The sequence below is a fragment of the Erinaceus europaeus genome, chromosome 15 (genome assembly GCF_950295315.1).
Source record: "Erinaceus europaeus chromosome 15, mEriEur2.1, whole genome shotgun sequence".
NCBI classification, from domain to species: Eukaryota; Metazoa; Chordata; class Mammalia; order Eulipotyphla; family Erinaceidae; genus Erinaceus; species Erinaceus europaeus.
In genome coordinates, this window is record NC_080176.1 from 22,600,055 (window position 1) to 22,738,080 (window position 138,026).

Genomic DNA, 138,026 nt, shown 5'->3' on the forward strand with positions numbered 1-138,026 from the left:
TGACCCCCCCCCCCCCGCAGGTGGGGAGCCAGGGGCTCACACCAGGATCCTTAAGTGGGTCCTTACACTTCTCGCCATGTGCGCTTAACCCGCTGTGCTACTGCCTGGTCCCAGACTTGCTTATTTTTATGGGCAACCAGAGCACCTCTCAGCTATGACTCATGACAGTACTGGGGCCTCAGTTTACCAATGTATGTGCAATGTTAAGAGTCTCAGGCAACACTGGAAATTATAAATGGGTCCAGACTCTCTAGAAAACAACAAGAATAATGGGAGAGAAGAGGGTATTCTGCTCACACTCCTTGAAGGAAGTTTTCTATTTTTTTATTTTTATTTATAAAATGGAAACACTGACAAGACCATAGGATAAGAGGGGTACAATTTCATACAATGCCCACAACCAGAACTCCGTATCCCATCCCATCCCGACAGCTTTCCTATTATTTAACCCTCTGGGAGTATGGACCCAAGGTCATTGTGGGATGCAGAAGGTTGAAGGTCTGGCTTCTCTAATTGCTTCCCCACTGAACGTAGATGTTGACAGATCGATCCATACTCCCATCCTGTCTCTGGGGCAGGGTTCTGGGGAAGCGGGGTTCTAGGACATATCGTGGGGTCGTCAGCCCAGGGAAGTCAAGTCGGCATCATGGTAGCATCTGGAACCTGGTTGCTGAAAAAAATAGTTAAGATATAAAGCAGAGCAAATTGTTTAATCATGAACATCTGGAATATTGCAGATGAAGATGTAGGATCTACTTTTTGGAAATAGCTGATAGGTCTATTTTAGGTATACTCCAAAGGGCTCATGACTTCACTAGTTTCTGGAAGTTTTCTGAGCGCCCCTGCTATCACAAAGAAAGCAATCTTGGGTGAAATTTTCAGTGGTGGGAAAACAAGTGAGACCCCAACTGAAGGTGCTGAGCGGGTCATTGCGCAAACAAGTGCTGCTCTGATTGGTGGGGCGGCCCGCGGCTAGCCGGCCAATCGTCAGGAAGCTGGGGGTCGTGGGCGTGGCTTCATCTCAGGGGGCTCACCTGGCCTCACCTGGGTTCCCCCTCACAGGTGCACCTCCTGGGGCTCTTCCCAGACCCAGGTGGCTCCGTGTTACTAATCAACCTGGTGGTTTCAGTGAGAGAGAATCTAGAAGCCCATCCCAGAATAGTAGTTAGAAAAAATTCCCGAAAAAAAAACTCATTTCTGGGAGCATTTATTTGCAAAGACAAAAGTAGCAAGAGTTGGACAGATACTGGCTAATTCAGGGGATTGTAAACAGAGAGACAGTTTGTCCCCTCTGGGCTGGTGGGATTTATGGGGGACCTGGGTGGAAAACCACAGGAGAGTGGCCATCTTGTGCCAACTCATCTCTGTAAACAGATCAAAAAAAGAGGGAAAGAGATTAAAAAAAAAAAAAAAAAAAAAAAAGGCAGGGCTGGTGAAACAGCTCATTTGGATAGCAGCTTGGCGATACGAGAATCCGGCATGAAGCCCAGCCAGTCTATCTTGGCGTTACTCTCGATCGCACTCTGTCATTTCACGAACATCTCATAAAAACTGCAGCAAAGGTGGGCGCGAGGAATAACATCATTGCAAGACTGGCCAGCTCCTCATGGGGCACAAGCGCTTCCACACTACGATCATCATCTCTGGCATTATGCTATTCCACTGCAGAATACTGTGCCCCAGGATGGTTCCGTAGCCCCCATGTCCACTTGGTCGATTCCAAATTATATTCCTCCATGAGGATAATTTCTGGAACCCTCCGTTCCACCCCGGTTCCATGGCTGCCAGTACTTAGCAACATCGCCCCGCCAGATATTCGTCGGGATGCGGCATCATCTAAGTTCATTTCCCACGTCTATGCTCGACCGGTCCTGCCAATATACGCGGATATCTTTGCCCACCCTGTCCAACGCTTGACGTCTCGTCACCCAATCTGGTCCCCTACGCCTACACTGAACTTCTCTGTTCCAGACTCTTGGAAACAGAGTTGACAGTCAGCTGAGGTAAAGAACAAACACCTCATCACAGACCCCTGCAAGTGTCAACCCGGCTTTGACCTAGCACGTTATGATTGGGTCCCCCTCCTCAATCGCTATCGAACAGGCCATGGCCGGTGCGCCGCTATGTTCCATCGCTGGGGAGCCAGAGATGACCTGAACTGCCCCTGCGGCTACAGACAGACTATGACCCACATAGTCAATGACTGCCACCTCTCCAGATTCAAAGGAGGTCTCGAAACTTTACATCAGGCTCAACCTGACGCTGTTGACTGGCTACGGAAGAAGGGCAAACGCTAGAAGAAGAATTTGGATAGCGTGATGCTTGGCATGTGTGTGACCCGAGTTCAAGCCCAGCCCCACTGTGTTGATGGAAAGTTTGGTCCTGTGGGACCCCTCTCCCTCTCCCTCTCCCTCTCCCCTTTTCTATCTTGATAAAAAATAAAAGTAAAATAACTCTAAAAATAAACAGCAGCATGATAGCATGAATCTCCAGGTTTTGGCTTACAGGCAACTTTTATGACACACTTGAGTGCTCCAAAATAGATGTAAACCCAGGGCTGGGGCAATGTCTCTGTGGCTGAGCAAGGACTTGCTTGCCTGGCATCCCGGGAAGGGAGGAGAGAGTGTGTGCCACACCACCAGCTGGTGACAGCAGAGGGAGGCAGGAGGGCCCCGCCTCATCCATCCACACCAGTGGTCTCTGCGTCCTCACTGCTCTGGGCCAAGAAGGGGATAGTCAGAGGGGGAGAGGGGCACCATAATGCTGAAGCTCCCTGCAGTGTGCTGGGGGCCGGGTTCGAGCCTGGTTCGCACATGGCAAAGCTGGCACTCTGTCCAGGTGAGCTGCTCTCTCAGGCCCCGGTTCCCCACCTGCAGGGGATTTGCTTCACAGGTGGTGAAGCAGGTCTGCAGATGTTTATCTTAGCTGATCCTTATGCTTAGCACCATGTGCACTTAACCCACTATGCTACAGCCCAACTCCCCTCTTTTCTTTATTTGATAGAGGGTTAGAGAGAGGGAGAGAGAGAGAGAGAGGGTGGAGAGAGACCTGCAGCATTACTGTACCATTGTGAAGCTTCCTCCTTGCAAGTGGGAACTGGGGGCTGGCACTCAGTTCTGCACAAGCTAACATGTGAGTTTTACCAGGTGTGCCATCCTCTGGCCCAGTGAAATGTTCTCACAGAGGCGCAAATACTGAACAACCCTGGGCTTCCTTTCCTCACCTCCTCCCTGACCCTGACTCCCAGGCCCTGAAATGAGACAGCAGTATACTTGTTTGTAAGTTGCCATTTTGAAATGGCCGAGGGCTGGGTGGAGACACACCCAGTTAAGTGCACATAGTACTCAGGCCAAGGACTCACTCAAGGATCTGGGTTCGAGCCCCTGGCTCCCCATCTGCAGAGTGGGTTGCCTCACAAGTAGCGAAGTAGGTCTGCAGGTGTCTCTCTTTCTCTTTCCCTCTCTATCTCCCCTCCTCTTTTGATTTCTCTCTGTCCTATCAATAAAATGGAAAAAGAAAATGGCCACGGGAGCAGTGGATTCATAGTGCTGGCACCGAGCCCCAGTGATGACCCTTGAGGCAAAACAAACAAACAAACAAAGAAGAAAAGGCTCGCAGTGCAGTGCGCATGGCCCACCAGCCTCTTGGTGTGAACGGCTCACTGCTCTCCAGAGGCTGGCAGAGCAGCTCACCTGTCTTTGCTGACTCACTGGACACCACCATGCCCTGGAGTCTGCGGGCAACTAATGCCGGGGACGTGCCAGTCTCTGCACTGGCGGATGCCACCCAGCCATCACGGAGTCACTCCCTGAGGGGCTGGGTGAGGGCACACCCAGTTAAGCACATATGATACCAGGCACAAGAACCTGGGTTCAAGCCCCCGGGGAGACTCTTCCCGGGCGTTGAAGCAGGGCTGCAGGTGTCTCTCTGTCTCTCTCCCTCTCTCTATTTCCCCCTCTCTCATTTTTTTTGCATAACATTTCTCATTTTTCCATATAACAATACAACCCCCACTAGGTCCTCTGTCATCCTTCTTGGACCAGAGTCTTTTACTTTGGTGCAGTATGCCATCTCCTCTCTCATTTTCTCTCTGTTGTGCCCAATAAAATAGAGGAAAAGGAAAAAGATTAGCCCCCAAGAGCAGTGGATTTGTCATGCAGGCACTGAGCCCCAGCAATAACCCTGGAGACAATGATAAAAAATGTTACTCGGGGGAGTTAAGGTTAAGTGCACATGGCGCAAAGCACAAGGACCGGCAGAAGGATCCAGTTCGAGCCCCCGGCTCCCCGCCTGCAGGAGAGTCACTTCACAGGCAGTCTGCAGGTGTCTGTCTTTCTCTCCCCCCTCTGTCTTCCCCTCCTCTTTCCATTTCTCTCTGTCCTATCTAACAACGACATCAATAACTACAATAATAAAACAACAAAGGCAACAAAAGGAAATAAATAAATATTTTTTTAAAAAAGTTACTCAGGTGCTCACTTCAGCAGCACATATACTAAAATTGGAATGATGCAGAGAAGATTAGCATGGCCCCTGTGCAAGGATGACAAGCAAATTCATGAAGCATTCCATATTTTTTTTAAAAATGGCATTGAAAAAAAAAGTTACTCGGTGGCAGGGTAGCTGGGCCTGCAAGTTAGAAGTACATATCCTAGTTCTGAGGTACTGAGCACACAGGCATGAGCAGGCTGTGATTCACTGTTCTGCCTGGAGGTACCAGTCATACCGCAGAGCCTCTGGGGACAGGACAGGCTGGGGACAGAGATGCCAAAATGGGGCTTTGGAGGTTATGACATCTGCTTTGTCCTCGACACTGAGCCTCCCCCAGGTTCTGTGCCTGGCCAGGCTCTGTGAGCAGCCGTATGTCTGAGAGCTGGTCATGCTGTCCACACGTGGACGCAGCAAATAAGATGCAGCTCCAAGAGACCACAGCCAAGCCAGGGGTGTGGGGCCTGGCCGCTGACCGTGAGGCTGGCCTGCATGGGTCCAGTTCCATCGTTCCCTAGGCTGAGAAGCCACACAGCAGCCTGTCCCCTGCACAGGAGCACCCTGGCTGGTCACACACTGACGCTGGGCCCCCATCCGCCTCCGCTGGGACCAGGCTGCACCGTATAATCACGGCGAGTGAACGTGGCCCGTGCAGCAGAGAGAGGACGGTCAGCCAGGCTAGAGAGACACACAGAAGGGTGTAGATGTAATGTAGACCCCTGTGCCCAACTTCGGGCAGGTGAGAGGCCTGGCCCCAGGCTGCTGACTCTGAGAGCCTGCAGGGACAGAAAGGCACCCAGAGGCTGCCTGCCACCTGCCTCTCAGCCTGAGTGGCGCCCCCTGGGGGAGTATGATGGGATGGCACCATGATGACACAGCCCTTCTCCTATCCCTGGGGTCCCTGTCAGGAAAGGTGCTGGGGGGCTACAGGCTACATGCTGGGGGCCACACAGACTGGCATCTTCATGTTCATAGCTGCTCCCTCTAGGATCATGATGTATGTGCCCGTCTCTCTCCTTCTCCTTCCCTCTTGCCCTCCCTCTTCTACTCCCACCTCTCTCCCTCCCTCCCTCTCTCCCTTCGTCTCCCTCCTTCTCTCTCTCCCTCCTTCTCTCTCCCCCTCCCTCTCTCTCCCTCCTTCTCTCTCTCCTTCCCTCTCTCTCCCTCCTTCTCTCTCCCCCTCCCTCTCTCCCCCTCTCTTTCCTTCTGTCCCTCCCTCTCCCTTCTCTCTCTCCTTCCCTCTCCCTCCTCTCTCTCTCTCTTTCTCTGTCCCTCCCTCTCCCTCTCCATCCCTCTCTCTCTCTCCCTCTTTCCCTCTCTCCCTCCTTCTCCCTCTTTCTCTCCCTCCTTCTCCCTCCCTCTCTCTCTCCCTCCCCCCTCTCTCTCCTCCCTCCCTCTGTCTCTCCCCCCTCTTTCTCTTTCTCTCCCTCCCTCCTCTTTCTCTCCCTCTTGCATTCTGTTGGCAGGGCCCTGAAGCCCACAGCCTGGGTCCTCATCCCAGGAGGCAGCACCCTGAGCAGCTAGATTCCTTGTGGCCCAGCCATCACCCATGGCCTGGCTCCCTGTGGCATCTGTAGCCCAGCCTCAGTTGCCAGCCTGGCTCTGCTCCCACCTTCCCTCCCAGCAAAGCAGATTCTACAACATTAACTCACTGCAGTGACCCTGCACCCTTGGAAGCACTTGTCCTCTGCAGCCATGGGGGGGTGAGGCCTGCGGTCAGGGGGACCCCGTGTCTACAAGACCTTCTGTTCACTGAGCTGGGAGTCCATGATGCGAGGAGGGCTTTCCAGGCACACAGATCAGGTATTGAGCTCGTCTGTGCAGTGTCGTGCCACAGATCTCTCCGTTTCAGAAACTCCTCATCACCTCAAAAGGGCCCACGGCCCAGACCCGGGCACCCACTAATCTGCTTCCCCTGGAGCCTCTACTCTGGGCATTTTTGTCAGTGAGGTTATAAAATATGTCTTTTCATGACTTTTTTTATTTGAGGGGGGTCTAAGTATCATGTTGTTTTGTTTTTTTCCCCTCCAGGGTTATCACTGCACTACAAATCCACTGGGCATTTTTTTCCCATTTTCTTGGAGAATTTACAGAGAGAAATTGAGAGAGGAAGGGGAGATAGAGAGGGAGAGAGATAGAGAGACACCTGCAGACCTGCTTCACTGCTTGTGAGATGACCCCCTTGCAGATAGGGAGCTGGGGGCTTGAACCAGGATCCTTGTGCTTAATACTATGTGTGCTTAACCAGGTGCACCACTGCCTGGCCCCATAAACACCATGTTTTTACAGCTGATCTGTGTTGTAGTGTATTGGTGTTTCTTTTTCATGGCTGAATAATGTTCCACTTGTGCACAACTGCATTTGTTTTCTTTCCACGTATTGGTAGGAGGCATGGCAGGTGGGAGGAGGTTTTGTTAGGCTATCAGGGTGTGTGGCCCCCTCAGGCTCTCAGATGACACAGTCAAAGCTACTGACCCCAGGGAGCTGGCTCACCAAGCTACTGACCCCAGGGAGCTGCTCAGACCATCAGAATTGCTTCCAGAAATACCCACCTGCAGAGGGAAAGCTTCTCAAGCAGTGAAGCAGGTCTGACAGTGTCTGTCTTTCTCCTTCTCTACCTCCCCCTCCCCTCTCAATTTCTCTCTGTCCTGTCCAATAAAATGGGAAAAAGGGCCTCCAGGAGCAGTGGATTCATAGTGCCAGCACAGAGCCCCAGAGATTACCCTGGAGGCAAAAAAAATCATCATAATAATAATAACTTCCAGAAATGGGTGCTGAGGGACACACATTGGAGGTGCCTCCTCCCCCACCCACCCCCACCCCCTGAAGTATGGTCTTGACCCAGGCTGGCTGTGGGGTCTCCCCCCCACATCTCTTCCTCCTCTCCCTTTATTTTTATTTATTTTTATTTTTTATTTATTTCCCCTTTTGTTGCCCTTGTTATTTTATGTTGTTGTTATTGATGTCCTTGTTGTTGGATAGGACAGAGAGAAATGGAGAGAGGAGGGGAAGACAGAGAGGGGAAGAGAAAGATAGACACCTGCAGACCTGCTTCACCGCCTGTGAAGTGACTCCCCTGCAGGTGGGGAGCTGGGGGCTCGAACTAAGATCCTTACTCTGGTTCTTGCCCTTTGTGCCACATGCGTTTAACTTGCCACATTACCACCCAACTCCCCCCCCAACAGGGTGGGAGTCTGGGGCACCGGCACTGCCGGGTGACACTGGGGGACTGGCAAGCAACAAGCCCAGGAGCTCTGCCCACTGCGGTGTGGGGTGCTGGTTCTCAAGCCAGCGGGTTACGTGGTGACTGTCCAAATGGCTCTTGGCAGAAGAGAAAGGCCCCTCCCCTGCACTGGAGCAAGGCATGGCTGCCGGCAGAGCACAGGACACTGGCTGAGGCTCCCACTGCCATCTCTGGCTTATGTGCAGCTCTGTCACAGGTGAAATTAAAAAAAGCATTTTAAAATAATGTGCCGGGAGCAGGGACGCTACCCTTGTGTGAGGCCCCCAGTGCAGCATTATAAATAAATAAATAAATAAATAAATAAATAAATAAATAAAACCACCAGGACCAAAGGGGGAGAGAGGGAACATGAATCTATAAAAACGGCTTAACACATAAAACAACTAATTAGAATACGCGCCAGCACAAACAGCTCCCCAGAAAAGCAACAGCAGAGACGAAATGCCGGGAAGATGAACGAGGCCATTACAGGGACTTTAACTCGCTGAGGACATAGCAAAGCTGGGGGGTGGGAGGCGGACCTCGCTTTCTCTCAGAAGAGCTGACATGGTGGGTGTCAGTGTCTCCAAAGTGGGTTCATGACCCTAACAGGAGCCCGGCAACAACCCCAGGCCAGTGTTTCTGTGCTGCTTTACACAGCCGTCGCTGAGTGGACATGGAAGCCTACAGAAACAGACGGGGTGACCAAAAGGGGGAAACCAGCCCTGGGGGCCCCAAGTCGTGTTGACACCTGCAGTCACCGAGGGGGTGCGGGGTGGATTGGGAGAGCAAGTGAATGGGGAATGCAAAAGCGGGGGCAGGGCAGGGGAGTGTGTGCACCCGGTTAAGCGCACATAGTACTAAGCACAAGGATCTGGGTTCAATCCCCTGTTCCCCACCTGCAGGGGGGAAGCTTCACTGTGAAGCAGTGAAGCAGGTCTGCAGGTGTCTGTCTCTCTCCCTCTCTGTCTTCCCTTCCTCTCTCGATTTCTCTCTGTCCTGACCAATAAAATAGGAAAAATGGCTGCTAGGAGCAGTGGATTTGTAGTGTCAGCACCAAGCCCCAGTGATAACCCTGGAAACAAAAAAAAAAAAAAAAAGGAAGAGGAGGAGAGGAGAAAAAAAAGGCCAGAGACAGACTCGGCTCCTCAGGAGAAGCGTGATGGTGAGGAAGTTGGCGTCTCAAGATGGAACTCAAAGGACAAAACCCTCCGTCGGCAGCTGGGCCCCGTGCCCAAAATACATGCAAGTCAGAGCCAGGCCGGTGCATGAAGAAAATTACAAAAGGCTTCCTGTACCGGCTTGGGACTCTGCATCATGTGAAATAAATATTCAGCCTTTCTTTAAAAGGGACGTGGGGGAGTCGGGCAGTAGCGCAGTGGGTTAAGTGTACAAAGCACAAGGACCGGCGTAAGGATCCCGGTTCGAGCCCCCGGCTCCCCACCTGCAGGGGAGTCGCTTCACAGGCGGTGAAGCAGGTCTGCAGGTGTCTATCTTTCTCTCCCCCTCTCTGTCTTCCCCTTCTCTCTCCATTTCTCTCTGTCCTATCCAACAACAATGACATTAATAACTACAACAACAATGAAAAACAAGGGCAACAAAAGGGAAAATAAATATTAAAAATTTTAAAAAAGGCAGTAGGAGAGGCCGTGTGGCGGCGCACCTGGTAACCACACACACTGTAGTGCACAGCTACCCGGGTTCAAGCCCCCAGGCCCCACCTGCAGGGAGATAGCTTCACAAGTGGCGAAGCAGGGCTGCAGGCGTCTCTCTATCGCCCCTCCCCTCTCCATTACTCTCTGTCCTGTCCAATAGTAAATAAATAAAAATATTTGGAAATCCTACAAGAAAGGGTCCAACTTTCCCTGGTAAGGAGAAATGAATAACAAAAAATGTTTTTGTTTTATCTGGGAAAAGACAGCTTAGAGAAGAACAAGAAAGGCCCTTGTGTTGTTTTTCCTGGGAGTTGAGCTAGATGCCTCCTTTTGTCCCCCATCACTCTCCTGTGACCTTCCCGCCACCACTCAGCCAGGGGCTCCTCGTCACTCCGCTCCAGGCACCTCCCCAGACGTGGGGACTCTGGGCGGTGGCACTGAGGTACAGGGCAGAGTTTCCAAATACAACGTCATGAGTTCCACCCTGGCAGAGGGGTGCCTTGGGTCAGAATGCAGCCCGTTTTGTGGGTCACCATCTGCTCTAGGAATCTGGGGTCCCTGCTTTGTCTGGACTCCCCACAGCCTCGTCTGGGATGACTCACTTACCGTGCAGCGTTTTAACCAGATGTATCCTTACTGACCTTCCATGGAAAATCAGTGAACTGCCGGGGAGCAAAAAAGGGGCATGGAGATGGCACAGGGAGGATTACCAGTAATAACAAGGACCACAGGCCCCTGTTCTCTCCCCTGGCGAGCCATGAGTATCTCTGCAGAGGAGGCTTCTCTGTGCTAACAGGCCCGGGTCAGGAGGCCAGTGTTTGGGGGATCATGAGGAGGAGGTTCCCTGCTTCCAGCCAGCTCTCACACCCCAGCGCCTGTGAAGATGGCAGATGGGGGGGGGGAGCTCTGATCCCACCTGGGGCTGGGTCAGGGGGCTGAGGTGTTTAATGGGCTCAACGCTGTCACAGGGAGGGGGCCTGGAGATGACTTGGATCCATGCTCTGCCCAGCGGGGTAGCGAGGGGCCCCTGGCTGAGTGGTGGCAGGAAGGTCACAGGAGAGTGACCGGGACCGAAGGAGGCATCTGGCTCGACTCCCAGGAAGTCAGGACTGTCCTTAAACCCTCAGCCACTGGGGCCCTGCCTTGTGCCGAGCCAAGCAGTGCTGGGGTGCAGTCCTCTCTCACTTGCTTTACTCGTTTTGTTTTTATTTATTTATTTATTTATTTATTTATTTATTGCCTCCAGGATTATCGCTAGGGCTCAGTGCCTGCACTACAAATCCACTGCTCCTGGAGGCCATTTCTCCCATTTTGTTGCCCTTGCTGTAGTTATTGTTGTTATCATAGCTGTTGTCATTGTTGGATAGGACAGAGAGAAATGGAGAGAGGAGGGGAAGACAGAGAGGGGGAGAGAAAGACAGACACCTGCAGACCTGGTTCACCGCCTGTGAAGCGACCCCCCTGCAGGTGGGGAGCCTGGGGCTTGAACCGGGATCCTTTGCGCCATGTGCGTTTAACCCACTGCACCATTGCCCGGCCCCCAACTTCTTCATTTTCTATCCAGAGAGAAAGAAGAGATGAGAGAGGACGGGGAGAGAGAGCATGGTGCCACTCTACCATCTAGGGCACTGCCCTCAAGGACTGGGGCTTAAACCCAGGGCCTTGCTTGTGGTGAGCCCCATGCCACAAAGCTGGATTGAGAACACTGTCAAGGACGGCACAGCAGTGCCACTAAATGGTAATATTTGTGGGACCAGAGGCACTGGGAGCTGGCTGCCATGGTCTTCAGGACAGATGGCCCCACTGCCACCACTTCAGTGATGCTGGTGCTCAAAGCCTCTCCCCACCCCACCTCTATCTCTCACTCTCTCTCTCTCTCTCTCTCTCTCTCTCTCTCTCCTTTCTCTCTCCCTCTCTCTTCCTCCCGTCATCAGTGCTGGGAATGCTGGGCATTCAGAAGAAATTCACAGCCATGAGTTATCATGGTGTTTAGTCTTTTCTACATATATATGAATCCTTGACAATTTGGTGAATTTTTTTTTTTCAAATCAGTCGGAGGTTTTTAATCAAAGTAATCACAGTGCACCAAGGATCCTCAGTGCGTGCAGGTCTGAGCAAAATGCAGTTATTAAAAGCAGCCCCAATCAGGGTGCTGGAATCAACCCACCGTAAACAGCCCCGGCGCAGGGACCCCCCTCCACACATCGTGCTGAGCCAGCCAGGAAGAGCTTGGCTCCTCTGGGAGCAGCCTTCTGAAGCCTGTTTTGACTTGCTGAGCTGTCACTCGCCACCTAGAATTTCCCAGCTTCTCTGATGAGCAGAGAGTCCAGAAGCATCAGAGTCAGGGTCAAAACTCCGCTCACGGATTTAACTCAGAAAAATGTTTGGCGACAGAGACCTTTGGGGTGGAAGCGGGAGGTAGGGCTGGCCGCCCTCGAGGTCGCCAGGAGCTGAGTGGATGTGATTTCTGCTTGTCCCAGGGCCCAGAGCCTGGTGGCCGGGGGGGGGGGGGGGGGGGGGGGGGGGGCTCGCCAGTTTAAAAAGTCAGGATTGGCCACAGAGACAACATCACGGGCATCAGCAATTTCAGACTCTTTAATCTGAAGACCACCTCGGAGAAGATGGTCAGCAGTTTCACAGGAGCAGCCCCTGGGGAGACGCCCTCAGAAGTGAGCCCTGCACTTCCTCTCCCCGGAGCCGTACCCCACTGGGAAAGAGAGAAGCAGCCTGGGGGATGGATCCACCTGCCAACACCCATGTCCAGCAGAGAAGCAATTATAGAAGCCACAACTCCCACCTTCTGCACTCCAAGAAAAATTTGGCCCATACTCCCAGAGGGGGAGAAATGTCAGGGGAAGATGACCAGAGGGCTCTGAACTCCAATTTCATCAGGACCTGGAGAGAGAAGAGGAAAAAAGGAGGGACATTCAGAAGTAGTAGCAGATGTAGGTATGACTTAGAAAAGAAAAGAAGCCAGGACCAGAGAAAAAAATGGGCAAATATATATATATATATATATATATATATAGACAGTTATAGAAATAATAGTCAGCCCATATCTGTGACCTTGGGAGAAGACTGCAGTTTCCAATGGAGGGGATGGGGACACAGAACTCTGATGGTAGAATGGAGTGGAATTAGACCCATTATCTTATACTTTTGTAAATAAATATTAAATCACTAATAAAAGTCTCTTTTTTTTTTTGGAGCAGCAAAGAGACAGGACTGACGCCAGGAGATGCTCCCACTGCTGCCCTTATCACCCGGCATCCAGGCGGCGAGTCCTGCCCTCAGCCCTCCCTGAGCACATGTCAACCTTTTTTATGTTTTATTGTCTTTACTTATTTATTGGATAGAGATGGTCATAAATTGAGATAGGAGGGGGGAGATGGAGAGGAAGAAAGACAGAGAGACATTTGCAGCCCAGTTTCACCACTCATGAAATTCTTCCCCTATAGGTGGGGACCAGGGGCTTGAACCCAGGTCCTTGTGCACTGTAACATGTGCACTCAACCAGATACACCACCACCTGGCCCATTCAACTTTTCTTTTTTAAAAAAATTTTTTCCCTTTTTTTTTTTGCCCTTGTTGTTGTTGTAGTTATTGTTGTTGTTATTGATGTCATCATTGTTAGATAGGACAGAGAGAAATGGAGAGAGGAGGGGAAGACAGAGACGGGGAGAGAAAGACAGACACCTGCAGACCTGCTTCACCGCCTGTGAAGCGACTCCCCTGCAGGTGGGGAGCCGGGGGCTCAAACCGGGATCCTTACGCCCATCCTTGCGCTTTGCGCCACATGCACTTAACCCACTGCTCAACTTTTCTTTTTAACACTTATTTGTTGGAAATGGCTTTGAGGGCTGCTGAAATAGCTCACCTGGAGAATCTACTGCTCTGCCCTGTGCACAGCTGGGGTTCAAGCCCAGCCCCCATGCATGCACTGAGTGCTGGTCTCTCTCTATCTATCTATCTCTCTCTCTATCTGTGTGTGTGTGTGTGTGTGTGTGTGTGTGTGTCTGCCTGTCTGTCTGTCTGAAAAGCCATCCCAGAGCACCAAGACCCAGGTGATGACCAGAATAAGAGGGTTTTGAAAAGTATATTTTTAAACTGTATTTTAGTTATTTATTTTGGATAGAGACAGGAATTGAGAAGGGAAGGAAAAAGAGAAGGAGAAACACCTGCAGCCCTGCTTCACTGCTCATGAAGCTTCCCCCTGCAGGTGGGGAGTGGAAGCTCGAACCCAGGTCCTTTTGAATTGTAACAAGTGTGCTCAACTGGTATGCCCCCCCACCTGGCCCCAAAAAGTTGCTTCCAGCAGCTGGGGGGTGGGTGAGAAAGAAAGGAAGAAAGAGGAGGGAAGAGAGAAAGAGAAAAAGAGAGGAAGGAAGGGAGGAAGGAAGGAAGGAAGGAAGGAAGGAAGGAAGGAGGGAGGGAGGGAGGGAGGGAGGGAGGGAGGGAGGGAGGGAGGGAGGAAGGAAGGAGGGAGGAAGGAAGGAGGGAGGAAGGAAGGAGGGAGGAAGGCTGGCTGGCTGAACTCTGCAGGCCAGAGGGTGGTCTTTGTTCTAATCGCCCTTTAAGCCATGTCACTTGAGTTTACCGCTCTGTGCTGGCAGGGTTTCCACCTCTTGGAGGATTCCTGAAGGTGCCCCGTGTGGGACACTGGATCCGTCACAACTCTGCTCAGGGCCCTGCAGGTTGGCCTCCAGCCCCCATCTTTCTCCCGCCAAGATCCTCTCTGGTCATCTTAGGCCGCTCCAGCCCGTTCTTTTTCGCCAGAGCGTGTGGACACAACTCCCGTCTGTCCCTCCCCCAAGTGTCTATCTGTCCAGAAGGAGCCCTGGCCTCTTCTCAGGGCCACCCCCACCCGCCTGGGATTCTGAGAGCAACAAGAAAACTGGGGGATCCCCAGTGTCTGCGTGTCGTATGCTTTACATTGGTTTGTTCTAGCCCTCCCCCACCAAGAGAATTAGATCAGTCCAGTTAGTTTCGCGGGCCTGCTTGGCCCCGCCCCGAAGGAACCCCGCCAGAGTTCCAGAGTGACAGAGTTAGAGAGTCCCAGAGTTGGAGAGTTCTAGAGTTCGAGAGTAAGAGAGAGTGCTTGCGCCGCCGCAAAGAGACAGCAGAGTTCTGTTTGGTGATTAGTTTGGTTTAGTTTATGAATTGTTGTTCCTGAATAAAGAAATACAGCTTCCCTGCCCAGCCATTGTCTCTGTGTCTCTGTTACCCGCCGTGAAGCTATCCCAGCCAACAAGAGCCTCCGAAAATTTTAACAACATCTGCGTCCTGGGGTCCCAGAGTCCCCGGCCTGTCTGTGTCTCTCTCCACATGTTTCTTGGGTTTGCTTTTGGGGGGAAGGGCTTGGGGGCTCTGTAGTCAGTCTTGATGGTAAAAGAAGCAGCCACGGACCAGCCAACAAGGCTGACGATTCCCTGCTTGGCTGCAACCGCTCTTCCATCTGAGATAGCCATGTGAGGGGACATCAAGGTCTCTGTCGCCGGCACCATGTGAGACCGACTGGCAGGTTTATGAGAATGGCCTGGAAGTGGGGCCAGGCCTTGCAGGGGCACCCAGGAGACACAGCTGACACCAGGAGCCTCTCCAATGTGTGAGGACATCACTGAAAGTCCTCTGTGGCCAGTCTCCTTGCTCATATCAGACCTGGGGAAGCTTCTTGCTGTGAAGCAAGACTGAACAGCAGCAAGCGGCAGACAGTAGGTCAGGGAGACAGCTCAGTGGTCTATTTTCTACTCGATTTTCCCCTTTCTCTATATATTGAAAGGTCAGTGGTTTACTGTACAGTTGTTGACACCTGGGTATAGATGTCTGAAAGACATCCCCACCGCCAAAGTAGGTCCATCGTGCACTAGAACCTGACAGGCCCCCTCAATCCAGTGCCTCTCTGCCTTCCTTCCCCAGAGTCCTTTGTTCTGGTGCAATACACCAAACCCAGTCCAAGTTCTGCTCTGTTTCCCCTTCTGATCTTATTTCTCAGCTTTTGTCCATGAGTGAGATCATCCCATCTTCATCCTTCTTTTTCTGGCTCATCTCACTTCACAGGATTCCTTCAAGATCCATCCAAGAGAGAAGAAGGTGACTTTACCCTTCTTCACAGCTGAGTAGTATATGCGCCAGATTTTCATGTCCCAGGATCAACCCCCTGCACCACTGTCAGCCAGAGCTGAGCATTGTTCTGGTAAAGAGAGAGACAGAGAGAGCCGGGGGGGAATTAAAAGGGGAACTACTGGGGCCCTATTCAGGGAGTCCTGAGATTCCCAAACAGACTTGATGGGCCTAGACCTTGAATAAATCCCTCTCTCCATTGTTACCGGTCATCTCATCCCTTTGTGGGGCCCCATAGGACCTTACCCTAACTTGGATCAACAACAGTAGAGAATGTTCCATCCCCCAAAGGGAGAATGGGCAACATTCTGTATGCTACACCCGAGGAAGATGGGTCCTGATATTGGAGCAGCTTGGAATGTTCCTACTCATGACCACAGAATGTGAGCTCAGATCTACAGGGATGCAGAGGTCACATAGGCTCCTAAGCTGAATATGGGCCCCAGATCACATCAAATCGATGGGGTTTACAGTCAACAATATTTATACCCCTTTCCCATATTTGGGAGCTACTCTCTTCCCTCCTCCAGCTTTCTGGTCCATTTTTCAGCCATGACATCATCTCCCTAGACAATAACTTGGATCCACCTGCATATCAGATTTCAGGCTCAGGGGAAAAAAAAAAAAAAAACTAGTGTATCCATAGGCCCTTTGGAATTTAACTAAAATATGCCTACGAGCTATCTACAAAATGGAGTCCCCCCCACACACACACTCTTCATCTGCACTATTCCAGCCTTTAGGTTCATGATTAGTCAACAACTTGTATGACTTTATATATTAACTCTCTTTTCAGCCACCAGGTTCCAGATGCTAGCATGATGCTAACAGGACTTCCCTGGACAGACAACCCCACCAGTGTGTCCTGGAGCTCCGAATCTCCCAGAACCCCACCCCACTAGGGAAATAGAGCAGCAGGCTGGGAGTACGGATCGACCTGTCAATGCCCATGTTCAGCAGGGAAGCAATTACAGAAGCCAGATCTTCAACCTTTTGCATCCCACCTGCAGGGGAGTCGCTCCACAGGCGGTGAAGCAGGTCTGCAGGTGTCTATCTTTCTCTCCCCTTCTCTGTCGTCCCCTCCTCTCTTCATTTCTCTCTGTCCTATCCAACGATGATGACATCAGTAACAACAACAATAATAACTACAACAATAAAACAACAAGGGCAACAAAAGGGAATAAATAAATATAAAAAATAAAAAATAATTTAAAGAAAGGGAAAGACAGAAAGACCTGCAGACCCGCTTCACTGTACACTGCAGTGTGAGCACTTAGCAAGGTGCACCACCGCCTGTCCCCCAAATAAATCTTTTAAAGATAAGTAGAAATCCAGGCTGCTTCATCCCCTCGTCCCCACTCACAGCTACTTGATGGTCACAAGCTAGTTGAACCACAAACGTGTCTCCCTAACGCAGATAATTGCACAGCCTGTTTGAGGGCAAACCCGGTTCTCCCAAGGCTGAATAAAACATTGAATTTCTTCTTTTATTATTATTATTTATTTATTACCTCTTGTTGCCCTTATTGTTTTATTGTTGTAGTTATTGTTGTTACTGATGTTGTTGTTGTTGGATAGGACAGAAAGAAATGGAGAGAGGAGGAGAAGACAGGAGGAGAGAAAGATAGACACCTGCAGACCTGCTTCACCATCTGTGAAGCGACCAACTCCCCTGCAGGTGGGGAGCCAGGGCCTCGAACCAGGGTCATTACACCGGTCCTTGCGCTTTGTGCCACCTGTGCTTAACCCGCTGTGCTATCGCCCGACTCCCAAAACATTGAATTTCTACAATAGGGATCTTAGAGTTTACACTTAAATACAGACACAGGGAAAATCCGCAGACTTTCTCAGTTCTTTTCTCAGAAGGAGAGCAAGGAACAGGTTATGACCTAGTTCTCAAACGAGCCATCCAGAAAATATTCTAATTGGGAGAAGGCAGCTGACACCCCCAAGGTCCCTGACACCAAGCTGCTCTGGGAGGTGAGCCGGAGCTGGAGCTGGGCCTCCCACCCTCCTTAGCAGAGCTGAGCAGACAGGCCAGAGCAGAGCTGGCTTGTGATTGGGGTGCGTGGCAGCTAGAACAGCACCAGCACTGGCCTCAGGCTGTTAGAATGGAGATGGGGCAGGTGCCAGGGAAGGGGTCCCAGTGGGACACTCAGGGGAAGGTGCTTATACTCACCACACACACACACACATACATTTAGAAGTCAGGGTCTCTGGGGTGTCAGGGGCTGTGGTGTTTCAGGGCTGTGGGGTGTCATGGGGCTTTTGGGTGTCGTGCCTCAGGGTTTCAGGGGCTGTGGTGTTTCAGGGGGCTGTGGGGTGTCTGGGGCTGTGGGACATCGGGCTGTGTGGTGTCAGGGGCTGTGGGGTGTCAGGGGCTTGTACGTTCTAGGGCTTTGGGCTGTCAGTGGTTGTTGGGTGTCAGGTGGCTGTGTGGTGTCTGGGGGCTGTGGGGTGTCTGGGGCTGTGAAGTGTCAGGGGGCTGTGTGGTGTCAGGTGCTGTTGGGTGTCATGGGGCTTTGAGTGTCAGGGGCCTAGGCGTGTCACGGGCTGTGGGGTGTCAGGGCCTGTGTGTTGTTAGGGGCTGTGGGGTGTCAGGGCTGTGAGCTGTCAGGGTTGTGGGGTTCTGGGGCTGTGGGGTGTCAGGCGCCTTAGGGTGTCTGGGCTCTGGGCTGTCAGGGCTGTGGGGTTCTGTGGCTTGGGGTTTTAAGAGCTATGGGGTATCAGGGCTGTCGGTTATCATGGCTGTGGGGTGTCAGGGGCTGTGGGTTGTCAGGGCTGTTGGGTGTCATGGCTGTGGGGTGTCATGTCTGTGTGTTGTCAGGGCTGTGGGTTGTCTGGATACAGTCTGTGGCAGACTCATGGTGTGATTGTTACACTCACCTGTGCCCCTGTGCTGGGCAGCCTGGCACTCCCTCTCCTCAGCCCTTCCGAGTATAATCTCCATCTTTTTGTCTGGTTCCCTTTATGTGACAGAAGCCACCCCTGCTGGTCTAGGTGTGCCGACTGTCCTCCTCTGTCTGGCTGGGTGCAGGAGGTGCCCCACTCTCTAGTCTGCTGGAGGACTGGCCCCAAGGTCCTTGAAGTGTCCTGGTTGTGGTTAGTCACTGCAGCTCCTGTCCCTGCTGCTCCCCAGCAGGCTGGGAGGTCTTTTCAGAAAAGTTGGAACATTAAAAGTTAAATAGAAGATACTGGATAATAGTCATCGCAGCTGCATGACTGGCGGATAATAAATGTAGTTTTTTTTTTCTTTTAATTAAATGTCTGACCAAGGTCACAATGCTCAGTGCAGGAGCCCAGCCCGGGACCCCAAGGGGGCCCATCCCCTGCGCTGTGACATTTGTAGATTGGTGGGGGAGGGGCCAGGAAGTCCTTGAATGCCCTGGTGTTTTGACGGGACAGAAAATGGACTTGTGTGGAGGGGAGCGGCTGCACTGGGGACCCCTCCACCATCAGGTCCCAGGGTGCCAGTCCTTAGGCCAGAATGGGGGTTCACATGGGAGTACCCTGGAGGTGGGAGCACTGGGTCAGCTCTGCCGCTCAGGAAGGCGACCATGGGGCCTGGCCAGGTGGCCAGGCGGGACCCTGGCTTCTGGGGAAAGATACCACCCCCATGACCCAGAGTGGACACCCCCCCAGAACCCTGGCCTTTGGGAGAGAGATGCCAGCCCCTCCCATGACCCAGAGTGGATGCAGTGCCCTGACCCCCGCACTCATGGCTCTGTCCAGGGCTGGCCCCTTCCTTCAAGTCTCATTGACTTTGCTTTTCCAGATCAATGTCCTTATGCTTTTAATTAATTCTGAATTAATTAGTTTGATTTCTTAAAGGTGCATGGCAGTGCTGAAGAGCCTCTGGGGACAGAACAGAGGCTGGTTCCACGCCCTTCAGCGCCCAGACAATGTGGGGCTCATCCTGGGGTTCTGTGCTAGATGGGGGCTCCCTGGTGCCCACCCCAGTGGAAGGTGAGGTTCTGCTGAGGGAGCTGAACCTGTATGGGGGGGCATGTCCCCACCCACCCACACAGCAGTCACCTGAGACACCCCAGCACCCTCCTCATCTGCTGCAAAGGGAGGGGTGGGTTCTGATGGGGGGTGTCTCTGGGGTGCTGACTCCATCCTGGTCCCCGAGGGTGCTCACTGCCAATGTCCCTGCCCCCCTCTCTCCAGGAGGCTGATTCACATTCAGTCCTTCTGGGGGTGAGGGGGCTCAGCCTTTTCCTCTGGGGGTGGCTCCCAGTCTCCCTTCCTGCAGTCAGTATGCCCATCCTCGACGTGGCTTCACCCTCACCAGCAACTAGCAGTTCCCTTCAGGCGGCCCAGGGTGGGGGCCCCTGTCTAAGTAGCCCCATGTCCCCTCCGTGCGGCCCCATGAAAGTGGGGCAGGGGACCCAGCACAGCTCAGCTTGGTGTGAAGGTCACAGAGCCTCAGTGCTGCAGGTGACAGGGACAGGGACAGTGGCCTCCCAGCTGCACACCTGCACCAACGACCCAGCGAGGAGCCCCTTTCAGCCCAGCAGGTCCTCTGGCCCAGCACCCCCAGCCTGTCCTGTGAGGCCACAGCCCCACCTCCAGAAGCGGGGCCAGATGGTTGTTGTGGGTGGCCGCTAGGCTCAGCCCTGTCCTGCACTGCCACCTCCAGGACCAGGAAGATGACAGTCCTGGTCCACCGCCACGCTGGTGGAGTAACCTGCTACGGTGTGGAGACACGAAGTTCAGGGCTGCTGCGGGGACCTGGGTAGCCTTTCCACTTACCTCACTTATTTGGGGCAGGATGGTGAGAAATTGAGAGGGGAGAGGGAGACAGACAGGGAGAGAGACAGACACATACCTGCAGCCCTGTTTCACTTGTGAGGCTTCCCCCTGCAGGTGGGGAGCAGGGATTTGAACCTGGGTCCTTAGCACTGTAATGTGTGCGCTCAACCAGGCACGCCCCTACCCAGCCCCTAACGGGCAGCTATTCTAGAAAGTGCCCCAGCTGACACACGCCAAGGAGGAGTGACTGGGAAGCCCTACTGTGGAGGCCCCACCCTGGGGCCACTTAGACTCAGTGGCACTGCTGGTAGGACAGTGGACTTTGATGCATGAGGTCCTGAGTTCAAGCCCCAGCATTGCAGGTGTCATAGTGATGCTCTTCTTCTTCTTCTAGCGTTTGCCCTTCTTCCGTAGCCAGTCAACAGCGTCAGGCTGAGAGCTGCTTGTTGCTGGCTTTGAAAGTGACTGGGATCCATGTGGATTCAGTCGGCTAGGAAGGATCGTCAGTTTCCCCAATGAATGGGTACTCACGGGATGCACCACGAGAAGGTCGATCCAATGCATCCCAGTGATGCTCTGGTTCTCTTTCTCTCTCTACTCGATCTTGTGTTAATTAATAAAAGTGTTTGTAAGGGGGGCAGGTTGTGGTGCACCCAGTTAAGCACACACAGAGGAAGGACCAGGGTCTGAGCCCCAGTCCCCGCCCGCAGGGGGTTCACTTCACAAGTGGTGAAGCAGGTCTGAAAGTGTCTATCTTTCTCACCCTCTCTCAATTTCTCTCTGTCCTATTAATAAAAACAAAAAATAGGGGCCAGGTGGTAGTGCAGCAGGTTAAGCGCACATGCCGTCAAGTGCAAGGACCAGCATAAGGATCCCGGTTTGAGCCCCCAGCTCCCCACCTACATGGGTGTCAATTCACAAGCGGTGAAACAGGTCTGCAGGTGTCTTTCTCTCCCCCTGTCTTCACCTCCTCTCAATTTCTCTCTGTCCTATCCAACAACAGCAATGGCAACAGTAACAATAACAAGGGCAACAAAATGGGAAAAATGGCCTCCAGGAGCAGTGGATTCATAGTGCAGGTACCGAGCCCCAGCAATATCCCTGGAGGAAAAAAAAAATTAGAGGGGCCAGACGGTGGTGCACCTGGTTAAGCACTCACATTACAGTGTACAAAGACTTGGGTTCGAGCTCCTGGTCCCCACCTGCAGGGGGAAAGCTTCACGAGTGGTGAAGCAGGGCTGCAGGTTATGGGTGACCGCTGGGGTCTCTGTGTCTCTCCCTTTCTATCTCCTTCTCCTCTCTCAATTTCTCTCTGTCTCTACCCAATAAGAAAGATTCTTTTTAATTTTCTTTTGGGGGGGCGGCAATGGCCACAAGGCGCAGTGGATTCATAATGCCAGCAAGGAGCCCCAGCAATAAACCTGGTGGCAATGAAAAAATAATAAATTAAAACAAGCAATACAAATGTTTTTAAAAGGAAAAAAAGGGTTGGGTAGTGGCTCACCTGGCTGAGTGCACACATTATAGTGCACAAGGACCTGGGTTCAAGCCCTCACTCCCCACTTGTGGGAGGGAAGCTTCACAAGCAGTAAAGCAGGGCTGCAGGTGTCTTTGTCTCTCTCCCTATTTCCCCTCCCCTCTGAAATTCTCTCTGTCCTATCAAATAAAATAGGAAGAAAACAGGGAGCCACCAGGAACAGTGGGTCCACAGTGCCAGCACCAAGCTCCAGTGATAGCGCTAAAGGCAATGGCGGGGGGGGGGGGGGGGGGGGGGCTTCTTCCAGGGAGGCAGCACTGTGGGTATGCGACAGACTGTCCTGCCTGAGGTTCCAAGGTGCTGGGTTCAATCCCCAGCACCGCGGTCAGCCAGGGCTCAGCAGGGCTCTTTTCTCTCTGTATTGTTCACTCATTAAAAAGGAATTAGCAGGGAGTCGGGCGGTAGCACATGGCCCGAAGCGCAAAGGATCCCGGTTCGAACTTCCGGCTCCCCACCTGCAGGGGGGTCGCTTCACAAGCGGTGAAGCAGGTCTGCAGGTGTCTGTCTTTCTCTCAACCTCTCTGTCTTCCCCTCCTCTCTCCATTTCTCTCTGTCCTATCCAACCACATCAATAACAACAACTACAACAATAAAACAAGGGCAACAAAAGGGAATAAATACATTAAAAATTTTTAAAGGAATTAACAAAATATCTTTAAAAATAAATAAAAGACTGGCTATGGAGGTGGTGCTGCGGTTGAGCTCTGGACTTGCAAGCATGCCACCCTGAGCTGGATGCAGGGGGCACTGCGAGGGGAGTCGGAGACCAAAGGTCAGAGGATGCCCTGGCTCTCCCCTCGTCCAGAATGGGAGAAGGTCTGTGGGGTGTATCAGCCATCCATGGGTGACAAAAGTGGCACGACCATCTCATGACAGGACCTGGATAGGGCCTGGGCAGAGGGCAGGCCTGGGGCCTTGTTGCAGGTACAGGACCTTGGGGGCTCTGGGGTCTCGGCCTGGGCACAGGGCTGGGCTGGGCCAGGGCCAGGCTCGGGCAGCATTGGTGGGCAGAGTCTGAGTGCAGGGCAGAGAGAAGGGGGCAGGGAGCGGGGGCAGAGGGCAGGCTGCAGTAGGACAGGGCCCTGCACAGCCTGACAGGAGTGGGCAGAGGCCGGGTGCAGGGCGGGCAGGGCCTGGGTGCTGATCCAGCAGAGCCTGGGCTCAGAACGGGGTAGGGCGGGGCCAGCAGCGCACAGTCATAAGCCCCTTCCCGGCATCGCCCCACTCCTTCCCGACCGCCCAATCCCCCCCTCCCGCCCCGCCTCAATGCCGGTGCGCAGGCGCAATGCTGAAGCAAGGCGTATGCGCAGAGGGCGCGGAAAGCTCCGTTCCGGGCAAGAATCCGCGGCTCCGGGTTTCCGTTCCCGCCAGGAGCTCTGTTTATAAACACACCGCACCGCCCTAGCGGAGGGGGGGGGTTGGAGGGAGCGGGGGCCGGAGGTCGAAATTCGGCGGCGGCTCGGACCAGGCGAGCTTCCCCGCACACTCAGGCCCGCGATCCCGGAGGAGGGTCGTACTGGGCTCCCCTCCCGCGGGGCCGGGGCCTCCGGGCGCCATGTGGTGCGCACGTGGCCGCCTCCCTCCCGCGGCGCCCCCTGGCGGCTGGTTGCGCCAGCGCACTGCGAACTTCCGGTGACGTCACTCACACCGACGGCGCGCCGTCCAATGACGTCATCGGGGAGGGGTCGCGAGTCTAGTGTCCCGGTGCACGTGGGTCCCCTGCTGTGCTTGGGCCCCGAGTTCCTTGTGGGCCCTTAGCCGCAAAGTGCCCGTGAAGCCTAGCCCCCACACCTGCGCCTGGCCCCCCAACCTTCCCCTGGGTCCCCCACGCCTGCCACCCTGGCCCCCCAAACCTGCCCCCGGGTCTACCACACCTGCCCCTGGCCCCCCACTCCTGCCCCCAGGTCCCCCACACCAGTCACCCTGGCCCCCCACACCTGGCCCCCGGGGTTCCCCACCCGAGTCAGTGCCCGTGAGACCTGCCCGGCCTGGTCCCCACAGCTGCAGGCCAGCCTCACCCAGATGGGGTTTGTGAGGCTTCTGGGGGGCGGCTAAGATGCTGCCCGTCCTCCTCTGTCAGAGATGAACAGGCAGCCTCAGATTCTTGTGTATACTCACTTATTTGTTTACTTATTTCTTTCTTTTTACCAGAGCACGACTTAGCTTTGGCTTCTGGTGGTGTGAGAGATTGAACCTGGGACCTTAGGCACCTTGACCATTATGCTGCTTCCCCAGCCGTCTTATTGCTGTGGTTTTCATGAAAGTGATTCTTCTCTGGCGTCCATGGTGAAGCAGGACGGACAGACAGACGGATGGACACCTGCGCCTTGTGGACCCTTCTGCTTGCCTCAGAGAGAGTGGAGGCACCACAGCACTGCCGCACCGCTTGTGAAGCTTCCCCTTTGCGTAGTGCTACCATGTGGCCACAGAGGCCTTGAACCCAGGGCCTCACACATAGTAAGGTGTGCACTCTACCACATGAACTAGCTCCCAGATTTCTTTTTTTTTTTATATTTATTTACTTATTTCCTTTTTGTTGTCCTTGTTTGTTGTTGTTGTAGTTACTGTTGTTGATGTCGTCGTTGTTGGATAGGACAGAGAGAAATGGAGAGAGGAGGGGGAGACAGAGGGGAGAGAAAGATAGACACCTGCAGACCTGCTTCACCATCTGTGAAGTGACTCCCTGCAGGTGGGGAGCCAGGGACTCGAACCCAGATCCTTACACCAGTCCTTGCGCTTTGCACCTCATGCGCTTAACCCGCTGTGCTACCGCCCAACTCCCCATTCTCCCAGATTTCTTAACTTTTTTTTTCTGTCCCCAAGGTTATCGATGGGGCTCGGTGCCAGCACTACGAGTCCACTGCTCTTAGAGGCCATTTTTCCCATTTTGTTGCCCTTGTTGTTGTTATTGTAGCCATTGCTGTTGTTGGACAGGACAAAGAGAAATGGAGAGAGGAGAAGACAGAGAGCGGAGAGAAAGATAGACACCTGCAGACCTGCTTCACCGCTTGTGAAGCGACCCCCCTGCAGATGGAGAGTCGGGGACTCGAACCGGGATCCTTGTGCTGGTCCTTGTGCTTTGCACCATGTGTGCTTAACCCAATGTGCCACCGCCTGGTCCCCTCTGTTCTTTTTTTTAGAGAGGGAAATGGAGGGAGAGACACCACGGCACCAATCCACACTTTGAGGTGTTCATGCCAAGAAGGTGAATGAATGCAGGAAAGGCGTGGTCCCCCACCAGCCCCGGGGACCAGCACCCCTACTCCTCCATCCACACCATGGCTCTTGCCCTGTTCACCAGGTCCCCTCCACAGCCACCCAGACTAGCCGCCATGGCGCCTCCAGAGAGGCCCCCTGCACCTCCTCCCCGCGTGCACACTCCCACCCTCCCCTTGGCTCTGGTCTGCAGAGCTCTCCAGAGAAAAGACCCTTTGACCCTGCTGCTAGTCACCCCCCACCCACCCAGGACAGCACAAGGAGCCCAGGCCTGGCTGCCCCACCCACCCAGCTTCTGCTCTAGCAGACAAAGGCCGAGGCGCCACTGAACATGGAGGAGGCTCCTTATTAATCACCCGCTGGGCCTCTTGGAACTGAGGAAAAAGCAGAGGCAAACAAAACCTCTTTTCTGAGCAGGAAGGGCTTTCCCAAGGCAGAAAGCTTCTCAGGCCCAGGGGGCAGGGCCCCCAAACAGACAGCCCCCCCCCCCCCCCGGGAAGGCCCCCGGGAGGAGCACTCAGCCTGTGATGTCCCTGGAGGAGAGGCCATGCCCCTTCCTCATTTTCCTCTGATGCCAGACCCACCCCGGGGTCCCAGTGGAGGGGCTCCAGGAGAACAAAGCAGAGCTGCCCCCCGACACCCCCAGGCCCCCCACATCACTGTCCAGTCTGTCTTCACGTCTGGGAGCTATCACCCAGCGGCTTTCTGAAAGTGTTCCTAAGCAAGGTCTGTGCTGCCTTCTGGGGGGGTCCTGAGGCAGCCCCTCTTCCATCCCAATGGTGCTGGGGAGACCCAAGACACACCTGTGTCAGCATCACTGTCCCCAAGCAGTACACCCACCCCCTGGAAGGTCTCTCAGCAGTTCATTCCAGAGGTCTCCCCGTGGTCTGTGTAGGGACCCGTTGAGTCTGTGTCCCCATGCCACCTGGCCTGGCCTTTTCTTTCTTCTTTGTTTGTTTGTTTCCAGGGTTATCGCTGGGGCTTGGAGGCTATTTTTTTCCCCTTTTGTTGCCCTTGTTGTTTATCATTGTTATTATTATTACCATCATTGTTATTGGGTAGGACAGAGAAATGGAGAGAGGGGGGAAGACAGGGGGAGAGAAAGATAGACACCTGCAGACCTGCTTCACTGCCTGTGAAGTGACACCCCTGCAGGTGGGGAGCCGGGGGCTCGAACTAGGATCCTTCCACCTGCGCTTAACCCACTGCGCTACCACCCGACCCCCAATGTTTTTGTTTTGCTTCCAGGTTATCGCTGGGGCTTGGTGCCTGCACTGCGAATCCACTACTCCTGAAAGCTATTTTTCCCATTTTGTTGCCCTTGTTGTTGTTGTTGTTATTGTTGCAGTTGATATTGTTGGGTCGGACAGAGAGAAATCGAGAGGGGGGAGAGAAGGACAGACAACTGCAGCCCTGCTTTCCCGCTTGTGAAGCAACCCCCCTGTAGGTGGGGACCGGGAGCTTGAACTCAGGTCCTTGCACGTTGTAACTTGTGCACTTAGCTACCCGGGCCCCTGACACCTACTTTCTCTGGCTCCGGAGTGGTGGCGCCCAGCGGGGGTGGGGGCCAGGGGGCCTGTGGGGGTGCCCCTCCCCAGAGTATCTTGTGAGTGAGGTCCAGGGTTCGAGCTCTGGCACCATTGTGCCTGAGCGGTGCTCTGGCTCTCTCAGTCAGACTTTAGGGGCCAGGGGTGGGCAGGCCAAGGGCACAGCTGCAGGTGTGGGACCCTGCGGACAGTGTCTGTGTCCAGCTTCTGGTGCTGCCCGGTCACCAAGCAACATTCAAGGGGGTCCAGGGGTGGCGTCCTCTGGGCCCTGTGAGGCCTGAGCCCCCTGATCCAGGTGGAGTGGCTGGGAGGTCACACAGATGGAGGCAGGCCTTCCATTTCCTGCTTCCTCTTCCGCCCCCTCCAACAACAAAACCTCCCCTGGGCAGCCCCTCCTGGGCTGAGATTTTTCTACTACTTCCAGAAATAGCTGGCCGTGCACCTCCCCCCAGTCAGCCGCCCAGCCAGCCTCCTTCCCAAGCCCGGATGTCAGGTGCAGAGACAGACAGACAGGGAGGGAGGGAGGCAGGGAGTGAGATCCCAAGGCTGTGCCACTGTCCCTGGGGCTTCCCCTGGTGCCATGTGTCTCCATGTGGTGCTGGGCCCTACAGGCTGAGCTGTCACCACACCCCCAGAGTTCTTGGTCCGGGAGGGAGTTCCCCAGGCTTTTGGGAGTCAGAGTTCAGTTCTGAGCATGGACACCCCAGGTCCCGTGCCCTTGCTTCCTGTCTGGGGTTTGTTTTTTGGCTCAGGCTGCCGTGCCAGGTCCGCAGGTCTGAGATGATGCCCTGGGCCCTCTCCCTGCCGGTTCTGTGTCTGCCTGGTGTTTTTCTCTGAGCTCAGCTACCCCGTGTCCTGGTCTGTTAGAGGATCCCTCGCAGCTTCCGGGAGGGACACTGGCTGGGGCTCCTGCCAGATCAGGACACTCCTGGTTCTCCCAGTGCTGATAAACTGGGGGGTGGGGGTGGGGGCTCCGTGTTCCTCCCAAACTTGATCTTCCAGTTAGTTGCAACTTTCCTCCGGTCCCAGTTCCTTCCTTCCTTCCCTGCCCCCTCCCTTCCTCTCTCTTTCTTTCTCCCCCCCCCCCCCAACTCTTTCCAAACCCAGGTCACGTGCTGTCCACCGCCCCACCCAAACCACAGCCTTCATAGTGGCACCATCCAGAAAATCAGCCTTAAAAGGGCGACTATGGGGGCTTGGAGGTGGGTGGGGCAGCACCAGAGCCCGGAGCCAAGGCCCCAGGCAGGGCCTCACCCAGAGCTGAGCACAGCTCCAGCCTGACTCTCTCAAAAACAAAAACAGGAACCAAACAAACAAAACAATGTTGTGAAAAGTGGGGGGCGACAACACAATGGTTCTGCAAACAGACTCTCCTAACCGAGGCTCCAAAGTCCCAGGTTCAGTCCCCAGCACCATCAGCCAGAGCTGAGCAGGACTCTGGGGGAAGACAGAAAAAAACGGGAGAAGCAGCACACTGAGGAGTCAGACTGGGAGTCTCACACCTAAGAATCTCATACGATGTCCACTGCAACACCTCCCAGAGCACAAGTGAGAAATCTTGGGGCATGGTCCGGGAGGTGGCACAGTGGATAAAGCTTTGGATTCTCAATCATGATGTCCTGGGTTCAATCCCCAGCAGCACATGTACCAGAGCGATGTCTGGTTCTTTCTCTCTCTCCTCCTATCGTTCTCATAAATAAGTAAATTCTTAAAGAAAGAACGAAAGTAATCTTGGAGCCAGGTGGTGGGGCACCTGGTTGAGCTCACACATTACAATGCACAAGGACCTGGGTTCAAGCTCCCAATCCCCACCTACAGGAGGGGAGGCTTCACGAGTGGTGAAGCAGGGCTGCAGGTGTCTCTCTGCCTCTTTTATTTTATTTTTATTATCTTTATTTATTGGATAGAATAAACAGAAATGGAGAGGGGAGGAGGAGGTAGAAAAGGAAGGAAACAGAGACACCTGCAGCCCTGCTTCACCACTCGTGAAGCTTCCCCCCTGCAGGAGGGGACCAGGGGCTTGAACCCAGGTCCCTGCGCACCGTGGTATGTGCTCAACCAGGGGTGCCACCACCCGGCCCTTCACTCTCCCTCTCTGTCACCCCTTCCCTCTCAATTTCTTGCTATCTCTATCAAATAAGTAAATAAAGATATAAAGTTATTTAAAATCTTTTTACAAATTGAAAAGAGATTTTGAAAATGCTAGCGTTAGAACTCAGACACGTAGACCTGTGCATGCCTGTCTGTTGTTTTCTGCATCTCTTTTTGAAAATCTTAGGGGTGACGGTTGAGTAACAGTGTAAATTATTTTTCAACTAAAAGAAAAAGTGCTTTTGTTTATTTATTTATTTATTTATTGCCTTCAGTTTTATTGCTGGGGCTCGGCGCCAGCACTACAAATCCACTGCTCCTGGAAGCCATTTCTTCCATTGTATTGGACAGGACAGAGAGAAGTTGAGAGAGGAGGGGAGATAGGGTATGTGTGAGAGAGACACCTGCAGACCTGTCACTGCTTGTGAAGCTTCCCCCCTGCAGGTGGGGAGCCAGGGTTTTGAAACCAGATCCATGTGCAGGTCATTGTGCTTAACCTGCTGCACCACTGCTCACCTGCCCCCCCCCTTGTTTAAATGAGAGTCTAAACACTGGACAGGAGCTGGGGCATGTGAAGGCCTGGCCAGGACTGTTTTGCCAGTGATGACAGGTCGTGGCTGTGCCTTTTACCAGAGTGGGCTTATCTCTTGTGACACACATGGAGTTCTAGGAACTGCGAAAGCAGTGCCTGAGATTTGCTTGGCAAACAGCAGGAGAGGAACCCGGGCTGGGCAGAGCTGGTTGCGGCTGAGGTGGGTGGGAGTGGGCCCTCAGGCTCCTGGGTGGCAGGCGCATACAGCCCCAGACCCCAGCTTCTCTGCCAGGCAGGGACGCGGTCTCCTTGGAGCAAGGCTGAAGGTGGCCACTGACTGTTCTGCTCAGCCTGTCCATCACCCCACAATTGTCTCCAGGCCTCCGTGTGTTCCCCCAGCCTGCCCTTCTCAGCTGGGGGCACAGAAGCCCCGCTAGGCCTTGTGCCGTGGGCCCTGAGATGTCCAGGGAACAGAGTGACCGGGCAGGGGTGGGGGGAGCCAGGGCCATTGCCAGACAGCCCTGAACCTGCCTGGCTCCTGCTTCCCCTTCCAGTCCTGAGTCCTGGGGTTCTGTTTTTATTTTAATATTTATTTTACCAGAGCCCTGCTCAGCTCTAGCTTCCGGTGGTACATGGGATTGAACCCTGTGTCTTTGGAGCCTTAGGCATGAGAGTTTCTTTGCATAGCGATTATGCTGTCTACCCCTGAGAAAGAGAGGAGGGAAAGCTGCTACAGCACCACTCCACCATTCACTGAGCTTCCTCTGGTGCTGTCCACGGTGCTCCCATGCGGTGCCAGGGCTTGAACCCAGGGCTTCATCTGTGGAAGGAAGGCCTGTGCTCTTCCAGGTAAGCTGTCTCCCAGCTCCAATTCTATGGGTGGTGGCTTGACGCCTGGACTTCAAGGGGGTGGAGGGTCCTGGGTGCTTCCCTGCACCCTCTGTAGGGGCCGTCTGTCCACACACCACTAGCCCTGGGGAGGAAGCTTGAGCCTCAGCCTCAGATGCCAAGTTAGACCCTAAGGCCCAGGGGCACCGGTCCCTTGTCATCAGACAGACGTGTCACAGGGAGGTGTGACTGTCTGGACTCAGAAGAAGGGCTGGGAGGCTGTGCGATGCCCCAGGGGGCTGCACAAGGCAGGCCCAGGCCACACCCATGGCCTGAGCTGAGCAGGGCTCTGGGGAAATAATCATGATGATGAAGATGATGATGATGATGATAATAATAATAAGGCTGGGGAGACAATGTAATGGTTCTGCAAAGACTCTCCTGCCTGAGGCTCTGAGGTCCCAGGTTCAATCCCCAGCACCACCATCAGCCAGAGCTGAGCAGGGATCTGGGGAAATAATCATGATGATAATAATAATGATAATAATAAGGCTGCAGAGACAGTGTAATGGTTTTGCAAAGACTCTCCAGCCTGAAGTTCCAGGTTCAATCCCCAGTACCTAGTACCACCATCGGCCAGAGCTGAGCAGGGCTCTGGTGTCTACGTCTCTGTATCTCTCTTCCACTAAGTATAACTAAAATAATTTTCTTAAACTGTGTTTAAGAAACGGGGAGGTCCTGGGTGCAGTGGCAGGTCCCCAGGGGCCCGAGTCCCAGCAATGCTCTGACTGGCTCCCCCTGCCCTCTCAGGAACAGCACAGACATCTTTCAAGATGTTACCTGGTCTCAGGGAGCTGGCCTGGCCAGTTAGAGCACCGACCGCCACCCTCCCTCCCCCGTCACAGGCTCCTTCCCTGGTACCCCCTAAAGCCAGAGACTTGCTGTGTGCCACCTGGCAGGGAGGCAGGTCAGCAGCAGAGTCCCTGGAGCCTGAGAGGAGCTGATTCTCTTTCACAAAACAAATAAATGTTTTCTTTAAAAAACAAAAACAGGGCCGGGTGGTAGCACAACAGATTAAGCGCACATGACGCTAAGCACAAGGACCAAAGTAAGGATCCCAGTTCGAGCCCCTGGCTCCCCACCCACAAGGGGGTCCCTTCACAGGCAGTGAAGCAGGTCTGCAGGTGTCTGTCTTTCTCTCCCCTCCTCTCTCCATTTCTCTGTCCTATCCAGCAACGACAGCAGCTATGAGAACAATAGTAACAACAACAAGGGCAACAAAATGGGGAAATTAGCCCTCAGAAGCAGGGGATTTGACCAAGCCCCAGCCATAACCCTGGAGACAAAAAACAAAAACAGGGCGGGGCAGATAATATAATGATTCTACAAAGAAACTCTCATGTCTGAAGCTCCAGAGTCTCAGGTTCAACCTCCCACCCCCACCCCCACACTACCATAAACCAGAGCTGAGCAGTTCTCTGGTAAAGAAAACAAACAACAAAAAAAAAATCCTGTCACCTGCAGCCTGGGAGGTAGCACAGCTGTAAATTCAGAAGCACAAGGTGCCAAGTTCAGTCCCAGGCACTGCTGTGCTGCCCAGCCGCCCTCAACAAGCCTTTCACAATGTCACCTGCCCTCCCCCCCCCCCCCCCCCCCCCCGCGCATCCCCAGTCCTGTGCCCAGGTCTCCAGGCCTGTGATGGGTGATGGTTGGGTCCGTATCTGTGTCCAGCAGGGACCCGGGGAGCAGACCCCATTTGGGGGACCTGGCCGGATGAGGGTCTGGGGAGTCTGCGCTGTGCTGGGCTCAGTGGCTTCCCTGGGGGAGGCAGAGCTCATGGGGATGCAGGGCCTGCCACTGTGGGGGGCTCCTGGATCCACGGGGGGGGGGGGGCAGGGGAACCGGGCCCAGGCCCAGCCTCCTTGACCCCATTAGATCCTCCTAAGCTTCAGTGTGGCTGTGTTGGAGGTGGTGGGAGAAGGGCCAGATGCCGCTCGACCTCCCGCCCAAGGATCTCAGGGGTCCCTGGGGAGGGGGGGGCCTAGGTGACCCAGCACCTCAGCCTCAGATCCCTGGGGAAGACCGCCCCCCCAGCCTCCATTCCAAACTCGGGAGACCACCCCACCCTGCAAACCCTCTCCCCACCCAGTGGGGGCTGCCTCCACAGCCAGAGACTCCCTCGTAAGAACTGGGAGTACCCAAGGGCGAGCCACCTGCGGGAACATCTCCAACCTCTGTGCCTCCCAGAAGAGCACTGTAAGGGGTCCCCCAAGCCCGAGGGCCAGCACCCACCCAAACCCCCGTGGGTCACTCCCAGCCCGAAGGCCCACTCCCCAGGCAAGCCTGGGCAGGGACCCCCACAGTCCAGTTTCAGCCCAGCCCCATAGCTCCCCCAAGCCTGGGCAGCCCCCCCCAAATCCAACCCAGAGTTCGCCAGTTCTGTCGCTCTCCACGCCAGGCCCCAACTTCCCCAACGCGCCCCCCCCCCAAGTCCAGCCTCAGGGGCACCCCCAGCATCCGAGTCCCCCCAGCACCATTTCCAGGACACTAAGCCCCTCGCCTCTGACCCCAGCGCAGCTGCAGGCTTGGCCCCGCCCCCGCCCCGCCAAGCCCCGCCCCCGCGACAGCCAGACCACTCCTCTTCCCGACCCAGGCCCCGCCCTCGTGCCGGCACAGCCCCGCCCCTTCCGCCCGGACACCACCCCTCGCTTCGACCTGGTCCCGCCCCTCGTGTCCACCAGGCCCCGCTCCTTCCGCTGGCCGCGCCCCCGCCCGGGCGTGGCGAGTCCGTTCCGCGATCCGGCCCGGGAAGCCGCCCCGCCCGCTCGCCCGGCGCTGCGCGAACATGGCCGAAGCCGGCGAGGACGGCGGGGCCCGCGCCCTCCTGGCCCTGCGCTCGGCGCCCCGCAGCCCCGTCGCCCCCGCGCAGCCCCCACCGGCCGGCGCGCAGGGCTCCCCGGGGGCGACGGGGCCCGGGGCGCGGGCGGCCTCGGTGCGCAGGAGCCCAGCGCCCGCCCTGGCGCGCCTGGAGGGCCGCGAGTTCGAGTTCCTCATGCGGCAGCCCAGCGTGACGATCGGCCGCAACTCGTCGCAGGGCTCGGTGGATCTGAGCATGGGGCTGTCGAGCTTCATCTCGCGGCGCCACCTGCAGCTCAGCTTCCAGGAGCCGCACTTCTACCTGCGCTGCCTCGGCAAGAACGGCGTGTTCGTGGACGGGGCCTTCCAGCGCCGCGGCGCCGCCCCGCTGCCGCTGCCCCGCCAGTGAGTGTGGGGTCGCCCCCCGTGTCCCCGAGTGTGGGGTCCCCGGTGTCCCCGCGAGAGTGTGGGGTCTCCCCCGTGTCCCTGAGTGTGGGATCCCCCCCGTGTCCCCCCATGAGTGTGGGGTCTCCCCCTTGTCCCCAAGTGTGGGGTGTCCCTGAATGTGGGGTCTCCCCCCGTGTCCCTGATTGTGGGCCTGTGTCCCCCCATGAGTGGGGGGTCTCTCCTGTATCCCCCCGTGAGTGTGGGGTCTCCCCCATGTCCCCCCATGAGTGTGGGGTCTCCTCCCGTGTCCACCCATGAGTGTGGGGTCTCCCCCATGTCCCTGAGTGTGGGGTCGCCGGTGTCCCCCGTGAGTGTGGGGTCTCCCTCGTGTCCCTCCGTGAGTGTGGGGTCCCCGGTGTCCCCCGTGAGTGTGGGGTGTCCCTGAATGTGGGGTCTCCCCATGAGTGTGGGATCTCCCCGTGTCCCCCACCCCCCGTGACTGTGGGGTCTCCCCGTATCCCCCCATGAGCATGGGGTCTCCTTGTCCCCAAGTGTGGGGTGTCCTTGAATGTGGGGTCTCCCCATGAGTGTGGGGTCTCCCCCATGTCTCTGATTGTAGGATCTCCCCGTGTCCCTCCCCCCGTGGGTGTGGGGTCTCCCCCCGTATCTGAGTGTGGTGTCCCCCTGTGAGTGTGGGGTCCGTGAGTGTGGGGTCTCCTGTGTCCCCCCATGAGTCTGGGATCTCCCCCGTGTCCCCAAGTGTGGGTTCCCTCTCCCCGTGAGTGTGGGGTCTCCCCCTGTGTCCCCAAGTGTGGGGTCTCTGTGTCCTCTGTGAGTGTGGGGTCTCCCCGTGTGTGTGGGGGGTCCCCATGGTGCACACCCACATCCAGCCAGCAGCCTGGACTCGGGTCAGCGTGCACGTCTGGCTCCCCATGACCCCTACCAGGGCCAACACCACCCTCCTGGCCTGGACCCCAGGGTCAGCATGGCCCCACCTGGGCGTGAACATGGGGGCTCCCACACAGTTGTCAGGGTCTACCCAACCCCCACCCAGCCCGGCCACAGCTCCCCTCCCCTCCCCCAGCCAGTATGGGACCCTTGGGCCACCGCCCACCTGCATGGACACCTGGTTATCCTCGGCCCCCACTTCAGCCTCCACCCCCCAAACCACATGCTGGACTCCTGTGGGATCTGCCCCTCTCACAGGGGACACTGCTGACCCCCTGCCCAGGGTTGGGGTAGGGCACCCAGTCATGCAATGGAGAGCACAGGGGAGACCCTCGGCCAGGGGTGGAGGGCAGGCAGGCAGGGGCGCCCAGGTGCTGGGCCTCTGGGTGTGTGGGTGTGTCGTCTCCCAGCCTCCCCTTCCTCTTCCGGTTCCCAGAGCACCCCCCCCCCCCAGCTCCCTGCTTTCTCAGTTTGGAGAGAGTCTGGTTAATTACTCATTTCCCCTCCTGGGCACTTTCTTTTTCTACCTGGTAATTGTTTGTTCGTGAGTGGTGTGGATGTCTGTGTCCTGCTAGCCTGGTGAGGGCAGACTGTCTGGCTGTGTAATTATCGCTCGTTTATAAGAGGCCCGCTCCCGGGACGGTTTTGCGGGGTGATTCCCAGGGCCCAGCGTGTGCGTGGGCGTGTGTATGTGTACGCACACACACCGCTTGCCTGTCCAGGGATTTGGCCATGTGCCGGACACTTTTCAAACAGAACCCGGGGTGACTCACCCCTTGGGGCGGGAGAGGGAGAGGAGCCTGCTCCCTGCGAGAGAGCATGTGCGGAGCAGCCCTGCCCTCCTGGCTGAACCCGACAGCGGCAGGGACAGCACTGCTCCCCCGGCTCTAGGGGGCCGCTGGGGACGGGAGCCTCCAGAGACTGGGTGGCCAGCCCCACACCTGCCCCTCATCTTGTTCTTGCCCTACATTGACCTGCTCTTGAGCGGCATCTGTGAGGCCGTGACGTCGAATTTACCGGGCTGGCCGGCCGCCGGCTAACCCAGTGGAGTATACCTGTCACTCCACAGGGGGCCCTGGGTTCGAGCCCCGGCACCACACAGGAGTGCCATGGATAGTGGGACGGTGCTGTGCTGTCCGTCTGTGTGGGTAGATCTGGGCAGACAGAATGAACGGGGAAAGAACGCGGGCAGAGAGGCATAGGGCCCTGCACGTGCGAGCCACCCTGATACAGAACAAAGGGCTTGGAGAATTTGCCAGAAACAGGCAAGAGGAAGGAGAATGTGTGGGCGCCACGTGCCTTCTCCCCTCAGAAGCCGGTCTGGGCCTGGACCTGGACCTTAGAGCCTCGGGTGTGAAAGATTGAGACAGAGTGAAAGAGCGTTGCACTGCAGCTTCCTCCACTGTGCAAGCTTCCTCACTGTCCCAGGCTCTCAGTGACTTCATATCTTGCCAGGGAGTGTTTTCGTTTATTTTATTTGTTTGTTGGATAGACAAATTGAGATGGCGGGGGAGAGACAGAGACACCTGCATCCCTGCTTCACCACCCATGAAGATCTCCCCTGCAGGTGGGGACCAAGGGCTTGAACCTGGGTCCCTGTGCACTGTGATGTGAGCACTCAACTAGGTGTGCCACCGCCTGACCCCCATTTTCATCTCTTTGATCTACCTGTTAATTTCCCACAGGCAGAAGCAGAGTCTCCCTCTGCCGCATGTGATGCTGGCGATGGGACCCAGGGCCTCACTCACGGGAGCACCCTCGCCCATCTGTCCATCTGTTCGTGGGTGCTTGTGTGTTTTAGAGACTCCTCTGTGATGCGGGAAGAGTGTGTGTCCCCTTTCAGAATTAGCGTTCTGTCTTTTCTCTCTGTGGCGCTGGGTCTCTGCTCTCTCCCGCCCCGTTCCTGCTCCTTGGTCACTTCAGATAGACAGACGCCGCAGGCTCGGACCGAGGGCTTCAGGCTTATGAACAAGACGTCCCCCCCCCCCCATGGGCAACCCCCCAGCCTCCGCATTTATCTTTCTTTTAATTTATTTTTTAATTTATTATTGGATAGAGACAGAGAGGAAGGGGAAGGGGAATAGAAAGAGGGAAAGAGACAGACACCTGCAGCTCATGAAGCTTCCTCCCGCAGATGGAGACCGGGGACTTGAACCTGGGTCCTTGTGCACTGTGTTTTGAGCACTTAACCAGGTGCACCACCACCCGGCCCCATGTTTCTGAAATCCGTACTCGTTCATGAGGCATGGAACTATCGGGTGCCAGGGATCAAACTCGGGGCCTCATGCCTGCAAGCCCAGTACCCAGTCAGCACAGAGCCTCTGCTAACGTGTTCTGTGGGCAGATCCCCAGCGTGGAATGGCTGCAGAAATATATTTGCAAATACACACATCTGACAACAAGGCTCATAGCCAGAGTGCAGATAACATATCTTTTATATCTTCAAGGACAGACAGACAGACTCAGCAGTGTTGGGAGCATCCGGGCCCTCACACACAGGACCCCCCCCCCCCCGCAGGTGCACAGGTAAGCTGTGCCAAGGAGACGGGTTCAGCAGCAGGTGACATGGGTGACCCTATGGTGGGTGGGCAGGTGTGGTCTGTGCCTGGCTTTGGAGTTTGAATTTGGTGTTGAATTTGGGGAGAGAAAAAGACCTGGAGGTGCCTGGGACAGGGGACAGGGCCGTCACTGGGTAGACAGGGTGTTTTCTCCTGGACTTGCATGGCTCTGGCTGCCAGCAGACCTGGGGTACTGTGCATCCTATCCCCAAAGCCCTCTGGGAATGGCAGAGCCGGCGGCAGAGTTTGGACAGAGGCCTTGATAAGTAATGGGTGTAAACAGAGCGGCCACCGGGCTTCTTGCTGGTGTGTGTGTGGGGGGGCGTCCGGGCCATCCTGAGTGCTGCTGGTGGACGCTGTCCTGTGATATGGTGACCGAGCCCCTCCACTTAGGTATCGTCCCTCCCTTCGTGCCCCCCGCCTTGTCCTGACAGAGCCTGGGGTCTGCAGTTGGGGGGGGGGGGGCTGGGGAGGTGCCCAGCCTGGTCTACTGTGGCCGGGCTGGCAGCTTCAAATTGGGCACCTGAGCCAGAGCGGGTGACATGGCGTTTGCTCTTGTGGCTTCTTGGGAGCGTCCGGGAACGAGCAGGGAGCAGAGCAGGGGGTGAGGCCCACTTCTGCTCACCTTGGCGCAGGCTGCCCTGAAATCCTCCTCAGAGGTTCACTGCTGCATTCTTTTTTCTTTTTTAAAAAAGAAAATAGCAGGTTGACTTAATTGCTGTGCGCAGGGAAGAGAGAGGGAGAGAAAACACCCTGCTCAGTCAGCTCTGGCTTGTGCCGGTGCTGAGGATTGAACCCCGAGAACCCAGAGCCTCAGGCAGGAGAGTCTGTGGCGTGAACTGCTGTGCCATCTCCCACCACAGCTCACTCAGGGCCGTTGCCTCTGGGTTCTGTCAGGCCTGTGAGTGTGCCGGGAGCCTGGCCGTGAGCAGGGGTCTGGGGCTTGGCCGTCCCCTGTGGCCTGGCTCTGTCCAGCCCCCCAGAGGGGAAGCTTTCTGAGTGATGGAGCAATTCTGTGGTGTCTCCCCCCTTCTCTGTCTCTGTCTTTCTGAGGGGAAAAGAGCCCTCCATGAGCGGTGGAGTCATGCCAGTGTGAAGACTGTTAACTTAAAATAATAATTATATACACACACGTTGCCACCAGGGTTATCACTGGAGCTTGATGCAGGCACTGCAAACCCATTACTCTGTGGCCATTTCCCTTTATTTTTACTTTTGCATTTATTTACTTTTTATTAGATAGGACAGAGAGAAATTGAGAGGAAAGAGGGAGAAAGACACCTGCAGCCCTGCTTCACCACTCGTGAAGCTTCCCCTTTACAGTTAAGACATATTTTATTTTTTATATTTATTTATTTATCTTCCCTTTTGTTGCCCTTTTTATTGTTGTAGTTATTGTTGTTATTATTGATGTCGTTGTTGTTGGATAGGACAGAGAGAGATGGAGAGAGGAGGGGAAGACAGAGAGGGGGAGAGAAAGACAGACACCTGCAGACCTGCTTCACCGCCTGTGAAGCGACTCCCCTGCAGGTGGGGAGCCGGGGCCTCAACCTGGATCCTTAAGCCGGTCCTTGTGCTTCGTGCTACATATGCTTAACCTGCTGCGCTACCTACCGCCCGACTCCCAGTTAAGACATATTTTAAACTGTTGATGAGAGAGAAATGAGGAGGTGGGAGTGGGGGGCCCCAGGGCCCTGCTCAGCGTGGCTGATGGTAGTGCTGGGGACTGAAGCTGGGGCCAAGGAGCCTCGGCATGAAAGGCTTTTGCAGAACCACTGTGTTGTCTTCCCGCCCTTCAGTTTCTCCAAGTCAGCCTGGGAACGGGAGCTCTCAACTGTGGGGACCCGTGGCCAGAGACGCTGGCGCCCTGGGCAGAGACTGGACTGTCAGCCTGGGGCCTTGAGTTCCTTCTCCGTCTCCGCCGCCTGGCCCTGCCCACCAGGCTGTCCTGCATTGCTGGCCAGCAGCCCTCAGTCCCTTGGCTGGGTCCCTGAGTCCCCACCCCGGCTCTGTGTTCTTGGGAGCATTGGTGAGTCTTTGGCCTGTAGGATTTTGTGCTTTGGTGGGTGGGAACAGCCCCTGGGGACAGTGGCAACCGGGCGTCCATGGCCAGCTTTTTGTCATCACTGGGTTTTTGTGTTCACTTTCTGGGAGTCACGTTTTGGCGCTTCTGGGGCCTTTACACCTGTCTAAGTGTGAGCCAGTGGTGAAAGACAGGAGAGATGCCACAGCTCCCAACTGGTGGCTAGGCCTCAAACCCAGGTCCTCTTATGATAGTTTGCACGCTCTTATAAACCTTGGCGAGTCTTTAGCTCTGGTCCTGTGAGCCCCCTGGGCTAGACGGAACCTTTTGGCCACCTCCCTGGGTGGGCTGACCAAGACTAAAGAGGAAGCCTGGCACCCAGTTATAGCAGGGACCAGGGTTCAAGCCCCTGCTTCTACCTGCCCAGTGGGGGTGGGGGGAGGGGAGCTTCCTGAATGATGTCCCTCTGTCTCCCTCTCCCCTTTCAATTTCTCCATGTTCTGTCAAGAGAGAGAGAGAAAAGGAAGGAAGGAAGGAAGGAAGGAAGGACGGACGGACAAACGTATGGACAGACAGACGAGCCGCTGGAACATGGATTTGTCACACAGACACCAAGCCCTAGCAGTAAACCCGGTGGCAACCACAGGAAATAAAGCTTTGTCTGGGGGTGCCAGGGCTGGCAGTGCCACCACAGAACCCTCACACCTTCAGTGCTTCCTTTCCTAAAAGGCATTTTAATTACTTACTGGATAGGGACAGAGAGAAGCTGAGAGGGGAGAGGGAGCTAGAGAGACACCTGCAGCCCTGCTTCACCACTCGTGAAGCTTCCCCCCTGCAGGTGGGGAGCGGGGGACTCGAACCACAGTCTTCAGCATGGTAACGTGTGTGCTTCACCAGGGGCACCACCACCCGGCCCCCTTGTCCTCACTGTTGACGCTGTCCCCGCCCAGCCTGTGTCACATGAGAGCTGGCCCCTGGCCTTCCCTGGGTGAGGGGCGCCGTGTCCATCTCTTTATTTACTGGCTCTTACTGCCACCAGGGCTCTTACTGGAGCTCTGTGTCCATTTCTCTGCCTCCTCACTCCTTTTCTCCTTTCTCTCATCTTGGGGGCCTAACGGGGGACAGACACCACAGCTCCTCCTCGTACGGTCCTGGGTGAATGGACCTAGTGGGCCTAACATCAGCCTGTCTACTTGGTGTTGACAAAGTTATCACTGCTCCTTGCAAGGACAAGATATATGCTGGTAGTTACTCTGTGTCCGTGTCCTGTGGGCAGGGCCCCCAGGACCCCCATACCTCTCGCTGTGGAGTTTGGCAGCTGTGTTGATTTGACCCCCAAGCTGGGGTGGGGGCTGCACTGTGTGTGGGGGGTTGTCTCTGAGTGGCCTCTGACAGGAGGAGTTGCAGAGGACATGTGGGCCAGGACTCCCTCTTCCCACTGGCCCAGGTCCGAGCCTGGGGTCTTTCTGGCCGTCACCCTTCTGCCTGGCTGGGGCCTGTGGCTCCTCCACACTGAAGCCCATTTGGAGGGGGTACTGGTGGCGTCGAGGGTCCACCTCGCTTCCTGTCCACCCTCCATACTCAGCAAGGCCTTGGTTTTCCCTCTGGCTTGTCGGGGGGGGGGGGGGCATCACTGCTGGATGGGGCGTCACTGTGACTGGGCGGGGGTGGGGGGTAGGAAGCCAGTGAAGGCCGTGCCTGCTGCAGAGCCCAGGGGACCAGCGTGCAGAGTGGACGTCTCCTATCCTTCGCAGAGGGGAGCCATGGACACCCAAGGGGCCAGGCTGACTGGGGTCTGTGCAACAGGGGTAGGTGTCTCACGCCAGGCCTGGAGGACAGCAGGGGCTCCGGCAGCCCCGGTGCATTGTGGGGAGAGGCTGCCGCTGGGCCCAGGGACGGCAGCCTCCCGGTGTCCTGGACTCGGGTCCAAGGCTATCTGCTGTTGCCACCTTCGCTGTTGGCCTGCTTTCCTCGTGACTCTTGGTGCGCTTACTTTTGTTTGTTTGTTTTTCCTCTATTTTGATAGGACAGAGAGAAATTGGGGGGTGGGGGAGAGAAAGGCATCTACAAATCTGCTTCACCACTCATGAAGCTTTCCCCTGCAGGTGGGGAGCTGGGGCTGGAACCCGGGTCCTTGCACATCGGAACATGTGCCCTTAACCAGGTGCTCCACTGCCTGACCCTGTTTTTATTTGTTTGTTTGTTTTCCCCTTTTGTCGCCCTTGTTTGTATTGTTGTGGTTATTATTGTTGTTATTGATTATTGATGTCATCGTTGTTGGGTAGGACAGAGAGACATGGAGAGAGGAGGGGAAGACAGAGGGGGCGAGAAAGACACCTGCAGACCTGCTTCACCGCATGTGAAGTGACTCCCCTGTAGGTGGGGAGCCGGGGGCTCGAACCGGGATCCTTATTCAGGCCTGCGCTTCATACCATGTGCACTTAACCCACTGTGCTACTGCCCAACTCACTAATTTATTTTATCAGAGCCCTAATCAACCCTAACTGACTGATGGTGGTGCTGGGGATTGAACCTGCAGCCTCAGAGCCTCAGAGCCTCGGGCAGGAGGTCTGTTTGCAGAGCTCCTGTGCTTCCTTCCTAGACCTGCTTGGATTCTGTGTTTCCAGAGTTGAGGGTCCATGCAGAACCCTTGCACTTTCCATGGTGCTCCCATGTGGTGCCAGGGATCGAACCCTGGGCCCTGTGCACAGTGAGATGTGTGCTCTACCCACAGAGCCACCTCACTGCCCTGGAGTTGTGTCTTGGTGTCATTCTAATTGATGTTGTAGGGTGGGGATGATGGCTGCTGGTGGTGCTGGGGACTGAACCTGAGACCGTGCAGCCTCAGGTGGGACTCTTGCAGAACCAGTGGACTTGGGTAGGTCCAGCTCTGCGTCCCAGGAACACTGTCTGGAGAGACAGTGGGGGTCCTTCCCTGGCTGGAGCCCCACCCTCCAGCCTCAGCCTCACCTGCCTCTCCCCAGCCCGGGGCCAGGAGTCGCTTCCTCTTGGCTTCTTTTCTGAAGGCGGCTACTTGCAGGCAGGCCAGGTCAGAGGCACAGCCTGGGAATCGGGCAAATGTCCCCAGCTCTCCCGGGGCCCAATTCCTGTCTCATGCAGGGGTGCCCTCCCACCCCACTTCTCCAGAGCCCCCACTCAGGGCAGGCTGCAGCTTCCAGAAGGCTCCGCTGGGCCCTCGGCAGACACCCCGCCCACCCCAGGCCCCTGGCTTTGCGGGCTTCACGGAGCTATGTCCTTCCTGGATTCGGGGCATCCCATACCATCATCTCCTGGGGCCCCACCAGGTGTTCTGGGAAAGACAGAAAGAAAGTGGGGGAGGGTCAGGGCAGGCAGACACGGGGCCTGGGGGCGTGGACCCCACACTGGATCTCTGTTCCTGGCCTCGGGTGTGGGCAGTCCCCCCTCCCCCACGGCGCCCCAACACAGGTGATGCTGCCCAGCTCAGTGCCACCTCTCGGGCCGTGTGCATGGAGCTGCTTGCGTCCTGGGCAGAAAAACCCTTCATTGTGGGGGGGTGCTGGGATGGGGGGACTGCCCCCCCTCCTCCGTAGTGTGACTTACAGGGCGGCGCCATCTCCAGCTGACATGGAGTCGGCCGAGGGTCCGTGGTGGGTGGCTGAGGACATGAGAAGCCACTGGCCCTCCCACAGCCCGACACGTGCAGCACAGCAGCGGCTGCTCTTGGAGAACTCTTTTTTTTTCTTAATTTCTTTATTGGGGAATTAATGTTTTACATTCAACAGTAAATACAATAGTTTGTACATGCATAACATTCCCCAGTTTCCCGTTTAACGATACAACCCCCACTATGTCATCTATCATCCTTCATGGACCTTTATTCTCCCCACCCACCCCAGTCTTTTACTTTGCTACAATACACCAATTCCAGTTCAGGTTCTACTTGTGTTTTCTCTTCTGATCTCGTTTTTCAAATTCTGCCTGAGAGTGAGATCATCCCATATTCATCCTTCTGTTTCTGACTTATTTCACTCAACATGATTTTTTCAAGGTCCATCCAAGATTGGTTGAACACGGTGAAGTCACCATTTTTTACAGCTGAAGTAGTCCATTGTGTATATAGACCGCAACTTGCTCAGCCAGCCACTCATCTGTTGTTGGACACCTGGGTTGCTTCCAGGTTTTGGCTATTACAAATTGTGCTGCCAAGAACATATGTGTACACAGATCTTTTTGGATGGATGTGTTGGGTTCCTTAGGATAAATCCCCAGGAGAGGAATTGCAGGGTCGTAGGGTAGGTCCATTTCTAGCCTTCGGAGAATTCTCCAGACTGCTCTCCATTGGAGAACTCATTTGCCTGTTTCCCTCCAGGGTCGTCGCTGGGGCTCAGTACCGGCACTATAGATCCACTGCTCCCCCAGGCCACTTTTCCCTTTTTTAAAAATTGTTTTATTTGATAGGACAGAGAGGAATTGAGAAGGGAGGAGGAGATGGAGAGAGACAGAGAGACACCCGCAGACCTGCTTCACCGCTTCCCCCTGCAGGTAGGGATGGGGGATCAAACCCAGGTCCTTGTGCTTGGTGACGAGTACTTGACTGGCATCACCACTGCTTTGTTTATTTGTGAGGGAGAGAGAGAGAACCAGAGCGTCTCTCTGACCCAAGCCATGATGGCCTCGAACTCAGGATCTCACGCCTGCAAGTCTGGAGCCCTGCCCCACCATAGGTTGGGGTGGGGGCTGGGAAGGGGCGGCCTGGGGCTATCTCCTGAGCTTTGCTGTGCCTGAGAGCAGCCTGAGGACGGTCTCCCTCAGGAGGGTCCTATGTTTGGCAGAAACCCAGAGTTTGGGGGCTGCTGCCACTCTCCCCCCCCCCCCATCCCTTTGGTCTGCAGGCCACTCATGGGGAACAGCAGCCCTGGGGCACAGACCCAGAGCCCCATCTCCTGCCCTGCCGGCCCCTATTCCTGGATCCCACCCTCAGCCGGCTCGTGAAAGGGTGCTGGGTTCAGAAGCCATTCTCCAGAGGGGTGTACCTGGGCGGGTGCCGCACCCCAAGTCCTGCCCCCAGTTCTGGGGACCCCCAGTGCAGGCAGCCACCTCCCTCTCTGGCACCTTCTTGAGCAGAGCCCAGTCTTCCTGCCTGTCCTCTTGTGACTGGCAGTCACTCATGTCATTTCCCGGCTCTGGGGCCTCTGCCCTCCTTGTGCACCTCAGCTGCAGCCCAGGGGCAGGGACCCAGGACACCCCCCAAGGCCAGAGGAGTTGGCGTCTTGGCCTCTGTCCACATCTGGAGGTCCAGGCCGGGCAAGGCGGCTGCTGTGCTGGGCTCGGGGCCCCAGGCTGACCCATGCCGAAGAAAGTGTCTCACCCTGTGGGTTGGGGCCCTGCCGGATTGGGACCCAGGGCTTGGGACGGGTCTCTGTCCTAGGCTGTGGTGGCTAGTCCTCTGAGTCCTGTCCACTCGGGGCCACTGGCCACCTCACAAGACAAATTGGCATCTCCCGAGGCTGCCAGACCCCTGGGCCTTGCCGACTGTAGGACTCCTTGGGGTGGGAGCTGCGGAGTGTCTGCAGGAGGAGCCAGAGCCGGCCAAGAGCCAGGCCTGCCCTGAGCACCAGCGGCCTACCCCCAGCTGGCCCTGGCTCAGGGGGTCCAGTCCCCAGCTCTGACTCGGTGTTCCATGTCCCAGCCCTGACTCGGGGTCCAGTCTCCAGCCCTGACTTGGGGTCCAGTCTCCAGCCCTGATTCAGGGGGTCCAGTCCCCAGCCCTGATTCGGGAGGTCCAGTCCCCAGCCCTGATTCGGGAGGTCCAGTCCCCAGCCCTGATTCGGGAGGTCCAGTCCCCAGCCAGGCCCAGGCGGGGTCCAGACACATGGGAGGTCTGGTTGGTCTACAGCAGCGTCTAGAATTTGTCACTGAGACCTGAGCATGGTGGGGATATCGGCTGGTGGGACCCCAGGCTCCACCCCAGCTCCGCCTGCAGTTGGAACAGCCTGTGCTGACACCCCCCCTCCCCGTTGGTCAATGAGGTGAATGGAGCTTTGACGTCCATGGGCAGCAGGTGTTGAGCTGGGGGCCTTGGCAGGCCACCTCCAGCATGGGCTCTGCTCTCAGCCCGTGGGCAGCAGCCAGGCGGCCTGGGCCTGGGGCAGCGGGAGTAGCCGTCTGACTGGACGCCCCAAACCCTCCCTGTGAGAGGATAGCAAGCCGGGTCTGTGTGCTGGGGGCTCCTCTCCACGTCCTCCCCGCAGTGGTGGGTAGGTGAGGGGTGGACAAGTCTGCCCGGGCGCTGGGGCGAGGCTGCACTTGCCCCCTCCCTGCGCCCTCAGACCACTCAGCACTCACCCATGAAGGCCCGTGTGAGTCTCTGTGTCCCTGAGCATCTGTTTGATGCAGGGACATCACCACGAGGGCAGCTTCTCCAGGGAGAGACAGCAGTGAGCTCACCCACAGGACAGCAGGCCGCTGGCTTTGTGTTCACCTTGTGTTCTCTGCTTTTATTCGTCATCGTTGTCGCTTCCACTGGGGTCGTCATGGGGACTTGGTGCTGGCACTGTGAATCCACAGCTCCTGGTGACCTTTTCTTTTTCTTTTGCTAGGATAGTCATTGAGAAGAGAGAGAGGGAGAGACACCTGTAGACCTGCTTCACTGCTTGTGAAGCTCCCCCCTCCCCCCTCAGGTGGGGACCGGAGGCTTGAACCCAGGTCCTTGCACATGACAACATGTATGCTTAACTGGTGTGCCCCTGCCAGGCCCTTGTCTCTATAGGATAGGCAGGGGCTGTGGTCAGGGCCCGTGGCAGCTGGGCTTTCTGGAGCCTTCTGGCCTACCTGAAAGGAGAGAAGTCCTGGGCTGCCCTGTCACTCTGGTGTTCCGCAGAGAGGCTCCCCTCAGTGCCCTTCCAGGCTGTGAAGTCTGCTGCTGTGGGTCCCTGTTGCCCACTGGCCTGCTCTCCCACCTGGAGCAGTCCAGCTCGGAGCTGCAGGACCCGTCACTCTCAGCTGCCCTCAGGCAGCACGGCTTCTGTCCCAGGTGTTCCCCGACCGCACCGGAGGGTCAGCACAGAGTGAACACGTGGCCATGACTTTGGAGTAGGGTGGGAGGTGTCTGTGCAGGGATGGGGTGTCAGAGAATTAGGAGAGCTTGGCATCTCTGCTCACGGGCAGGGAAGCCGATGCCCCGGGAGGCAGGAGGCGGGCGGCCTGGGGGGCCCAGAACACCCCCGGGCGCCTCCACTCACCCCACCCCATCCCCCCAGGTGCACCCTCCGTTTCCCCAGCACCTCCATCAAGATCCAGTTCACATCGCTGCTGCCGCAAGAGGCCCCTGCGTCGCCCCCACGGCCCCTCTACCCGCAGATCTCGCCCCTCAAGATCCACATCCCCGAGCCCGAGCCGCGCAGCCTGGTCAGCCCCGTGCCCTCGCCCACAGGCACCATCAGGTGGGTCTGCCTGGCGTGCCACGCCCAGGAGAGACCCCCAGCCCTGCTCGCCCCGGCCGATGGTGGTTGGTGCTAGGGACTGAACTTGAGCCCCCAAAGCCTCCAGCAGAAGGGTCTCTGCAGAGCCCTGTGCTATCTCCCTGGCCTCTTCCCCCTTTTAAAGCAAAGGAAGCAGTCGGGCCCAGGAGGTGGCTCAGTGGAGCTGCACATGCGTGCGTGAAGGCCAGTGCTCATTCCCGGGATGGACACACGGACAGCCGTGGACATGCAGACAGACACACACCCTCCCAGGGCTGGGGGTGGGTGGGTGGGCGGTACAGGACTTGTTGCCTGGGGCCAGAGAGGACGCTGTGGGCGTGATCTGGGGCACTCCACAGCTGACACACCCTGCCCGCAGTGAAGAGCAACCCTGGGACCTGGAGCAGGTGTGTGCGGGGCTCCCTGATGCCGACCTGCTGGAGGCCCCACCCTGACGCAGGGAGGACTTTCTATGACCCTCTGGGCTCTGCAGGTCCAACCTGCAGAAGCTGGAGTTCTGTTTACAAACACCAGAGGCCCTGGCTCTCAGAGGGTGGAGGCGGGCACCCCACAGCATGGGCAGAGCCTCCTCCCAGCTTCCTAATTTGGTGCTCCAGCTGCCCGAGCCTCCCCATTGGCTGCTCCTCCCCCAGCGGAGCCTGTGGTTTCTTTTCTCTCCTGTTTGCACCACCCAGCAGATGAAGGGGTCCCGCTGCCCTCAGCAGAGTCTGAGGCCCTTGTTTTCCCTTTAACCCCAACCTTGCCAGGAAATTATGTTTTTAGGACAGAAGAAATGGGCTTGCTTGTTTGCTGGGTTTCACACAACCAGACCCCCCCACACCCCCTACCCCCCAAGAACTGGAGTTCAGGCAAGGGCAGAGCAGGCAGGTGAGGGCCCTGCCTGGAAGCTGTGTCTGGATTTTTCCAAGCACGGGGTGCAGCCTTGGGCCTGGAGAAAGCTCCCCCCACAGTCCCCCACTGCAGGAACAGGGGGTCTGTTTCTTGCAAGCAGGGTGAGCCTGGTCCCTGGGGTGGGGGTGCCCTGCGCTCCCCTCCCTGCCCCACCCTGAGACAGGCAGAGAATGAGCATGCGGAGGTGGACAGAGCCCTTGCCTGTGGACTAGCTGTTTGGGGGCCTCAGGGGGGCATTTGAGCGTAAAAGTGGCCTCCCAGCCCCGGAAATGGGCAGTGGGCGGAGACTCTGAGGTGGCATCACGTGTGCCAGAGGGAAGCCCTGCTCCCTCCCCCCCCACACAAGTAAACATAGAAACCTTTTATTTATTTTTTTTAAAGATTTTATTTATTTATGAGAAAGATAGGAGGAGAGAGAAAGAACCAGATATCACTCTGGCACATGTGCTGCCGGGGATCGAACTCCAGACTTCATGCTTGAGAGTCCAAGGCCCTGTCACTGTGCCACCTCCCGGACCACAGAAACCTTTTATTTAAAAAAAAAATGTTTATTCCCTTTTGTTACCCTTGTTTTATTGTTATAGTTACCATTGTTGTTGATGTTGTCATTGTTGGATAGGACAGAGAAAAGTGGAGAGAGGAGGGGAAGACAGGGAGAGAGAAAGACAGACACCTGCAGACCTTGTGAAGCAAACCCCCTGCAGGTGGGGGCCCGGGGGCTTGAACCGGGATCCTTAGGCTGGTCCTTGAGCTTTGCGCCACCTGCAGTTAACCCACTGCGCTACTGCCGGACTCGCCCTTTTATTTTTTTAAATAAGGCGAAGGAGCATGGGGACACAGCACAGTGGTTCTGCAAAAGACTACCGCCTGAGGCTCTGAGGCCCCACGTTCAATCCCCAGAACCACCATCAGCCAGAGCTCAGTAGGGCTCTGAGTAAAAAGAATAAGACATGAATGCTTGTTTTTCTGGGCACATAAAAGCTAGAGTTGCCCACTGGTCCACTCAGTGTGCAGTGAGTGGCCTCTTGTCTTTAAAGACAGCAAATAGCACAGGAGGAGAAGGCTTATGGGTCTGCGGAAGTCTACCAGGTCCAATGGTGTTTAGCCCTGGTGGACACCTGCCTGCCATGCCCTGGGCCCAGGCACCATATAGGAGGCACCGCAGCAATAGGGGAGGCTGTGTGCTGTGGTGTCTTCCCCTCTGCCTCTCTGTTTCTGAAGTTAAAAAGTCAGCCAGGGGAGCCAGGTAGCAGCAAACCTGATGAACAGCACACGTTACCGGGCACGGGGACATGGGTTCAGGCTCCCGGGCCCCCCCCCCCCCCCCCCCGTGTTTCTGTTTCATAGAAAAGTTACAAATGCCTCTGGGAGTGGCAGAGGTGCTGCCAACTCCCCGGGCCCCTGGGAGGGCTGCCAGCTGGGTGTGAGGGCAGAGAGGAGCCCACTGGCAGGGCTCTACCTGCCCAGGGAGAGGGCCATGGAAGGGATGCCCCAGCTCACGCCCCCTCCCCACAGCGTCCCCAACTCCTGTCCAGCCAGCCCTCGGGGCGCCGGCTCTTCTGGGTACCGCTTCGTGCAGAACGTGACCTCCGACCTACAGCTGGCCGCGGAGTTTGCCGCCAAGGCGGCCTCGGAGCAACAGGCCGACACGTCCGGGGGGGACAGCCCCAAGGTCTGGATGGGCTGGGGGGGCCCCGGGTGCTGCCTGTCCCTCCTGCCTGGGCTCTGCGTGGCCCCTCACACACACCCCCCAACATCCCCCTGCAGGACGAGGCCAAGCCGCCCTACTCGTATGCACAGCTCATCGTGCAGGCCATCTCCTCGGCCCAGGACCGGCAGCTCACGCTGAGTGGCATCTACGCCCACATCACCCGGCACTACCCCTACTACCGCACGGCCGACAAGGGCTGGCAGGTCGGCCCCGGGAGACGGGGTGGGCAGGGCGGGCACCACCACAAAGCTCACGCCTGTCTGCGCTGTTTCTGACGACGGGGCGCCGGGCAGCCCCACCATGAGCACCACTCCTCTGTCTCTGGAGCTCCTATGTGGTGGCAGGACTCGAACCCAGGGCCTCACACACGGAGGGCGTTCGTGTTTTTTTTTTTTTTTAATTTTTGTGAAGGGGTAATGGTTTACAGTAAATACTGTTGTTAGTACTTGTGTAAAAATCTGTTTTCTGCAGAACACCCCCCTCCCCCAGCCCAGGTCCTCCTCCACCATCAGGCACCAGGCCCTGAAAGCCCACCACCACCCAGAGTCCAAACCCAGTCCACATTTTGCTCGGTGTTTCCCTTCTGATCTGATGTCTCCACTTCTGTCCATGAGTGAGATCAGCCCACCTTCATCCTTCTCTGTCTGGCTGGTCTCACCTCACAGGGTTCCTGCAAGCTCCACTCCAGGGTGTGTGGTCTGATAATAAATAGTATTTGTTGGGGGTCGGGCGGTGGTGCAGCAGGTTAAGCACGTGTGGCGCAAAGCGCAGGGACCGGCGTAAGGATCCAGGTTCGAGCCCCCGGCTTCCCACCTGCAGGGGAGTCGCTTCACAGGCAGTGAAGCAGGTCTGTAGGTGTCTATCTTTCTCTCCCCCTCTCTGTCTTCCCCTCCTCTCTCCATTTCTCTCTGTCCTATCCAACAACAACGACATCAATAACCACAACAATGTTAAACAACAAGGGCAACAAAAGGGAAAATATATTTTTTAAAAAGTATTTTTTTTTTTTACATATTTATTTTTAATGCCTCCAGGGTCATTACTGGGGCTTGGTGTTTGGAGCCTGCACGAAGAACCCACCGCTCCTGGTGGCCATTTATTCCTTTTTCTTTTGTTTGATAGGACAGGGAAGGGAGAGGATGAAGACAGAGAGACCCCTGCAGCCTGGCTTCCCCACTCGTGAAGCTTCTCCCTGCAGGTGCTCAAACGCAGCTCCCTGCACACTCACCAGGTGCACCACCGCCACCGACCTCCTCTCTTCTTTTTTTTAAAGGTTACTGTACTAATGAGAAAGTAGCGGAAAAGAGAAAGAACGGGACCGTCACTCCGGTGCGTGTGGTGCCGGGATTGAACCCGTGACAGAGATGCCACCACCCTGCCCACTGCACCACCTCCCATGTTACATTGTTCAGTCTTTTTTCTCTTTTTGAGAGAGGGAGAGACCAGCGGCCAGGCAGTGGCACACCTGGTTAAGCACACACGGTACTAAGCGCAAGGACCCCAGCTCCCCACCTGCAACAGGGATGCTTCACAAAGTTCTCTCTCTCTTTCTCCATGTCTTCCCTCCCCTCTGTTCCTCTCTGTCTCATCCAATAAAATGGAAAAAACGGCCACTAGGAGCAGTGGATTCATGGTGCTGGCACCAAGCCCCAAAGATAACCCTGGAGGCAAAAAAAAAAAGAGGGAGAGACCATAGCACCACCTCACCAGGGTGCCATCCAGGGTACATCTGTGTGGTGCCAGGTCTCAAACCCAGGGCCTTGTACCTGGTGAGGCCTATCTGCCTCCAAGTCACCCAAGGAGCTCTCTCTTGGCCCTGGGTGCTGACACACCATGTCTGCCACAGAACTCCATCCGCCACAACCTGTCGCTGAACCGCTACTTCATCAAGGTGCCGCGCTCGCAGGAAGAGCCGGGGAAGGGGTCTTTCTGGCGCGTCGACCCCGCGTCCGAGGCCAAGCTGGTGGAGCAGGCCTTCCGGAAGCGGCGGCAGCGCGGCGTCTCCTGCTTCCGCACCCCCTTTGGGCCCCTGTCGTCCAGGTGAGCCATGGCTCTCTGGAGCACCCGTGTCTAGAGCCCAGTCAGGCAGGGCGGCTGCCCTCTTGCCTGCGGGGGACGGGCCAGGCCCTCAGCCATCTCGGGGAGTCGGGCCAGGACCCCTGACCTCACCTCCGGCCCTGCCTGCGTGTTGGGGCTCAGGGCTTAGCCCCATCCTATGTGGTGTCGTTTAGGGGACCAGGTTTGTATGTCTTGGGGTCTGGGGGTGCAAGTTCATGTGTGGGGCTCAGGGCCCAGCTCCCGTACTCCCTCCACCCCTCAGACCTAGAGCTGTCCTGTGGAGGCTTTATGCCTGCTCCCCAAAAGCTGGGAGCCCTCAGGAGCCGCACACCAGCTCCTCGTCCTGATGGGCGCCCCTCTCTCTGCAGAAGCGCCCCTGCCTCCCCCACCCACCCCGGCCTGATGTCCCCACGGTCCAGTGGCCTGCAGACACCAGAGTGCCTGTCCCGGGAGGGCTCCCCGATTCCGCACGACCCAGACTTCGGGGCTAAGCTTGCCTCCGTCCCCGAGTACCGCTACTCACAGAGTGCACCCGGTGAGAGCAGCTGCCCCACTGAGGGATGGGGGGCAGCTGCCCCTGGTTCCTGGGCTTGGGGTCCTGGCTGCCCCTTTGGGGGGGGCATTACCCTGTCCTTGGGGCCCGGGGTTGTGCCAGCCTCATCTACCCCCCCCATGTCCACAGGCTCTCCGGTCAGTGCCCAGCCCGTGATCGTGGCCGTGCCCCCACGCCCACCCAGCCTGGTGGCCAAGCCCGTGGCCTACATGCCGGCATCCATCGTGACCGCACAGCCCCCCGGCCATGCCATCCACGTGGTGCAGCAGGCTCCGCCCGTCACCATGCTACGAGTGGTCACCAGCTCTGCCAGCTCAGCCAATGGTTACATACTGGCCAGCCAGGCCCCTGCGGCCACCCACGAGGCCACGGGCACCGCTGTGCTGGACCTGGGCGGTGAGGCCAGAGGTGAGGCTTTGTAGCCCCAGGGCCTCAGGCAGAGCCTGGCAGCAGTGAACACCCAAGGGGAGTGGGCCCCCTTCGGCTGGGAGCATCATGGCACCAGTGAGAGAGACATGCCAGCTCCGCCATCCACGGAGCTCCCATGGGTGCCCATGTGCAGCCGGGGCTTGAACCCAGGACCTCAAATGTGGAAGGCCTGTGCTCTATCTGCTGGGCTATCTCTTGACCCCAGCTAGGGACTTTATTTTGGGGAGAGGAGGGAAAGAGACACAGAGTGTCACTCTGGCCCATGTATGGCTGAGGACCGAACCCTGGACCTCGTGCTTGAGAGTCCAGTGCTTACCCGCTGCAGCAACCCCCCCCCCACACACACACACACACACACTCACTCACTCACTCACTCAGGCCAGGCTCTGGTGACAGAAGCCAAGTCCCAGCTCCTGGTGCTAACCATTTCTTTGCCAGCCCCGGCTTCTGCCCTGTGCTAACCCACTGCCTGGGCTGCAATCCCTGTCCAGGTGTGACCTCGCCGCCAGGGAGACACCACAGTGGTCCTGCAGTGACCTGTGTGCCTGAGGCTCCGAGGCCCCAGGTTCAGTCCCCACCACTGCAGTCAGCCAGAGCTGAGCAGGGCTCTGGTCTCTCTTCCTCTCTGGTTTTTCTCGTCCTCTCAGTATCTCTCATTAAACTATGTAAGTACAAAGAGAAGGACCGGAGGGGTGACAGGAACCCTGTTCCTGAGATGCTGACCCCATCTCAGACCTCGTCCTTCAGTCTGACTCTTCTGAGAACTAGGAGAGACAGTTCAGTGGGGGAGCGCTGGGCTTGGCAGTTGAGCTCCAGGTGATTCCAGACTCCACGTGTGCTGGCGCAGTGGCCTGGCTCCTTCATCCATCTCTCATAAACATATCTGCTTGGAGTGCAGGGCCACAGCCAAGAGGGACTTGTGTGCTGTCCCGTGACATCATCTGTCCGTGTGTTTGCCCCCTAGGCCTGGAGGACAAGCCCAGCATCGCCTTCACCACCATCCCCGCCACCAGCCGCGTCATCCAGACGGTGGCTGGCCAGATGGCACCAGGCGTCCCGGGACACACAGTGACCATCCTGCAGCCGGCCACCCCGGTCAGCCTGGGCCAGCACCATCTCCCAGTCCGCGCCGTCACCCAGAATGGGAAGCATGCCATTCCCACGAGCAGCCTCGCTGGCAGCGCCTATGGTGAGGCTCAGGCCGTTCTCGGGACCCCCGGGGCAGGGGCCATGGGAGGGAGCTCAAGAGGGGTTCAGGCTGTAGGAAGAGGGGCCCCGACTGTGGGGGAGGTGCCCCTGGGCTCCAGGTGAAGGACACAGCACCCCCACTGACTATGCCCCCCCTCCAGCCCTCACCAGCCCCCTGCAGCTCCTGGCGGCCCAGGCCAGCACGTCCACCCCCGTGGTGGTCACCCGTGTGTGTGAGGTGGGTCCCGAGGAGCCCATGGCAGCATCGGCAGCGGCCACCGGCACAGTCACGGCCCCCCCTGCCCCCTCACCCGGCGGTGTGCCCGCCCACGCCTCCCCAGCCCCCTCTCCAGGCGGTGGTGGCGGGGAGCCTGAGATGAAGCGCTCCCGCATGGAGGAGCCTGGCAGAGGCGGGGGGACCTCTCCAGCAGGGGTCATCACAGCCGCTGGCCCGCAGGTCCCGGGCCCGGGAGAATGACAAACCACGGCAGGGGACGGAGGGATGCCACTCCCCCGGGGCCTCCCGAGGACAGATGGACGGATGGATGCTGCAGGCACCACAGCTACCGGCCTGAGGCACAGACCCGCTCAGACGCTGATTGTAGACTTCAGAAACCATTGGCCTTGGTGCCCCAGGGTCCACAGAGACGGTCCTGGCCTCCCTGGGCCCCTGGGATGGTGCCACCATCCCTGCCCCAGGGGAGGCCAGCAGCCCTGTCCCTGACTATCTCGTGGTGCCTTCGTCCTGCTGGGGGAGGGGGGATGATGGGGCGCTGTCTGCTCTGACTCCGCTCCCCACACACTAGTGTCTGTCCTGGGGTCCCACTTGGGATGGCTCCCCTCGGGGCCAGCCACCGCCGTGTCTGTTAACTTCAAGAAGGATCGACGGCTGGATGCAGAGCCCATGCCAGGGCATCGGGGCTCCAGTCAGGCACACGTGCTGCCCCCAGACGGCTACCAAGCCCCACAGGGGCCCCTAGCCGTGGGCAGCCCAGCATTCATACCTGGCCTTTGGGGCTGGAGCCCTACTGCCCCCCCCCCCCTGCTGGCCGGCTGATCTCGGGAGGGGCTCTCACCCAAGCCAGGACCCATCTGCTCCTGGGGCGCATTCTCAGGACCTGCTGAGTCTCTGTCTCTGTCTGCTGCCGAGGGCACGTCTCACCAGCAAGGCTCCTTCCTGCTGACCCACCGAATGCACAGCGTCTCCTGGAGCCAGTGTCGTCTAGAATGCCATGTCGCCTGGAGCCTGTGCTACAGGGCCACCCAGTCCTGTCCGGGACCCAGGGTGCTCGAGGCAGGAGGTCCGTTCCTGGGGACTCAGAATGGGACAGTGCCGGCAGCGTCCCTTCCTGTGACTTGTGGTCTGAGTGGTCGGGGACAAGGACAGTCAGACTCAGAGTAGCCCCCCACCTCCTGCATCCTCCGCTGAGCCCTCCAGGGGCCCTGTGCTGGGGACCTTGCACAGCTGCTCTGACTCCCAGCGGTGGCCCTCAACTCTTCTGACCCAGGGATCTGGGGATCGAGACCCAGGGTGACTCTGTCTCTGGAGCCCCTGCCATCCCCTCCAGCCGTCCAGGCAGCGGGAGTCTCTGTGGCTGATTAGTGTGATGATAAGGTGTGCTGCCCAGCTCAGGCCAGAGAGCCCCAGGTGGCAGGATGCCAGGCCTGTGTCCAGGGCTGACCCAGATGGAGGATGTGCCCACCATGCTGTGCCCCAGAAGGCTGTGACGGGGGTGGGGGAGATTCTCAGCCCTGCAGCTCCCTTGGAGCTGACACCCCTGGGGGCCCGCCTGCAGCCAGTGTCTCTTCTCTCAGAGGTCAGAGGTGCCCCAATGCTGGGGGGCACGTTCCCACAGCCTGGTGCGTCACTCGGGGGTCTGCTGGCTGCTCTGCCTGCTTCCTTAGAACCGTGCCAGAGGGAGAGGGGTGAGGGTGGGTTTCTGAGTGCTGATGGGTTTGGGGAGCCCCCACCCAGCCACAGGTCTGGGCTTCACTGGCTCTGCCCCTGGCTGAGCAAGGACCTTTCAGAGGGTGCCCCATGGGGCCAGGGAGCTCTGGGGACCCAGGTCCTTGGGTGGCCAGGAGGACGCTTTCTACGTCCAGTGGGCGGCAGTGAGCGGAGGCGTGGTGCAGGGGGGCTGAGGTGCTTCCTCCAGACCCTGCCCTGCACGTCTGGGCAGAGGGACTTTGTCCACCCGTGTCCCTCAGCCAGGGCAGAGACGATTGAAGACACAGCACTTAATAACAACTTACCAAAAAGGGTGCACTGCTCTGCCAACCCCCCAGGATTCATCCCCACGGCCCCCCACACCTCCGTCCTACCTCTGTTGAGAAGCAATATTATTTAACAAGAATAATATAACTTATTCAGACGTGCTGCTAAGGGACAGGAGCCCCCCCACACCCCGCTCAGGACCCAGCCCTCCCCACCTCACACCCCTGCCTTCAGGGCCGTTGCATCCGACTTTCTCCACCCCCACGAGCTGCTGGTGTTGGGCTCTGCTGGGCATAGTGGGCCTGGAGGCAGGGCTGCATGGACGCTGGGGTCCGGGGGGCTGACCCAGGCCTGTCAGACCTGCTCCCAGCAGAGCAGATGGGCCCTGGGGACCCTCCTGTCTGCGGCATCAGCAGCCTGCCTACCCTGCAGGCCCTGAGGTGACATGTCTTAGACCTGGGTGAGCAGGCTGCCCCACCTGGCGGGGGGGGGGGGGGGGGGTTTGGGCCTCACAGGGTCCCCTGGGTGGAGAAGAGACTGGCTGGCAGCACGGGCCCCCCCAACTGGGTGGTTGCTACCTCCCAGAGGGTCTGTGTCCTGGCGGATGGGACTGGGGGTCAGGGCCCAATTCAGAGGGAACGGCTCTTCCTGCAAGTTCACAGCCCTGAGGAGCTTGGCCAGGGGGCAGGTGCCTGTTGAGTCACTGCAAGCGGTGACGGGCCAGGGCCAGAACCAAGGGGGTTTGACGGCAGACGCAAGGCCATCCCCCTTCCCCTTCTGGAAGGTTCTCTGCCCAGCACACCCCATGGCGAGCAGCCGCCTTTGTTGACGTGATTTTTCTGTGGAGCTTGTGTGGGTGGGTGTTGGTGCCCCGGCTCCACTCTTCTCGCTTCAGAAGCAGCAGCCGTGTCCCAGGTTGGGGGGCCTGGCCGGCTGGGGTCCTCCCGCCAGTGCCCCCCTAGTGGGACACAGTTTTTTTTTTTAAATAAGGAGCCATACTGGTTTTTTTGTTTTTTTTTTAAGTTTGAGATCTGAATGTGATTTCTAATTGTATCAGACGTTAATGTTTTAAAGCTATAACAAAGTTTTAAGAGGGATTTCTACTTTGTTTTTCATGTAACTGAACCATCTTTATTAAATTGTACGTGGCCAGGAAGCTCTCCTCCAGCAAATGTTCCTGTAGAGGAAATAAAGGATGAGTCCGGAGGCCTGGCCTGGTCCTCTCTGGGGCGGGGTCCGCGGGCCTGGGCTACCCGCGTGCACAAGGTGACGCCATGGGGGCCGGGGTCGCAGAGATGTGGCCCTGGGTCCCAGCGGAGGCGAAGTCTGCCCCAGGGAGCCAGGTCCGAGGAGGCCTCTCAGTGGCTTGCCCCACCGCCGCTGTTTTTAAGATTTTATTAATGAAACGTAGGAGAGAGAAAGAACCAGGCATCACTCTGGTACATGTGCTGCCGGGGATTGAACTCGACCTCATGCTTGGGAGTCCGATGCTTTATCCACTGCGCCACCTCCCGGACCACATTACTGTTGTTAAGTGCTTGCTCATGTCGCCAGGGCCTGACGTGTGCAGGCGGGGAACGGGGCTCGAACCCGGGTCTCGGTGTGCGAGGGCTTTAAGGCACCCGCGGCCGTGCTGCCGTCAAGCCCTTCCCCTCCTGCGGGGCGGTGGCGGCGCAGGACCAGGCTCCCCGACGCCAGCCCCGGGTACACGGCCGGAAGTTCCGGCCTCTCTGGGTCCATAGTGCCCAGTTCCGAGACTCGGGGGACCGGTGGCCGAAGGTTCCGGGTACGGAGATAACCTCACCCCCGTGGCTCCGGAACTGAAGCCGGACGGACCCGGGGCGCCGCGCAGCTCACGTGACGCTCATGTGACGCGCCCGGAAACCGGATGCGGCGATGGCTGCGGAGCGGCTGCTGCAGCAGGCGAGGTGAGCGCGGGGCGGGGGGCTCCCAGACACCCGGCTTCTCGCGGGGCCGCCGCCTCCCGTTCGGCCACTTCGGATGCCCTTTTTTGTCTGTTTCGCTTTGGGACACGTGGCTGAGCGCAGCTGTCAGCGCGCTCCGGGACCCCGGGTTCGAGCCCCGGCCCCCACCGGTGGGGAGAGGGGGTCTCTGTCGTATTTATCGCTGGAGCCAGACACCTGCAGCCTCGCTGCACCGCTCGTGAAGCTCCCCCCGCTTGCGGGTGGGGCTGGGGCGTGAACGTCTCACAGGGTGACGCGGGCGACACTGGGGCTGTCACTCGGGCGCCGGAATAACCGCCGCATGTCCGCGTCCGTCCCGGGAGCTGTCCGTCTGCAGGGCGGCTTTCCAGGCGCGAAGCGAGTCTGCAGGAGTTTCTTTCCCGGTCTCCCCTGCCCTCTGCCATGTTAAATAGGAAAAAAAAAAAGTGGCCATTGGAAGCTATAAGCCTGACGGCAATGAAAGTAGTCAGTTTCTTTCTTTTAAAATGTTTTTTTTACTTCCTTCTTGTTGCCCTTGTTTTTTTATTGTTGTAGTTGTTATTGATGTCGTTGTTGTCGGATAGGACAGAGAGAAATGGAGAGAGGAGGGGAAGACAGAGAGGGGGAGAGAAAGACAGACACCTGCAGACCTGCTTCACCGCCTGTGAAGCGACTCCCCTGCAGGTGGGGAGCCGGGGGATTCAGCTGGGATCCTTATGCCGATCCCTGCGCTTTGCGCCACCTGCGCTTTTAACCGCCCGACTCCCCCCCCCTTTTTTTTTTGCCTCCAGGGTTATCACTGGGGCTCGGTGCCTGCACTACGAATCCATTGCTCCTGAAGGCCATTTTTGCCATTTTATTGCCCTTGTTATTATTGTCGTTGCTGCAGTTGTAATGGATGGAGAGAAACAGAGAGAGGAGAGGGAGAAAGACACTTGCAGACCTGGGGGTGGGGGGAGAACAGGATCCTTAATGCGCTTCACAGCATATGTGCTTAACCTGCTGCGCTACCGCCCTGCCCCCCCCCTCTTTCTCTGCCTCTTCCCTCTCAATTTCTGGCTGTCTCTATCCGATAAAGATATTTTAAACAATTTTTTTTAAAGACAGACACCTGCAGCCCTGCTTCACCACTCACGAAGCTTCCTCCCTGCAGGTGGGGATCAGGGACTCGAACCCGGGTCCTTGTGCACTGTAGTGTGTGCTCACTCTTTTCCCTAAGATTTGTTTCTGCATGAGACGTGTGGTTTCCCAGTTGAGGAGGAACGCCAGAGCGCAGGCCTGAGCCCGGAGGTTCTGGGTTTAAGGCGGCAGCCTGCTGCTGGTGACCCTCTGTGGAGGGCAGAGGGCTGGCTAGAGGCCCAGGGGCCCTGCGGCTGCTTTCTGTGACCCCCGCTGCACTCAGGAAGCCTCGGTGGGTGCTGTGAGGGGGGCCTCTGTCTTTTTCTTTTCTCTTTTTTTGCCTCCAGGGTTATCACTGGGACTCGGTGCCAGCACCATGAATCCACTGCTCCCGGGGGCCACTTTTTCCCATTTCTTGCCCTTGTTGTGTATCGTTGTGGTTATTACAATTGTTACTGATGTTGTTGGACAGGACAGAGAAATCAGGAGAGGAGGGGCAGAGAAAGACACCTGCAGACCTGCTTCACCACTCGTGAAGCTTACCCCTGCAGGTGGGGTCGGGGGGCTCAAACCTGGATCCTTGAGGCGGTCCTTGCGCTTAATACTATGTGCGCTTAACCTGGTGCGCCACCACCGGCCTTCTGTCTGTCTGTCTGTCTGTCTCGACCTGAACTCAACCTGTGTGAAACCCAGTGACGACCCAGGGCCCCCCGGGAGCGAGAGGGAGTGGGTGCCCCGTGGAGCGGGGCTGAGCTGGGGGAACCCAGTGTTTGCGAGACTCCAAGCCCAGGTGGCCCTCCTGCCCCGTCGTCGCCCAGGGAGGTGACACCGGCGGAGCTGCGGGCCCTGTGCGCCCGGGTCTCCTCGCTGCTGCGGGAGGCGGCCGACGGCCCCGACGCCCTGGACGGCCTGCGCCGGCTCTTCCTAGTGGTCTCCGCCACCAAGTACCCCCGGACGTGAGTGGGGGGGGCGGGCCGGGCCGGGCACTCCCAGCCCCGCCGAGCAGGTGTGACCCCGAGCCGCCCGCCCGCAGGCTGGAGCCGCCACTGCCCGAGCAGCTGTGGGCCTCCCTGGGCACCGCCCACCCCGAGCCCTTGCGGCTCCTCTGTGCTGCCGTCCTGAGGGAGCTGCCCCCCGCTGGCCCGGCCCGCGACCCCCAGGACGCCTGGCAGCTGAGTCTGGAGGCCTCCGTGCTCCTGGCCCAGGTACCATGGGGCGGGGGTCGCCGAGGGGCGGGGGGGGGGGGGGCGTCCCGGCCTTAGGAGGCCCCGCCCCCTCTGCCGCAGGGGGACCGGCGGGGCCAGGTGGACGCCCTGGGCCGCCACGTCTTCTCGCTGCTGGGGGGCCGCCACCCTGAGGGCCCCGGCCTGCGCCGCCTCCTGCCCGTGGTCTGCAGGGCGTCCAGCCTGGCCCCGCGCTGCCTGAAGAAAGGTATGGGGCAGGGTCTCTGCGCCTGGGGGGGGGTCTCTGGGTGCCTTGGGGAAGGCCTGTCACGCCCCTGCCCCCCAGACCAGACCGACCTGCTGAGCAAGAGGCTGGCGGACTGGCTGCGCTACGCCAGCGTCCAGCAGGGGGCGGCCGTCTCCTCGGGCGGTTTCTTCACACCCCGGGCCCGGCAGGTGAGGGGGTGGGGGTCCAGGGCCTTTTCCGAGGGTGTCTGTGGGTATACGGGGCCTCCAGGTCAGGGGGTGTGGGTGTGGGTCTGGGGGCTTCCACGTCTCGAGTGTGGGGGTTCAGGGGCTGCCTGGCGAAGCTGTTGTGGGGCCAAGGGTCCTGAGCCCATATCCCAGCCGGCAGCCCGTCCCCCACCCACCCCCGCAGCCCGGGCCTGTCACTGAGCTGGACGGGGTGGTGGCCACGGAGTTCTTCACGGTGCTGTCCACGGGCCAGCGCTTCACCGACGACCAGTGGCTGAACGTCCAGGCTTTCTCCATGCTGCGGGCTTGGCTGCTGCTCTGTGGCCCCGGGGCCCCCGACGCAGGTGGGAGTCAGGGAGAGGGTGTGTGGCCCCACCCACGGGGGCAGGGGGGTCCTCCAAGCCCCCTGCCCCCCATCCCCAGACGACAGGTCGGAGCTGGAGGGCTCGACGCTGTCCGTGCTGTCAGCCTCCGGCAGCCTGCGCACCCCCCGGGAGCGGCTACGGGAGACGGCCTTCGAGTACTGTCGGCGCCTCCTGGAGCAGAGCGGCCGCTGTGAGTCCCTCGAGCCGAGCTTCTCCCCGTTGAGTCCCCGGGGTTATCGCTGAATCAGTAAATGGGGACCGTGCAGGGCTCTCGGGCCTGGGGGCCCCAGCTTCACATGTGCCAGGGCGAGGTTCGGCTATGTCACCTAGAGGTTTTTTTTAAAAAAATATTTATTTGACATATACAGAGGAGTGGAGAGGGAAGAGGCAGGGGGAGAAGGGTGGGGAGTGGGGCTTGAACCTGGGTCCTCGCACATGGTGCGGGGGGAACTGAACCCAGAGCCTGAGCCTGTAGTCTGACCCCACACTGACCCCAGCCTGCGAGTAAGACACAGTGAGAGGGGAGAGACCCGGGACCCAACTCCAGGGGAGGTCCCAGCACTGAAGCCACCTCCTGCTTCCTTCCAGGCGCCCTGCGGAAGGCAGATGTGGAGCTGCAGAAGGCGGTGAGTGGGGCGGAGTGGGGGTGGCGGGTGGGCGACCCGAGCCTCAGCCCATCCCGGTCCTGGCCCACCCACAGTGCCTGGCGGAGGCCCTGCTGGTACTGGACGTGCTGTGCGCGCAGGACTCCTCCTTCCTGTACCGCTCCCTCTCCTGCCTCAAGGGGCTGCAAGCCCGGCTTTGCGGGGACCCGGCCTGGGTGCGCACGCTGCTACCCCTTGCCCACTTCCTGCTGAGCCACGGTGAGTGGCGGGGCGGGAGCGCTGGGTCCCAGAGTTCCACCTGTGCACTGGGGCCAGGTCTTCTCTGACGGGCCACCCACCCCACCCTCCAGGGGATGCGGCCGCCCTGGACGCGGGGGCGGTGTGCCAGCACCTGCTCCAGTGGGTCCCGGCCGAGCTCTACCACAGCCCCCTGCTGGCCTTCGAGCTGCTCCGCTTCTGCCGGGACCACGCCCGGCTGCTGGGCGCCCCCCTGGCCCTCAACTTCCCCAGCCTCCTCAAGGTGCGCGGGCGGTGGGGCCCGGCGTAGGGTCGGGGTCCCTGACCGGGTGCCCTGAGACCAAGACAACCTACCCACAGCTCCTGGCCTGGAACAGCCCGCCACTGACGGCTGAGTTCGCAGCTCTGCTGCCGGTACTGGTAGATGCCAACACGGCCCCCGAGATGCTCCAGGCACTTCTGGACCTGCCCTGCCTGGCCGCCGCCCTGGATCTGCAGCTCAGGTCCCACGCCTGGGGGCAGGTGACACCTGCTTGTGCCCCCAGATGCGGAGCCTGACCCTGCCCCTGCCCCCAGGTCGCAACCCACAGTGTCCGAGCGGCCGCTGTGGGACACCTCCCTCAAGGTGCCCGGCTGCCTGGATGCCTTCCGGGACCCGCAACTGCACGGCCTCTTCCAGCACCTGCTGCGGACCAGGGCCGGGGGGAGACCCCAGAGGTGGGCCGGGACCCTGGGGGCTCGCTGCTGGGCGGCTGCCCCTCCCCACCCTGAGCGCCCCCCACCACCACCAGGCTGAGCCCACTGTTCCAGCCACTGCAGCCCATGGCCCGCTGTCCCCGAGTGGTTCAGTGCACCCAGGCCGTGCCTGTCCTGCTGCAGGCCTTCTTCTCGGCCGTGATGCCGGTGAGCCCCAGGTGGGAGGGGGGTGGGGGGCACAGGCCAGTCCACTCCCGGGACTGAGTGTGGCTGCCCGGCCCCCAGCTCGCCAATGGCACCCTGGCCCGTGAGCTGGCGCAACTGCTGCTGGAGCGGAGCGACAGCCTGTTCCAAGTCCCTCATTACCCGGCCGCCGTGCACAGGTGAGTCCCCCCCTTCTAGAACCTGTCCACCCACCCCCAGGCCTTGCACTGATGGCATCTCCCCCCACCCCAGGGTGCTGGGCCAGCAGCTCCTGGCGCTGTGCCGCGTGCAACCACCACTAGTGGCAGAACTGGAGAAAGACCTGTTGTGCTTCCTGGGTGGCCGCGGTGCCCTGCTTCCCTGTGTGGTAAGCCCCCTTGCCCCTCGCCCGTCGCCCCCAGCCCGGTCAGCCCACCCTGCCCCTGCCAGACCTGAGGTGTGTGTCCCCCAGGTGTGGGCCGTGGGTGAGTTCCTGTCAGTGTCCTGGACCCGGCGCTGCACAGCAGAGCTCATCAGCCGCTTCTTTGAGGCCCTGGAGGCCCTGCTGTTCGAGGTAACCCAGGCCCGGCCCCCTGCCGCCTCCTGGTGCCCCCCAGAGCTCGTCACAGCACTCATGACCGCCCTTGCCAAGCTGGCCTCGAGGAGCCAGGACCTCATTCCCAGGTAGTGGGGGGCAGGGATGGGGGCGGGCAGGGGGCCGGGGGAATAGGCACCCCTCCAGCTCACACCTCCCTGTCCGCAGGGTCTCCCTGTCCCTGTCAAAGATGAGGAGCCTGGCCCTCAGCGGGGTGGCCGGCATGGAGGAGGCGGCAATCGGCAGTAGGGCCACAGAGCTGCTGCAGCTGCTCAAGATGCCCGGCGCTGCCCAGCTGGTGCTCACACCCAGCCCCCAGGCTGCCCACCTGCGCTACCACCGCGACACCAACACGGCCCTGCCCCTGGCCCTGCACACCGTGCGGCGGCTGCTGGACAGGGAGGCTGGTCTGGTGCCCGGGTGACATGGACACGGGGTGGGGGGGGGTGCCCAGCAATGGAAACAATGAAAATTCTGCACTCCAGAATCAGCGTTTGCTTCCTGTCTCCCTGGGGGGCACCCCCATAGTGCTGCAGGTCCCCCAACCACAAGGGATGTGACTCCCAGGCAGCTGGTCCTGGGACCCCAGAGTTCACTCCCCCTGTGGGGACTGCCCACACTGCCTGCCCAGAGCCCTGGCCACACCCCTGGGAACTGCCCCCAGGGCTCCGCCTCCTATTTGGGGGGAGCATAGCTACATGAAGAAATATATACAACACATGTCCATGTAGCAGCAACAGAAACAGACGCTGGAGAGGCTATGGGGACAAAGGGACCCTCCTGCACTGTTGGAGTGACTGTGGAGAGCAGTCTGCTTGACACGGTACCAGATTCACAGGAAGTTCAGCACGGCTGGACTCTCCAGGCCAAACTGAAACCATCTTGCCTTTTGCCATGTATAGGGCTTGGGATTAAGCTCTGTGTGGTCTTAATAATCTTGACCTATGGCCGGGCTCAGAGCCTGACCAATAACACAAGTAATGACAAAACCTGCACTGCACTCTGTAAGATTGATCATAATGGAACAAGCAATAGCAGTAATGCAGAATTTTTCAGGAGACTCCAATAGAAAATATTATTTTCCCCTTTATCTACACCACTTCCTTTAGTATTTCCATTAAATAAATGGAAAGTTATGGGACCTGCCTAGATACAATGGGCCGTTTAATCTACCACCCACCACTATGCTCCCACCTCCTTATGCAGGAACAGTACACGAGAACCTAGGTCACACAGTGAGCACACACAGAAGATGGATTCCAGCTAGAGAGCTGAACTTTATGGAGAGGCTGGCCCTATGGAAAACTATGGAAAATACCTATGGAAAACTGGGAAATGTTAATGCACGTGCAAACTATTGTATTTACTGTCGAATGTAAAGCATTAATTCCCCAGTAAAGAAATTAAAAGAAAAAAAAGCACACCCATTAAAAAAGTTGAAAAGTATTACTGGGGGCCAGGTGGTGGTGCACCTGGTTGAGCACACATTATAATGCATAAGGACCCAGGTTCGAGCCCCTGGCCCCCACCTGCAGAGGGAAGGGCTTTTGCAAGTGGTAAAGGAGGGCTACAGGTCTCTCTCTCCCACCTTTTCTTCCCCTCCCCTCTTGGTTTTTGACTGTCTCTATCCAATAACTAAACTTTAAAAAAAAGAGGGGGTCAGGCGGTAGTGTAGCAGGTTAAGCGCACATGGTGCAAAGCACAAGGACCTGCATAAGGATCCCGGTTCGAGCTCCAGGGGGGTCGCTTCACAGGCAGTGAAGCAGGTCTGCAGGTGTCTATCTCTCCCCTTCTCTGTCTCCCCTCCTCTCTCCGTCCTGTTCAACAACGACATCAACAATAACCACAACAAGGCTACAACAACAAGGGCAACAAAAGGGGGGAGAATGGCCTCCAGGAGCAGTGGATTCATGGTACAGGCACTGAGCCCAGCAATAACCCTGGAGGCAAAATAAATAAATAAAAGAAAGGAAAAAAAGTATTACCATGACTTCATCCTGACTTCCCTAAGCAGACAACCTTACCAGTGTGTCCTGGAACCTCCCCTCCCCAGAGTCCTGCCCCACTAGGGAAAGACAGACAGGCTGGGGGTGTGGATCCACCGGCCAACACCCAAGCAATTACAGAAGCTAGAACTCCCATCTTCTGCACCCAAACTGAAAAATAAGAAAACCTGGTCATAATAAAAATTTAAAAAATAATAAAATTAAAAATTTAAAGAAAAAAATAAGAAAACTAAGCAGAACTTGGACTGGCTTTGGTGACTGCTCAAAAAAAGACAGGTTGGGGATGGGGGAGTTCGGGCCCTAGAACATGATGGTGGAGGACCTAGAGTTGTTACGCGGAAAACTGGGAAATACTATGTACAATGTTATGTACAAACTATTATTGCTTTGCAAGTGGTGAAGCAGGGCTGCAGGTGTCTCTCTGTCTCTCCCCCTCTCTATCACCCCCTTCCCTCTCGATTTCTATCCAATAAATAAATAAAGATAAAAAATAAAGGAAAAGGGCCTCAGGCTCCACAGTCACCACCAGAGCTGCTCTGCCCTCCTAGGCTGAACCCAGTCCCTCCAGCCTAGCAACACCCCCCACCGCCTGCCCTGGCTGCCGAGAGAGATCTCCCATGGGAGACAGCTGTGTAGCACCCCCACCCCTCCTGATTGCAGACATGGGAGACAGCTGTGTAGCACCCCCCACCCCTCCTGATTGCAGACATGGGAGACAGCTGTGTAGCACCCCCCACCCCTCCTGATTGCAGACATGGGAGACAGCTGTGAAGCACCCCCCACCCCTCCTGATTGTTGAGAAAGGAGACAGCTGTGCAGCACCCCCCCACCCCTCCTGATTGCAGACATGGGAGACAGCTGTGTAGCACCCCACCCCTCCTGATTGCAGACATGGGAGACAGCTGTGTAGCACCCCCCACCCCTCCTGATTGTTGAGAAAGGAGACAGCTGTGCAGCACCCCCCCTCAAGTGCAGGCACCTGGGTCTAGGCCTGAGGAGACCAGGTGCAACCCCAGCAGGAGTCCAGCGTCCTCTCCCTGGGTCACTCTGGGGTCCTGAGAAGGGAGTCAGCCCTGGCGCTCCCCGTCCCCCCTCCATCCCCCCTCGGTTCAGGGACTGGAGGCAACCCCCAACCCCTCCCACCACGAGCAGCAGCTGGGTGCCCGCAAAGGGCCCTGCTGAGCACAGCCCAGTCTCCAGCCAGTCCTGGCAGGCGCCCCACCCCACCCCCCCAGGCCCCCACACCCCCCACCGCATCCGCCATCGCAGCTACAGGTGCTACTGTCACTTACCTGTGACCCAGGCTGGCCTGCAGACGCCATGGGGACAAGGGCTCCTCGCTGGGCTCTAAGCAGTGGGAGGCACCACCAGGAGGGCGGGGCCGGGGTGGGGGTCTTGGCCCAGGTGGGGCGGTCGCCACAGGCTGAGAACCTGTGTCCCCCGCAAATGCCGGGGATGCCTGCAGGGGCCCCCAACACCCGCCAGGACCCCAGCCCCCACTACACAGTGTAAGAAACTTAAGTTTATTGAATCTAAACTCCGGTAAAGTCTTCAAACATAAAAGCTCTGTAACCAACAGGACTCTCATGTCAGGAATACAGCGGGCACAGGGCGCCACGGGGCTGGGTGGGCGCAGGGCGGCAGCGCAGCCTACGGGCGGTCTCCCCGTCAGACTTGGCCACCAGGAAGCATGTCCTCGTCCTCCCCTGGCGGATCAGGGCTACGGCTCTGTGGAGCAGGGGGGCCAGGTCAGTGCACACCTGCCTGGGGCCCCTCCGGCCCACGCTGCCCCCACTGAGCGCTCGGAAATGGGCAGGGGTGCGGTGTGTGTGGGGGGATCTCGGCCGACTGGGGGACGCCCCGTGGCCTTCACTGTTCGCACAGGCAGTAAGGGGGGACGGGGTACCTCAGGTAGCTGATGCCCTGCAGGCTCTGGCCATCCACCTCCAGGATACGGTCCCCCAGGGCCAGTCTGCCGTCAGCCGCTGCCGGGCTGCCGGGGACCAGGGTCTGGATGTAGAGCCCGGGGGTGCGCAGGGGCGTGTGCTGCGGGGCGGGGAGGCGGAGTCAGGATGGGCCAGGCCTAGGGTGGGTGCCCTGCAGGCCCCTGCCCCCTCACCATGCCATCGATGAGGCCCATGCCCAGCCCCGCTGGGCCTCGCTCCAGCTCCACAAGTACCGGGGCACGCTCATCCTCGGGGCTGGGGCTGGGGCTGCAGGGGCCCGCGGGGGGCTCATTGGGGGCAGCGTCTCCTGGGGACAGAAAGCAGAAAGGGGAGTGAGTGCTGCGACACGGGCGCAGGCCTCCCCAGACGACCAGGGAGTCAGCCAGCTTGGCTTCTGCAGCTGTGCGGAATATGCTGGAATGATGCACCGGGTTGCAGGTGCCCTGCTTCTTGGGGTCTCCACCACCCCCCCCCTCCAGCCTCGTCCAGCCCGGCGCCCCCAGGAAGCCCGCGCCTGAGGCAGGGCCTCACTCCACCCTGGGGTCCTGGGCAGGGAGGGCTGCAGCTCAGCTCTCCAAGTCTCCGCCACCCACACTCACCCCTCCAGGAGGGCCCCCACCCCGACCCCACCCCGACCCCACCCCTCCCTCCCTTCCTACTGGGGACACTGTCTCCCCACACTGGGCCCAGCTCCCAGCTTCCAGACCTCTGGGTGGGTTGCAGGGCAGGGTCCCGCCGCAAGGTGGGTGCAGAGGGAGGTGGGCTCTCACCTCCAGGGCCCCCGAGTAGGGCTAGTCCACTGGTGTTATGCCAGTCAGGGTCCCCGGGCTCTGGGCTGAGTGGGGTGCTGGGCGGTGTCAGCAGGCACGAGGAGTCAGCCTACGGGGAGGGGAGGCGAGAGTCATGGACGCCAGGCCAGGCCTCCTGGGGGCCAGGGAACCCAGCGGGGAGGGCTCTGGGGTGGGGAGGAGGGGACAGCACCCAGGGAGCTCACCCCCCACACAAGGGGCACCCCACTCTCCATTGTCATGGCCCTGTGCGCCCGCCACACCTGCTGGTCCTCAGCGGGGGCGGGGTCCCCTCGAAGGCCCTCTAGGAAGCGACGTGCACAGAGCAGCTGCTGGAAAGGGCCGTGGGGCCAGGTTGCCTCCAGGTCCACCTGGAAACCCTCGCTCGGCAGCACGATGGGCGGAGGGTTCTCGTAGGAGTCCAGCACATCCTCTGCGGGAGAGCCATGACAGGAAGGGCTGTGGTGGGAGGGGTCCAGGGGGCCCCAGGACACCACAGTCCTGGGCGGGGGGGCGGGGGGGGGCGGTATCTCCAGCCAGAGAAGTGGGGAGCAGCTTGCTGTGCAGTGGAGTGTGTGCACGTGTCTGCACGTGCAGCAGCATGTGCGCTTGCCTGTTTCCTGGACTGTGCCTATCTGTGCCTTCCCACTCCATCCCATGGGCGCCAGGCGCTCACCTGCTGAGAGGGCATCGGGGCCGTCGGGCTCCCAGGCGCTCACAGGGCCCATGGCAGAGGCCAGCTGGTACTGTGTCAGCACTCGGTGCAGCTGCGCGGGGTTCAGAGCAGGGCAGGCAGCCCGCAGGTCAGCCCAGCTCATCTAGGGGGGCCAGGGTGGCGGGTGTCAGAGTCAGAGCCCAAGGCCGGCTGTGCCCAGTCCCCAGGGGGCGCCACAGACCGCTGTCTGAGCTGCTCAGCGGCCCTGAAGCCCCAAACCCCTCTGAAGTCCTGCTCGGGAAGCTTCCAGGAAGCAGTGGGGGGCACCCTGGGCTGCAGGCCAGCTCAGGGCCTAGGTGGCACAGAGGCCCCCCCGCCCCTCCCAGCTGGGCTCTGCGCCCCTGTGACAGCATGGGCCTTGGCCCGCCACAGAGGCTAGGTAGCAAGCTCGCCACGTGCAAGGCTCTGCCAGAGACCTGGCACCACGTGGGAGCGTGTCAGCACTGGAGGAAGCTCAGATGCCAGGATTAGCGTCTCTCCCTCTCTAGCTGGATGAAAAAGTGGCCGGAGCAGGAACACATGGGTGAAGCCCTGGCGCCGCTCAGAACATCCTGCTTCTCTCCAAATGTAAAGTCACCAGGGCTAGACAGGCCGGGTGCTGGGTGCAGGACCCCACCTGGACCAGCTGGGCGCTGGGCGTGGCCAGCAGGCTGAGGGTGCAGGACAGCTTCCGGAAGAATCGCTCGGCGGGCTCCCCGCAGCCGGCGTCCCGCGTCCACTCGAGCAGCTGCTGCAGGCGGGCGCAGGCCTGGACGCCGCGGGGCCAGTGGAAGCAGCTCAGGGAGGGGCCTGGGGACACAGCGGGTGATGCCTGGCGCCCACCCTCCCTGGCGGCTGGGACCCACGTGAAGGGACGGCGACCCCACGCCCGCCCGCCCGCCCACAGGCTCACCCTTCTCCAGCAGCTGGTTGAAGAGCAGGGTGCCCGAGAAGAAGAGGAGGTAGGCCAGCAGCTGGGCGGCAACCTCAGGGTGCACCTGGGCCTGGCGCGGCAGGTCGAGTGCCGCCTGGTACACGGCCACCACGCGGCGCAGCTCCTCGGGCAGCGGGGGCGCCAGGCGCCAGCCAGGCCGGGGCTCCGCGGGGAACGGGGGTCCCTCCAGCAGGCCTGGCAGGCAGGCGTACAGGGCCTGGGGGTGGGGGGCTCCATCACGGGCTCCCGACTGCATCCCGCAGGCCCGTCTGCGGCCCCACCTTCTCACCCGGTGCCCCCGGCGGGCCCCCCAAAGCTGGCCGGGCAGGAGAAGGGATGCTGCCTGCCACCCCCCACCGGCCAGAGGCCCCGCCCGGCCCCCTGTGCACCTGGGGTGCACACCTTGGACAGGTAGTACACGCTCTGCTGGAAGGTGTACAGCACCACCTCCTCCAGCTCCGCCAAAGCCTCCTCACTCGCCGTCAGCACGCAGGACAGCAGAGACTCTTGGGAGCCTGCGGACATGAGACAATGCGTGGCCTGAGCATTCCCGGCCCCTCACCAGCCCCCAGCTGCCGTGGGGTCGGGACTGCAGGCTGGGTGGAATGGGGCTGGGTGGGATCCCACTGGGCAGAGCCCCCACCACAAGCAGGTCCCAGACGACGCGAAACCTTCAGACTCCAGAGCACCCCAGGGCCCAACACCCGAAGGCACCCCAAACGGGGACCCAGCATCCCAGAACAAGGACCACAGCCAGAGGTTGGTCCCCTGGCGTAGGCCCTGAGCTGTCAGGTCAGGCCCAGCATAGAAGCACCACCCCCCCATCCTTTTCCATGGGATCCTGCCTTCACTGTTGTCCCCCCACCCCACGATCCTATGGTCTCTACTTGCTCAGGCTCTGCCCTGGCCTGAGAACACACTAGTTGGAAGGTCTGCAGGTGCCACCTTCTCCAGGGAGCCCTCCTGGCCTAAGAGCTGCTTTGTCACCTTCACCAAGTGCTTGGAGCAAGCTACACACCCCGGCCCCTGTGCTGCTGTAACGGGGAGCCCAGCCCACCTGAGACATCCTGACCCTCCAGGCCCTGCGTGTACAGCGGGCACCTCTGCTGCATGAAATAGAGCAGCTCCACAGCGTTGGCCATCCAGAGCAGCAGGGGCCTGAGGTCGGGCGCCAGGGCTGCCACCGTCACACTGCCTGGGGACAGTGGCTCCTGCCTGTGACAGAGGCCGTGTGGCGTGAGCCAGCCCCTGGGGGGGAGGCCAAGGGAGCGTGACAGCCAGGGCCACCAAGGCCCTCCTCCGGGACCAGACAGCAGAGGTCATGGGGGGAGCCCTGTCTTTGGGGCCAGGGCCTTGGGCCACAGGTGATCCCGGGGTTCAAACTCAGGACCTCACACCTGCGAGTCTGACGCTCTGGCTGCTGCACCACCTCTCAGGCAAAAAGCCTGGTGGGGCCCACTTCACCCTGCGTGAGGCCCTGGCTGGAGCCGTGGCACCACATGGCACACCGTGGCCAGCACGGGGGAAGCTCCCAGGGGTGGGGTGCTATGGCTTCACCCCACAGGCAGTGTAAGACAGAGGTCCCAGAGCAGACTGACAGATGAAGTGGAAAGGGAAAGGGGGGCACTTCAGGAGCTGCTGGGGGCCCAGCCAGGCAGTACAGGGGCTTAGAGTTCGGCCACAGATATGTCCCCCCATCCGGTCCTGCACTGCACCTACTCCCCAGCAGAACACCTACACAGCACCCGCCCCACAGGGTGGCCGGGAGACAGGGCCGGGGGACAGGGCTGGAGGACGGAGCCGGGAGCTGGGGGACAGGGGTCTGAGTGCTGTACTCACAGCCTCGCCTGCTTCTCCGCCAGCTCTTTGGTTTTCTCCTGCAACCACAGAGAGGCCATGGCAACATAGGAAACGCACCTCTGGGCCCCTCACCCCCACCCCCAGGAACCTGCTCTGCCCAGGACACAGCCCGGTCCCCACCGCACTGGAGCAAGCTCAGTGTGTCGAGCCTCCCGGTGTGTGTGTGTGTGTGTGTGTGTGTGTGTGTGTGTGTTGTGTGTGTGTGTGTGTGTGTGTAGCCTTTCCGATTAACCGGACGTGTGTGTGTGTGTGTGTGTGTGGCGCCCGTCCGGGGTGGACTGGGGCCGCCTCGTTGCACACCGCGCAGTCCTCGCCGCGCTTCCCCGGAGCCTCCCCCGGCGCTGTGCGGCTCACCCAGACGGCGTCGCGGATGGCCTTGGCGATCTTGAGCAGCAGACTGCCGAAGGCGCCGGGCGGAGGGCGGGTGGCCGAATGGTGCACGCACAGGCATAGCAGGAAGGCGGGCGCCAGGCCGGGGTCCCCGCCGCCCCCTGGCCGGGCCAGCGCCAGGATGCGCCGCAGCAGCGCGTCCTCCTCCTCCGGCCGGAAGTCGAGCGCCGGCGGGCGCAGGCCGGCGGGCGGCTCGGAGGCGACGGCGGGGGCGGCGGGGGCGGCGGGGGCGGCGGGCGCGCCGCACAGCAGGCAGGCTGGCGGGACGGCGCACATGAGCGCCAGGGCGGGCGCGGGCAGGGGCCGCGCGCGCGCGGGGTCGCGCACCAGCAGCAGGTAGTGGCGGCCGAGCGCCAGCACGTCCCCGTGGCGCAGGGGGCGCGGCCCCGCGGGCGCGTGGAAGTTGAGCGCCAGGCGCGCGCCCGGGTAGGGCTCGAGCAACAGCGCGCCCCCGCGCCGGCGCAGCGTGCAGTGCAGCGGCAGGATGTCGGGCGCCGCCAGGCTGATGCTCGGGCTGCTGGCCGCCGTGCGCCGGCCCACCGTGTGGCTGTCGCGGCTCAGCACGTACACCAGGCTGTCCTGGGGGGCACACGCTCAGCCTGCGCAGGGTTACCCCGACCCCTGGGCCCTGAGCACCCGGGGGCACCCCCACCCCCACAGGGGTCCTACTCACCTGGGGGGCATCCCCCCATATACTACTGAGCTGAGCTGCCCACCCAAGGAAGACACCCCCCCATCAGGGCCCTGCGCACCTGCTCCACTCACACCCCGGGGGCCTGAGACCAGTGAGTCCTCCCAACAGCAGACATGGGGGTCTGGGGACAGGACAGAGGACAGGGCACCCCAAAAGGCATGGCCCATGGCACCAAGACACCAGCCAGAGAGGGGACAAAAGTAGGTAGGTGAGGGTGGGACAGAGCTGGCAGGGGAGGGGGCAGACCTGTTGGGACAGGGCAGCTGGTGTGGGCCGGGCCTCTCCTCTGTCCTCTGTCACCCCAGGTGAGCCCCCCTCCCAAGCAGCCCTCATTGGGGAGGAGGGCCGAGGAGTGCCTGGCTCAGGCTGGGCAGCAGTGAGGGACATGGGGGCCATCCTCAGGAGAGGCCGGGACCCCCCCCCCAACACACACCTCCCTTTGTGGCAGGGAACACGGAGAGCCCCAACTCCGCTTTGGCAGAGAAGAAGCTGTTGGGAGGAGGGACTGAGCCGGGTGGGGCGGGGCGGGCGCGGTGCTCACATGCTGTTGGCTGTAGCCCTGCAGGAGTAGCAGGTGGGGTTCCTGGTAGCGGGAGCAGCGCATGGCGTCCTGGCCAGGGTCCAGGGGACTGGAGTCTTGAGGGTCGGGGTCCTGGGGGCCAGGGGCCGGGCTCAGGCTGGTCTCGCTGAGCGTGCGGCGCATGCGGGGCAGAGGGGGGCTGCGGGTGACCCCCGGGGCCGGGGCTAGGGTCCCCTTGGCACGGATTCGTTGCAGCCGCCGGGCCTGGGCGTTGATCCCTGCAACAGACGTGATGGGGGGCTGGGGGAGCCGAGGGAGTTGGGGCAGACCGTGCCCCAGGCCCTGGCCCCCCAAAAGATACCAACCCCCAGCACAACCCAGGCCGGAGCCAGACTCCCGAGTACAGCCACCCACCTGTCCCCCCAGCCTCACCCAGAGCCGCCCCCACCCTGCAGCCTCACACGAGGCCACCGCCCAGAGCCCACGGCCACTTAGCTCAGAGTTCACAGGCACACGGACATACAGTGTGTGCATGGGGTGGCCTGAGTCACCCTCTGCCCCCCCCCCGCTTCCCCCCGGGTCCCCCTCTCCATGGGCCAGGCAAGCCAGATGCAGAGAAGTGTGGTGAGAGACCCATGGGGCACCAGGTCTCTCTTGGCAGAGGGGGGCTGGGTGGGGGAGGGGGGATAGGGGCATGCAGACATGGAGAGGTGGGGCGGAATGGCGCGGGTGGGGTGTGGACACCAGCTCCCCTCACCTACACCCCCAAGATGGTGGTCCCAGGGCTCGTGACTCCGTGGCACTGAAGGAGTGCAAAAGCCAACCCTGGACGTGCCCAAACCCCAAACCCTCCCAAAGAAGTGAGGCAGCAGGAAAGGGGCCCCAGAAGCTCCTTGGGCAGTGGAGGAGGTGGCTTTCTCTGTCTTGAGGCTGTCTGTCTGTCTGTGTTTTCACGAGAGACAGCAAGCTCAGGCCCTGCATGTGGCGGTGCCAGGATTCACCCGGGGTGCCCATGGAACCTCGGAGAGGTCAGCTCGGGCCTGGGGGCTGGCTCAGCACCTGCAGCCAAGCTCCCAAGCTCCAATGCTCCCCGGGGAGGCTCCAGTGGAGCCCCAGACAGGGAGGGTAGAGGGTGCACGTCACCATGAGCGAGGGGGCCAGGTTCGAGCCCCCAGCCACTGCAGGGGAAGCTTCAAGACCAGTGGGACGGCTGTGGTGTCTCCTCTCTCATCCTCTAGATTTTTTTTTTGTACATAAATCCTTTTCATTTATTCTTTTCTTTTTGCCTCCAGGGTTATTGCTGGGCTCGGTGCCTGTACTGTGAATCCACTGCTCCTGGAGGCCATTTTTCCCATTTTGTTGCCCTTGTTGTTGCGCTTATTGTGTTGTAGCTGTTATTGTTGTCATTGTTATTATTGTTATAGCTGTTGTTGTTGTTGGCTAGGCCAGATAAATCAAGAGAGGAGAGGAAGACAGAGAGAGGGAGAGAAAGATAAGACACCTGCAGACCTGCTTCACCACTTGTGAAGAAACTCCCCTCCAATTAGGGAGCCGGGGGCTCGAACCGGGATCCTTATACCGGTCTTTGCATTTCACGCCAAGTGTGCTCAACCTGCTGCAATACCGCCCAGCTCCCTATTTATTCATTTTTTAATAAGTGAGAGATACAAGGAGGATGAGACAGAGAGACACAGAACCCAGAGCCCTGCTGAGCCCTGGCTGATGGTGGTGTTGGGGACTGAACCTAGGGCCTCAGAGCCTCAGGCAAGAGTCCCTTGCAGAACCATCAAGCTGTCTCTCCAGCCTTATCAAGAGCTGCTGAGAGCGGGCGGCGGGCGAGGGGCAGTGGCTGTGACAGCCCTCCTGGGTCTTTTGCTCCAATCTGTGCATTTCACTGGGTGGGGGAGAGGAGGAGGCGGGCAGAGCAGACACACTGAGACACAGCTCCACCAGCCTTGGAGCTTCCCCTGGTGCTGCTGGCCCCGATGTTCCCAGGTGATGCTGGGGCTGAACCCAGGGCACCCTTGATGGCAGGGTGGCACCCAAGCCCAGAAAGCTACTTCTTCCACCCCACCCCAAGCCCGGACCCACCCTGGGCCTCCTGCTCACAGCAGCTCTGGACAAGCGGCATCTTCCTGTCATCAGGACCTCTCAGTGCTGCACCACTGAGCACCCAGGGGGCCTCGGGGTCTCTGGCAGCAAGCAGGCCCCCCCCCCTGACTCTTTCTGACAGGAGGGACGGGGTTTATGCCTCCAACCCCAAGCTGAGGACAGGTGGCTGTGCTGCAAAACTGCAGCTTTTGCATTTGAAAAGGTGCCCTGGAGAGAGAGAGAGAAGAGGAGGAGGAGGAGGAGGAGGAGGAGGAGGAGGAGGAGGAGGAGAGAAGAGAAGAGGAGAGAAGAGGAGAGAGGAGGGAGAGGAGGGAGAGGAGGGGGAGTTGGGCAGTAGCACAGAGGGTAAGGATCCTGATTTGAGCCCCTGATTCCCCACCTGCAGGCAAGTCGCTTCACAAGCGGTGAAGCAGGTCTGTAGGTGTCTTTCTCCCGCCCCCCGTCTTCCCCTCCTCTCTCCATTTCTCTCTGTCCTGTCCAACAATGACATTAATAACAACAACAAAGCAACAAGGGAAACAAAAGGAAATAAATATTTTAAAAAAGAGAAGAGAGGAGAGGCAGGAGAGATAGGGAGTGAGAGAGGTAGGAGAGAGAAGAGGAGAAAAAGGAGAGAGGAGAGAAGAGAGAGAAGGAGAGAAAGGAGAGGGAGAGTGGAGAGAGAGAAAAGGAGAGAGAGAGAGAGGGTCCGGATGGTGGTGCACATGTTGTCATGTGCAGGGCCGCAGGTTCAAGCCCTGAGTCCCCACCTGTAGGAAGAAGCTTGCTGAGCTGCGGAGCAGGCTGCAGGTGTCTGTCTCCCTCTACACCTGCCCTTCCCTCTCGATCTCCGTCTCTAATATCTAGTGAATAAGTAAGGTAAAGGGAGAACTAAAAAGATGTGGTGATAAGCATAATACAGTAGGGGCCAGGCAGTGGCACACCTGATTAAGCACTCACCCTACAGTGCACAAGGACCGGGGTTCAAGCCCCTGGTCACACCTGCAGGGGAAAAGCTTCACAAGTGGTGGAGCAGGGCTGCAGGTGTCTCTCCTTCTCTGCCTCCCCCTCCTCAGTTTCTACATCAGAAAGATTTTTGAAAGCAAACACCCCCAGCAGCAGACTTTGGCGGAGGCCCCGGCTCCTCTGCTTTCTCTCTCGGCAGATGCTCCACCTGGGGAGTCTGCAAGGGGGGGGGGGGTGACTTGGGGTGGAGAGCGCTGTCCCTGAGCCCCAGCCTCACTGCAGCTGAGGGCTCTCCCCACAGCAGCTAAGAAGGGGGCCAGGAGGCTGTGGGGGGCAAAGGGCCCCGATGCAGAGCCAGCCGCTCCATGTGGCGGCCAGGGCCTCAAACCCAGGCTCTGCTCGCAGCATCGTGTGCTCTGCCAAGTGAGCTATCTTCCAGCCCCGTAAGTGCCAGGGGAGGCTAGGGAGAACAGCTGAGGGTGCAGGCGGCCCGCAGCCTGGAAAGCACGGAGGCCCCGGGACCGTCGGCGGGTGGCGTGTGGGCCACAGGAAGCTCGGCGTAATAGCACACGGTGTCCGTGTGTTCAGGCCTGTAAGGAGCGAGGCAACAGCTGCAGTGGCCCGTGTGGTGTCGGCAACTGGGCAGGGCAGCCCACACCGGCCCCGGGTGTCCCCAGTGTCCGGGGGTGAGTCTGGGTGAGCCCAGTCTCCCCAATGTCCGCCCAGTGTCCCAGATGAGCCTGGGTGAGCCCGGTATCCCCAGTGACCCCAGCAACACCGGGCAGCACTTGCCCCTCCAGGTCCTGCCAGTCTCCTCAGCGCCTCCTTGTGGCGACACGTGGAGGGCTGGGGTGGTGGCTGTGCTCCGGGCTCTGCAGGTGGGACTGACTTAGCTAATGCGCACCTGGTGGGAGCCAGGGTGGGGGGTGGGCCGCACCTGAGGGAGATGCCCAGCCTTTAAGGGGGAAGGGGTGGGTCTGGAGGGCAGGCTCCAGGGCCCCACAAGGCCCCCAGAGGGATGGCCCACACTGACGGCAGGAGCTTGAGGTAGTGGCGGGTGAGGGGGTCACCGTCTTCAGCCACGCACTGAAGGGGGGGCACCCAGCTGCCAGAACACCGCGTGAGGGGAAGGGGAGGGGCAGAGCCAGAAGGGAGACGCCCCACAGCGCGCAGGAAGGTGTGTGCTCTACTGGAAGGCTCAGAAGACCACTAGAGTGTATTTACTCTCCTGACTGGGGGGGGGGGGGCTCCCTCTGCAGCCTCTGCCTGGGGCTGGAATAGGCACTGCCTTGGCTTCCTGCCTCTGAGCTCCGAGCCCCACGCAGAGACTCTCCACAGCCCAGGGCCCCTCTGCGAACGTGTCACATCTGAACTCCCCACGCTGGCGGGCTCTGGGGCCTCACAAACACTCGGCTACTCCCAGCAGAATTTCTTCCATTCCACTGCAGAAACACAGAGGGAGGAGAGAGAAGAGGGATGCAGAGAGGGACTGAGAGGAGAGGGGGAGAGAGATGGGGGAGAGACAGAGAGGAGGGGGGAGAGAGAAGCAGAGCAGGACAGAGAGAAAAGGAAAGAGAGTGGGAGGCAGAGTGGCTGCTGGGTGCTGAGCACAGTGCTCCATGCACCGCAAGGGGCTTGAACCTGAGCCACATCTACTGTCTGGACCACCATCCCTTCTACTGGTGCTGCACGTTCCGGGGGCTGCCCTGGGGGTCCCACCCGCAGACATAAGCCACAGCAGCTCTATTTTTTTGTGTGTTTTATCTCTTGAGAAATAGCCACGAGGGGCCTAGAGGCAGGAGGGAGAAAAGGTGAGCGGTGCTCTGGCCCCCCAAGGACCCGCCCGCAAGGCTGGTGCCCCCCACCGCGCCGCCTTCCAGCCACCAAGTATGTCTTTGACCAGAAGGCTGCTCAGACCCGGCGTGGGGGGTTCCGGGGGCTGGCCCAGGGCCCTCTGGTGTCCCGGGCAAGAGTCTTTCTGTCACGACCCTCATGTCTCCCCAGCCCTCTTTAGGTCTGTAACTGCCACCCAGGTTATGGCCGGGGCTCGGTGCTTACCACCGTCTACTGCTCCTGGCGGCAGCCTTCCCCACCTTTGAATTTTGATAGGGCAGAATTCGGGGGGGGGGGGAAGAGACCTTCCCCCTGCAGGTGGGGAGTGGGGCTTGAACCCGGTTCCTTGGCCCCGTCCCGGCAAACACATCCAATCCTGTGCAGCCACCACAGATCAAGGCTACTCTGTGGCCAGCGCTGAGCACTCTGGCCTGTGCGAGCTGCAGGCTGTCAGTCTGTTACTTAGTCACACCGGGTTTGGGGCCCAGGCTGCCCCCCTTGCTGTGGAGCCCACGTCCACTGGGCCCTGCTGCACTCCCCAGTTTTGCTCTGGGCAGGGTCCTGGGACGTGGGCTGGCCTAGCCCCCAGCGCTGGCTGCCTGGGTCCCACACTCGGGGCCACTCAGGGTCCCTAGCATGTCCAGGTCACAGCCACGTGACTGGCGAGGTGGCTTCGAGAACACCAGTGGCTCTAGCACCCAGGTCACCCACTGTCCCCATCGGCACCCTTCAGCTCTCCTCACACCTCCTTTGGCACCCTCAGTACACGGGGAGTCTCCTCTCCCACCTGCGTTCTGCAGACCCTTCCTTCAGCCTCTGCCCCTTAGTCTCTGGTGTCTGGGAGCCAGGGCCTCGCACACCTGCCGTCTCCAGGCAGGCTCCCGAGTCTACGTAGGACAGAGACTGATGCGCTGCCCCAGAGGCTCCCTCCACATGCCACTCCCACAGTGCCGGGTCACGGGCCTGGGCTGTGAGCTACTGGGCAGGGGCCTACAGGAGCGCTGCCCCTGGATGCATATGCCCAGCTGAGTGCTCTGTTCTGGCTGATAGCGCTGGGGATCCAACCTGGGACTTTGAAAACTGGAGCATGAGTCAGTCTTTTTGCATAACCACGGTGCTCTCTCCCCACCCCACACATTTATTTATTTACCTAGGATAGAGACAGAAGTTGAGACGAAACAGGGAGCAGAGAGGGAGACAGGAAACCCCTGCTTCAGAGCTTGTGCAGGTGGGGGCAGGGCTCGATCCTGGGTCCTTGCGCACTGCAGTGTGTGCACTCAACCAGGTGCGTGGCCGCCCAAGAACCACTGCCTCCCTTTTGCTTTTTTGTATTTTTTGCTTATTTTGGGTGGACACCAGTCGAGAGAAGGGAGAGATAGAGACGTCTGCAGGAAGCTGCTTGCGCTCGCTCGTTACGGGGTCCACTCTAGTCACTAAGGGCCCCCCCGCCTAACGTCCCCAACCTCAGGCGGCCTGTCTGGCTGGTGTGTCAGGCTCCTGCACGTGCCCAGGGCTCACAGGGGGCCTTTTCCAGTAGCTGTGCGGTGGGGCCCATGGTAAATGCTTCACAGATGAGGGGGCACCCTGGTAACTAGGGCTGTTTTCACTCGGGAGGGGTGAGGGTGGCAGGGCCCACACAAAGCAGAAAGCACTCCAGCCCTCGTGGGGGCCTCCAGCCGGGGAGTGGGGCAGCAGCTCTTGCTGGCAGTGAGCGTCACCGCATACGGTCCCTGTCAACAAGCACATGGCAGCAATTGAGGTGCCGGGGACTCGGGTCCGACAGGAAGCTGCCCGTCCGGTGTGTGCCTGTTCCTCCTACACGGCTGCACCCTGCTTCCCTCCTGGTGCTCGCCGGCATTCCCGTGGCAGCCCCTCACCTCTGCTTGCTCTAGACGGGAAGCCTGAGGTCGCCAGCAGCTGCCCTTCTCTGCAGCGCACGGGAACGCCGAGCTCTCGCCGGCAGGTTCAAGCCCTGCTGCTCGCTGATTTGCTGTTTATTGTGTTTTAATGGAGAAATACATCATCTGTTTCCCAAACAGCATTTGAAAAATACAGGAAATACAGAGACCGGGGAGCAAAGCCAAGTCCAGTCACGAGACGCTACATACAGCACGCGGGGGACAGTCCGATATCCAGGGGCGGAAACCATTCGAGCTCCAGGTGGCCAGCTTGGCCCAAATAAGTACAGCTACACGAGACGCTTAGGCTAACTGTCCCCGACCTGCAAATAGGTGGCGCTGGCGGCGGGGTGTGTGTGTGTGTGGGGCCTGAGCTCGGGTGAGGACGGAGGCCCGGCACTCATCACAGGGACACCCGACTTGGTCACAAGGGGTCTTTAAAAAAGGTTTTCCTGACTGTTTGGTGAGAGAAACCAGCGACGGGGCGGACTAGAGACCGCGTGCTCACGAGAAATTGCCGCGCTATGGTTCTCCGTGTAAACCGAGGAGTTTTAGGGAGCTGTTTAAAAACAAAGATGGGCTGACAACCCTTGGAGGAGACGCCTCCTGCAGGGATGAGGGCAGATCCTGGCACAGCAAGGCCCGCGGGTCAGCAGGACAGCAGCACGGAAACAGAAACAGAAGTTGGCACTTGACGGTGGGCGGCCACAGGACTGCTGGTCTCATGTCACCGCAAAGAAAACAGGAGCTCTGGGGTTCGGACGGGCACAGGGCGTGCGCACAAGCAGAGGGGCCGGGGCCGCAAACCACTAGCCTTAGGGCAGAGGACTGAGGACTAGAGAGCACGGAGCCTTGCTCACCAGGACAGAGCGGCCTTCCATCCTCCAGCCCAGGATGAAGCCGGCTCGCCCGGCAGAGACCTTCCCGCAGTGGTCTCGACGAGCGCACACCCTGGGAGCGCCTCCCCATGGGGACTGAGCTAGGTGGGCTGAAGGCTGGCACCCCACAGCACCCCAGGATCCAATCCCAAGGGGGACGGGGAGAAAAAAACCTTCCTGGGGAAAAATATCCCGAAAACTCACCAAGCTGAAAAATCTCAGGTGAGCTCTGCGTTCTAGGAAAAGCAGACATAAAGTGCACGTGGGGTGGAGCGGAGGCCAGTCTGTGCTGTAGACCCAGCAATGGCCAAGACACACCCACCAAGGGGCTTCTCCAGGGGCTGGGGGGGCGCCTCCCAGAGCGCAGACCGCAGTGGCTGACTGGCAGTCTCCAGCTTTACAGACCTGGACGTCTGATCAAGGTCACCCAGCAGAGACACGAGCTGGCTCGGACCCGAGTCAGCCTCCCCTTGCACCCCTGAAGGGAGCAGAGTCGGGGGACTCGGTGCACAGACCCTCAAGGCTGGGCTGCGCTCGTTTGGGTTCAGTCTGTCCTGAACTCTCGGCGGGGGTGCGGGGTGGGGTTTCGGGGTGGCTCTGCAGGCAGCAGGCAGCAGGAGGGTGTGCAAGGCTGAGAAGCCGCAGCGGAGTGCGGGTTGGCGGTGCCGGCTCCTGGCCCTCCCCCCCCCACTCCACGCGCCGCACACCCCCCACACCCACCTGCCGAGGCCAGGGCCCCTACACTCCCATGAGGGGGTTCGCCATGCTCGGCAGCGAGCTCCCTGAAGGCCTGGGCGGGTGGCTGACCAGACACGACCCCGAAGCGACGACCCTGGGGACAGGGGTCTTTGGTGGCGGGGGGCTGGTCAGCCGAGGGGTGCCCTCGTCCGCTCTCCCGCCGGGGCCAGCTTCCCTCGAGGGGCCATCGGGGGCCTGGCCATCGCCCTCCGGGGTTGGGGTCTCAGTCTCGGTCTCAGCCTCAGCCTCAGCCTCAGCCTCAGCAGCCGGGACGGGGCTCTCTGGGCGCCCGGAGCGGCCGGGCAAAGGCACGGACGGGCCGCCGATCTCGCCCTCCCCGTCCTCGGCGGCGGCGGGTGGGTGGCGGCGGCGGCAGCGGACCCCGTCGCCCGTGAGCTTCAGGCCGTCCCCGCGGGACCGCGCGCCCCTCCGCTGCAGCACGTGCCTGGGCAGCAGCTGGTGCAGCTCCCTCCTCCTCAGGTGCAGCGCCGCCAGCTTCATGTCTGCCTCCAGCCTCTTGCTGTTGACGGCCTGGCGGTACACCGTGTCCGTGAAGGCCTGGATGTCGCCAGTGAGGTCGACGCTAAGCACCTCGGCGCCGCCCGGCCGCCGCAGCACCAGGCCGATGACCCACACGGTGCGGAAGCCGTCGCGCTCGGGCCTGTCGCCGGGCGGCGCGGGGAAGGACTGCGGGTTGACGTGCGCCAGCGCGATGAACTCGTTCTTCTCCAGGCTGCCCACCAGGATGCGGATCTTGGACTCCACCAGGCCCACCCATTCCAGGTGCTGCTTCTCGGTGGGCGCGCTGGCCAGCAGGGCGATGTAGTGCTTGTACTTCTGGAAGAAGCGTGGCGCCTCGAACAGCTTGGACCACTCGGCCTTGCTCAGCAGGATCTCGTGCGTCACGGCCAGGCCCTGCTTGAACTCCTCCACCATGACGCGCCGCGTGGAGGCCGACACGTTGTAAGTGGAATTCTGCTGCGGGTAGGCCGGCGTGATGATGGGCATCAGGTGGTGGCGGTCGCTGGGGTTGACGCGTGGGTCCCACACCGGCAGGTTGAGGTCGCGCTGCTCGGGCTCCTTGAGCAGCACGGGGTTGGGCCACTCCCACTCGGAGAAGACCAGGAAGAACTTGCGCACCAGCGTGGCGGCCACGGCGTTGGGGTAGAGCTGGCAGGTGCGCGCCACCAGCATGGCCCAGGACACGCCGCCCAGGAAGCCCAGGATGTTGGAGTAGATGTTGCGGCGCTGGGCCCACAGGCGCACGGCGCGCAGCGTCAGGCGGAAGCTGTCCAGGTCGGGCACCAGGTGCAGGATCTCGTCTGTCACGCGGCAGCCATTGAGGCTGCGGATGCAGCGGATGTCCAGGTTGGCCAGCAGGCTGTCGTCGCGCAGGTCCAGGTCGTCGGGGATGGTCTGCAGCGCCAGGCGCGCGAACAGCACGTCGATCTCCACGCCGTCCAGGCACAGCTTGATGACCGGCACGAAGGCCTCCTCCACGGCGCGCAGGTGGCGCACGCCGCCGTGCCGCCGCAGCTTGTGGTAGAAGGAGGCGAAGAAGTCGCTGCGGTCCACGTGGCGCGGCGCCACGCACAGCGCGTCCATGTCGGCTCCGCGCGTGTGCACGCCCAGGCGGTACGAGCCGAAGGTGAAGACGCGGCCGCCCACGCGCTCGCGCAGCGCGGCAGGCAGCCCCTTGGCGGCGCTCAGCTCGCGGATCCACTCCTTCACCAGGCGCTCGAGCTCCGCCACGATGCGCGCACGCCGCTGCCGCTCCGCCTCCTCCTCGAACACGCCGAAGGGCGCCAGCGTCTCCACCAGCTTCTGCGTCAGCGCGCGGTCCGTGTCGCGGGGCGGCGCCGCGCTGATGGGCGCAGAGATGCCCAGGCGCCGGGGCGCGGGCGCCGCCACGGCCAACGGCATCCTGCCCGCCCGGGGATGCCGCCTAGCGCCGCGCCCCCGCCGCCGCGCCCCCCGCCACCGGCGCCGCCTGGGGCTTCATCCGCGGGGCCCGACGCGGGGCCCCGACCGCCCCGGGCTGCCCGCTGCGCCGCTCAGCAGCGCTCCGCTCGGCCGCCGCCTCCGCCGCCGCTGCTTCAAGCGCCGCTCAGTCGACCCCTCGGCCGCAACATGGCGCCCGGACCCGGCCGCGACGTTCGAGAACGGCGGCACGCACGTCACGCACACGGATCCCGACGGCTGCGTGCCGCGCGGCGCCTGCCGGGAGTTGTAGTCCCCGCAGGCGACCGCGGCAAGTGGGGTACGCCTGGGTCCCAGCCCCCATACCGGCACAGCCCGCCCGGTGTGCGTGCCCCCCCCCAGGGCGGGTCTGTCTCCCACTACGGACCCTGCGCCCCTGAGTTTGCACTGAGCGTCCCCCGGGCCCCCACGGCCCTCTACAGTCTGCGCCTTCCGACGCGGGGGGGGGGGGAGGGGGGGCTTGCTCGCTCCGTGTAATAGGGCCTGCAGACCCCCAGCCCCCACCATGTGACCTGAGCCTGTGAGCCCCTCCTCTGGACAGTGTGACCTAAGGCTAGCTTCGCAGGGTGGACTGTCTGGATGGGCTAGGCCCACACAGCGTCCTTCCCAGAGGCCGTCCATCCACCTTGCAGGGGCCCTTCCCCCCTGGGGGACACCCTGGCAGTAAGGGTGCAGTTCTCAGGGAGGGTCTGGTCAACCGGACACCCAGGACCAGAGACAGTTCTCGGCAGCAGCTCTGAATGTGAGTCAGGACGAGAGAAAGGCCCTTCGCTGGGCGCCCCAGGCAGAGTAGGTGATGCCTGCATGCACTCCCTTCCCAGGGCTCCTGCCATTTCAGTGTCACCAGGAGATGTGGCTATCTCTGGGGGCTGCAGTAGAGCACAGGACTTCAAGCCTGAGACCCAGGTTCAACTCCCAGCGTCTTGTGTGAGAGCAAGGCTGTCTCTCATTTTAAAAAAGAAAGACTTGGGGGCCAGACGGTGGCACACCTGGTGAAGCACACACTACAGTGCTCAAGGACCTGGGTTCAAGCCCCTGATCCTCACCTGCAAGGGGAAGCCTCACAAGCAGTAAAGTAGGACTGCAGGTATCTGTCTCCCTCTTTATCCCCCCCTTCCCTCTCAATTTCTGGCTTTCTCTGTCCAATAAATAAAGATAATTTTTTAAAAAAATTTAAAAAGAAAAAATTTTAAAAAGAAAGACTTAAAAAGGAGAGGACAGCCCCCCCTTGGTAGTGCACTGCTTTGCCACATGCACAGCCTGGGTTCAAGCCTGGTCCCAAGGCTGGCCCCACATACACTGAAGGCAGCTCCAGTCTCTCAGTCTCTCTCTCTCTCACTCAAGATGAAAAAGTCAGCCTGGAGCAGTGAAGCCCCACTGTCAGGAAAATACAGCGCTGGAACCAGGAGTGAGCTCACAGGCACAGCACACACGCTGCAGTAGGAGACTCTGCATGGGACCCGGGGCCCACGGCCAGTGCCCGTGGGGGGCACTCTGCAGGTAGTGGAGAAGAGTTGGGTGTCTCTCCCTTAGTGTCCCCTGGAGAGGGTGAGGAGGGAGGAGGCTGGAGCCCATCAGCAGTGTCCTCTGTGCTGCTATATGATCCAGCACAACCTCATGGCTGTGAGGCCCTCGCCCTCACTGTCACTGTGGCCCCGGGCACAGAGCAGGGGGAAGGGTGCACTCAGAGACTGAGGGGGCGGATGAAGGGGAGGCCTCTCACCCGCCAGGGAGGTGCCCAAAGCTTTGCACACGCCAGCACCCAGCCCTGTGCCAGATGCTTTGCCCTCCTGGCCACTGTGGCCAGACCACCGTCTGTTGGCACCTTGACCCTGCCTGGGGTCGGCTCCCTGGGGTCAGTGGGCTGAGGGGCTGAATGGGCCTTGCCCCAGGGGGCTTGGGACAGCAGACATGGCTGGGCCTCCTGGGCGCCGTGGCCCCTGTGGTCCAGGTCCTGCCCTCATCTGTACCAGACTCACTGCCTGGCACTGCCTACTGAGCCTGCTGGCCTGGTTTTGGGCTGTGAGGTGCTGCTCCCCATCCTGGACACTGCTCTGCTGGGCATCGTGGATGCCCCAACCACAGAGCCCTGTGGCTCCTTTGTGGACACCCAGCCCCCCTGGAGACACACCTTCCTCTCTCTCTGTTAACCCCCACCCAGGCTACAGGCCCACCCAGACCATGTCGGGCTCAGCCGGCTGGAGAGCAGCATCCTCACGTGGTGGTGGGGGGGCGGTCCACTGACTGACTAGACACACTCCTGCCACTGACTGTCCCGGCAGAGAAGCGTAGCCACCATGTCCGGCTACAAGCAAAGTCACTGGGCACACTGGTCATGGGGGCCAACAGGCCCCCCAATCTGTGAGATCACTGGACAGGCCACTGCTGCCAGGCGGTGAGTGCCCACTAATGCCCCGAGCCCCTCTCACACGCTGCCACTATGAGCCCTGAGCCACACTGAGGGGCTTGAGACCTGAGCTGGAGACAGTACACAAGGCACCACCCCCCCACAGCACCCACCCAGGGCTGCGGACCTCAGGCTGTGCTTGCCGTTTCTTCAGCCCAGCTGCCCCCCAACAGCATCCCTGGGGCCTCACACACCCCCGCAACCACCCTGGCCCCACATGTGCAGCCCTGGGGGGGTGCGCTCGCCAGGCCCCATGAGGCAGGGCCATCAGGCCTCCCCAGGACAGACCCCGGAGCTGTCTCTGCCCTCCACAGCCCTCAGGCGCACCTACGGATGCCCAGCCACCATCGGCCAGAGCTGACAGCAGGCCACTGCCCCCGGCGCTGCCACCCAGACGGCAGGTCACCCCCAAACTGCAGCCACATGAAGGGTCACACCCTGGGGACCCCGCCCCGGCCTCCATCTGCCAGCCACACCTGCCCTCCAATTACCCACTGCATGAGGCAGCCCCAGGAACACAGGCACAGGCCCAATGGTCCAGGGACACGCTGCTGAGCTCCCTCTGCCAGCCTCTTCCTCCAGGGAGGGGAGGGGACGCACGGGGACACCTTGGCACCCGCCCTGGCAGTTAAATCCAGTGGCCCGAGGACAGTGACCACATGTGGGGCTGCCCTCCCGCGGCCCCCATCGTCACCCCGAGCCAGGGGCGCTGATACCCCAGGCCCTGCATCCTTCTGGTCGTCACAGCTGCCTCACCTGCCGTCACGGTGTCCATGTCCCCGGCGGCGGCCAGCTCCTCCACATCCGAGCGCAGCCTCAGCTCGAACCTGCGGGCCAGGCCCTCGCGTGGCCTCCAGAGTGCCTGCGCCAGCAGCGGCCGCTCGTGGTCCCCGAACACGCGGAGGCCCTCGGGCCGCCAGGGCCCATCGCCGGCCCGGCCCACTACGTCACACAGCACATAGAGGGCGGCCCGCTCTGGGCTCAGCGCGTAGCGCTTCAGGGCCTCCCGCACCAGCTCTCGCGCGCTGGACGCGCCTGTGGCCAGCACGCTCTTGTAGTGGGCACCCGCCGCCACGCTGTCCCCGAACACCTTGAGCACGCCAGGCGCCGACAGCTGCGTGGACAGCTCGGCCGGGTCATCGCCAGGGCCCCGCGGGCCCGTGTCAGCGTCCTGCGACTTGAGGCTCAGTGTCCGTGACAGCATGCTGGACAGCAGCTGGCCCTGGCGCTTCAGCCGGCTCTTGGCAGGCGGGGCCATGATGCAGGGCGCCCCGTAGAACATGGTGGGCCGCCCCCCGCGGGCGGGGGCTCTGGTCGGGTCCTGCAGGGAGAGGGCGGTGGTCAGGCCTGGACAGGGGAGCCCCAGGCGCCCCCTCAGGGCTCCCACCCACAGACGGGTGCCTGCAGGGAGGGTGGGGAGGCCGGGTAGCCAGCAGGGAGCACACAGCAGGCCTCAGGGCGCTACCAGGGTTGTGGCTGGGCTCCTGCCAGCGTGCGCGTTCAGCATTCCCGAGGCCATTTCTTCCTCCCCCCAACCTTCATATTTGATGGGAAAGAGAGAGACTGAGGGGGACACAGAGAATCCCCTGCAGACCTCCTTCAGCAATCATGACGCATCCCCTAGGGATGTAGGTGGGGAACAGGAGCTCACACCAGGGTCCAGGCGCACAGTGACATGTGCACCTAACCAGATACACCACTACCTGGTCCCTCCCTCTTATTTTTTTTATCTTTTTATTTATTGTTGGACAGAGACAAAAACTAAGAGGAAGGGAGAGATAGAGAGGGAGACAGAGACACACCTGCAACCCTGCTTCACCACTCACAAAGCTTTGCCTACTGCAGGTGGGGACCGGGGGCTCGAACCCAGGTCACTGTACCCTGTAGCATGTGTGCTCAACCAGGTGCGGCACCACACCTGGCCCTGGTGCTCAGGCTAAAGCAGCAGGCACAGGGTGACCTGGGACCGGCTACCAGGGAGTAATGTGGCCTATCCCCATCACCTCGGTCCCCAGGGGAAGCCTGGAAGGGGCAGTGGCAAGGGCAGGGCAGCCAGACACCAGCTCTCAGATGGGGGGGGGGGGTGGCCCACTGCACAGAGAGGCCCCTTCTGCAGGGCGGAGGCGTGCCAGGAATGCCTGCCCCTGCCTGCGCCCGCATTCCAGCCAAAGTGGCCGGGACATGAGGAGGCTATGAAGTCCCCATTGTGACAGACCCGTGCCTTACAGGCTGGAAACCCCAGACTCCACGGGGAGTCCCGCACATACTCTGGCCAGGGCGCAGGTTCCTCCCCACCCCTAGAGAGAGAAGCAGACAAGCCTGCTCTCTGAAGGTTATAGGGGATACAGTCCTGGTGACAGCGGCACAGGGCACCCGTCGCTCAGGCCAAGAGACTGGACCCGAGCACACTGCAGTCCTGGCTCCCATGGGGGTGATCTGGGAGTGCCCCGTGGCTGTGGAGGGCAGGAGAGAGCCAGGAAAGGTGCACCGGCCTCCCCCCGGCTCGGGCAGACCCCCCCCCCCAAACTCCTGTCTCACCCAATGGGGCCTCCAGAAAGAACTGGGAACCAGAGCCCCCTCCTGCCCTTGGGGCCAGTCCCCTCTGCCAGCTACCAGCTGCCTCAGAGGACCCCAAGCTCTTCACACGGCTTTTGAGAGCCAGACATGGTAGACGAGGTTCCAAGCGCCCCCTTGCGGTGGGCGGGGAAACTCCTGTCCCCAGAGCCAGGTGGTGCAGAGAGCGGGGATTGAACCCGGGGCCTCACTCAGGTGCCCTGCTGAGCGTCAAGGGGAGGGGTAGCACCACCTGGCTACCCCTGGAGCTCGCCCTGTGCTGCCTCTGGCCCTCCCTCCTGGTGTCAGGGCTTGAACCTGGGGCCTCGTGGGCAGGGGGGTTTGTGTTCCACCAAGCGCCCGACCCGCAATGGCCTCTGAGGACAAGCTCGTGCCCCTGCTCCGAGCTCAGAGAACTGTCCTCGGCCTGGGTGACCCTGACCCCTGCCCCAGAGGAGAAAACAGGCCTCTCGCGCACCCCTCCACCCCCTGGAATGTTCCTCCAGCTTCGCATCAGACCCCAAGGAGCCTGGAGCTGGCGGAGGCTTTCCCCCAGGGACCTGTCAATGGCCCAGATCTGAGCACTATTGGGGGGACGTGCCTGGCCAGCACGTGGCTTCCGGTCAGCATTTCTCAGCCTTCGTGGAGGGGACCCCACCCGGAGCCCCCGGCACAGGGCACCTGCTAAACCTCTGCCCTTTCAGCTGCCACCTCCATGCAGGCCCAAACCCAGTACCCACTGCTTCGGGAACCCCACCCACACATCTGGACACAACTGGATTCGGCCAGCGTCCAGAGATGGCCCAGCATGGGAGTGGCAGGGAGGTGGGGGGGTGGGGGTGACGCCACTCTGCCTTGACTCCACAAGAAGCAAAAAGCCCACACAGCCAGCTGCCAGCCCCCCTCCCGGGGGCCGCCCTCCTCCAGCCTCTAACACAGTGCTGGGGGCGTCACCAAAAGAGAGGCGACGCCAGAGGCAAGGACGTGTAATTCTCCCCACCCTCTTTTTTTTCTTGGCCATTTAATTTTTTATATTTTTTAACTTATTTTTCAAGAGCACTGGTCAGCTCTGGCTGATGGTGGTACAGAGGACTGAACCTGGGATTTTGGAGCCTCAGGCATATGAGTCTCTTTGCAGAACCATGATATTGTCTACTCCAGCCCTTTTTTTTTCTTTTTTAGTTACATTTATTTACTAGACATAAACAGAGAAAATGAGAGAGAAGGGGGTGACAGGGAGAGAGGCAGATACCTGCAGCACTGCCCCATCACTTGCAAAGCTTCCCCTGCAGGTGGGGACGAGGGACTCAAACCCAGGTCCTTGTGCATTGTAATGTGCGCTTAACCGGGTGTGTGCACTACCACCTGGCCACAACTCCCTCTTCTTCTTTTTTTTTTGTTTTTTTGTTTAATGCTGCACAGAGGAATGAACCTTCCCAAGCCAATTTCTCCATCCTTGTACTTAAGAGAGAGATGGAGAAACACCAAGGCACTGTCCCACCTCAGGGGCATCCAGGCTCTGCCATGTGGCGCTGGGGCTCACCCGTGCTCTACCAGGTGAGCTCTTTCCCGGTTCTCGTGGTAGGAAGTCCCCGTGGACCCAGACCCTCGTCTGTTTATCTGTCCCGTTTTCTCGGGAAGGTCTGTCCCCTTCCCGATCCGTCTCTCACTCCCTCTGTGGCCATTTCCAGCAAGTCCCCAGGGCCGTGGCCTCCTGTCCCCTCCTGTCCTTGCTTCCCTGTCGCAGGCAGACAGAGGGCCCAGCACAGCCCAGACGTCCGTCTGTCTGTCCGTCCCCCTTCTCCCGCTAGCACCCCGGGGGACCAGGCCGGCCCGGTGTCTCTCTGGGGCCGCTTTCTGGTGGCGGCGGGGGGAGGGAGGGCGCCATCCATCAGAGTTTCCACCGGGAGGAGGAGGAGGAGGAGGAGGAGGGCCGGGCCCCCACAGCCCTGCGTCCCCGGCCCGCCCATGGCTGTCCAAGCCCAGAGCCATGCAGAGCTGGGCGGGGGGGGGGGGGGGGGCTGCTGCAGGGGGGCGGCTGCTGGAACGCAGAGTCCCGGCCAGCAGGCACCTGTGTCCCGGCGGGATCACCCGTCAGGGCAGTGCGGGGGGGCGGGGGGGCGGGGGCGCTGGGGGCGCCGCAGCCCTGCGGTCTCCGGCCGGGATTGGGGTGCGGGGCGCTGGGGCAGAAAGCGCGGGCGCAATGCGCTCGCGGCCGTGCAAAGCCGGGGCTGCGCGGGCGGGTGCGGGAGCCCCCCTGCAGGGGCACACGGGGGGCAGGGGGCGCGGGGAGTTCCGCCCCGCAGGCCGCGCCCCGCCGACCCGAGAGCCGCCGGTCTCCACGGCAACTGCGCACGCCGGCCCCGGGGGGAGCCCCGCCGCCCCGCCGCCCCCGCCGCCCCCGCCAACTCCGCGCGACGCACTCACCGCCAGCACCGTCGGCCGCCGCGGGCCTCGGGGCCCCACACCCGCCGTTAGCGCGGCGAACCCGAGCGAGCAGCGAGCGAGCGACCCCCGAGAGAGACACAGCGAGCGCGGCGCCTCCTGCCGGCCGCCACGGCGGGGCGGGGGTGGAGGCGGGGCCGGCTGGCGCGAGCCCCGTGCGCTCCAAGCGTCTGCTGCGCCCCCGGGCGCCGGCCAGTCCGCGCCGAGGAAGCCGTGCGTGGGCGGGGCCTCGTGAGGGGACGGGGCCGGCTGTGGAGAAAGCGCGAATTGAGCGCCGGCGCCTCCCGCCCTCCAGCCAATCGACGGGTAGGAAGCTGAAGGAGCAGGGCGTGTGGGCGGGGCTTCTGGGGCGTCGTTGACGGGTGTGAAAACGTGGCCTGAACGTCGGCGCCCCCTGAGGACCACCCAATAGACTGTGGGGGCTAGGCGGGCCGGCGAGGCCCACTCGTCCAACGGCGGTAGGCGGGGGGCGGGGTCCTCAGAGGGCGTGGTTTGATTTTGGGGGCGGGGCTTTTCCTGCACGCCACCCAATCAACGGGAAGTATTCTGAGAATGGGCGTGGTCTGGAGGAAGGGACGGTCTGCGCGAGGTCTCCCCCAGGGTTAATCAACGCACCTGGACAAATTCCCTAAGGGGCGTGACCTCTTCGTGGGGCGTGGCCTCGTAGAAGGGCGTGGCCCGTCTGTGGGGCGTGGCCAGTTCTAAGTCTGCAGGCACGTGCTGGCCCAGAGTTTGGTTGGGCCTTCTGCTGGGCTGTTTTGTCCCCAACTTCACTTTTTTTTTTCCTTTTTTTTCCCCAACTTCACTTTCTCCCCTGGAAGTGCGCCCCAGAAGCGGTGGGAGCAAGCCAAAGCTAGGATGTGCCAGAAAGGAATGACTTCCAGGATTTGAACATCTGAGCCATCTCAAAGGGACCGGTGTAGTGGTTCTGTATCCCCTGCAGTCTGTCCTCCCCGCCCGAGCACCCAGGTTTAAGTGACATCAGATCTTCTACTGAAAACGTTGCAAAACGGGGCCAGGTCAGCGCCAGGACTCTGGCCCAACAGTCCTCCTCGGGTAACTGGTTTGAAAAGAAACTCGTGTCCCCTAGAGCTCACTTTGGCACGGGCCCTGGGCCTGGAGTTTCGCCTCAGGAAAAAGGCCTCTCAGACACAAGCCACAGTGTAGACCAGGGCGGTGCATGTGTTCCACCTTAGACAGAAAGATGCAGAACTCTGAGCCTGCAAGGGGACTAGGCCCAGCGCTGAGGGTTAAGTCAAGCTGCACCCTTAATGTGTAGCACGCCCTGGGGCTCGTACCCCCATACACAAGGTGCCCCCAGGTTCACAGACAGCCCCACCACCACCACCACCACCCTGAATAGGCTGGATGGGGAGCAGAAAGCTTTCCTCCTGGACTGTTTCCCTGGCCAAACCCCTCCCCAGCAGGGTTAACAAACCACTGCTTCCGGGCCAAATGTGGGCTGCCGTTTTTTTATTATTTATTTATTTATTTACTTTAAGATTTATTGTATTTAGAAAGAGAGAGAGAGAGGAGATCTTCACAGGGGACAAACCAGAGCACCACTGTCTGGTCCACCCGCTGCCAGGAATTGAACCAGGAGCCACACAGGCAAGCTAATTTTGTGCACTACCGGGTGAGTGATTTCCCCAGTTTGTTTGCTTTGCTTTTAATGGGGGTGGGGGGAGAACAAAGCCCTGCTCTCACTAATGCCATCTCACTTGCTGTTTTTATAAAAAATATTTTATTTGGGAGTCGGGCGGTAGCACGGTGGGTTAAGCGCAGGTGCCGCAAAGCGCAGGAACCAACGTAAGGATCCCAGTTCGAGCCCCTGGCTCCCCACCTGCAGGGGAGTCGCTTCACCGGTGGTGAAGCAGGTCTGCAGGTGTCTATCTTTCTCTTCCCCTCTTTGTCTTCCCCTCCTCTCTCCATTTCTCTCTGTCCTATCCAGCACAACAACAACAATTAAAAAAAGGGAATAAATAAATAAAGATTTTAAATATATACTTTATTTATTGGATAGGAAGATAGAGACACCTACAGCTCTATTTCACCACTTGCAAAGCTTCTCCCACCCTGCAGGGGAGGACCAGGGGCTTGAACCCAGGTCCTTGTGCATCATAACATGTGCCACTGCCCGGCCGGCCACTTGTGGTTTTTCTGCGGGAACAGGGATGAAACATCCAGCAGAAGTGAGCTGCGGGAGTCGGGTGGTAGCGCAGCGGCTTAAGTGCACATGGCGCAAAGCAGAAGGACCAGCAGAAGAATCCTGGTTTGAGCCCCCGGCTCCCCACCTGCAGGGGAGTCGCTTCACAAGCGGTGAAGCAGGTCTGCAGGTGTCTGTCTTTCTCTCCTCCTCTCTGTCTTCCCCTCCACTCTCCATTTCTCTCTGTCCTATCCAACAACAAAGACAGACAACAATAATAATTACAACAGTAAAGCAACAAGGGCAACAAAAGGGAATAAATTTTAAAAAAAAAAGTGAGCTGCATGGCTCATGTGGGTGCCATCCCAGCTTTCAGTCCCCAAAGCTGCCCCTGCAGCCCAGTCCTGCTGGTTCCTGTGTCCCAGGTGCCACATACGGGGCAGCTGAAACATCGCAGCTTCTTCTCTCCACGGCCTGGAGGTTTGGGATCCAAGAGAAAGTGTGGGGGCTGCCTCCTTTCCGGGCCTCACTCCCGGGCTGCGGGCAGTGCCTGTGGGTACCCTCAAGTGGCCAGCTCTGGACTCACCCGTGTCCTAAGCTCCTCCTCTCACAGGGAGACACCTGTTGCTGGATTAGGGTGCACCCTCGTGACCCCCACCTCCACCTAATCCTTCTCTAGGATTCTGCAGAGGCCTGCCTCAGAGGTCAGAGTGCAGAGTTCAGCATATGGCATCTGGCCCTCCTGATCACCCTTCATTGCAATAAGCAGCAAAGAGGGGAGGGCTTCCTGGGACACACCCCCCCCCGCCACGTCCCTCCCCAGGGTGCCCAGGCTGAGCTGTGCTTTGTGTCTCACTTGTGAATGTAAACAAATAATAAACATTTGTGTTTTTCAAGAAAAGCTTTTTGAAAAAATAATAATAGCCCCTGTGCTCCACTGTTGTCTCCTGGCCGCTCCTGGAGGGTCACGTTGCCCCTCCTGCTGACTTTCATGTCCTCCCCACCCCACCATGCTTGCAGGGAGCTTCTCGGGAATCAGCCCAAAGGGAGCAGAACCCCAGGTGGGTCAGGCCCCAGCTGCCCGCCCTCGGAGCTCACATCTGCTTCCTGGAAGGGAAGGGTGACAAGAGTGACCTCATCCTAGGATTCCACCCTGGTGAGGCAGAACCACAGGCCATACTCTCAGCACCACACCCCCTGCTTTGTGCTCAGGGTCAGGGGAGCACCCACAGGCTCAGAGCTGCACCCACAAGCTCACAGGGCACCCTCAGGTTCAGGGGGCACCCACAGGCTCATGGGGACACCCTCAGACTTGGGTGCACCCTCAGGTTTAGGAGGGACCCACAGGCTCACAAGGGCACCCACAGGCTCAGAACTGCACCCTCAGACTCAGGGCTGCACCCACAGGCTCACAGGGGGCACCCACAGGCTCAGGACTACACTCTTAGGCTCAGAGGGGAACCCACAGGATCAAGGCTGCACCCACAGGCTCAGGACTACACCCTTAGGTTCACAGGGGGCACCCACAGGCTCAGGACTACACCCACAGGCTCAGAGGGGAACCCACAGGCTCAGGGCTGCACGCACAGACTCAGGGCTGCACCCTCAGGCTCAGGGCTGCACCCACAGGCTCAGGGCTGCACCCACAGGCTCAGGGCTGCACCCATAGGCTCAGGGCTGCACCCACAGGCTCTGGGAGCACCCAAAGGCTCAGGGCTGCACCCACAGGCTCAGGGCTGCACCCACAGGCTCAGGGCTGCACCCACAGGCTCTGGGAGCACCCAAAGGCTCAGGGCTGCACCCATAGTCTCAGGGCTGCACCCTCAGGCTCTGGGAGCACCCAAAGGCTCAGGGCTGTACCCACAGGCTCAGGGCTGCACCCTCAGGCTCAGGGCTGCACCCACAGGCTCAGGGCTGCACCCACAGGCTCTGGGAGCACCCAAAGGCTCAGGGCTGTACCCACAGGCTCAGGGCTGCACCCTCAGGCTCAGGGCTGCACCCACAGGCTCAGGGCTGCACCCACAGGCTCTGGGAGCACCCAAAGGCTCAGGGCTGCACCCACAGGCTCTGGGGGGCACCCACAGGCTCTGGGAGCACCCAAAGGCTCAGGGCTGCACCCACAGGCTCTGGGGGACACCCACAGGCTCAGGACTGCACCCACAGGCTCTGGGGGGTACCCAAAGGCTGAGGTCCACCCTTCGTTCCCCACATGGGATGAAAATCATCTTGGAGTAGGTGACTACATAGCTCTGGACCCTAGTGACATTTGGAGTACCAGACTCTGAGTGACAAATGTGAGGGTTGGGTTACGTATGAGGGGCTACAGCAGTCCCACCCCAGACCCATCCTGCTGTGAGCAGTAAAACCAGAGCTGCTGTCTGTAGCCCCTGGGCCACTGTGATGTGTCCATGTCGTCAGTCACAGATGCCTGCCTGGGGCACAGCACACAGGAGTGGGGACACAGTGCAGAGGTGACAGAGAGGGCAGAAAAGTCAAGGAGATGCCCAAGGGGCAGAACTGTGGAGTGAGTAGCCTGTGGGGTCCTGGGCCCCCGGACATGAGGGCCCCATCTTCTGTGGAAGTTGGAGGCTCCAGCTCAGTGTGGGCTCTGGGCTGGGCCCCCAGTCTGCTCTCATGGGTGTGTTCACCCATGAGAGAGGGGCACTCCGCCAGAACAGACACTGAGAGGAGGCAGGGGATAGCAGAGGCCCTGAAGATGCTTCTAGAAGCCAAGACACGTTCTCTGACCAGGATCTGGGGGCGGCCCAGAGAACTGCCCATAATGGACTGGCTCAAACCCTATGGGGAAAGACCACGTTCCTGCCATGGGCACTGCCCCATGGGGTCGTTTCACAGCAACAGGAACGGCTGACCAGCAGCGTGACGGGAGCAGTGGGCAGTGCAGCCTGGCAGCTGTGGCAGGTGCAGAAGGGGCGGTCACCAGAGTCAGGGGACACGTGGAAACGCATCCTTGGGACAACCTTGTAAATCCACATTTTAATTATTATTGGATGGAGAATGTTGAGAGGGGTGGGGGAGATAGAGATGGAGAGAGACAGAGAGACACCTACAGCCCTGCTTCACCACTCGTGAAGGTTCCCCCCCTGCAGATGGGGACCAGGGGCTCGAACCCAGGTCCTCGTACACTGTGATATGTGTGCTAAACCAAAGGCACCACCACCTGGCCCCCTATCCACATTTACTTAATAAGGCCATATCAGAGTTTGGAAAAGCAAACAAAAAAGACAAAACATGCAAGACTAGCTCAAAAACGTCAGAGGAAACAGCAAGGATGGAAAGAAACTGCTGACAGGCGGCTCTGTATTTCAGGTCAGTGAGGTTGTGCACGGAGAAGTAAGGCTATTGGGGAGCGGGTAGAGCTCACCGGGGCTGGGCCCATTTGGGGAGTAGATAAGGCTCACGAGGCCGTGCCTCTAGTGGCTACTTGCTTTGCCCGAGGGTTGGGTGCTCCTCGTCATTGGCATCTACATAAGTGGCCAGCTTGCTGGCAAACTGCAAGTCTGTATGGTACTTCTGTTGCTGTTGTTCCATTTAACACTTGTTTTGACAAAACTGAAATAACCCTGCACTCCTGAATTACATAAGCATCATCTCTGCAAACAGACTCTCCTGCCTGAGGCTCTGAGGTCCCAGGTTCAGTCCCCAGCACCAACACCAGCCAGAGCTGAGCAAGGGCTCAGGGAAAACAGAGAGAGAGAGAGACAGAGACAGAGAGAGGCAGAGAGACACATAGAGAGAGACAGAGACAGAGAGAGAGACAGAGTGAGACAGAGAGAGACAGTGAGACAGAGAGACAAAGAGAGACAGAGAGAGGCAGAGAGAGGCAGTGGTATATCCAGTTAAACACACATACTACCAAGCGCAAGAACCCAGGTTCAAGTTGCTGCTCCCCACCTACAAGGAGTCCACAAGTGGTGAAGCAGATCTGCAGGTATCTGTATCTCTCACCCCCCCTCGTCCTCTCTCAATTTTGCTCTGTCTCATAAAAAAAAAAAAAGGAAAAATTGGTCACTGGGAGTAATGGATTCATATTCTTGCTGGCACCAAGCCTCATTGATAACCCTGGTGGCAGTAAAAAAAAAAATTAAAGACTAAAAATTAAAAAAGATAGAGAAAAAAAGAAAGACACATGTCTCCATTGTCCCATTCAGGCCTCCCCCTTAGGGGCCCGTTTCTTTTTTTTTCTTTTTTTTTAATAATTTATTTCTTTATTGGGGAATTAATGTTTTACATTCAACAGTAAATACAATAGTTTGTACATGCATAACATTCCCCAGATTCCCATTTAACAATACAACCCCCACTATGTCATTCATCATCTTTCATGGACCTGTATTCTCCCCACCCAGAGGGGCCCGTTTCTTCTGAGGGCCACTAAGTAATCTTGCAGGCCAAAGGCTCATCATGTTTGTTAATTAAAGTATTAAAAATAAAATAAACAAGGGGGCTGGGCAGTGGTTCACCCCATTAAGCCACATAGGATCCAGGTTCGAGCCCCCAGTTCTCCACCTGCAGGGGGGCGCTCCCTCTCTGTCTCCTCCTCGCCCTCTCAATTTCTCTCTGTCCTGTCAAAATCCACCAGGAGCATTGGATTCGTAGTGCCAGCACCGAGCCCCAAGGGTAACCCTGGAGGCAAATAAAATAAAAGTAAAGTAAAGTAAAATAAAATAGAAGGATAAGAGCCCGTCTGTGCAGGCACAGAAGCTGGTGAGGGTGAGTGATTGCCCCACAGCTGGGTGCTGAGAAGGCAGAGTGGGGACAAACTTGAGGTGAAACCCCATTTCCACTTCACACAGGGCTGGGGACCACACAGGCAACTGCAGGAGCCTTGGATGGTGGAAGAGGCCGCCTGCCTTGTGAGATGCCAGGCCACCCTGGGGTACAGGGGATACTGGGTGTGGACACTCCTGAGAATTAGGGGCATGGGGCCATCTTTCCAACATGGGGTGCACATGCTCTGTCTCTCTGGAGATCTCTCTGGGATCCAGAAGGCCAAGAGCCCCTCGGGGCATCAGTGCTGGGCAGTGCCAGGCTTGGGAACACAAGCAGGAGGATTTGCCCATGACCCAGCCACCAGCCTCACCTGCTGGGCAGCAGCTGAGCCACCTGCCTGCTCCCTCCATACCCCACACCCTGCTCCCACAGGTCCCCACTCTCCTCCTCGGTCTTCTCCTAGCCAACACCCCACGAGAGGAGAAACCTTATTTTCGGTCTCTGCAGTGCTGCGGCCTCTCACACGCACAATCCTACTGCTCTGGCAGCCTTTTCAGAGACACAGAGACAGAGACAGACAGAGACTACTTCCCTCCAGTGCCATGGTGATGAGTGTGATGCCATGGTTTGAACCCAGGCCTTGTGAAAGGCCAGGTACACCCCCGACCCAGTGACCTATTTCCCAGCCCCCATTCCAAAACCCCTAGAAGGGCCAGGGAGACAGCTCAGCCTATGAGAGCACCAACGTGTGAGCTTGAGGCCCCAGTGGCCATAGGTTCGATTCCCAAGACTCCTTATGCCAGAGCTAAGCAGGCTGTGCTTTCCCTCTCTCCCTCAAGATCAACAAGAAAGAAAGGGGGTCGGGCGGTAGCGCAGTGGCCTAAGCTCACGTGGCGCAAAGCACAAGGATCGGCATGGGGATCCTGGTTTGAGCCCCCGGCTCCCCACCTGTAGGGGAGTCGCTTCACAGGCGGTGAAGCAGGTCTGCAGGTGTCTGTCTTTCTCTCCCCCCTCTGCCTTCCCCTCATCTCTTCATTTCTCTCTGTCCTATCCAACAATGACAACATCAACAGCAATAATAACTACAACAACAATAAAAACAACAAGGGCAACAAAAAGGAAATAAATAAATATTTTTTAAAAAGATCAACAAGAAAGTAAATACAAGAACTATTTATTTACTTATGAAAGAGAGAATCAGAGCATCACACAGTGTCAGGGATCAAACGCAGGCTTAAAAATCCAATACTTTAGCCACTGCGCCACCTTGTGGACCACCAAATACATCTAAAAAATAAGGATATCAGCCAGGTGGTGGCAGCTGACTGAGTGCACACATCATTACGAGAGGACCCGGGTTTAAGTCCCTGATCCCCAGCTACACAGGGGAAAACTTCACAAGCAGGGAAACAGGTCTTCAGGTCTCTGTGTCTCTCTTCTCCTCCTCCCTCTCAATTTCTCTCTGTCTTGTCAAATAAAGGAAAAGAAAGTGGCCGCTGGAAGTGGTGGATTCATTGTGTAGGCACTGAGCCTCAGAGACAACCCTGGTGGCAATAAAAAAAAAAGTCACGATAATAAAGAAATCTTGACCAGCTGGTGGTGCACCGGGTTAAGTGCACACATTACTAAGCACAAGGATCCAGGTTCAAGCCCCCAGCTCCCCACCTGCAGGGGAGGATGCTTCACAAGCAGTGAAGCAAGTCTTCAAGTATCTATGTTATTCTCTCTACCTCTCCCTCCTCTCTCAGTTTCTCTCTGTCCTGTCCAATAAAATGGGGGGGGGGATGGCCTCTAGGAGCAGTGGGTTTATAGTGCCGGCTCCGAGCCCAGCAATAACTGGAGGAAAAGAAAGAAAGAAAAGAAAGGGAGGAAGGAAGGAAGGAAGGAAGGAAGGAAGGAAGGAAGGAAGGAAGGAAGAAAAGGGAAGAAATCTTGAAAAAAAAAAAACAACTCTCCTCCTCCAAGGCCAGGCCGGGGCCTGCAGGGGTGGCGGCTGGGCAAGTGGACATGGATGTCCTGGGCCACGGAAATCCCAGGGAGCTGTGTTCTGTTGACTGACAGAGTCTGTGACCGTGGACGAGGCTTCCACTTGTCTTCTTTCTCCTGGATCCCGGCTTCTGTGGGGCCAGACGGTCCAGCTCCCGCAGACCTTGCCAAGCTCACAGGACCAAGGTCTCCCTCCCATGGTATGGGAGGCTGGTGTGGACACAGATGTGCACACACACGCATTCTCACACTCACGAACATATATGCATTTGTTCAGTGTGCATACACACATTACATGCATGTGCACATAATTGTATACACATACTCCCAGGCAACAGACTCCCCCATCCCAGAGCACCCCCAGCTCAGAGGCCACCATCTCTCTGAGGAATGAGTTGGGGGATTTAGTACCACTGTGTACAGGGGACAGAGCTCTGAAACACCCTGGAATGTTCTAGAAGTGAGCGTAAGGCATCCCATGTGCTCCCACTCAAATCCAGGCCCGTCTGCCGTGAGACAGGGCTGTCACCCAAGGGTGCAGCCGCCCCAGCTCAAGCCCCAGTATCCCTCCCGGTCGGCTGGCCCCGGGCGCAGCAGTGAGGACATGCCCCCACGGGTATCACCCAGTGACTGCAGGGGTCTCCCAGACATTGTGCCCACAGGTACCAAATGAACGGCTCACTGACACAGGAGGGAGGGACCCCGCTGCGCTTGGTGTCAGGTCCCCAGCCCTAGCACCCTCCTGAAAGGTATCTGATATCCTGGCCCCAGGTCCCTGCTTCCCTCCCTCCCAAGAGCCCAGGGAGGTGGGGCAGGAGGAAGCGAGGCCTCAGTTTCCCCTCTACAGCAGTGACCCACCCCCAGGGTACTGTCCCTCCTGGTGGTCCTCTCTTCAGCCCGGTGGGAAAGGCACAGAGGGTACAGCCAGCCAGAGTGACAGGCCTGGGCCTTGGGGAGCATGGTGGGGACACCAGGGCCCAGGGTCCCCTGGGCAGTGCCCAGTGCTGGGGGTCGGCATGGCCTCTCGTGGAGCTGTGGGCATCTCCCAGGGCAGGTCACTTGGACACGGGATCCTGGCAGGTGGGGGGCAGGTACAGGTACCTCCAGACAGCATAGTAGTGCGTGGCCGCCCCGAAGGCCACGAAGAGGTGCCAGATGGCATGGGCAAAGGGCACCCGGCCGTCGCTCTTGAAGAACACGGTGCCCAGGCAGTAGAGGAGGCCGCCCGCCACCAGCTCCCTCACGCCCTCCCTGTCCGGCTGCGGGCAGACAAGGCAGGGTCAGGGGCGTGGCCAGTCCCCCCACACAGCCAGCCCAGACTCCCATGGGGGTCTCATCCAGGCGACTCAAGCCCCCCAGTTTTGGGCCAGCAGGACAGCTCAGCTGGTAGGTGCATCTGCTTCCCCACGTACAGGGCCAGGGTCCCAGCCTGCCCTGCAACACCGGAGTAAGCTTATGTGCTGTCCCCTCTCTCTCCCCCTCTCTCTCCTCCTCTCCCCTCTCCCTCTCCTCCCCCTCCCTCTCTCCTTACTCCCCGTCTCTCTTTCCCCTCTCCTCCCTCTCCCTCTCTCCTTACCCCCTTTCTTCTCTTTCTTTCTCTGAAGTTGGCCTGGAGCAGTGACACCCCAGTGACAGCCACAAACCTAAATTCATCTTCTCCAATTCATCTTCTTTATAAATTTTTTTAAAATTATCTTTATTGAGAGGGAGCGATAAAGAGGGAGACAGACAGAGAGACACCTGCAGCTCTGCTTCACCACTCGTGAAGCTTTCCCCCTGCAGTTGGGGACCAGGGGCCTGAACCTGGGTCCTTGCGCACTGTGATGTGAGTGCTCGACCAGGTGCACCACCGCACGGCCCTCTCTTGATTCATTAATTAACACAGGTCTTTTCCACACAGCTCTGGGGGATGAACTTGGGGAGACAGGGCTGAGCTGCCTTCTGCAGTCTTTTTTTTTTTCATGTTTTATTTAGAGAGTAGGGGGGAAAGAGAAGAGAAACAGAGAGAGAAAGGGGGGCGGGCGGTGGTGCACCAGGTTAAACAAATATATCACCATGTATAAGGACGCAGATTCGAACCTCTGATAACCAGCTATAGGGGGAACACTTCATGAGAGGTGAAGCAGGTTTGCAGGTGTCTCTCTGTCTCCCCTCCACTCTCAATTCCTCTCTGTCCTGTCAAATGAAATTAAAATGAAAAAAAAAAAAAGGCCACAGGCAGCGGTGGATTTTCAGGGCTGGCACATAGCCCCAGCAATAACCCCAGAGGCGGGGAGGGAGGGAGGGAGGGAGAGAGAGAGAGAGAGAGAGGAAGGATATACACACACCACACCACCAGGCCATCATCCTTAGAGCTCTCCCGGTGCCAGTCATGGTGAGCCATCTCCCAGCCCCTCCAAGAGGTAGGCACAGATTTATCGTTCTCAGAGGTTACCACTCTGAGCCTTTTTTTTTCAATTGGAGACCGTGGCTCACCTTCAAAACACACGTTATCACACACAGGTCCCCACTGCAGGGGGGACACTTTACGAGTGTTGAAGCAGGGCTGCAAGTGTCTCTCCTTTTTTAAAATTTTTATATATTTATTTTCCCTTTTGTTGCCCTTGTTTTTTTTATTGTTGTTGTTACTGATGTCATCGTTGTTGGATAGGACAGAGAGAAATGGAGAGAGGTGAAGACAGGGGAGAGAGAGACAGACACCTGCAGACCTGCTTCACCGCCTGTGAAGTGACTCCCCTGCACGTGGGGGGCCAGGGGCTCGAACCAGGATCCTTACACCGGTCCTTGAGTTTCGCACCACATGTGCTTAACCTACTTTGCTACCGCCCAACTCCCCTCTTTTTTGTTTAAAGAATTAATCCTATCTTTTTAATTTTTTTGCGTTATCTTTATTCATTTATTTATTGGGTAGAGACCGCCAGACACTGAGAGAGAAGGAGGAGCTAGGGAGAGAGACAGAGAGAGACCCCTGCGGCCTTATTTCACCATTCACAAAGCTTCCCCTGCAGGTGTGCACCAGGGGTTTGAACCTGGGTCCTTGCGCACTGTGATATGAGTGCTTAACCAGATGTGCCACCGCCTGCCCTCCTGTTTTTGTTTTTTTTTTTTTTGGCTCCAGGACTACTGCTGGCTCCTGTTGACCTTTATTTATATATTTTTTCTATCCTATTGGATAAGACAGAGAGAAATTGAGAGAGGAGAGGGAGAAATATTGAGAGGGGGAGAGAAAGAGAGACACCAGCAGACATGCTTCACCACTTGTGAGGCGACCACCCCTCCCCACCACAGGGAGGTCTGGGGCTTGAACCTGGATCCTTGTGCAGGTCCTTACGCAAGGATCCGTGCCTGGCCCCCTCTCTTTCTCCCTGTCTATCTCTCCCTTCTCTCTTGATTTTTTTCTCTGTCTCTAGCCAATAAATAAAATATTAAAATGAACAAATCAAGTAGAGGGAGACAGGGAGACAGCACAGTACCGAAGCCTCCTCGGGCACAGCGCGGGTTAGGTCAGAAGCTGAGTCCTGAACAGGACAAACAGCTGAGCTCGCCCACCAGGCCTCTGGGCCTGGCCGACTCCACCATCCCACATTCCCTGCCTTTCTGATAGAGGTTGGCAGAGAAAGAGAGTGCAAGAGGGAGAGGGGTGGGGGAAGGGGAGGGAGAGGCCTACAGGCCTGCTCCACCTCTTGTGAAGCTTGAGGTGGGGAGCTAGGGCTTGAACCCACGTCCCTGCACACAGTGTGCCCTACCCAGCCCCCATGTCTCCCTCTCTGAAGAGGGGGCATCCTCTGCCCCAGCAGTGCCCTCACACTCACAGGTCCCGTCCTCTGCCAGCACGAGTCCTGAGTGCTGGTCCTGCTTTTTTTTTTTTTTTACCCCCATGGACCTTGGAGCCTCAGGCAGGAGAGTCCCTCTCCATAACCATTAAGCTATTTCCCTCCACCCAAGTCCTGCCTTTTTGATGACCTCCCGGGCCTCACAGATCCGGGCTAGCTTTACTTCAGGTGGAGGCAGATGCCAAGAAAAGGGGACAGAGGACACAAGCCCCCTTCCACGGGGGCCAGCAGGGCAGCACACCCTCCAGATGAGCTATTTTCGGGCTGGCCCTCGAGTTGGCCACTGGGATCCCTGTGGGCGGGAGGGCAGGCGGACTCACCATGGACAGGATGACCAGGGCCGGGAACAGACCCATGACGAGGTAGCACAGCAGCTCCACCAGCTTGTACCTGCGGAGAGACCAGCCACCGTGAGGGGGTCCCCCAGACTGAGCCCAGCGCTCTGGACCCCCACCTCAGCCAGCTGCTCCCCCCAGCAGGGGGTGGCAGAATGGGGGTGACCCTGAGAGGTCTCCGTCCTGCTCTGAGCTGTGCCCAGGCAAACAAGACCATTCGAGCCAGCACCGCCAGCACCCCAAGGACACACCCGCTCGCCTCCTAGGAGCCTAGAGGAGTCTCTGAGTCTCTCCCGTTCACTCCCACAACTCTTGTTCCTTTCTAACAAGCCGAGATTTTTTTTTTTTTTTTTTTTTTGCCTCTAGGCTTGTTGCTGGGACTCGGTGCCAGCACTACAAATCCACTAATCCTGGTTGCCAGTTTTTCCTTTTTTTTTTTTGATGGGACAGAGAAAAATTGAGAGGGAAGGGAAGACAGAGAGGGAGACAGACAGAGACACCTGCAGCCCTGCTTCACCACCTGTCAAGCCTCTGCCCTGCTGATGGGGATCCGGGGGCTTGAACCCAGATCCTTACGCATAGTGCTTAACCAAAGGCACTGCCTGTCGGCCCCTGGGGCCGAGACTGTTTGGGAGCCGCCTGGGAATGAACCCCAGGGCCCCGAGTGTGTGTGACAGCACCACTGAGCAGCCCCCTGGGGTGTTTTCTTCTTTTTCACTTTTTATTCCAGGGAGGACAGACACCACAGACACCCGGGGGCTGCCCCAGGACCACCAGGCTACCTCGGCATGAGGTCGGGCTCCCCCCAGGACCTCACTCAGGGTGACGTGTGCGGGTGCTTCCCCCACCCAGTTCTGCCCTTCTGCCCTCCTCACTCTGCTCATTTCCTCAGGACATGGGGGGGTGTGGACACGGGGGTGTGGACACAGTGTGTATGTACACAAGAGGTGTGGACACGGGGTGTGGGTGTGGGGGGTGTGGACTCGGGGGTGGACATGGGAAGTCTGGACATGTGGGGTGAGGACACGGTTGTCTGGACACAGGGCCTGTGGATTCTGGGTGTGGCTATGAGTTGTGGACCCAGGGTGTGGACAGAAGGGTGGACACAGGGTATAGACCCAGAGGTGTGGAGAACGTTGGGTACTCAGTGGCTTGGAGAGGAGGGTGGTCTGTGACCCCCCTCAGTGTCTCTCTGCTGACAGCCCACTGGGCCTCAGTCCTGGGGTATCCTCTCCTCAGGAACAGTAACGCCCCACCAAGCCCAGCCCCACTCACCGCTCGTGGAAGAAGAAGACATAGACGGTGCCCGCTGAGGCCATGGTCCACACCAGCCAGCGCATGTGTGAGGCCCAGGGGCCCAGCTCCCGCAGGTTCAACCTGGAGACAAGAGGGCAGGGGGGTAGGGGAGGCCTGACCCTAGTGCTGTGCCCCTAGGCTCCGGGGCAGGGGGCCCTCCCTGGAAGATGAGGGGAGACTGAAGGAGGATCAGGGAGGCAGAACACACTAGACCAGGTGCCCGCAGTGATGGTCCCAGAACAGCGGGGTAAGCTCTGAGAGAGTCTGTATTTAGGCATGGGCCCCAGAGGAGACATCTGGAAGCATCAGGGGTCTGCGGGAAGGAGGAAGGAGGAAGGAGGAGGAAGTGGAGCCAGGGTCAAGGTGCACCCTCTTGGTTTCATGTCCTCTCTTCTGGTTGATCGCACAGTGGGGGGGCCCTGAGGGGGTTGGGGGTCCTGGCATACCTGGGCCTGCTTTTCTCAGTGTGCATGGGGTGGGGTGGGGCAGGGCGGGGTGGACTCATGGCCCAGCACGGGCATGACAGCACTGAGGGCCCTCCCTTCCCATCCTCCTTGGTTTGTTTCTTCTTTCTTTTTTCTTTTTTTTAGATTTTTTTAAATATTTATTTATTTATTCCCTTTTGTTGCCCTTGTTGCTTTATTGGTGTAGTTGTTATTGTTGTCATTGTTGTTGGATAGGACAGAGTGAAATGGAGAGAGGAGGGGAAGACAGAGAGGAGGAGAGAAAGACAGACACCTGCAGACCAGCTTCACTGCTTGCAAAGTGACCCCGTGCAGGTGGGGAACCGGGGGCTTGAACCGGTGTCCTTATGCTGGTCCTTGCACTTTGCACCATGTGTCCTTAACCCACTGCCTGACTCCCTCTTCTTGTTTTTTTCTTTCTTTTCTTTTTTCTCTCTCTCCTCCCTTCCTTCTTCCTCCCTCCCTCTCTTTCTCTTTCTCTCTCTCTCTTTTTTTTTTTTGCCACCACGGTTATCGCTGGAGCTCGGTGCCAGCACTATGAATGCACTGCACCTAGTAGCTATTTATTTTTCCTTTCTATTTGATGGGACAGAGAGAAATTGGGGATTGATAGAGAGAGAAGAAAAAGGGCCAGGTGATAGTGCACCTGGCTTAGCACACACACTACAGTGCACAAGGACCCGGGTTCAAGCCCTCGGTCCCCACCTGCGGGGGGGGAGGCTGCAGGTGTCTGTCTCGCTCTCTATCTCCTTCTTCCCTCTCAGTTTCTCTCTGTCCTACTATCAAAGTCAAAATATAAGTTATTAGAGAAAGAGTGAGCAAAGAGAGGGAGAGAAGAGAGGCCCTGCAGCCCTGTTTCAGCACTGGTGAAGCTTCCCTCCTATAGGTGGGGAGTCGGGGTCTCGACTTAGGTCCTTGTGCGTGATAACATGTGCACTCAGGCAGCCTGGCCTCTTCTTCTCCTTTTTTTTTTTTTTTTTTTGCTTCCAGGGTTATTGCTAGGGCTCAGTGCCTGCACTACGAATCCACTGCTCCTGGAGGCCATTTTTTCCCCTTTTGTTGCCCTTGTTATTGTAGTAATTATTGCTATAGTTACTGATGTCATTGTTGTTGGATAGGACAGAGAGAAATGGAGAGGAGGGGAAGACAGAGAGGAGGAGAGAAAGATAGACACCTGCAGACCTGCTTCACCGCCTGTGAAGCGACTCCCCTGCAGGTGGGGAGCCGGGGGGTCTCAAACCAGGATCCTTTTGCCGGTCCTTGTGCTTTGCGCCACCTGCACTTAACCCGCTGCGCTACAGCCCGACTCCTGGCCTCTTTTCTTCTTCCCTTCCTCCATTCCTTCCTTCCTTCCTTTCCTTTCCTTTTCTCTTTCTTTCTCTCTTTTTCCTTTCTTTCTTCCTTCCTTCCTTCCTTCCTTTCTTCCTTCCTTTTCTTTCTTTCCTCCTTTCATTCTTCTCACCATGGTCTTGCTGGGCCTCTGCACCTGCACAGTCAGTCCCTCTGCTTCTGAAGGACACGGCTTCCTCTTTCTCTTTCAAAATTTTTATTTATACATTTATTTTGGATAGAGACAGAGAGGAATTGGGAGTGGATGGGGCAGATACACAGGGAAAGAAAGAGGCATCTCTGCAGCCCTGCAGGTGGGGAGTGGGGGCTTGAACCCAGGTCCATGTGCACAGTAATGTGAGCACCCTACCGGGTGCGCCCGCAGCCCCAACCCTCACCTTCTCTCTTCATAAGACCCCACACACTGCTCCACAAACCACTAGACTCCCCCAGGCACCAGGACACGAGCCCAGAGCCTCGGGCATCACGTGAAAAGTGTGCGCTCTGCCCACTGGGTCTCTCCCTGGCCCAGAAGGATCTGGAGCAGAGGGGATGCAGATGCACAGGCCGGAGCAAGCACTCACCAGGGCGCGTAGGAGGCCGCTATGAAGAAGTAGATGACCATGCGGTCGGACATGTGCAGGCAGTGCACCACCGTCCTGGGGCGGAGAGAGAGTCACATGTGCTCCCCCCAGGGCTATTTCCCCCATGAAGCCACCACCTCCATCTCTCCATCTGTAAGTGACTGTCACCCGGTTCCTCATCACCCTCAGGGATTCCACCGTGGACCCATCTCCCTCTCCCCGCCTCCCGCCCTGGAAAGTGTGCAGACAAGACAGGAGCAGTTAACAGGAAAAGGAGGCGGTGGGAGGGACACAGGCACACAGGGGCTCTACCTGCAGGCCCAGCTGCTCTCCCAGGGCCCTACAATTCGGGGAGCACCTCCCGCCCAGGGCAACACCTGAGGTGGCTCTTCTTCCAGGAGACGGTGTGGAACGCAGTGGACACCACGAAGAGCCCGCAGAGGCCCAGGCCGTACACCCAGGCCGACAGGGTCTCCTGGGCATCGTCCGACAGGAAGTAGAGCTTGGAGCTGCCCACAATGCTAGGAATGATCAGGAGCTGGGGGGACATGGGGGGACACAGAGACATGGGGGGGTTCGAGGGACATGGGGAAGTCAGGGGACATGGGGGGCATGGGGAGATACAGGGACACAGGGGGACAAGGGGGATACAGGGGGACACGGGGACAGAAGGGACATGGGGAGAGAGGGGACACGGAAGTTGGGGGGACACAGGGAGAAACAGGACACAGGGAAACAGGAGACAGAGCAATGGGGGGACACAGGGTCATGGGGACAGGGAAGGACACGGGGACACAGCAGTCAGGTGTGAGGACACAGGGCATCGTGGGGGTGGTCACAGCAGCAGCCCTGAGCCTCCTGCCACACTCCCTGTCCACAGACCCCCTCACGGGCATATCTCAGACCTTCCAAAGAGAGGGACAGAATGGCGGAGGGAACACACCTCAGGGCAGAATAAGGGCCTTGCGCAGGGGGCCAAGCCCCACACACCGAGTACTGCATTTCTGGCCTTGCTGCAGCAGCTCAGCAAGCAGGGGACATGGTGTCTGCCAGCTGTGAGGCCCTGGGTGCAAGGCCCGGCCTCTTTGTGGGGAACCGAGAGACGGTGCATCTCCCTCTCTTGGGGTCTCTCTCTCTCTCTCTCCCCTCTCTGTCCTGCACCCTCCATCTTTTAAACAAACAAAGAAAAGAGAGAAGACAGACCCAGGGCAGCGGGGAATCTCACAGGCAGGAGCACTAGAGACCAATCTGGTGGGAAAACCTTAATAAAAAGACGTAAAATGCCCATGTTCAGCAGGGAAGCAAGTACAGAAGCCAGACCTTCCACCTTCTGCATCCCACAATGACCCTGAGTCCATACTTCCAGAGGGTTAAAGAACAGGAAAGCTATCAGAGTTCTGGTGGTGGGAATTGTGTGGAGTTGTACCCCTCTCATGCTATGGTTTTGTCAGTGTTTCCTTTTTATAAATAAAAAAAGATGTAAAACAGGGAGTCAGGTTGTAGCGCAGTGGGTTAATTGTACGTGGCACAAAGAGCAAGGACCGGTGTAAGGATCCTGGTTCAAGCCCCCGGCTCCCCAATAGCAAAGGGAGTCACTTCACAAGCGGTGAAGCAGGTCTGCAGGTGTCTTTCTCTCCCCCTCTGTCTTCCCCTCCTCTCTCCATTTCTCTGTCCTATCCAACAAGATGACATCAACAATAACAATAATAACTACAACAACAATAAAAAACAAGGGCAACAAAAGGTAAAATAAATAAATACTTAAAAATATATGTAAAACTAGGCCAGGTCCTAAGGAACCCAACACATCCATCCAAAAAGATCTGTGTACACATATGTTCTTGGCAGCACAATTTGTAATAGCCAAAACCTGGAAGCAACCCAGGTGTCCAACTACAGATGAGTGGCTGAGCAAGTTGTGGTATATATACACAATGGAATACTACTCAGCTGTAAAAAATGGTGACTTCACCGTTTTCAGCCGATCTTGGATGGACCTTGAAAAAATCATGTTGAGTGAAATAAGTCAGAAACAGAAGGATGAATATGGGATGATCTCACTCTCAGGCAGAAGTTGAAAAACAAGATCAGAAAAGAAAACACAAGTAGAACCTGAACTGGAATTGGCGTATTGCACCCAAGTAAAAGACTCTGGGGTGGGTGGGTGGGGAGAATACAGGTCCATGAAGGATGATAAATGACATAGTGGGAGTTGTATTGTTAAATGGGAATCTGGGGAATGTTATGCATGTACAAACTATTGTATTTATTGTTGAATGTAAAACATTAATTCCTCAATAAAGAAATAAAATTAAAAATTAAAAAAAACAACAAAACTAGGCCAGGTTAAGAGAACACATCACAGTGCACAAGGACCCAGGTTCAAGCCCTCGGTCCCCACCTGCAGGAGGAAAGCTTTGCGAGTGTCTCTCTGTCTCTCTTTCTCTCTCTACCACCCCCTTCCCTCTCAATTTCTGGCTGTCTCTAATAAATAAATAATAATAATTTTAAAATATGTTTAAAAGAAGTAAAAATTTAAAAATATGTAAATGGATAAACTGAACTGGAGGGGGGCCGGGTGGTGGCGCACCTGGTTAAGAGAGGTCAAGTCCGGAAGTCAGGCAGTAGCGCAGCGGGTTAAGGGCATGTGGTGCAAGGCACAAGGACCGGCATAGGGATCCTGGTTTGAGCCCCCGGCTCTCCACCTGCAGGGGAGTCACTTCACAGGCGGTGAAGCAGGTCTACAGGTGTCTGTCTTTCTCTCCCCCTCCCTTTCTTCCCCTCCTCTCTCCATTTCTCTCTGTCCTATCCAACAACAACATCAATAACAACAATAATAACTACAACAATAAAACAAGGGCAACAAAAGGGAATAAGTAAATAAATATTTTTAAAAATATTAAAAATAAAAGAAGTTTAAAAAACAAAAGAGAGGTCAAGCCCCTGGTTCTCACCTGCAAGGGGAAAGCTTCGTGAGTAGTGAAGCAGGTCTGCAGGTGTCTCTCTTTCTCTCTGCCTCTCTATCTTTTCCTCCTCTCTCAATTTCTCTCTGTCATATCCAATTAAAAAATAGAAAATGGGAGGGGGGCTGGGTGGTAGCACAGTGGGTTAAGCGCAGGTGGTAATAAGTGCAAGGATCCGCACAATAATCCCGGTTCAAGTCCCGGCTCCCCACCTGCAGTGGAGTAGCTTCACAAGCGGTGAAGCAGGTCTGCAGGTGTCTATCTTTCTCTCCCCCCTCTGTCTTGCCCTCCTCTCTCCATTTCTCTCTGTCCTATCCAGCAACAACAACAGCAATAATAATAATAATAACAAGGGCAACAAAAATGGAAAAAAAATAGCCTCCAGGAGCAGTGGACTCATAGTGCAGGCACTGAGCCCCAGTGATAATCCTGGAGGCAAAAGAGAAAAAAAAAGAAGAAGAAGAAGAGAAAGAACGAAATAAAAAAAAAAAGGTGGCTAGGAGGTGACTCACCTGGTTAAGCACACCAAGTGCACAGGATCCAGGTTCGAGCCTCTGGCTCCCCACCTACGGGGGAAAGCTTCACAAGCGGTAAAGCAAGTCTGCAGGTGGCTCTCTGTCTCTCTCCCTTTCTATCTCCCCTTCCTCTCTCAATTTTGCTCTGTCCCATCCAATAAAATGGAAACAATGGCCACCAGGAGCAGTGGATTTGTAATGCCACTACCAAGCCCCAGAAACAACTCTGGTGGCAATTAAAAAAAGAATAAACTAAAATAATTAAATTAAGATGTTTGATTGGGCTACAGAGGCTGCTCCATGCTATCCTGGGCCCTTGGCTTAGCCCCGGGGCAGCACGAAATGTTCTTGAAGATTGATTTATTTTTTTGGGGGGGTCGGCGGTAGAGCAGTGGTTTAAACGCACAGGGCGTGAAGACTGGCGCAAGGATCCTGGTTCGAACCCTGCTCCTCACCTGCAGGGTGGGTCACTTCACAAGTGGTGAAGGTGAAGCAGGTCTGCAGGTGTCTATCTTTCTCTCCCCCTTTCTGTCTTCCCTTCTTCTGTCCATTTCTCTCTCTCATCCTATCCAACAATGACAACATCAATAGCAATGATAATAATAACCACAGCAATGATAAAACAACAAGGGGGAAAAAATAGCCTCCAGGAGCAGTGAATTCGTAGTGCAGGCATTGAGCCCCAGCAATAACCCTGGAGGAAAAAAAAATTTTTTTTAATTTAGTTTTGCCTCCAGGGTTGTTGTTGGGGCTCGGTGCCAGCACTGTAAATCCATTGCTTCTGGCAGCCATTTTTTTCCATTTTATTGGACAGGACAGAGAGAAATTGAGAGGAGAGGGAGACAGAGATAGAGACAGAAACAGAGAGACATCTGCAGACATGCTTCACCGCTTGTGAAGTGTGTCCCGGCCCCAGATGGGAGCTGGGGGCTTGAACCTGGATGCTTGCACTTCATACTATACACCTGGCCCCTAAACAAACAAACAAAAATCAGGCTCCAGCAGCGGTGAATTTGTAGGCAATTAGAAAACTTGAAAAGTCCTTATGTATTTAAAATTAAATAAGCGGGGGGTGGGGGGAGCAGGTGTTGGTGCCCCTGGCCCAGTACAACGTGCGAGGACCTGGGTTCAAGCCCTGGCCCTCACATGTAGGGGGGAAGCTTCACAAGTATTGAACTAATGTTGCAGGTCTCTCTCCTTCCGACCCCTCTCAATTTCTCTCTGCCCCTATCCAATAATAAAATAAAATAGTTTTCTTTTTATTATTATTTATTTTATTTTTGAGAGAGATGCAGAGAAAGAAAGACACAGAGAGAAACACCAGAGCCGTGCTCAGCTCTGGCTTATGGTGGTGCGGGGGATTGAACCTGGGACTTTGGAGCCTCAGGCATGAGAGTCTCTTTGCATCACCATTATGCTATCTACCCTTGCCCAAAGAAAATATTTTCTAATAATTAAAGAAACATAAATGAGCAACAGTTCTGAGCTTTCAATGTTATGAGTGACCTTATGCCAGCAGAAGAGAGAATAAGTAGTGACTTTTTGGTGCTCCTTAGTGACCTGGGGTGGAGGATATCGGGCTGACCTCTTCCTGCCCCCCACAAGCTGGGCAGCGTGCTGGGTGACCACCATCACTCTGAGGCCACCACCAGTGCACTGTCCTGCCTGGGAGACCTAGCAGAGGCAAGCCAGTCACAGGGGGGTGCGCACCCTGCCGGCGGCCACTAGAATAGCAGGGCGCTTGAGAAGCTGGTCAGAGGGTCAGCAGAAGCGAACAGACATTGATGGGTTTGGGTCTCCCACTCACAGCCCCCAGGGGCAGCCTCCTTCCCAGGGGTGGGGGCAGCCTGCAGGGAAAGGTGACACCGGCTGGGTTGCACAGGTCAGAGCAGAACTAGGGAGCCACTGAAGGTGGTTAGAATCAAAGGGAGGTCAGCCCCCCAGAGGCTTCCTGCAAGAAGCCACTTTCTCTCCCCAGGACAAAAAATGATGGGATAGGCCACTGGGCTGGGCGTGTGGATCCACCTGCCCACACCTATATCCAGCGGAGAAGCAATTACAGAAGCCAGACCTCCCAGGGCAGGAGAGACAGCATAGTGGTTATGCAAAGAAAGTCTCATGCCTGAGGCTCCAAAGTCCCAGGTTCAGTCCCCTACACCACCATAAGCCAGAGCTGAGCAGTGCTCTGGTAAAAAAATAAAGAGAATTTAAAAAGTACAAAAAATATATGGAAAACTGGGAAATGTTATGCATGTACAAACTATTATGTTTATTATTGAATGTAAAACATTAATTCCCCAATAAAGAAATAAAAAAAAATAAAATTAAAATTAAAAGTACAAAGAAAGAAAGAAAGAAACGAGAACTCACACCTTCTGCACCCTGGACAGAATTTTGGTCTGGGGCCAGGTGGGGGCTCACCTGGTTAAGCGCTCATATTACAGTGAGCAAGAATGCAGGTTCAAGCCCCTGGTCCCCACCTGCAGGGGGAAAGCATCATGAGTGGTGAAGCAGGGCTGCAGGTGTCCCTATCTATCTACCTACCTATCTATCTCTATCCCCTTCTGTCTAAATTTCTGTCTTTACCCAGTAATAAATAAATAATTTTAAAAAATAATAAAATTTTAAAAAAATTTGGTTCATATTCCCATGGGGGAGAAGTGATAGAAGGAAGAGGAGAGGGAGCCGGGCGGTAGTGCAGCGGGTTAAGCGCACGTGGCACAAAGCACCAGGACCGGCATAAGGATCCCGGTTCAAGCCCCTGGCTCCCCACCTGCAGGGGAGTCGCTTCACAAGCGGTGAAGCAGGTCTGCAGGTGTCTGTCTTTCTCTCCCCCTCTCTGTCTTCCCCTCCTCTCTCCATTTCTCTCTGTCCTATCCAACAACAACAACATTAATAACCACAACAATGTTAAACAACAAGAGCAACAAAATGGAAAATAAATAAATATAAATTTTTTTAAAAATCTATTTAAAAAAGAAGAAGAAGGAAGAGGAGAAGAGAGCTCTGAACTCCAGCTCTGTCAGGACCCGGAGAGAGAGGAGGAAAAAGGGAGGGCATTTGGATGTGGTAACAGGGCCATGAGGGGCTTGGAGGGGAAGAGAGGATTGGACCTGGAAGATAAAGGGAATAATTTCGTACAGATCTATATTGATAATTGTAGTGATGACAGGTTTTTTAAATTTTTAAGTATTTATTTATTAATGAGAAACTGGAGAGAAAGAGAGAGAGAACCAGACATCTCTTTGGTACATGTGCTGCCAGGGATTGAACTCGGGACCTCATGGTTGAGAATCCAATGCTTTATCAACTGCGCCACCTCCCGGACCACTAGAGATGACAGTTAACCCATGTCTGCAACCTTAGGAAAACCGTAGTGGCTTGCAATGGATGGACTGGAGATTCAGAACTCTGGTGGTGGGGACGGTGTGGAATCGTACCTCTGTTGACATGTAATTTTGTAAATCAATATTGAATCACTAATGAAATTAAAAAGGGAGGGGAGAGACGAGGCCACTGGGGACAGCAGTTCAGAAAGGCCCATACAGAATCTTCCCTAGACCTGAAAGGCCGTTCTCCACACTGCCACCACCCCCCAAATGTGGCCCCCGCCCAGTGCTCAGTGCCCCCAGGGTCACACTCACTGCGTGCGTGGCACAATTGGCAGCATGCTCATACTCCGTGGGCTGGTACCGCTTGTTTGGAGGAACTCGGTGGTTCATGAACCTAAAGCCAGAGTCACAATTCCAGGAAGCTCAGCAGAGGTGGGGGAAAGGGGGGTACTGGGGTGGCCAAACTCCCAGGAGGTGCAAAGACCTTCCCACCACTGCCCACCGTCCCCCCCTTCCCTCCTCCTGCTTGCTTGCTTGCTTCGTCTTTCTTTTTTGCTTTGGCTCTACAACTATTCTCTTTTCAAATTTTTTAAATTTTTTCTTATTATTATCTTTATTGGGTAAAGAAAGCTAGAAATCGAGAGGGAAGGGGAAGATAGAGAGAGAGAAACAGAGAGACACCTACAGTCCTGCTTCACCACTTGTGAAGCTTTCCCCCCCTGCAGGTAGGGACTGGGGGTTTGAACCCAAGTTCTTGCACATTGTAACATGTGCACTCAACCAGGTGTGCCACCGCCTAGCCCCTTAAAAACTTTAAAAACTTTTAAAACTTTTTTTATTATCTTTATTTATTTACTGGGTAGAGACAGCCAGAAATTGAGAGGGAAGAGGGTGACAGAGAGGGAGAGAGACAGAGAGACACCTGCAGCCCTGCTTCACCACTCGCGAAGCTTCCCCCTGCAGGTGGGGACTGGGGGATTTGAACCTGGTTTCTTGTACATTGTAATATGTGCACTCAACCAGGTGCACCACCACCCAGCCCCTCAGAAAAATGTATTATCTTTATTTACTGGATAGAAACAGCCAGAAATCAAGAGAAAAGGGGGTGATAGAGAAGGAAAGAGGCAGACAGACAGACACCTGCAGCCCTGCTTCACCACTTGTGAAGCCTTCCCCCTGCAGGTGGGCAGGTGGGAAGCAGGGGTTCAAACCCAGGTCCTTGCGCACTATAACATGTGCAGTCAACCAGGTGCACTACTACTGCCCGACCCCCAACTAGTATCTTTGAATCCTGACATGGCCTTCATCACAAAGGTTCTCCTAAACATTGGTGTGTGGACCATTCATTCATTCATTCATTCATCAGCCGCTAAGAGGACCCAGCAGGGCACTGGAGCAGGGCCAGGGGAGGCGGTCATGACATTGCACCTTTGTCCCAGTCTCTGAATGGGGTCGAGAGAAGCCAGAGCTGCCTGAGGCCTGTGGCCTGCAGGGTGTGGTTCCCCCCCTGGGAGCGGCCACCCTGTCCCTTTCTTTTGGCTCTGACTGACCCAAGACAGAGCCTTGCTGGGAGGCCCCAGACCCTGAGCTGAGCAGAGGCGGACGGTCCGGGGACTACAATGCACACCCAGTGCCCAAAGGTGTCTGCACTGCTTTGACATAAAATTATAAAGAGGGTGGGGGTAGATAGCATAATGGTTATGCAAACAGACTCTCATGCCTGAGGCTTCAAAGTCCCAAATTCAATCACCTGTACCACCATAAACTACAGCTGAGCAGGGCTCTTGTAAAAAAACAAAACAAAACAAACAAACAAAAATAATAAATAAAATTATAAAGGTTTTTGCTGGGGGGGGTACAGGCAGTGGTGTACCTGGTTGAGTGCACACGTCACCATGCACAAGGACCTGGGTTCAAGCCCTTGGTCCCCACCTGCAGGGGGAGCTTCACAAGTTAGTGTAGCAGGGCTGCAGGGGTCTCTCTGTCCCTCTCTCTCTCTGTCTCTCCATCCCCTCTCAATTTCTCTTTGTCACTATCTAATAAATCAATAAAGACAGACTCATGTTTTCTTAGAAGGAGGATTTTGCCAGCCTGACAGACTAGCAGCAGTCCAGAGTTAGGCCAGTGAAAGCCCCCAGGCTCGAGACATTTACAAATGCTAGAACTAGGAGCCCAGCGGTGGTGCACCAGGTTAAACGCACATAGTACTAAAGGCAAGGACCCAGGTTCTAGCCCTCAATCCCCACCTTCATATTTGGTGATCAGGCCTGCAGGTATCTCTCTTTCTCTCATCCTATCTCCCCTCTTCTCTCAATTTCTCTCTGTCTCTTTCTAATAAAATGGAAAAAAAACAATAGCCACCAGGAGCAGTGGATTTGTAGTGTAGGCACCGAGACCCAGCAATGATCCTGGAGGCAAAAAGAAAAAAGAATAAAGAAAAAAGAAAAAGATGAAGAAGTAGCTAAAAGCAGCAGTCAGCTTCCATTTCTTGTGGATATCAGAAAAGGCCCAACTCCTAACCCGGGGGCTGGGGACACTCCTTCCCATCTCCCACAGACGCAGTGTTCATGGGAAGATGGGTGCCCAGTGCCCTCCTTGCTGGCAGGACTTGTACTCTCTTACCCAGGCAGCAGCCGGCTGCTCTTAACTCTCTGCCCATCTCTCTCTCTTTTTAAATTTTTGTTTATTATTTTTTTTATTTATTGGATAGAGACAGTCAGAAATTAAGAGGGAAGGGAGTGATAGAGAGGGAGAGAGAGAGAGAGACACCTGCAGCCCTGCTCCACCACTCGTGAAGCCTCTCCCCTGCAGGGGGATGGGGGCTTGAACCCAGATCCTTGTGGGCTGTAATGTGTGTGCTCCACCAGGTGTGCCGGTATGCCAGTGTGCCGCGGCCCGGCCCCTGCCCTTCACTTTTCTCTGTGACTGTTTCTCGTTTATTCCAACACCCCTCACCCCAGACCCTGTGCTGCCCTGTCCTCACCTGCACCCACTGGGCATTGAGGCCAGAAGGACAGATGTGTGTCTGTCCACCATCTTTTGTCCTGACGCCATGTGGTCACTGTGCACGACCCCCACCCCACTCCATATGTCCACCTTCCCCACAGACGTGCAGGGTCATCCCAGAAGACCCCCACTTTGCACACCTGGTGAGCAGCCAGCTAGGTGGATGCAGGGGCAGCTGGGAGCCTGGGTTCCCCAGGCTCTGCACCCCCACCCACACACACACTGACCTAGGCTGCCAGGGGCTCTGGGCCAGATCGAGGTTGCTGTGGTGACCGTGCGCCCTGATTTCTCTCTGGCCTCACAAATGCCCCTTGTCTCTGCCCACTTAGGGCAGCTATTAAAAGAGGAGAGAGAGAGAGAAAGGGAGGGAGGGAGGGAGAGAGGGAGAGTGCCGGCTAGGACAGAGCCAGGAGAGCTCACCACAGCTGAGCCAGGGGCCCTCCCCACACACGAGGCCGTGGACCCTGCAGGGGACTGTCCCCTTGAGGATCCAGCTGCTCACACCCAGGTGCCCCCTTCATAGTATTATTATTATTAATATTTTATTTTATTATTATTTTTTACCAGAGTACTACTCAGCTCTGATTTATGGTGGGTTTATGGGGGTTTGAACCAGGGACTTGACAGAGCCTCAGGCATGAGAGTCTGTTTGCATAACCATGTTATCTACCCCCCCACCCTTAATATTTTATTTGACTGATGTATTAATGAAAAAGAGAGCAAGGGAGATGGACAGAGGCCAAAGTCCTGCTGAGCTCTGGCTGATGGTGAATCTGGGGGTGGAACCTTGGGGCCTTAGAGCCTCAGGCAGGAGAATCTTTTGCAGGACCACTGTGCTGTCTTCCCCGACCTCACTGTATTACTATTTCATAGATTTCTGAGAGGGGGGAAAGAGGAGAGAGAGAGAACCAGAGTATCACTCGGGCACACTCAATGCTGGGGTTTGACCACAGGGCCCCTGCTAGCACGTCGAGTGTTCCACCACCCCCCCACTGCCACTGGTTACACACCCTCCTTGGGACCCACAGCCATTCCAGACAGCTGCAGAGCCCCTATCCTTCTGGAAGCTTCCTCAGAGCCTCCCCTTCCCACCCCTAGGTGGGCCTGAGACCTTGGCCACCCTCCCCAGCCGTGCCTGGCAGTGGCGGTCTGGTCCCCAGCACACAGCACCGAGGTGCCCTGTCCAGCTCCCAGACAAAGGGGGGGGTCTGTCCGCCTGCCCCAGCCCCCCGGCCCTGCCCCAGCTGGGCTCCAGGCTGCTATCCTGCAGCTATCCATGAGGGCAGCATGCCCCTGGACACTAGACAGGCTCTTGGCTCCGTCCCTGGGAAAGAGTTTGGGGGGTTGGATCTTGGGTGAGCGCCACCTCAGAAAGGCCGTGGGATGGAAGCCCAGTTGCCAACCCAGCTCAGCCCGGCCCTGGGGGGCAGTAGGGGGGGAGCAGTCTGGGGAGGGGCCTGAAGTGGGGGGCAGTAGGGCGAGAGCAGGCTGGGGAGGGGCCTGGAGGGGGGCAGTAGGGGGAGAGCAGGCTGGGGAGGGGCCTGAAGGGGGGGCGGGCAGAGCTGCACAGCCTCCAAATCCTCTGGCTCTGAGATGGGCTGAGGCGGCTTCCAGCCCAACTCTGGTGACAGTCACCAGGTCACTGCACTCGGGCCCTGGACTCCATCCCCATGTGCTGTTGCCTGCTGTGAGGGGACAGTGTCTGGAGAGCTGAAGGTGTGTCATCACCTGCTGTCCAATGCCCTTTCACCATCAACCTCACCCTTCCTTCCTTCCTTCCTTCCTTCCTTCCTTCCTTTTTATTTTTAATACCATCTTTTTAATATATATATATTTAAGTATCTATTTATTTGATAGAGACAGCCAGAAACCAGGAGGAAAGGGGAGATAGGGAGAGAGACAGGGGCATCCGGATCAGCACACATAGTACTAAGCGCAAGGACCCACACAAAGAACCAGGTTCAAGCCACCGGCTCCCCACCTACAACAGGGAAGCTCCACAAGCTTCAAAGCTGGTATGCTGGTGTCTCTCTGTCTCTCTCCATCTCTCTCTCCTCCTCCTCTCTTGATTTCCCTCTGTCCTGTCCAATAAAATGGAAAAAAATGGCTGCCAGGAGCAGTGGATTCATAGTGCCAGCACTGAGCCCCAGTGATAATCCTGGAGGCAAAAAAAGGGGGGAGTTGGGCGGTAGTACAGCGGGTTAAGCGCACATGGTGTAAAGCGCAAGGACCGGCTTAAGAATCTCAGTTCAAGACACCGGTTCCCCACCTGCAGGGGAGTCGCTTCATAAGCGGTGAGGCAGGTCTGCAGGTGTCTATCTTTCTCTCCTCCTGTCTTCCCCTCTTCTCACGATTTCTCTCTGTCCTATCCAACAACAACAACAACTATAACAACAATAACAACCACAGCAAGGGCAACAAAATGGGAAAAATAGCCTCCAGGAGCAGTGGATTCGTAGTGCTGGCACCAAGCCCCAGTGATAACCCTAGAGGGAAAAAAAAAAAAAAAAAAAAGAGGAAGAGAGACACCTGCTTCACCACTGGCGAAACTTTCCCCTGCAGGTGGGGACTGGAGGCTCAAGCCCAGGTCCTTTCGCATTGTAACATGTGCACTCAACCAGGTGCGCCACCACCCAGTCCCCCTTCCTTCCTTTCTTCCTCCTTCCCTTCCTTTCTTTCTCTTTCTTGCTCCTGCCAGATGACTTCATTGCTCCTAGAGGACTGTATTCCTTTCTGTCTGCTTTCCAGACAGAGGGTAGGAGATGAGAGGGAGAGAAAACAGAGATAGTAAAACACCTCACCACTGCTCCACTGAATGAAGCTTCCCCAGTCAGGTACCCTGGAGGCTGGGGGCTTGGACTTGGGTCCCCACCCATAGCAAGAAGTTTGCTCCACCAGGCGAGACCTCCTGGCCCTGAACTGGGGTGGGGGGAGCTCAGGGTGGGCCCAGGAGGAGCATATGAGTGCTGAAAGACAAGTCCCCGGGGGACAGGTGGCAGCCACCACCCCAAGAGGTCCTGGGTGCATTCAGAGCCTGTGAATGCAGCTGACGGACCCATCCTCCGAGTGATCTTAAAAAATACAGCTCACAGGAGTCGAGCAGTAGAGCAGCAGGTTAAGCACACGTGGCACCAAGCACAGAGACCAGTGTAAGGATCCCGGTTCAAGCCCCTGGATTCCCACCTGTAAGGTAGTCCCTTCATAGGCGGTGAAGCAGGTCTGCAGGTGTCTATCTTTCCCTCCCCCTCTATCTTTCCCTCCTCTCTACATGTCTCCCTGTCCTGTACAATAACAACAATAATAACTACAACAACAATGAAAAACAAGGGCAGCAAAAGGGAAAATAAATAAATATAAAAGAAAAATTTAAAAAACACAGCTCACTTGGGAGAGCAGAAACTGAGAGTCCAGCCTGGCCCCACAGCCCTGGGGGAGGAAGCTTTAGCACTGCGCTTGCTCCCTCTCTCTCCCTCCCTCTGTCTCTTTCTTTAAGGTCATTTTTTAGCTTTATATATTGTATTTGATAGGACAGATAGAAATCGAGAGGGGGGAGTCGGGTGATAGTGCAGCGGGTTAAGCGCATGTGGCGAAAAGCCACAAGGATCCCAGTTTGAGCCCCTGGCTCCCCACCTGCAGGGGAGTCGCTTCACAAGCAGTGAAGCAGGTCTGCAGGTGTCTGTCTTACTCTCCCCCTTTCTGTATTCCCCTCCTCTCTCCATTTCTCTCTGTCCTATCCAACAACGACGACATCAGTAACAACAGTAATAACAACCACAACAATAAAAGAACAAGGGCAACAAAAGGAAATAAATATTTTTAAAATTCTTAAAAGAAATAAAATGTAAGTTTTTAAAAAAAAAAGAAAAAAGAAATCGAGAGGGGAGGAGATAGAGAGAAAGAGAGGGCTGGGTGGTGGCGCACCTGGCTAAGCGCACATGTTACAGTGCCCTTGAACCCCGGTCCCCACCTGCAGGGGGAAAGCTTTCCAAGTGGTGAAGCAGTGTTGCAGGTGTCTCTCTGTCTCTCTCCCTCTCAATCACCCCTCCCCTCTTGATTTCTGTCTCTATCCAATAAATAAATAAATAAAAATAATAAAAAATTTTAAAAGAGAGAGAAAGAGAGACACCTGTAGACCTGCTTCACTGCTTGTGAAGCTTTCCCTGCAGATGGGGAGCCGGGGGCTCGAACTCAGGTCCTTATGCACTGTAATGTGTGTGGGTTTGTTTTTTTTTTTCTCCAGGGTTATAGCTGGGGCTTGGTGTTGGCACTAATGGCTCTTGGAGGCTTTTTTTTTTTTTTTTTTTTTTGGATAAGACAGAGAGATCTGAGAGAGGGGGGGAGATAAATAGATAGAGAGAGAGAGATAGAAAGACAGACACTGGGGAGACAGACACAGGTGGTAGCAACAGTGGGTTAAGCGCACATGGCGCGAAGTGCAAGGACCGCCGCAAGGATCCGGGTTCCCAGCTCCCTACCTGAGGGGGGTCGCTTCATGGGCGGTGAAGCAGGTCTGCAGGTGTCTATCTTTCTCTCCTGCTCTCTGTCTTCCCCTCCTCTCTCCATTTCTCTCTGTCCTATCCAACAACAACAATAACTACAACAATAAAACAACAAGGGCAACAAAAAGGAATAAATAAATAAATAAATAAATAAATATTTTTAAAATCTTTTAAAAATTATAGATAAATAAATAAATAAAAATTTAAAAATAAATTAAAAAAAGAAACACAGACACCTTCAGACCTGCTTCTCCACTTGTGAAGTGGCCCCCCTGCAGGTGGGGAGCTGGGGGCTCAAACCCGTATCCTTGCACAGGTCCTTACACTTAGTACTATGTGCACTTAACCGGGTGTGCTACTGCCCAGACCCAGGCCCACTGTGCCAGTTTCTATCTGGAAAAGTTTCCCAGTCGTGACAAAACAAAGACTGATTTACATTATTTCAATGAGAAAAGAGAGAGAGAGACAGAGAACCCAATGAGTCTTAGGGGGGAGAATGGCCCCTTCCTCTCCTCTCCTCTCTAACGGGGACCAGGCACAGCAATGCTATTTCAGGAGAGGAAACGGAGGTTCAGGAGGGAGCACTGACTCCACTCAGAGGAGCAGCCCCTCTTGGTGGGTGCCAGCTCCACCTAAGGGGGCACCTGCAGCTGGTGTTATCACTGGGAGGGGGTGCCTCAGGGTCAGCAAGTTGGGGGATAGCAGATGTTGGGGGGGAGATTATGGGGGACAGAGATACATGGGGTGCTGGGTGCAAAGTGCCAGGAAGGGCTGGCAGATCTGGAGGCTGAGCTGAGCCCCCACCCTCAGGGTGCCCCGAGGATTACAAAGACCCCTGTGTTTCCTTTCTGGCTGGGTTTCAGGGGCCACTTATCCGCAGGATGGGGGATGGCAGAGCTGAGGAGACGGCCCCAGCGTGGGACCTATATCCTGAAGCACACCTTCAGCACCCACTGAGCTCATGTCGCAGCAGGGGAGTCAGTGCACCCACTCCTGCTCTGGTTAACAATAGGAACTCCCCCAGATGGCCCCAGGGTCCCCCAACACCCTCTTCACGCACCCTCCTCACACCCAGTAGCCCCACAGCCTGTAACCCCGGGGTCTACTGTGTGCTCCCCTCCAGTCGCCCCCTAGGACTCTACCCCCAGGTGTCCCACGACCCTCCCCAAGTCGTCTCAGCAACACCCCCTGCACACTCCCAGTGGCACCTCTACCTCTACTTCACACCCCTCAGGGCCCAGACACCAGGTGCGCCCTGCCGGAACCCTGCACCCACCACCCCAACCCCTCGCCCCCCTGCCCACTCCCTCCCGTGCCCCGCCCCAGCCCCTGAGCCCCGCAGCCCCCGCACCCCGCCCCTGCCCCCAAACACACTAGGGGCCCCCTGCAACCCAGTCAGCTCCCCGACCCTGTGAGCCCCCTGCGCCCCTTGAACCCGCACACTGTGAACCCAGCCTGCACTCCCGATCCCCTCACACAGCCTCCGCAACCCCACCGCCCGCGCCCCCTCACTGAGCCCCCTGCTACCTCTCCCTGAACCTGTACAGCCTGCGCCCCTCCATAAGCCCCCCCCCGCACCCTCCATGAGCCCCCAGCACTCTGCACCCCTCCTGAGCCCTCCGTACCCCGCATCCCTCCCTAAGCCCCCAGCACCACGAATCCCTCCTGAGTCCCCTGCGCCCCTCCTGCACCCCTCCTAGGCCCCCCGCGCCCCTCCCAGCGCCCCTCCTGAACCCCTCGCATTCTCCCTGAGCCCCCAGCCCCCCACACACCTCCCTGAGCCCCCGCACCCCGCGCCCGCACCTGGCGTACTTGGTCTTCTGGAAGTCCAGCATCGTGCGGGTCCCAGAGTGCTCCTGAGGGGACTTAGGGCGCCCGCAGCAGGTGGGGGGCGGGGCGCCTGGCGGATCCCGCAGATGGTGGCGGGCGGAGGAGGGGCTCCGGCCAATCGCCTTAGTGGGGGACACCCCTGCCCGCGCTGGGGGGGGGAAGGAGGAGGGGCCCCTCCAGGCTGGAAAGCGGGACTCTGGCGCGGGGGTGGGGGGGCATGCTCCCCCCAGGGGCTCGGAATTCCGAGGACCCTGCGAACACCCAGGATGAGCCCCCAGGATGATCCCTGAGGCGCCTTGTCTCGGGAGCCCCCCCCCCACACACACACACACACACAAACTCCCAGAGAGTAAGACTCCGGAGACCCTAGGGACCTGGCATTCCCACACCCTCTGCCCCCCCAGAACCCTCTTTCTCCTGCAGGAGACCTTGGGGTCGGCGTCCCAGGATGTGGGCATGTGGCCCCCCCAGTAAGAAGGGCCACAAAGTTAGCCGCTACCTGCTCCTCCCACACCCCCTCTTTCTCTCCCATTGCTGTGAGACCCTACTGCCACCCAGGGTGGTTGCAACAGGTGACAGAGGGGCCTAGCCATCTGTCTGTCACCTTGGAAGCCCAGATGGCAGCTTCCAGCTGGGCAGACAGCGCTGGGATCCACAGAAGGAACCCGGGTGTGTGTGTGTGGGGGGGGCAGCTCAGTGTCCCAGCTTGGGCCTGGCATGGCCTAAGGCTCCGAGGCCACAGGTTCAATTCCCACCACTGCAATATGCCAGAGCAGAGCAGTGCCCTCGCCCCCTCTCTCTCTCTCTCTCTCTCTCTCTCTCTCCCTCTCTCACTTTCATAAAAATTAATGGGAAGCAGAGGGATACCTGTTAGATTATACACATCACTATGTTCAAGAACCTGGGTTCAAGACCCTGTCCCCCACCTGCAGGGGGGAGCTGCAGGTGTCTCTCTTGCTCCCCAGTCCCCTCAATTTCTCTCTGTCCTATCAAGTAAAAGAAACGGGAAGGGGGGGAAGGCTGCCAGAGAGTGGTGCATTTGTCATGTGATGAACCTGGTGGCAGTAAGAAGATGATGGTGGTGGTGCCAGGGACATCGTGAGGCTTGCCCGACAGCCCCAGGCCACCACGTGGGAACGCCTGCAGGGACAAAGTTTCATAAACAGTGACGCTGTGGTGTCTCTTCTTTCTCTCTCTCATGCTCTCTCTCTTTTTATTTATTTTCCCTTTTGTTGCCCTTGTTTTTTAACATTGTTGTGGTTATTGATGTTGTTGTTGTTGGATAGGACAGAGAGAAATGGAGAGAGGAGGGGAAGACAGAGAGAGAGGGGGAGAGAAAGACAGACACCTGCAGACCTGCTTCACCGCCTGTGAAGCGACTCCCCTGCAAGTGGGGAGCCGGGGGCTCGAACCGGGATCCTTATGCCAGTCCTTGCGCTTTGCACCATGTGTGCGTAATCATGTTCTCTTTTTAAAAATTTTTAAATTATCTTTATTTATTGGATAGAGACAGGAAATTGAGAAGGGTGGAGAGATAAAGATGGAGAAAGACAGATGCCAGAAGCTGTGCTTCACCACCTGCAAAGCTTCTCCCCGCAGGTGAGGACCGGGGCTTGAGCCCAGGCTCTTTTTCTTTTTTTTTTTCTTTTTCTTTTTCTATATATATACATATATTCCATGTTGTTTTTATTGTTGCTGTGGTTATTATTGTTGTTGTTATTGATGTCGTTGTTAGGACAGAGAGAAACAGAGACAGGAAGGGAAGACAGAGGGGGAGAGAAAGATAGACACCTGCAGACCTGCTTCACCGCCTGTGAAGCGACCCCCCCTGCAGGTGGGGAGCTGGGGGCTCGAACCGGGATCCTCACGCTGGTCCCTGCGGTTTGGGCCACGTGCGCTTATCCCGCTGCACCACAGCCCGACCCCCTGCACCCAAGTTATTAAGCACTGTAACATGTATGCTCAACCAGGTGCATCATTACCCAGCCTTCTTTCTCCCTTGCTATCGCTGTCTCTCACCCTTAACCCCACACACACAAAAAGCCCCCTGTGAGGACCCCAGTGGCAAAAACAGTACTGACTAGTAGGGCCAGCAAGACGGCTCACTTGGGAGACTCAGCTGCTTCACTAGAGGCTTCAGTGCTGGGGTCTTTCTCCCTGGCTCTGGCTCTATCTGAAAAACTTAATCCATGCAGTGAATCTCTAGCGGTGGTTACAGAAAATAACCTTTAAAACAGAGAAGAGAGAGAGAGTGGGGTGGGCAGCATAATGGTAATGCACAGACTCTCCTGTGCTCTTGAGGCTCCAAAGGACCAGCTTAACCCCTGCACCACCACAATATGCCAGGGCTGAGCAGGGCTCTTGTTAAAAAAAAAAAAAAAAAAAAAATATATATATATATATATATATATATATATATATATACAGGGAGTCAGGCGGTAGCACAGTGGGTTAAGTATACATGGTGCAAAGTGCAGGGACCCATGTAAGGATCCCGGTTCAAGTCCCCAGCTCCCCACCTGCATGGGTGTCGCTTCACGGGTGGTGAAGCAGGTCTGCAGGTGTCTATCTTTCTCCCCCCTCTCTGTCTTCCCCTCCCCTCTCCATTTCTGTCTGTCCTACCCAACAACAACAACAACATCAATAGTAACTAAAACAATAACTACAACAATAAAAAACAAGGGCAACAAAAATGGGAAAAAAAAAAAATATATATATATATATGGAAAAAAGGAAGATAGGTAGGAGAGAGGAGGGCTGGATTGTGGTGCACCTGGTTGAATGCACACATTACAATTCAAAAAGACCCAAGTTCAAGCCCCCAGTCACCATCAGCAGAAAGAAAGCTTTGCAAGTGGTGAAGCAAGGCTGCAGGGCTCTGTCTCCCCCCGCCCACGTCTCAATTTCTGGCTATCTCTATCCAATAGATAAATAAAGATAATTAAAGAAGGTTGGGCAGTAGCGCACCCGGTTAAGTGCACATAGTACGAAGCACAAGGATCCCAGTTCAAGGCCTCGGCTCTCCACCTGCAGGGGGTCACTTCACAAGCAGTGAAACAGGTCTGCAGGTGTCTCTCTTCCTTTCTCTATACTCCCCTCCCCTCTCAACTTCTCTCTGTCCTGTCTTACTAAAAAAAAAAAAAAAAAAAATTGATCTCTAGGAGCAGTGGATTCATAATGCTGGCACTGAGCCCCAGGGATAAAACTGGAGGGGGACAATAAAAGAAAAAAAATCCTCTGATCATATTAGAAAAGAGAGAGAGAAGGGACCCTGGTCCAGGAGGTGGCGCAGTGGATAAAGCACTGGACTCTCAAGCAGGAGGTCCTGAGTTCAACCCCTGGTAGCACATGTACCCAAATGATGTCTGGTTCTCTTTCTCCTTCTATCTTTCTCATTAATAAAATCTTTTAAATTTTTTTAATATTTATTTATTCCCTTTTTGTTGCCCTTGTTGTTTTATTGTTATAGTTATTGTTGTTGTTGTTGATGTCATTGTTGGATAGGACAGAGAGAATGGAGAGAGAAGGGAAAGACAGAAAGGGGGAGAGAAAGACAGACACCTGCAGACCTGCTTCACCACTTGTGAAGCGACTTCCCTGCAGGTGGGGAGCCGGGGGCTCGACTTACGCCGGTCCTGCACTTTGTGCCATGTGTGCGTAACCTGCTGCGCTACTGCCCTACTCCTCTTAAGTTTTATTTATTTTTTTTTTGCCTCCAGGCTTATTGCTGGGCTCGGTGCCTGCACTACAAATCCACTGCTCCTGGAGGCCATTTTTTCCCACTTTTTTGCCCTTGTAGTTATTATAGCTGTTGCTGCTGTTGGGTAGAAAAGAGAGAAAGAAATCAAGAGAGAAGGGGGAAGGCAGAGAGAAGGAGAGAAAGATAGACACCTGAAGACCTGCTTCTCCACTTTTGAGACAACACCTCTGCAGGTGGGGAGCCAGGGGCTTGAACCAGGATCTTTATGCAGGTCCTTGTGCTTCGTGCCATGTGCGCTTAACCCACTGTGCTACTGCCTGGCCCCCTTTTTAAAAATTTCTTATCTTTATTTATCTACTGGATAGAGACAGATAGAAATTGAGAGGGGGGAGTCAGGCGGTAGCGCAGCAGGTTCAGTGCACGTGGTGCAAAGTGCTAGGACCCGTGTAAGGATCCCGGTTCGAGCCCCTGGCTCCCCACATGCAGGGGAGTCACTTCACAGGCAGTGCAGCAGGTCTGCAGGTGTCTGTCTTTCTCTCCCCCTCTCTGTCTTCCCCTCCTCTCTCCATTTCTCTCTGTCCTATCTAACAACAACATCAATAACAACAACAATAACTACTACAACAATAAAAAGACAACAAGGGCAACAAAAGGGAAAATAAATAAATAAAAAGATAAAATAAAATAAAAAAGAATTTGAGAGGGAAGGGATATATATATATATATATATATATATATATATATAGAGAGAGAGAGAGAGAGAGAGAGACCTGCAGTCCTGCTTCACCACTCGCAAAGCTTTCCCCTTGCAGGTAGGGAACAGGGGCTCGAACCAGGGCCCTTGTGCATTGCAACATGTGCACTCAACCGGGTGCACCACCCTCTGGCCCCAATAAATAAAATCTTTTTTTAAAAAGGGTGGTGCAAAGCACAAGGACCAGCGTGGAGATCCCGGTTTGAGCCCCCGGCTCCCCACCTCGTGGGAGTCATTTCACAAGTGGTGAAGCAGGTCTGCAGGTGTCTATCTTTTTCTCCCCCTCTGTCTTCCCCTCCTCTCTCCATTTCTCTCTGTCCTATCCAACAGCAAATGACATCAACAACAACAATAATAATCACAACAAGGCTACAACAACAAGGGCAACAAGGGGGTGGGGGAATGGCCTCCAGGAGCAGTGGATTCATGGTGCAGGCACTGAGCCTCAGCAATAACTCTGGAGGCAAGAGAGAAAAAGAGAGAGAGAGAGAGAGAGATGGTGAAAGGGACCCAGGTACAGTCAGGAACCCCATCAGACCACCTGGGTGCTGCAGAAGTGGGGGGTGAGGGTACAGGGGAGCTGGGAATGTCCCCTGGGTTCCAGGCAGTGGTGTCACCAGAGGCAGGCAGGGCCTGAGAGTCACTGCTCCCCTGGAGATGGCATCCCAGTCTCCCCTCTCAGGGACATGAAGTACATGAGAGCAGAGTCTACACCCAGGGCATCTCCACCATTCTAGAAAATTCTATGGCGTGGTGCTGAGATAGGGAGTCAGGAAGTCATCCCGTGGGTGGGGAGCAGCTGTTTGTCTTTGGCAGAGGAGAGAGAGAGAAACAGACAGACAGACAGACAGACACACCAGAATACTGATGCTTTCTTCATTGTGGTTGGTGCTCCAGCCTGGGACCTCACGCTGGCTGAGCCGAGACTAAGAAAGGACAGTCTGGTGGCCAAGATGACCGAGCCCACCTGTCCTCACAGGGGGAGAGGTTATGGGGGGCGCACACAGCTCCCTCTCCACCTGCCTCTGCCGACACACCTATCCTGGGGGAGCAGACACCCACAGAAAGCCCCTTGTTGGCCCAGGCTGGGGAGGCCCCAGGACCTGCCCTGCCCCCTCCTCCCTGGGGGTGTTCACTGCTCCTTGTCACCCCCCCAGCCAGCCGGGCAGCTTTGGGCCTGGAGTTGCCAGGCTGGGACCAGGCAGCTGATGTCCCCCACCCTCCACCCCCCACCACCACAGGTGACCTTAAGCCCCCACCCCCTCGAAAACACGGGCCTGGAAATGGATTCCCTGCTCTTTTGTTTGTTTGTTTTCTCTCCTTTCTTTCTTTCTTTCTTTTTTTTTCTTTTTGCCCCCAGGGTTATTACTGGGGCTCTGTGCCTGCACTACAAACCCACTGCTCCTGGAGGCCATTTTTTTTTTCCATTTTTGTTGCCCTTGTTGTTATTATTACTGTTATTGCTGTTGTTGTTGAATAGGACAGAGAAATGGAGAGAGGAGGGAGAGACAGAGAGGGGGAGAGAAAGACAGACATCTGCAGACCTGCTTCACTACCTGTGAAGTGACCCTTCTGCAGGTGGGAAGCTGGGGGCTTGAACCAGGAAACTTATACCGGTCCGTGTGCTTCATGCCATGTGTGCTTAACCTGCTACACTACCACCCAACCCCCCTTTTTTAGCTTTCTTTCTCTCTTTCTCTTCCACTCCAAAAGCAAAGAAGTTGAATTTAAAAAATCAGTGACTGGGCCCCAGATGGTGGCACACAGGGTTAAGCACACACAGTACAAAGCTCAAGGACTGGCGCAAAGATCCAGGTTCGAGCCCTCAGCTCCCCACCTGTGTGTGTGTGTGCGGCGGGGGTCTCTTCACAAGCAGTGAATCAGGTCTGCAGGCGTATCTCTCTATTTCCCTCTCTGTCTCCCCCTTTCCCTCTAGATTTCTCTCTTTCCTATCCAATAAAAGTGAAAACCAGCCACAGGAGCAGGGGAATCGAGCCCCAGTGATAATCCTGGAGGAAAAAAAAAAATTCAGTGACTGTTGTTACCTCAGGAGCTGGTTGGTTGCTTTGGTGGCAACAGCCTGACTCCAGCCACAGGTGACCCTCCGGAAGGGGGCACCACCCCCTCAGCCATGATCCTGTCTGATGCAGACATTTCTTAGGACATAAAAAGTGTGAGACCTGAAAGAAAGGAAGAAAAAAGGAAATTGCAGCCTCCTGTCCCTCCAAAGGAGTTGTTGCAAAACAAGCGAAGAAGAGGGAGAAGGACCATCTCGGTAGACAGAGCACAGCACTGCCACTCCTGGGTCCAGTCCTGGTGCTTCATGTGCTGGAGAGGCACTCTGGCTTTTTACTCTGCGTGTATGTCTGAGAACTGGCTTATAGGAAATGCACTTTTTTTTTTCCTCTAGGATTATTGCTGGGGCTCAGTGCCTGCACTATGAATCCACTGCTCCTGGAGGCTATTTTTTTTTCCCTTTTGTAGCCCTTGTTGTTTATCATTATTGTGGTTATTAGTATAGTTGTTATTGTTGTCATTGTTGTTGGATAGGACAGAGAGAAATGGAAAGAGGAGGGGAAGACAAAGAAGGAGAAAGACAGACACCTGCAGACCTGCTTTGGTGAAGGCGATGTCACACCGGCTGACTGACAAGGTCCGAGCATGGTGAGGGCCTCCGCAAGGTGAGAGGCCTTGGACTGAACCGAAACCACTCCACCTTTTTTTCCCATTACTCATATTGTTAGCATTGGGTATTATTGGCTATTGTATAAGATTTATTGGTTATTTCCAAATGATACCTGAGGAAAAAGAAAGTTCCTAAGGGGAATGCTGTTTAACAAAAACAAAACAAACCCTTAAAGACCCCTAGACTGTCCTATCCAACAACAACAACAATAAGAATAACTACAACAATAAAACAAGGACAACAAAAGGGAATAAATATTATATATATATAAAAGACCCCCAGACTAAAGAGGTCCAAAACATAACAACTGGCCAATTATCAGATAAGCTGACTGTGAAGGAATTTCTTGCCCCCCCTTTTATCACCCCAGTACCTACACCCCAGGCAGAAAAGCCTAGGGGAAAACATAGAGAGCCGTGGGTTCTTCCCACGGCTTTGGGTAGCTTATAGAATAGGGGGTAGACTGTTAATTTGCTTCACAAAAAAACTGACCTTTTAGAAACAACAGATACTCTCGGAGCTTGCTTAGGGATAATCAATCAATCATAGTTAAAATTGGAACAAAGATAACCTTAAGAGCTTAGTGAGTGCTAGGTTGCAGCATCAAAGCCATTTATATGGAAACAAGAAAGTTTCATTGACAAAATAAAAAAGGGGGAGATGCCGCAGGCGCCGCCATGCAAACTGCTTGACACGGTACCAGCTTCACAGGAAGTTCAGCACGGCTGGGCTCTCCAGGCCAAACTGAAACCATCTTGCCCTTTGCTATGAATAAGGCTTGGGATTAAGCTTTGTGTGGTCTTGATAATCTTTACCTGTGGCCAGGCTCAGAGCCTGACCAATAACAAAAGTAATGACAAAACTTGCACTGCACTCTGTAAGATTGATCATAATGGAACAAGCAATATCAGTAATGCAGAAATTTTCAGGAGACTCCAATAGGAAAAAATGTTTTCCCCTTTATCTACACCACTTCCTTTAGTATTCCCACTAAAATATAGGGAACGATTGGTGCTTCCCACAGTGGAGGGGCCACCTTACATAGCATCATTAATAAATGGAAAGTTACGGCACCTGCCGAGATACAATGGGCCTTATTTTCTTTTTGCCTTTTCCTTCATTTTGTTGCCCTTGTAGTTTTATTTTTTATTTTATTTTTTTATTAAAGATTTTATTTATTTTATTAATGAGAAAGATAGGAGGAGAGAGAGAAAGAGCCAGACATCACTCTGGTACATGTACTGCCAGGGATTAAACTCAGGACCTCTTGCTTGAGAGTGTAGTTCCTTAACCACTGCGCCACCTCCCAGACCACATGCCCTTGTTGTTTTATTGTTGTGTTAGTTATTATTATTGTAGTTGTTATTGATGTCATCATTGTTGGATAGGACAGAGAGAAATGGAGAGAGGAGGGGAAAACAGAGGGGAGAGAAAGACAGACACCTGCAGACCTGCTTCGCCACCTGTAAAGTGACTCCTCTACAGGTGGGGAGCTAGGGGCTCGAACTGGGATCCTTATGCCAGTCCTTACGCTTTGCACCACAAGTGCTTAAGCCACTGCGCTACTGCCCAACTCCCACAATAGGCCGTTTACTCTACCACCCACCACTATGCTCCCACCTCCTTATGCAGGAATAGTACACGAGAACCTAGGTCACACAGTGAGCACACACAGAAGATGGATTCCAGCTAGAGAGCTGAACTTTATGCAGAGGCTGGCCAGGTCAGCACCACCTTGGTGCCTTCTCAGTAAGGAACAAAACAAAACTCCTTGATCAAACAATGGAATAGATTTTATGAAAAATATGCTACTCAATTTGTTTAAGGCCCCTAGAAACATAACAAGCTTGAACTTTCTATGAACCACTGGCTTCCATAGGGGCAAAAAAATGGCATAAACATACAGGCAGAATATTAATCTTAATCAATAGGACATCTGCCTAGCACACAGGTACAGGAATAACAAAAGACATAGAAACTGTGATGTGATCTCTGGGAAGAAAAGTGCCCCTAGAATGTGAATGTTCCACAAAGCAGGAGGTGTTCCCTACCTGTGCTGTTCTTACTTGGTGATTTTTGTTTTAATAATCAAAGCCTTGGTGATTTTTGTTAGTGACTAAAGCCTTGGTGATTTTTGTATTAATAATCAAAGTCTTGGTGATTTTTGTTTTAATGATCTAAGCCTTATGAGACTATAAAAATAAAAGTTCTGCTTGAGTATGACAGAGATGTCTGCTTGAGCTTGATTCAGCATCAACTCACTCGTCTCTCATTCTTTCTCATTCTGCACCGACACCCCTCCTCTTTAGGTTACTCAAACTACCTGCTGGGGCTGGCCCCCGGCACTGCTTCACGAGTAGGTGGGGAGCCGAGGGCTCGAACCAGGATCCTTACACTGGTTATCTCGCCACCTGCTCTTAACCTGCTGCGCTACCACCCGGCCCCCATGAAATGCATATTTTAAAAAATAAAAAAAGTCGTCTGGGAGGTGGTACTGTGGATAAAGCAATGGACTCTCAACCGTGAGGTCCTGAGTTCTATCCTTGGCACCACATGTACCAGAGTGATGTCTGGTTCTTTCTCTCTCCTCTATCTTCATAAATAAATAAATAAATAAATAAATAAATAAATAAATAAATAAATAAGGGGCTGGGGTGGCGACACACTCAGTTACACGCACATACCACAAATGCAAGGACCCAGGTTGGAGCCCCATATCCCCACCTGCAGGGGGCGGGGTGTGAAGCTCCCTGAGCGGTAAAGCAGGTCTGCAGGTGTCTCTATCTCCCTCTCTATCTCCCCTCTTCTCTCAGTTCCTCTCTGTCCTGCCCAATAGAATGGAAAAGATGGTCTCCAGGAGCGGTGGATTCGTGGTGGCGGCACTGAACCCCAGCGACAACCCTGGAGAAAAAGTAAAAGATTAAAAAATAAACAGGCTCAAAAATCCACTTCTGCTGGGAGTCCCCGAGTATCACACTCCCACCCAAAGTCGAGCCCCAGAGGAAAAGGGTAGACCGTAGCTGCAGGGGAGACGGCACATGGGCTCAGGAGCCCTGGAATGGTGGCAGTGTGCTAAGAACATGCTATGAACATGCTAAGAACATGCTAGGAACCTGAGAGTTCCCGAGAGCCTTGGCAGAGAGCAAAGAAACAGCTACCCAGCGCGTGAAGGCTCCCCTGGAAGGACAGCTCCAGGCTGCAGGCGGGCGAGGCTTTGGGACACACAGGTGTCACCACGTGGGCAGAATGAGGCCAGTACCCCCCTGCACCCAGGGAGGCTGAAGTCCCGGGAGGCCAAAGCTGCCGCTGCCAGTGGGGTGCAGGGCACCCTACTGTGTTTGGGCAGCCCAGGTGCGGAGTCTTGCTGCCCTCTAGTGGCCACAGGGGAAATGTCTCCTGTAAATACTGCTTTTGGAAAATTCAGATCTTTTTTCTCTTTTTAAGAATTTATTTATTTATTCATGAGAAAGATAGGCAGAGAGAGAAAGAACCAGACGTCGCTCTGGTACATGTGCTGCTGGAGGATTGAACTCCAGACCTCATGGTTGAGAATCTTGGGCTTTATCCACTGTGCCACTTCCCAGACCACAATTTCCTCCTTTTTTGGTAATGTATATATTTATTTTTTTTAACTTTTCATTATCTCTATTTACTTGATAGAGACAGTCAGAAATCAAAAGGTAGGGGTGAGATAGAGAAGAAGAGAAACAGAGAGACTCCTGCAGCCCTGCTTCACCACTCATGAAGCTTTCTCCCTGCAGGGGAGGACTGGGGACTCGAACCCAGGTCCTCAGCCACTTTAATGAGAGCACTTAACCAGGTGTGCCACCACCTGGTCCCGAAAATTCAGATTTTTCCTTCCCTCCTCCATTCCTTCCTTCCTTCCTTTTTCTTTTTTTTAAAGAATTATCATTATTATTACTATTATTTTTGCCTTCAGGGTTATTGCTGGGGCTCAGTGCCTGCACCATGAATCCACTGCTCTTGGAGGCCATTTTCCCCCCTTTTTGTTTCCCTTCTTGTGGTTATTATTGTTGTTGTTGATGTCGTTATTGTTGGATAGGACAGAGAGAAATGGACAGAGGAGGGGAAGACAGAGATGGGGAGAGAAAGATAGACACCTGCAGACCTGCTTCACCGCCTGTGAAGCGATTCCCCTACCCTGTGAAGCGGGGCTCGAACAGGGATCCTTCTGCTGGTCCTTGCGCTTTGTGCCACGTGAGCTTAAGTTGCTGCGCTACCACCCGACCCCCAAGGATTATTATTTTTAATTTATTATTTACTGGCTAGAGACAGAAATTGAGAGGGAAGAGGGGGGTGGGGGGGGTACACAGCCATTAATTCACTGCTTGTGAAGCTTTCCCCCTGCAGGTGGATCCTAGGGGTTTGAACCAAGGTCTTCACGCATAGTAACGTGCACCCAACCAGGCACACCACCGCCAGCCCCCCCTTTCTTCCTTTTTCAATAAAGTTTGTTTTGTTTTTACCAGAGCCCTGCTCAGCCCTGGCTGATGCTGCTGCTGCTGGGAATTGAACCTGGGATTTTGGGTGCCTCAGGCCTGAATGTCTTTTTGCAGAACCATTATGCTGTGTCCCCAGCCCCTTTTTCTTTTTTTGCCTCCATGGTTATCGATGGGGCTTGGTGCTGGCACAACAAATCCACTGCTCCTGGCAGCCATTGTTTTTTCCTTTTTACTGGACAGGACAGAGAGACATTGAGAGAGGAAGCAGAGCTAGAGAAGAAGAGAAAGAGAGAGACACCTGCAGACCTACCTGCTTCACTGCTGGGGAAGCTTCCTCCTTGAAGGTGGGGAGCAAGGACTCGAACCCAGATTCTTGTGAGAGCCCTTGCGTTTAATACTATGTGCACTTAACTGAGTTTGCCACCACTCAGCCTCCCCCACTCCTTTCTTCCTTCCTTCCTTCCTTTCTTTCTTTCTCTCCTTCTTTCTTTTCAATATCTCTCTCTCTCTCTCTCTCTCTCTCTCTCTTTTTACCAGAGCACTGTTCAGCTCTGGCATGTGGTGGTGCGGGGGCTTGAACATGGGACTTTGGAACCTCAGGAATGAGAGTCTGTTTGTATAACCATTGTGCTATCTACCCTCCGCCCTCCTTTTGAATTTCTTTTGTGGGGCCCAGACTATTACATGGGGAAAGCAGAGTCTCTTCAACAAATGGTGTTGGAAACAGTGGGTTGAAACATGCAGAAGAATGAAACTGAATCACTGTATTTCACCAAATACAAAAGTAAATTCCAAGTGGATCAAGGACTTGGATGTTAGACCACAAACTATCAGATACTTAGAGGAAAATATTGGCAGAACTTTTTTCCACATAAATTTTAAAGACATTTTCAATGAAACGAATCCAATTACAAGGAAGACTAAGGCAAGTATAAACCTATGGGACTACATCAAATTAAAAAGCTTCTTCACAGCAAAAGAAACCACTACCCAAACCAAGAGACCCCTCACAGAGTGGGAGAAGATCTTTACATGCCATACATCAGATAAGAGTTTAATAACCAACATATATAAAGAGCTTGCCAGACTCAACAACAAGACAACAAATAACCCCATCCAAAAATGGGGGGAGGACATGGACAGAATATTCACCACAGAAGAGGAGAAAAAAGGCCGAGAAACACATGAAACACATGAAAAAATGCTTCAAGTCTCTGATGGTCAGAGAAATTCAAATCAAGACAACAATGAGCTATCACTTCACTCCTGTGAGAATGTCATACATCAGAAAAAGTAACAGCAGCAAATGCTGGAGAGGGTGTGGGGTCAAAGGAACCCTCCTGCACTGATGGTGGGAATGTCAATTGGTCCAACCTCTGTGGAGAACAGTCTGGAGAACTCTCAGAAGGCTAGAAATGGACCTACCCTATGACCCTGCAGTTCCCCTCCTGGGGATATATCCTAAGGAACCCAACACATCCATCCAAAAAGATCTGTGTACACATATGTTCTTGGCAGCACAATTTGTAATAGCCAAAACCTGGAAGCAACCCAGGTGTCCAACAACAGATGAGTGGCTGAGCAAGTTGTGGTCTATATACACAATGGACTATTTCAGCTGTAAAAAAATGGTGACTTCACTGTTTTCAGCGGATCTTGGATGGACCTTGAAAAAATCATGTTGAGTGAAACAAGTCAGAAACAGAAGGATGAATATGGGATGATCTCACTCTCAGGCAGAAGTTGAAAAACAAGATTAGAAAAGAAAACACAATTAGAACCTGAAATGGAATTGGCGTATTGCACCAAAGTAAAAGACTCTGGAGTGGGTGGGTGGGTGGGTGGGGAGAATACAGGTCCATGAAAGATGATGAATGACATAGTGGGGGTTGTATTGCTAAATGGGAATCTGGGGAATGTTATGCATGTACAAACTATTGTATTTACTGTTGAATGTAAAACATCAATTCCCCAATAAAGAAATAAATTATAAATAAATTTATGTTGTTGTTGTTGTTGTTGCCTCCAGGGTTATCTCTGGGGCTCGGTGCCTGCACACGAATCCACTGCTCCTGGAAGCAATTTTCCCCATTTTGTTGTCCTTGTTGTTTATCGTTGTTATTATTGTTGTTGTCATTGCTGTCGTTGTTGTTGGATAGGACAGAGAGAAATGGAGAGAGGAGGGGAAAACAGAGAGGGGGAGAGAAAGATAGACACCTGCAGACCAGCTTCACCACTTGTGAAGCAACTCCCCTGCAGGTGGGGAGCCGGGGGCTCAAATGGGTATCCTTATGCTGGTCCTTGTGCTTTGTGGTTAACATGCGGTTAACATGCTGTGCTACTTTCCAGCCTCCTAAAATTTCTCTATTGGGGGATTAATGGTTTACAGTCGACAGTAAAATACAACAGTTTGTAAATGCATAACATTTCCCAGATTTCCACATAACAATTCAACCCCCACTAGGTCCTCCTCTGCTATCATGTTCCAGGACCTGAACCCTCTCCCCAACCCCAGAGTCTTTTTTTTTTTAATAATTTATTTCTTTATTGGGGAATTAATGCTTTACATTCAAAAGTAAATACAACAGTTTGTACATGCATAACATTCCCCAGATTCCCATTTAACAATACAACCCCCACTATGTCATTCATCATCTTTCATGGACCTGTATTCTCCCTACCCACCCACCCACCCCAGAGTCTTTTACTTTGGTGTAATACTCCAATTCCATTTCAGGTTCGACTTGTGTTTTCTTTTCTAATCTTGTTTTTCAACTTCAGCCTGAGAGTGAGATCATCCCATATTCATCCTTCTGTTTCTGACTTATTTCACTCAACATGATTTTTTCAAGGTCCATCCAAGATCAGCTGAAAACGGTGAAGTCACCATTTTTTACAGCTGAGTAGTATTCCATTGTGTATATATACCACAACTTACTCAGCCACTCATCTGTTGTTGGACACCTGGGTTGCTTCCAGGTTTTGGCTATTACAAATTGTGTTGCCAAGAACATATGTGTACACAGATCTTTTTGGATGGATGTGTTGGGTTCCTTAGGATATATCCCCAGGAGGGGAATTGCAGGGTCATAGGGTAGGTCCATTTCTAGCCTTCTGAGAGTTCTCCAGACTGTTCTCCACAGAGGTTGGACCAATTGACATTCCCACCAGCAGTGCAGGAGGGTTCCTTTGACCCCACACCCTCTCCAATTTGCTGCTGTTACCTTTTCTGATGTATGACATTCTCACAGGAGTGAAGTGATAGCTCATTGTTGTCTTGATTTGCATTTCTCTGACA

General features: G+C 56.7%; 5 protein-coding genes and 1 non-coding gene across 8 annotated transcripts; 3 read left to right on the forward strand and 3 right to left on the reverse strand.

Moving 5' to 3' along the window:
• Positions 1–4,471: 4,471 nt before the first annotated feature.
• On the forward strand, positions 4,472–4,578 carry LOC132533206 (U6 spliceosomal RNA). The gene has a single exon (XR_009545113.1). It is a non-coding gene; the product is annotated as a U6 spliceosomal RNA (small nuclear RNA).
• A 28,218-nt stretch (positions 4,579–32,796) lies between these two features.
• Positions 32,797–56,476, forward strand: FOXK1 (forkhead box K1). Its single transcript, XM_007525060.3, has 9 exons — positions 32,797–33,253; positions 46,006–46,188; positions 48,634–48,790; positions 48,886–49,032; positions 50,676–50,869; positions 51,256–51,422; positions 51,570–51,848; positions 52,834–53,058; positions 53,219–56,476. The coding sequence occupies exons 1-9, from the start codon at positions 32,838–32,840 to the stop codon at positions 53,533–53,535; spliced, it is 2,085 nt and encodes a 694-aa protein (XP_007525122.2). The 5' UTR covers positions 32,797–32,837; the 3' UTR covers positions 53,536–56,476.
• A 566-nt stretch (positions 56,477–57,042) lies between these two features.
• Positions 57,043–63,161, forward strand: AP5Z1 (adaptor related protein complex 5 subunit zeta 1). Of its 2 annotated transcripts, none has more exons than XM_016189087.2 (17): positions 57,043–57,200; positions 59,153–59,290; positions 59,368–59,539; positions 59,621–59,765; positions 59,844–59,953; positions 60,156–60,315; positions 60,440–60,526; positions 60,925–60,962; positions 61,037–61,199; positions 61,292–61,461; positions 61,539–61,681; positions 61,755–61,895; positions 61,970–62,081; positions 62,160–62,257; positions 62,331–62,445; positions 62,530–62,741; positions 62,821–63,161. In XM_016189087.2, exons 1-17 carry the CDS (start codon positions 57,169–57,171, stop codon positions 63,074–63,076), a joined length of 2,292 nt encoding a protein of 763 aa, XP_016044573.1. In that variant the 5' UTR covers positions 57,043–57,168; the 3' UTR covers positions 63,077–63,161. The 2 variants fall into 2 exon arrangements, with proteins under 2 accessions (XP_016044573.1, XP_007525156.1); XM_007525094.3 differs by having other exon boundaries at positions 60,395–60,526; positions 62,821–63,160.
• Positions 63,162–66,165: 3,004 nt separating this feature from the next.
• Positions 66,166–90,407, reverse strand: RADIL (Rap associating with DIL domain). The gene is made up of 15 exons (XM_060173252.1): positions 90,256–90,407; positions 86,032–86,596; positions 72,506–72,762; positions 71,235–71,849; positions 70,860–70,897; positions 70,078–70,235; positions 69,423–69,535; positions 69,000–69,237; positions 68,724–68,896; positions 68,069–68,210; positions 67,656–67,825; positions 67,375–67,483; positions 66,778–66,908; positions 66,565–66,704; positions 66,166–66,386 (listed from the first exon to the last, which is right to left on the reverse strand). The coding sequence occupies exons 2-15, from the start codon at positions 86,555–86,557 to the stop codon at positions 66,248–66,250; spliced, it is 2,949 nt and encodes a 982-aa protein (XP_060029235.1). The 5' UTR covers positions 86,558–86,596; positions 90,256–90,407; the 3' UTR covers positions 66,166–66,247.
• Positions 79,351–86,019, reverse strand: PAPOLB (poly(A) polymerase beta). The gene has a single exon (XM_060173284.1). The coding sequence runs from the start codon at positions 82,809–82,811 to the stop codon at positions 80,889–80,891; it is 1,923 nt and encodes a 640-aa protein (XP_060029267.1). The 5' UTR covers positions 82,812–86,019; the 3' UTR covers positions 79,351–80,888.
• A 7,903-nt stretch (positions 90,408–98,310) lies between the features above and the next one.
• On the reverse strand, positions 98,311–123,130 carry MMD2 (monocyte to macrophage differentiation associated 2). 2 transcript variants are annotated; one of them, XM_060173294.1, is made up of 8 exons: positions 123,099–123,126; positions 114,103–114,184; positions 110,456–110,509; positions 107,358–107,518; positions 106,981–107,055; positions 104,583–104,684; positions 103,293–103,362; positions 98,311–100,398 (listed from the first exon to the last, which is right to left on the reverse strand). In XM_060173294.1, the coding sequence occupies exons 2-8, from the start codon at positions 114,178–114,180 to the stop codon at positions 100,195–100,197; spliced, it is 744 nt and encodes a 247-aa protein (XP_060029277.1). In that variant the 5' UTR covers positions 114,181–114,184; positions 123,099–123,126; the 3' UTR covers positions 98,311–100,194. The 2 variants fall into 2 exon arrangements, with proteins under 2 accessions (XP_060029277.1, XP_007525121.1); XM_007525059.3 differs by lacking the exon at positions 110,456–110,509 and having other exon boundaries at positions 123,099–123,130.
• Between the last annotated feature and the right edge of the window lie 14,896 nt (positions 123,131–138,026).

Coding starts and splice junctions, on each gene's coding strand:
- FOXK1 (XM_007525060.3), top strand. CDS start 32,838: ATGGCCGAAGCCGGCGAGGACGGCGGGGCCCGCGCCCTCCTGGCCCTG. Junction 49,033..50,675: donor CGGCCGACAAGGGCTGGCAG/GTCGGCCCCGGG, acceptor TGTCTGCCACAG/AACTCCATCCGCCACAACCT. Junction 51,423..51,569: donor CTACTCACAGAGTGCACCCG/GTGAGAGCAGCT, acceptor CCATGTCCACAG/GCTCTCCGGTCAGTGCCCAG.
- AP5Z1 (XM_007525094.3), top strand. CDS start 57,169: ATGGCTGCGGAGCGGCTGCTGCAGCAGGCGAG. Junction 62,082..62,159: donor TCTTCTCGGCCGTGATGCCG/GTGAGCCCCAGG, acceptor CCCGGCCCCCAG/CTCGCCAATGGCACCCTGGC. Junction 62,258..62,330: donor TACCCGGCCGCCGTGCACAG/GTGAGTCCCCCC, acceptor CCCCCACCCCAG/GGTGCTGGGCCAGCAGCTCC.
- PAPOLB (XM_060173284.1), bottom strand. CDS start 82,811: ATGCCGTTGGCCGTGGCGGCGCCCGCGCCCCGGCGCCTGGGCATCTCT.
- RADIL (XM_060173252.1), bottom strand. CDS start 86,557: ATGTTCTACGGGGCGCCCTGCATCATGGCCCCGCCTGCCAAGAGCCGG. Junction 72,763..86,031: donor CATGGACACCGTGACGGCAG/GTGAGGCAGCTG, acceptor CGTCTGTTGCAG/GGATCAACGCCCAGGCCCGG. Junction 67,826..68,068: donor CCCCGATGCCCTCTCAGCAG/GTGAGCGCCTGG, acceptor GCTCTCCCGCAG/AGGATGTGCTGGACTCCTAC.
- MMD2 (XM_060173294.1), bottom strand. CDS start 114,180: ATGAACCACCGAGTTCCTCCAAACAAGCGGTACCAGCCCACGGAGTAT. Junction 110,510..114,102: donor CCAATTGTGCCACGCACGCA/GTGAGTGTGACC, acceptor TTTCCCCCGTAG/GTGGGGAGCCAGAGGCTCGA. Junction 107,056..107,357: donor TGGAAGAAGAGCCACCTCAG/GTGTTGCCCTGG, acceptor TCTCCGCCCCAG/GACGGTGGTGCACTGCCTGC.